Below are 129,833 nucleotides of genomic sequence, written 5' to 3' on the forward strand. Positions count from 1 at the left end.
CTTCAAACCCTCTTACCTTGCCCTTAGTTGTGACTGTCCTCTTTGGGGGTGCCACTCTCATAGGCGCTGGGACTCTTGGTTCTCCCTGGTTGACACAGGATCCAACAATACAGGAGTTACCTCTCGCCGGTCTCGGCGTTCCACGAGGTTGCTTCCTTGCGTGTCACCAGTCAGGAAGTGATTTCCAAAGTTCGCGTGGTCTCGCGTAGTCTCGCGATGGCTTGATCCAGCTAGGTTTACACTGGAATGTTAATACAAGCTGTATGGTAATCTTCCGACTGTTATTGCAATCGAATTCGGATGGGTAATTTTTACTCGCAGGAACCAGCCAGACGCGTTTCGAGGGTCCTCCCTCTTCCTCAGTGGCTATTGTGCGAGTATTACCCTTCTTCCTTATATACTGTGGTTCTCTGAAGTCCCACCCAAATCCGACATGGATTTCACCTGTTCTAATTGGACTGTATATTTTATCCTCAGTGTATAGTACTACTTCAGTGTATATATATAGACTACTTGCCTTTGTAATTTTAATAATCTTTATTTCTAAAATACAACTTAAAAGTATATGTAAAAATATAAATATATAAAATATATAAGCTCTAATTTAGAGATCCCAATCTCTTGGATTTTATTCCTTTCATTAGTCCTTACTTTGTGGATTTGGGATATAGTCGGTTGGGTTTTTTCTCCATAGGTATTTGTCAGTATATGGGAGCCATAGTATAGGTACCATAATATCTGAAAAAAACTAAAGAAATCCATAAAAACCCAAAAATGGCAAAAATCGCAAAAAACGCATCGAAAACGCAACGCATATCCAAAAACCGCATATGCGTTTTCAGTGCGTTTTGTATGGGAATCTCCTCCCACATCCATCTCCATGATTCCCCATCCATTGTAACACATCCTCCCTATCAGGAACATCATTAAGTGTTGTATATTGGATATTCATTTAAATAACATAGATATTGACGGTATGTTCTCTATTAATGGTCTAATGGACATATATAATCCTCAATGATTGGAACCAATTTTTCAAATTAATTTTTCATTTTTCCCAAATGAAAAAGGAAAAATGAAAAATTAATTTGAAAAATTGGTTCCAATCATTGAGGATTATATATGTCCATTAGACCATTAATAGAGAACATACCGTCAATATCTATGTTATTTAAATGAATATCCAATATACAACACTTAATGATGTTCCTGATAGGGAGGATGTGTTACAATGGATGGGGAATCATGGAGATGGATGTGGGAGGAGATTCCCATACAAAACGCACTGAAAACGCATATGCGGTTTTTGGATATGCGTTGCGTTTTCGATGCGTCTTTTGCGATTTTTGGGTTTTTATGGATTTCTTTAGGTTTTTTCAGATATTATCGCACCTATACTATGGCTCCCATATACTGACAAATACCTATGGAGAAAAAAACCCAACCGACTATATCCCAAATCCACAAGGTAAGGACTAATGAAAGGAATAAAATCCAAGAGATTGGGATCTCTAAATTAGAGCTTATATATTTTATATATTTATATTTTTACATATACTTTTAAGTTGTATTTTAGAAATAAAGATTATTAAAATTACAAAGGCAAGTAGTCTATATATATACACTGAAGTAGTACTATACACTGAGGATAAAATATACAGTCCAATTAGAACAGGTGAAATCCATGTCGGATTTGGGTTGGACTTCAGAGAACCACAGTATATAAGGAAGAAGGGTAATACTCACACTATAGCCACTGAGGAAGAGGGAGGACCCTCGAAACGCGTCTGGCTGGTTCCTGCGAGTAAAAATTACCCATCCGAATTCGATTGCAATAACAGTCGGAAGATTACCATACAGCTTGTATTAACATTCCAGTGTAAACCTAGCTGGATCAAGCCATCGCGAGACTACGCGAGACCACGCGAACTTTGGAAATCACTTCCTGACTGGTGACACGCAAGGAAGCAACCTCGTGGAACGCCGAGACCGGCGAGAGGTAACTCCTGTATTGTTGGATCCTGTGTCAACCAGGGAGAACCAAGAGTCCCAGCGCCTATGAGAGTGGCACCCCCAAAGAGGACAGTCACAACTAAGGGCAAGGTAAGAGGGTTTGAAGAACTAGGGGGACGCCCCAGTCTCAAAACCCGACCATTCATTACCTAAACCCTTATCTTCTGGCGCATAGAGGAATTGCTACTGAATGGAAACATTATTAATACCTCATCTGAGGAATTGCTACTAGGTCTTTATAAGATCTCACTGAAACACCAACCACCAAAGATTATTATATTATATTTGTATTTTTTGTCACATTTATTCTTCACAGGATATTTTTATTTTATTTTATTTTTCACAGGATTTTTTTCACTGTGGAATATCCATCCTTGATATTCTACACTGGATTTTTTACACAGGACATTATTGTTATTATTTGTATATCTTGACACTATATGCACTTATAGGATTTGACCTACAGCCTATTATCCATTCAGATAGCCAATACAAGGAGGACACACAACCATATCTATTTATTGTCCCCAGTGCTTCTTATGTTAATATTTTATGTGAACATTTTATTGTATATTTTATGTAACAATTTTATATTATTATATAAAGCTACTACTTATAGACCTGCCAGCTGGTGAGTGCCTGCTTTTATTTACAATCTATATATTTCTCTATGCGGGATGAATAGGTGAATCATCCAAAAAGCAGAGCACCTTAACCACAGTAACAGATACGGGTGAGCCACGATATATATATATACATGTGACGAATAAAGCCTAAGTTCGTAAGAAGATAACAGTGAGTGCCGGTCTTTTCTTTTAATACATACAGGATTGTTATCTCGGACGCGTGCACCACGCCTCTACAACAGAGTGCCGGCTGAATACACCTGATCAGAAGCTTTACACTGGTCTGTGAAATGTTCCAGGTGTATGAATCACACAGAACAAAACAGGAAAAACCAACTCAGATGGTATTTAACCCCAAATAGGCTGTCCCACATCATCCCTGGCTACTCACCTCTCTGTTGGAGAGGATGTGGCAACATTGGCACTCCAACCCACTTGTGGTGGTATTGCCCGTCACTGGGAGGTTTTTGTATGGGCATATCTACACGAATACGGGAAGTGACGGATCTGCAATTGGTGTTGGAACTGGAGTTGGCTATACTGGGAATTGGATTGATTGAGATCCCACCTGAGGCTAGATGGATTGTAGCCCACATCCTCAATTCCGCCAAAAAGGTAATAGCACACCAATGGAAAGTGGTGCTATCTCCCTCCATTGCCGAAGTGATCCAACTGGTTAATTTCCACATGCATTGCGAATTGGTCTTTGCCCCAACGATGCACAATAGAATAGCTATGCATAATAGGCGCAGGTTGCCTCTAAGCCCTCTGACAGTACCTCTAATGGCTATGAAACATCTCAAGGCATTGATGAATGCGTCAGATGACATATCCTCTAACATTTCCAGGTGAATTGCTCTGGAGCTTAGTCATGTAAATATTAGTCCATATCTCTTGTACTCCTTGCGGTTCTGTTTGGTGATGAATGGGCCAAAACAATCCATTCCGCTATAAAGAAATGGTGGTGATGGGTTTACACGATCTGCCGGTAAATCTGCCATTCTTTGTTCTTCTGTAGGTCTACGTGCCTTTCTGCAGACTACACATTTACTTATATACTTTGCTATAACTTTGCTTCCTTTCACAATCCAGTGACCACCTTCTCTCAAACAGCTTTTGGTAAGTCTTCTTCCTTGATGCAAGGATATTTTGCATTAGGAGGTTTGAAACTGCTTCCATCAGCCCCAGATCAAGACAGTTCAATCCACTTAGATCAACAAGCGACGGACAATTTACTGATGTGGGACACCTTTTTGACACAGTGGAATGGAATTTCTCTGTTTGTTCCTGCAGTGTCAAATCAGTCCCCCTTGGTATATATACGGATGCGGCTTCGTCGGTAGGGTTCGTTGCCATATGGGGAAGACACTGGTTGGCCAGTCCTTGGCCACCTGAGGTAGAAAACATTGCTGGGTTCGGTCAGTCATCCCCTTTGTTTGAGATCTACCCTAGTGGGGGCAGCGCAGGTCTGGGGTAGGCAATGGAGGAATCATACAGTCTTGTTTTTGACGGATAATGCTGTTACTGCAGACATTCTTATGAAGAGCAGGTCAGGTTCCATAGAGATAATGTTGTTCGTTAGAAGGTTTGTTTGGCTGGCACTACAGCATGGATTTAATTTTATTTGTACACACATTAGTGGGGAAAAGAATGTAGCAGCAGACGCTCTGTCCCAGCTTAACTTAACTTAACTTTTTTTTAAGCAATAATTGTTTTTGTAGTTACAATGACAGAAAACATAGTTCATGGACGCAGCCATGCATAAGGGCACATAACGTAAAAAATTTACAATAAACATACAAATTGCTTAATTTCACATTACGTTATGTGGAGGTATCAGGGCATCCACTTGAATGCTGTAACCTGGTACTTATTTTTCAATAAAGGCTGTAGAAATGTGCTGGGACAAGTAACAATAACAATAAGGGGGGGGGGGGGGGGGGGGTTGAGACCTGGTACAATTGTCTGGATTAGTTCAAAAATCTGAATTTAAAGGTGTCTGTAATGTCTGCTTTCGACAACCATGTGCCTTTACCTAAGAGAAGTATCACCTGGATAGCCTCGTCAATGGAAGAGTACTTCATAGAGAACTCCTCCGATGGTATTAAGGAGTTCAGACTAGAGATAGGTAAGGAATGTGGTGCTGACAAATCATAATTTTTTTTTATTGGAGAATTTCCCGGTTATCACCCCCAAAGGGTTTACCCTCCAACAGTCGAAGGGGGGCTGACTAAACGGACCTATCAAATAACCCTTCTCCAATTCGGTCTGTATCAGCTCCGAGACTGACACTGGGTCTTTGAGGGCCGAGAGCAGGTTCCTACACTCATATGAGAACTGAGATAGCGCCACTAGACCCGTATGAAAACCATTAATCAAGCCGTTCACCACATATTTAATCCAGCCGGGCTACGGATGGTCTCTTAAATAAGAATTAAGCAGTTCCGCGTCTACCACGCCTAGTCATGCCGTGTGGTTATTCCTCTGAGGACAAGCCACACGGGGATGAGCCCTAAAACAAATAAAACATAAGTGTAACAGCCTACACTGGCTGTAGTGACACACCGAGAAATTAAAATTATTACACACTTGTGACCTGCCCAGATACTTAATTGGTCGGCCCAATTTATCCACCCCTGACACAACCTTGCCATTGCTTGTCGATGGACCTGGAATGTTCCTAGTCTGTGCGGTCTCTGTCGGTATACTAAGACTGCAACACCATTTCGTTGTATGTGAGTAGGAACTACACGTGGCACACGACGGGGCTCTAAGACCCGCGAAGTGGCGGCAGAACAGCTCCGTGTCGACAATCGACCAGTCAATGACATGTTGGCACTGCGCCAGGGCGGCCGCTGCCTTGGCCGAAAATGAACGGTGGTAGTCATAAAACGCTGTACCACAGTATTTATACCCTAAATCCACCACCTTGTATAAATAAAGATCCAACTCCTCCCTCCTATGTGGGCTAACTGAAGAGACCACATCCCGAAATAAACTAAACGCAAGGACAAATTCTGCCACACTCAGCTTCCTATTGAGTCTGACATCTTTGGACTTTAGAACAATGGATACTTCCCCACAGGCTATAGTCTTATTATCGGGCACCTCATGCATGGCTATAAGTAACGACGCTAAATTAACGTCCTTACCCTCGAGGATGTCCTGGCGAATGTTGGCTGGGATGAAATGTGATGGTGCTATAGAGGGAAGGTTAACTAAACCAGCAGCAACACTGGTTTGCGATGTTGAGGCCACTGAAGGTCTCTGCACTGCTAAACTAGCTGCCACCCCCTACTTTCCACTGTCTCCAGCCTAGCCTGGACGTCTGCAATGGACGTGGCCACAGAATTGCTGACTGCATGCAGCTGAGTCAGGGAAGTCTTTAAGTCTGACCAGGACCTGCTGACTCTGAAGAGAGTAGGCGGTAAAGCTGTTGCTGGGAAAGGAATTCCTCTCTTCAGTAATTCCGCCGTCAGTTTGGTGATAGTTCAAGATCTTATCGAAGGAACGGTGGTACGTACAGACTGTTGATCCATGCTTCCATGCAATGAAGACGTGCCCTCGATGTCCGAGTTATGAGACATCATGCAACTAAAACAAGACAAATGACAATATAACCAACCGAATCAGCCCACTGGTATTGACACCTGTAACCGACCCAAGCCACCTAGTGCTTATGACGTGACAAGCTTTCGAACCGTGCCTGTAGATGTGATGTGACTGTTCAATATCATGCCTATATGCTCCACCAATTGCTAGAGGTAGACGTGACCGAACTGTCATAATCTGGTGCCTGTTAGTCTTGATTAACCCAGTAATATCATGCCTATGACCGTGCCTGTAGTCGTGAACGACTTCGTAATCTTGCGCCCGTAGTTGTAACAGGACTTAAGCATCGTGCCTCGTACTCATAATCTCGTACCTGTAGTCGTGACCGACTTCATAATCTCGTGCCTGTAGTCGTGGCAGACTTTGTAGTAACGTGCCTGTAGTTGTGACAGACTTCGTACTCTCGCGCCTGTAGTCGTGACAAGACTTAAACATCATGTCTGTAGTCGTGACAGACTTTGTAGTAACGTGCCTGTAGTCGTGACAGGAATTAAACATCGTGCCTGTAGTCGTGACAGACTTTGTAGTAAAGTGCCTGTAGTCGTGACAGGACTTAAACATTGTGCCTGTAGTCGTGACAGACTTTGTAATCTTGCGCCTGTAGTCATGACAGACTCCGTAATACCGTGCCTATGGCCGTGACAGATTTGAGTAATCCTGGCGAATCTTGGTGCCAATTAGTGCCCCCCAAATGACTTGACCCATCTAGACCATACTTACTGTCTGACCAGCCATATGCGAGACACGACACTAGACTGCCCGAGTATGGCACCCACGGACCTAACCGAACTATGGACAAAAAAGGCATTACTTAATGGGCGGAGAAAGAGAGAAAAGAAAAGAAATTTTTCAATTTTCCCTTTATATTTTAATATATATATTTTTTTATTATAATTTTTTTACACACGTCAAGGGCCAGCAATACACACCCGCTTTGACGTGACTCTAAGTGCCGCTGCCTTGTCCTGGCAGACCAACTATCTCCTACTCCCAATTCGTCAGGAGCCGAAAAAAATGCGAACCGTCCCCCTGCCTAAGGATCAGCAGTCAGACCAACCGCCGACTTGCCCTGTAAGTTGAGACAATTCATCAGGAATGTGTATAGAGCCGTGGGACACCGCTTATGACATGACGGAAATGTAATTTACACTGCTTGATATCTGCTAGATTCCCCTGCCTCCTTTTTCCGTGCATATATGTTTATATTTATTTATTTATTTTATTTTTATTTTTTGCACCATCACCCCCTGTACGCATGCGCTGCGTGATGCCGTGCAGCGCGAAGACTTGGAACCGGTACGGACGAAAATTCTGTGCACCTGCCCTCAACACCAGCCCCCCAGTGCGCATGTGCTGCGCAGTCCCCAGCTGGGCGTACACTTGAAATCCAGCCCCGCAGCCCTACCCAGTGCTCATGCTCCGCGTTGACCGCTGGCTGTTAGCGGAAAGCAGGGCCAACAACCTAACCCGTCACTGCAACTGACCAGTACCTGCCCGGGTCGTGACCAGTGCAAGTAAGTCCGACCCCCCCACCCTAATCGTCGCTGGGCCCGGATTGCCACGGGAACCCCCCCCTCCCTCCGCCCAACCCCGATCCTACCTCACCAGCAGTGGCTCCCGATACGTCTACCGCTTCCTCCTCTGCACCCTCCGTAGAAGAAAAACGCCACGAGATGCCACCTGATCGCTGAGCCGATGTTAGCCTGAGGACGCAGGTGAGTATAAATAGGGCCGTCAAGCAGCCTCCCCTCCCACAAATCCAACAAATGAATTTGCCTATCACTTTCCATTTATCATATATTCTGGTGAACTTTTTTCCTTTGCGTGCTGCTTCTTGCTCCAAATTTTCCAACATCTTTGGGGTCGGTTTTCTGCCACGAGATGAAAGTCTTACAGTAGTTCATCTGTTTGGGCTATATTTGTTTGAGGCAAGACTAATGCTGCATCAGACTCTTCTACCTCAGACAGGTTTCCTTGTTCTTCCCCCTCTACTCTGTCTATCTTTGTATCCTCTAACAGTGGCATGGTAATACTAGGCTCAGACATTTTACTTTCAATGCTATCAAAATCAATATGAATAATAAGATGCCTTTCACTTTAAATGCAATATTGACAAATGCAGATACAAATGACTGTCACTTCAAATACAACAGCGATAAATGCAGGCAATAAATGACTTTCACTTTAAATGCTTTAGAGTCCATGTACTACAAACTGTCCTTTGTTTTTATTTAAAGTCTCTTATTTCTGAACACAAAAAAAATTCTCTTTATGCCAAAGTCTATATGCAATGATAAGTAATAAAGGGAAAGCTCTGAGCTTATTCTGAAGAGCAGGATACTGCTCTGTGATGACTTGCGATGCTCTGTGCAGACTTGCGATGCTTTGTGATGACTTGCGATGCTTTGTGATGACTTGGGCTTGCCCCTCGTTGAGTGTCCTGTCCGAAAGGACGTTCAGTGCAGCAGGGGGGGGGGGGTCGTGACCGATAAACGCACTCGCCTAGCTCACGACAGTGTGGACTACCTCACATTTCTAAAAATGAGGCATGGATCTCGGAGGAATTCAGCACCTGTGACAACCACGTGTAATTGAATTTCCTCATGCCAGCCCACACTCGCCAGCCCACTTGTCTTATGTATATACAGTGGCATAAAAGACCTTTTCTGTCAGGTGAATGCCTAATTTGTGGGGCCTGTACTGGCCTACAGTAAAATTTGTATCCAGTGACTGCCTAATGTACTTCCAGCCACATCATCACAAGTTCTTTTCTGTCAGGTGAATGCCTAATTTTTGGGGCCTGTACTGGCCTACAGTAAAAATTTTATCCAGTGACAGCCTAATGTACCTCCAGCCACATCATCACAAGTTCTTTTCTGTCAGGTAAATGCCTACTTTTTTGGGCCTGTACTGGCCTACAGTAAAATTTTTAGCCAGTGACCACCTAATGTACCTCCAGCCACATCATCACAACTTCTCTTCTGTCAGGTGAATGCCTAATTTTTTGGGCCTGTACTGGCCTACAGTAAAATTTTTATCAAGAGACTGCCTAATGTACCTCCAGCCACATCATCACAAGTTCTTTTCTGTCAGGTAAATTCCTAATTTTTGGGGCCTGTACTGGCCTACAGTAAAACTTTTAGCTAGTGACCGCCTAATGTACCTCCAGCCACATCATTACATGTTCTTTTCTGTCAGGTGAATGCCTAATTTTTGGGGCCTGTACTCCAGTGGCCTACAGTGCAATTTTTATCCGGTGACCGCCTAATGTACCTCCAGCCACGGGGCGTGGCCTGCACGCTGATGGTGCCGGGTGCTTCATCCCTTAGCTCCGGACCTACACACTGGAAAGCGGCTCAAAGCGATTCACCTGGCGGACCAGACATAACCTGGGGTAACCTCTAGTACTCACCAGGCATGGGGAAAGTTAAAAGGCGCCCAGCTCCAGTGAAATTGACTGAGTTCTTGGGGCATGACGAACGATTGGATACTCACCTCACCGGAGGATGGTATGAGGCCATTGCTGGAAAATCTGCGCTCTTCTATGAAAGAGGACATGATGGGATTGCTGAGTGAGCTCAAAAGAGATATACAAAGCATTGGAGACCGCATGGCGCACTTGGAAACTAAGATGGTGGAGTTCGCCACTTCACACAACTCTCTCATAGACGCCCATGAGGCCATGTAGGAGGATATCGCCTAGCTGTCTGCCAAATGGAATGACTTGGAGGACCGGCACCGCCAAAATAATATTAGAATACGCAGGATTCCAGAAAATGTGGAGTCAGCCGAGCTGGAGCCATTACTCAAGGAGCTTCTTAAAACAGCATTGCTGACAGTCACTGAGAGAGACCTAATTATAGACCGCAACCACAGAGTGCCGAAACCGCGGGGCTTGGACGGTCCATATACGGAACCATTCATTTCAATGGTTCCGCAAAAAAAAAAACAGAATGTACTCCGTATGCATTCAGTTTCCGTATTTCCGTTTTTTCCATTCCGTTGAAAGATAGAACATGTCCTATTATTGCCCACAAATCACGTTCTGTGTCTCCATTCAAGTCAATGGGTCTGCAAAAAAAACGGAGGCCTAAAAGTGATGTAGTCTTTATACAAGAATCCCACCTGCTGGAGGCGGATGTGCACAGATGCGTACACCGGAGGTTCCCCAAAATATTCCACTGCCATGCTGTCAACAGAAAGAAAGCGGGGGTTATGATCTGTATAAAATCCACAGTCGTGTTTTCTTTGATAAGCTGTATCACGGATTCTATTGGACGATATGTTATCCTAGTTTGCACGATTGATAGTAAACCATATACGTTGGTGTCAGTGTACGCTCCCAATGTCCGTCAGCTGACCTTCTGCAGGAGACTATTTAAAAAAGTTCAAAAAGAAGCTGTTGGGGAAGTGGTAATAGGTGGAGATTTTAACATCCTGGTTAACTCAGACCTTGACTACATCTCACCACACGGTAGTCAGCGGGTGGATCTGCAGGCTATAATCGCCTTATCATGATATTTGGAGATATCAACATGGAGGAGAGCGCGATTATATGTTTATCTCCTCAGCACACATGTCCTAATCACGGATTGATTATATACTAGTCTCTAGAAACCTGCTTCATAGGGTTTTACGGGCTGACATTGGTAGCGATACGTGGTCAGATCACGCGCCTGTGAGCATAATGATTGAAGATGACCTTCCTAATCCCCCTCCTCTACAGTGGAGAATGAACCCATACTTAATCAAATTTCCTAAGAGGGTTGAAGGATACTCTGCTACATTACAGGAATTAATGAGCCTAAATGATACTTCAGGAATACATACAGGCACTTTATGGCTCAGGCATAAGGCCTATATGAGAGGTATCCTATTACAGTCTGCTGCACGACTGAAAAGAAGCAGGGATCTGGCAATGCGGGATGCACTAACACAGCTGCAAGATGCAGAGAAGAGGCATAAACTACATAAAAATGCCTCTTCGTTAGCTGACAAGAGCTAGGAATGAGACGCCTCAAAGCAAAATTTTACCATACGGGGGACAGGGCAGGTGCACTGCTAGCTTATAGGTTAAACCGAGAGCAGGCAGAGGCTAGGATTGACAGACTGAATTATGCTAACTCGCTAGTCACTCACCCACAGGAAATAGCCAACGCTTTCGCATCTTACTCCTCCTCCTTATACAATCTAGGGCCGGACCATCATACCTCCCAGCCCTCCTCAGCTAGCATATCCTCTTTTTTAGACTCAATATCACTCCCGGTGCCTTAAACACCTTAAACCAACCCATAACTAAAGAGGAAATACTAAGAACCATTAAAACCACCCCAGCTAATAAAAACCTGGGACCAGATGGGTTCCCAGCAGAATATAAAAAAACTTTCCATACTACGTTACTCCCATACATAGAGAAATTATATACTGGCTTTATGAAGTCTAGTAATATACCCCCTGACATGCTTTCAGCCACAGTGGTCACCTTGCCTGAACCAGGGAAACCCCCTACTGCTCCGGAAAACTTTAGGCCAATTTGTTTACTAAATGCTGACTGATTTTTGCCAAGCTGTTAGCCGCTCGAATCAATAACTTTCTGCCCTCCCTGATCGCCACCAACCAGGTAGGCTTTGTGCCCATCAGACATTGCAGGGATAGTAGTAGACGTATGATAAACTTACTTCAGATTGCACATTGGTCCAGGGCCCCCCACAGTCTTTGTCTCCTTAGACGCTGAAAAAGGGTTCAACAGAATTCACTGGGGGTTCCTGGACCAAGTGCTGAAAAAATTTGGATTCCAGGGGCACATATTAAAAGCTATATCTTTATACTCCACCCCCTCTGCAAGGGTTTTAGCCTCAGGTTTTTTATCCGTGTTTCCAATTACCAACGGCACCAGACAAGGGTGCCCACTATCACCCCTTATCTTTACCATGGTGGAGCCGCTGGCGTAAAAACTCCGCACATGCAGGGACATCTCAGGTGTATTGGTAGGGGAACGTTCCCATATAATCGGGCTACGATGACTTTATTTTGACACTATCAGACCCCCTGAGATCCTTATAGGCAGCTTCCAAGATTATCACTCAGTATTCCTCACTCTCTTACTACAAGCCTAATGTCAACAAAACCAATGTGCTACCTATCAATGTTCCAGACACCCTGAAAAGCAGAATAAGTAACCACTTTCAATATATCTGGGCTGAAAAATCATTGGCTTATCTGGGAGTGGAGCTGACTCTATCAATGGGTTAGTTACCTCCAATTTCAAAAGTCTAAGGTCAGAACTGCAGAAGGATTATGCTAAGTACTCTAAAGTGCAATTATCCTGGATTGCAAAAATAAACACAGTTAAAATGTTAATTTTGCATTAATTTTGCATTAATTTTGCTAAAAAGAAGGCCCTGAAAGCACTATTAGCGGCATATAGGTTAAAACCGTACAATTATCCCCTGCGTCTAAATACCATGCAAGCCACTTTCTTCGCTTGGACTAGATTACATAAGTCCAGAGCACACACATATCTGGATTTTAGTTCATTTCCTATCACGGTTCTTGAATACCACATCCCTACACTTTCTCTCACCAAATGGTTGGAATGTGGCGCTGACACCTTGAGCTGCCTCTTCGACAACTCAGTCCTAGTTGATTTTGAAACATTACACTCCAAATATGCATTGCCTAATTCCCTCTTCTATCAGTATTTGCAGATTCGTCACTTGCTATCTAAAAATCCCCCATAGACAGCGTTGGATAGAGATGACCCACTGTACGGGTTATTTAAAGTTGATGCCACACGCCGCTCCAGCTTATCTGTATGGTACTCAGTCCTACTCTCAACTAACAGTGGGGGAAAACAGCCATTTATGTTAAAATGGGAGGCTGAACTGGGGAAGGAATTCCCACTGACCTCATGGACCGCTGCTTTATATCGGTCTATGAAATGCTCTAGTCTAGGTGTATTAACCATACTGAACAGAATAGGAAAATTCACCTCAGATGGTACTTAACTCCGAACAGGTTATCCCATATCATCCCAAACTATCCTCCTCTATGTTGGAGGGGCTGTGGACACATAGGTACCCCAACCCATATGTGGTGGGCACTGGTGGCAATGTCCGTCGGTCAATAGCTTCTGGGCAGCTATATCAAATATTCTGGAAGAGGCGACGAGTCTGCAAACAACATTAGAGCCTGGATTGGCTTTCTTAAGCCTGGGTCTAGACGAAGTCCCATACGAAGGTGGATTGTAGCCCACATTCTCAATGCTTCAAAAAAGGTAATAGCTCGACACTGGAAGATGGCACAAACTCCCGCAACAAAGGAAGTAGTGCAGCTGGTAAATTATCATATGCACTGTGAACTGGTTTTTGCCCAAACTATGCAGTCCAGGATAGTAGCACACAATAGGTGGCTTATGTGGTTGTCAAGCACTTATGCCACGCCATTGCCAATAAGTGTCACCTGTGAATAGGATATTGGGTGCTAAAGCTTAGGGCCAGTGAGAATGAAAATGTAGATGACAACTCAATGGTATCTGAGTATATGTATGTATATGCATGACATTTTGACTAAATGTGAAATAAGGAACACTCCTTTAATACGTTGTCTTTATAAAGTTGTATTATTTTATTTTATCTTATTTACCTGTACAACTGTCTGTACATTCAAACTTTAGATTCACACTTTAGAAAATAAAAACTTATTGAAACTAATGTAACTCCAGCCACATCATCACGAGTTCTTTCCTGTCAGGTGAATGCCTAATTTTTGGGGCCCGTACTCCCGTGGCCTAAAATAATTTTTTTCTAGGCTCCAGCAGGGCACATTTTTGAGAGTTTACCTTTAAGACGCATAAAAATGGCCCCTGATTAATATACATATTTTTTGTGGGAATTTTTGCCAATGATCCCCTTCTGGTATATCACTGTCCATGTTGTGGGACTATTTGTGCACTTCTAGTAAGTATTTGGTGGCTGCAAATATGACCTGAAGGTTTTTCAGGTTCGCTTGCCATTAAAGTCAATGGGGCCCGCCGCGAAAGTGCAGTTCGCAAACATTTGATCGCGAACGTCTCGCCTGATGTTCGTCCATCACTAGTTCCTGGATGCAGTTTTTTTTCTGGATGTTTTTCTTTTTAACAAGGTACAAAAAATGGTCACTAAATGCAAATGATATAACTCATAATATATTTATTAACTGCTATAATTAATTATATTGCTTAATTATATATAAATAAAAAATTACTTAAAGAGGACCTGTCACCTCTCCTGACATGTCTGTTTTAATAACCACTTGCATTTTCCATGTAATAAGTATTCTGGAGCATCTATTCTTATGATCCTATGATCTGCCATTCCTCCTTGATGTTTATTAATTAAGGTCCAGATGGGTGTTACCATAAGGGGGTGTCCCAGGATAGCCTAACACTATCCAATTAAAACTGCCAGGGTCAGACTGTGCAGGGACACCCCCTGAACTGGTAACACCCAGCTGGATCTTCACTGCAAACTGCTAGTACAGCAAGCTGTAGGGGAGGCACAGGGCAGACAGGATAGGAGTAGTAGTAGGGGCTATGGTGGTGGTAGTAGTACCCTGGCTCTCCCCAGGTCATGCACAGTGAAAGGAGGGCACACCCTTTCTAACCTCGGGCATACCGTGGACTAGGGGATCCTGTCTGGTGGAAGTTGGAGAGCCCTTGATGGTGATCAGTTGGCAGGGTGCAAGGCAGGAGTACAGGAGCAGCTAATTAAATTAATTAGAATAAACTCTCTCTTTATTGAGTAGATGATGAGAGTTGTAGTTAGTACAGATAGCAGAAATTAGTACAGCCCTGAGGTATATCACAGAGCTTACTTCTCTCCACTGGCTGTGTATGGGCAGCAGCAATGATGGTAGTAGTAATACTTGAGACTCACTCCAAATACTGTGCAATATTCCAAGGATAACCACAAGTGTGCTATTCTCAACTCTTTCTGCAATTCCCGGGTTGAGGGGTGCAGATATTAGGTACGGATGGCTAGTCTGTCTCAAAGTATGCCAGGTGTCAGAGGCGATTAACCCTTTCCATTGCAGTAAAGTTTTTTGCCATAAACGAGCCTTAAGGCCCCTTTCACACGGGCGAGTATTCCGCGCGGATGCGATGCGTGAGGTGAACGCATTGCACCCGCACTGAATACCGACCCATTCATTTCTATTGGGCTGTGCACATGAGCGGTGATTTTCACGCATCACTTGTGCGTTGCGTGAAAATCGCAGCATGCTCTATATTCTGCGTTTTTCACGCAACGCAGGCCCCATAGAAGTGAATGGGGTTGCGTGAAAATCGCAAGCATCCGCAAGCAAGTGCGGATGCGGTGCGATTTTCACGCATGGTTGCTAGGTGACAGTCTATTCACTGTATTATTTTCCCTTATAACATGGTTATAAGGGAAAATAATAGCATTCTGAATACAGAATGCTTAGTAGGTGATCAATTAAGGGTTAAAAAAAATTGAAAAAATTAACTCACCTTCTCCTCTTGTTCGCGTAGTTCCCGGTCTCTTCTTTACTTCTTAAAAGATGAACTACCGGCTAGGACCTGTGGTGACGTCAGATCACATGCTCCAATCACATGGTCCATCACCACGGTGATGGACCATGTGATTGGAGCATGTGATCTGACGTCACCAAAGGTCCTTTAGCCCACAGCTCATCATTAAAGAAGTAAAGAAGAGACCGGGAACTACGCGAACAAGAGGAGAAGGTAAGTTAATTTTTATTTATTTTTTAACCCTCAATTGATCACCTACTAAGCATTCTGTATTCAGAATGCTATTATTTTCCCTTCTAACCATGTTATAAGGGAAAATAATAACATCTACACAACACGGTCCTAACCCAAGCCCGAACCTCTGTGAAGAAGTTCGGGTTTGGGTACCAAACATGCGTGATTTTTCTCATGCGAGTGCAAAACGCATTACAATGTTTTGCACTCGCGCGGAAAAATCGCGGGTGTTCCCGCAACACACCCGCACATTTTCCCGCAACGCCCGTGTGAAAGAGGCCTAATGGTTCTGGACCTTCTAAGATGGCTGGTCTCTTTACTTCAGGGGTACTCTGATGATAAAATATCTTCTCTGGCAGCTGTAGCCTCAGGACATAAAGGTTCTCTGGACTCTGGCCTAGTCTTCAGGAGCTTGCATGTGTAGGTCTTGTCTGTAGCTCTACTCAACCCACACTCACAAACCAGGGGGTGGGCTAAGTTCATCACCCTGGTAAACTAACCAAATCTAACAGTGGTAAAGATTTCACAGGATGGAGGGCACTCAAATGGCTGGGTATATATAGGACTTCAATAATATATGAGGTATATCTCAATTGTTTATTTATTGTAAAATTATGCCTTTCTACAAATGATGGATGTAGTGGCAACTTTCAATAGTAATGTGGCATACAGAAGCAGTAAAATTTCATCATGCGATTAAAAGTTATTAAACTAATATCAGGAACATTCTAGTTCCTCTTATAGAGTAAAAATATATAAATGGCAGAAAATAGTCCTTGTATGACCAATGGATGCCTACCTATGCAGATGATCAGTCTGCATATAGGTCTTATATTTTGATAAAATAAGTCCGCTTATCTCCACTTGTGTCCTGGAAGTATAGTCACTTAAGAGAAAAGCTGGAACAGTCTTACCCCATATGGTTGTGCTCCGGGCAGCTGCTGTAAAGAAAGTGTTCTTCTAAGGTCATCCGATCCTCTGCGGCATGTAGCGGTGGTGCGCACGTGTCTTTCGGCATGTTCGGCGTCTTCTTGTGTTCCGGCTTCCTGGATCGCTGCGTCACTCTCTGCTGTACAGGATGTGACGGTCCTGCAGACCAGCGGATAAGGGCGGAGCAATAGTCATATTAGACACAAATCTATATAAGTTGGAATGTCAGAGACAATTATCAGACTCCACTACATATAGAAAATTGAAATCTGACCCAACAAATTCCTTTTACAATGACCTAATGAAATATTGCAATAAAGGCTATACCAACGGAATATTATTAGAACAGGAATACAAGTTTATTACTAATACTCCAAAACGTCTCCCAGTCTTCTACTGCCTACCAAAAATTCACAAAGACCCCATATCACCACCAGGTAGGCCTATAATATCCGGTATAGGTTCCATAACATCAAATCTTTCACAGTATTTAGATAAACTTCTTCAACCGGCAGTAAAAAAGGTTCCCTCATTCATAAAGGATACAACGGAAATAATTAAAACTTTAGAGCAACTGGAAGTCAAAGATCATTGGTATTTGGGAACAATGGACGTTAGTTCTCTTTATACCATTATAGATCATGAGCAAGGTCTAGCAGCCCTGAAACAACAATTAACGATAGCCAATATATTAAACTTAGAACAGATTGAATATGTAATGGAAGGTGTAAAATATATTTTAACACATAATTATTTTTATTACAATTCTGACTTTTACATTCAAGAAAGAGGCACAGCCATGGGCACCAGGTTCGCCCCCAGTTATGCGAATTTGTTTATGGCACATTGGGAGTATGAAACCATCACACCCCATCTGGGGGCGGGCCTGGTGCTCTGGCGTCGATACATCGACGACATCATTTTTATTTGGCAGGATACCAAAATACTTTTAGATGAATTTTTAACCCAAATTAATATTAATGATAGAAATTTGAAATTCATTACCCAAATTAGCAACTCTGGCATAGAATTTCTCGATTTGAAAATAAAGATAGAAGGGAATAGATTAGTATGTAATACATATAATAAACCAGTCATGAAAAATGGATACATACTTTATACCAGTTGTCATCTTCCCCGCTGGCTACTCAATATTCCTATGAGTCAGTTCAGAAGACTTAAAAGAAACTGTACTCTGAACGTAGATTTTGAAAAAGAAGCTATTACATTAAAACAACAATTTCTAATAAAACAATACCCAGAAGAAACCATAGATTTGGCCTTAACTGAAGTTAAAAATATGGAAAGAAAATCCTTTTTTGAAAATTTTGAAAATAAGAATAAAAAGAAACAAGAGGAATCAGGGGAAAAAATAAGACTAATACTTCCGTTTCATGGACAATATAAGAAAATCAACACCCTAATACGGAAACACTGGCACCATTTACAAAGGGACAAAATTATAGGTCCATTGCTTCCAAACAATCCATTAATCTCGTATACCAAGGCACCCAATCTGGGCATATTGATTGCCCCTACTATAAAAAATCCAGGTAAAAATATCAAATCCAACTGGCTCAATCTAAAGGGATTCTATAGATGTGGGGTCTGTAATATTGTAAATTAACACATTTCCCGAAAAAAAACCATACAGGTCCAATCAAGACAAAATTCCTTCAGTTACACAATCAAAGACAATCTGTCATGCAATTCCTCAGATGTCATCTACATCTTGGAATGTCCGTGCCACAAACAATATGTGGGCCGGACGAAAAGATTGTTCAAAAAGAGGATAGCAGAACATATTGGTAACATTAGAAAAGGTTATGAAAATCATACATTGTCTCAGCATTTTAAAACACATCATAATAAGGATCCCTCGGGACTAATATACATAGCATTTGAAAAAGTACATAAACCTTGGAGAGGGGGCAATCGCATATCAAGTATGTCCAGAGCAGAATCACGTAAGATCTTCGAATTTAAGACAATTACCCCTGCCGGCCTAAATGCAGAGTTAGAATTATTTGGATTTTTATAGGGGGATGTGCCCCTCTGGGACAGTCTGTCGAGTTCGGGCTGTTTATCAGCATCTCGACGGCCTCTCCCAGTCGGGTCCTTCCCCCCTTATCTACACTCATATACGTATTTATCTACATTTAATATAATCAAGATGAACACAAATAGATCCAGATTAAGAAAAAGAGGAACAACAACACTCTCTGTCGATTTTATGATTTTATGCTATTATGCTTCTTATTAAATTAAATTATTTTTATTGTGTTATATGAATGTCGATTTATTTATAGGAATGTATATGGGAATTTTTTACAAAAATTTTTTTTACAAAGAATTTTTTTACAAAGAATTTTTTTACAAAGACCTTTTTTACAAAAACTTTTTATAAATCTTTTATAAATTTTAATATTGATGTCAAATATTGATAATAACACACCCCCATTATTTATGATAGTCATATATCCTATTCAATGCTCTAAGTTATTTATACAGAATGATATCTGTTGTATTATATGTCATTTTTTATCCGAATTCCATTTCACATTTTGGATTTATCCTGGATGTCTTAATGATCCCTCCTCTATAAAAGGAGGGAAAAGAACAGTACTATTCACCACTGATGAAGGTGCAAGAGTGCACCGAAACGCGTTTGGTTCTACCCAGAATAGTACTTTGATTGTGTACTAAAAAAGTCCTTTTATCAACTAAAGGTGAATATTATACAGCTTGCTAACAAATTGGTAAACAGTCCGGAACAGCAGACCGACACTTCCGGTCATAGGACCGTCACATCCTGTACAGCAGAGAGTGACGCAGCGATCCAGGAAGCCGGAACACAAGAAGACGCCGAACACGCCGAAAGACACGTGCGCACCACCGCTACATGCCGCAGAGGATCGGATGACCTTAGAAGAACACTTTCTTTACAGCAGCTGCCCGGAGCACAACCATATGGGGTAAGACTGTTCCAGCTTTTCTCTTAAGTGACTATACTTCCAGGACACAAGTGGAGATAAGCGGACTTATTTTATCATAATATAAGACCTATATGCAGACTGATCATCTGCATAGGTAGGCATCCATTGGTCATACAAGGACTATTTTCTGCCATTTATATATTTTTACTCTATAAGTTTAATAACTTTTAATCGCATGATGAAATTTTACTGCTTCTGTATGCCACATTACTATTGAAAGTTGCCACTACATCCATCATTTGTAGAAAGGCATAATTTTACAATAAATAAATAATTGAGATATACCTCATATATTATTGAAGTCCTATATATACCCAGCCAATTGAGTGCCCTCCATCCTGTGAAATCTTTACCACATCAATTATTTTTGGCAACTGGTACTGCCATATTTGGAGAGAGCACCTAACCGTGTTGCGCAAGTCAGTAGAGCCTCTGCAATACCGTCTTTCTACAAATCTAACAGTATTAACTATTTATTGTCCATACACTGTCATTAGGAATACACAGTGGATAGAGAAATGAATGCTTTAACAGTAAATCACAACATTTGACTCTTTCAGCAGTAGTCCTCTGGGCCACTGCACTATCAATTCATTCAAAACTTCTCGCTGGAATAATAAAGGAAGTTCCAAGTTCAACTTATAAAAATGTGCCAGCTATTAGCCGACAAACAAGTAACCACTTGATCGTCTGCTAAAGAGACTGTCTGGGTGAGCATGAAATGGTTGGCAGCACATCTCCCTGTGTAGCAACAATCAGCTTTTAAAACGAATGCAGATTGATTTGTTTTATTGTTGATTGGTGCCTGTCAAGTGCCAGAATCAGGGTACGGTCACATAGTATGGCCATGACATGTTTGGGTTGCTACCACCGTGCATTAAGAGACACACAGCCAAGCAAGCCTAAGCAGTATTCAATTAACTAATTAGAAACAGATTGTTCATTCAGTAGGTATTGTTAATGGTTGCGCAGTTTTGCGGGATACTGTGCATACCATGCCAGGGGTGGACCTAGACTTTCTGCTGCCTGAGAGGAAAACTGAAAAGGCGCCCCCCCCCCCCCCTTCCTTCCCAATGCCAATTTCTTAACCTAACCCCTTCCCTCCAGCCCTACTGGACATACTTGGAAAACATAATATACAGCGCTACAAAACATACAGGGTAATACAGCGCCACATCACTTACATCCAGTGAGGTCTCCCCTGATGTAGATGTTCTATTTCTTTATATTTTCCATTTAGACCAGACCACTATGATTATTTCTTTCAGCCTTCTCTTGTGGCTGGTGTCACTGCGCGGTGTGGGTGGTAAACTCCACACCAAACCCAGGAGGAAAGGGAAGAGGTACTAGGCCTGGAAACTAGGGAAAGGGGAAAGGTCACTGAAGGGAATCCATGTTATACAACATGTAGCAGCTTCTTTGTTTGTGTATCAGTTTCTGTTGTCTGTAAAATGAAACTTATCTCTTTGGCTTTATTTCAAATAGCCTAGTTGCCTAGACTAGTAGACTTCCGTTTCTGGTCAATTTAAAACGTAACATTTATTTCATTTTATTTATAAGAAAGTAACATAACGGAAGAACAAAGACTAGTTTAAAATTCTAGGTGTGGTAGGGCACTAGTGGCTGAGATAAGGGTTACTTCACCCATATAGTCAACCTCATGGCATCGATTTGTCCCACTTTTCCCTTTTTCCCCAGCAGTAATTTTACTTTATTTGCCTAGGTGGGCATAATGCCAAGAGTATACTTGTTCATTCACCCTAAGTCTCTAGATTCTCATATTTCTCTTTGGTGCAATTCACAGCCACTGGTGTTCAAACACGATCGAGTCTGCAGTTGCTCCGTGCTGCAACACTTGGTCCTACCTACTCCTAATCTAAAAACTAACACAAAAGCTCCCCCAACATGTTTCACCACCGGATGTGGCTTCTTCAGGGGATGGAGCTACTGTCAACAGTAGCTCCATCCCCTGAAGAAGCCACATCCGGTGGTGAAACATGTTGGGGGAGCTTTTGTGTTAGTTTTTAGATTAGGAGTAGGTAGGACCAAGTGTTGCAGCACGGAGCAACTGCAGACTCGATCGTGTTTGAACACCAGTGGCTGTGAATTGCACCAAAGAGAAATATGAGAATCTAGAGACTTAGGGTGAATGAACAAGTATACTCTTGGCATTATGCCCACCTAGGCAAATAAAGTAAAATTACTGCTGGGGAAAAAGGGAAAAGTGGGACAAATCGATGCCATGAGGTTGACTATATGGGTGAAGTAACCCTTATCTCAGCCACTAGTGCCCTACCACACCTAGAATTTTAAACTAGTCTTTGTTCTTCCGTTATGTTACTTTCTTATAAATAAAATGAAATAAATGTTACGTTTTAAATTGACCAGAAACGGAAGTCTACTAGTCTAGGCAACTAGGCTATTTGAAATAAATTATAAGTTGTTTATTCCGGGTCTAAAAGGGTCTTTGAAAACTATTATCTCTTTGGCCCTACACCCAGATGTTTCCCCCAAATATGGAAGTTCCGCTCTTTGCTCTATTTGCCTGTAGAATAGAAAATGTTGATTTATGATAGGTTGTATAAATAACTTACGTTGATATGCTAATATGGGGGCGTAAACCCCTCTATATAATCTGTGTGTACTAATAATAAACTTTAGAGCATTCATTCAGTACATCATTGTTGTGTCTGTTATTCCGCTCTCCTGACGTCAGAACAAGACTCAAACCAAGCCGATACTAGAAGTTCGGTACCAGGGGTACCAAGTGGGACATTGAGATTTCCTAACAGTCACCTCCTAGTGAATCCCTAAACTGATCCCTGACTAATATCAGTATGAACAGACCTCGATGGTAGAAATGTTCATACGCAGGAACCTAGAGCCCAATCTGACCGTAAAGGGCCCTGGAAATAGTGTCAGGGCAAAATACAACTTGTTCTTTCCCAGCTGAAGGAACAGGAGACTCCCTCAGGCCTAATACCAATAGACAGGGGAATACACGGGAGAGACCGTGACAGCTGGTCATGAAGAGCAGAACCAGCAAACTTCACCTGTCCACGTATCACATCGATCACATTTCAGATTTTAATGTTTTTCTTCCAGAGTGCTCTGAAAGTTGTAGCTTCTGAATCTCCTGAATTTAATGTGGTCACCCCAGGGATGATCAGAAAGGTAGAAGGTGATGGTGCTGCTTTCCCTCTTTGAGAACAAGTCCCTACATGTTGGAAAGCAGGCTGGTACTTGCACTAATTCCTTAAAGGATGCAATGAAAATAACAGTCATAAGATCTCACTTAGGAAACTATTTCGCAAGTGATGGCAAATAAAAACCATTGTAAACCTTATGTGATGAGGATCAGGCGTAGCGTCACTGAGATCAAATAGTATTAGGCTGACCAACCACTGGCATACATAATGATAAAATTATTAACATTGTCAACATCTTCACCCCCTATACATATGTACGCCTGGATCACCCATGTATGCGTGTCGTAGGAACAGGTGCCACTGACAGCCCCTATGTCTCCTGGAAACAAAGGATTGGGTATTTCAGAATCCAGCACAACTAGTCTCAGATGTCAGGGTACACTTGGCATGCCCCAATACACATCAGCCTGTGTTCACATAATGTTTGGTGCATTCCCTCAAGCATATGCACTGGGAAGGGTCCACAGGTGCATTACCTGGATATAACCATAGGTAGGCCATGCACCCAATTATGCCAAAACGGCACAATTTAGGCTCAAAATGTGTTGCCATACCTTTTTTTAACTGTATAGGAAAGTGTTGTTCACAGATAGGTGATGTAGGCTGCTGTATGCCTAAACAGTGGCAAATGTTAAAGGCTTCTATTGGATGTACACATCAGGGAATAATCCCAAAATATACCACAGAATAGAGAATATGTACATGAGCAACTGCAATGGTCCTGCTGTCACAGTGTGGTTCACGGGTTGCCGTGTGTGCTCGCTTTAGTTGCTCTGGCATACTGGCTGCAGGCTTCCAGTGTAGGCTGGTTGTGCAACGGGCGCCTCTCCCCAGGGCCCTCCTATAACGCGACCCAGGTGTAGGAATGCCGAGTGGTATAGTGCGGCCTAAATGTCTCTTTATATGTCACGGTGCTCCTACCTGGATATGGCTGGACCCCAGGCTTTGGCTCCGAAGCAATAAATAGGGGGGAGAATTGAGGAATTTGAAGAAATAACTTGAGTCCAGACCTTGAGATGAAGTTCAATGGCAGCTTTACTTGAATAAACGTTTCTCCAAACAGTTTCAGGCTTTGTCTTGGTTCCAGCAGGCTTTAGCATTAAACTGGCAGGCAAAAGCCCACAAGACACTCCATCCAGTCTCATAAACACCCCTGTGAGGTCAATATATAGGAGTCCACCTAGGGTGCTCCATCTCCCTGGCCCCAGTTAACAAGGGGGAGATAGTGAGGCTCCCCTAAATAACAATACCGAGCTGGAACCCACGCACACCAACAGTTTGGACTCCCTCTGTGCAGAAAAACAGCGGACCTAAAAGGTGCCATCTATGTACTCAGCATATACAGACCTGCACATGGTGCCATATGTAATCAGCATATACAGACCTACACATGGTGCCATCTATGTAATCAGCGTATAACTCTATAAATCATACCTGGAGTTCTACCTTCTAGTTTGATATTTAAAGGGCCAGCGACCCATGGGCTTATAGGATGATCATGTTTCTGTGAGCTCCGCACCACCCGCGGATTAATTCCACTTTAGCACCGATTTCAACGCTCTGCCAGCATTTTATGCCCATGCTAGGGTCCCAAAGAATGACCCGCACCAAGGGCAAGACAAACGTTGCCGGTGTTATTCAGACTCACCTCGCAATCCATCATGGCAAACTCGGTGGTGTCCCCTGCCAGCCCTGCCTCGTCCACTGACAGTGTTCCACCAAATGTCCATGCGACTCAAGATCAAGGCCAGGGGGACCTTTACTAGAATATTGCCTGTTTCGCTCCGAACTCTTGCAGGCGGTAGCTGAATTTTCCTGCCAGATACAGGACATTGGAAACAGATTGTCGGTTGAAACCCGAGCTGACGAGATATCTGACGCCCTAGGCGCAGGGACGATATAAACTCCCACGCAGCCCAGCTAGCTGCACTTTAGCTCAAGATCGATATCCTAGAAAAAAGGTCACGGAGGGGAAATTTGAGAATACGGGGCCTGCCAGAATCTTTTTCTGATTTACCAACAACTCTGCTCACTTTATTCAAGACCTTGTTGCCTCAGGATGCAGCGGATCAGTTGCGAATGAACAGGGTCCACAGGGCCCTAGGTAAACCCCGCTCTCCAGACCTGCCAAGGGATGTGGTCCTCAAATTTCATTACCCGAAGGTGAGAGACCAGATCTTAACAGCGGCCCGGAATACTCCCAACTTACCAGGACTCCCGTCATCTGTCCACCTATATGCAGACCTGGCTCCCTCTACACTCACTCCGTAAACGCAGAGAAATGCAGCCAGTAACACAGGCCTTACAGAAGGCCCAGATCAACTACAGATGGGGGTTCCCGTTTGCCCTAACATTTCAGCTGAACTCTCGCACCCACACGATGCACTCGCCTGCGGAGGGTTGTGATGTTCTTCAACGTGCAGGGATCCCACTGGACCACCCACCACCACCTTCTGCGCTGCTTAGGCCTCAACACCCAGCCAGGGTCTGGACCAAAGTTCCAGCTAACGCCTCATCATTTCCTCGCTCCCCAGCCTCCTGAGAAGTGCCTTCTAAAATTCATAATTTCATAGGTCCACGGAGAAGCAGAGCGGACTGTATCTAAGATGATTGATTGCCCTTTTTCCTAATTCCTCTTGGAGCCTAGCCCCTCTATGTTTATATATGCCTCTAAACTTTTTTCCCACAGGGATTTGGCGGGTTGGACTATCATGTTGCCCTTGCACTTGAGACCCTTTGGAGGAGTGCGTACGGCTATGTTGAGCCATGGCCTCCATCCATTTGACTCACCTTTTTGTGTCGACTATAAATGGCACGACAGTTTACCCCGTTATTTAATGTTTTTGTACTCTGTTTTCCTTTTACTGTAGGATTGTACTTATGGGGATCAATCTGCTCTTTCTTTTAAATAATTGCAGTTCATAGGCAGGTTGGGAGGTGTGGGTGGGCTCCTGCCGATGGAGTAATCGGGCACCCCATCATACATCAGCTTTCTTACCTTCCATTTTGTTATGTGTAAAATCCTAACTCACAATGTGAGGGGCTTTAATTCCCCCAAAAAATGCAAAACAGCCTTTCTTCATTACAAGAGGCATGCACCTGACATTCTCGAACTTTACTGCTTCCTCACACCCAAAATATTTTCACCCACATTATACCAGGTTCTTTTCCTCCACATACGGCTCTAAAAGTAGAGGAGTGATTACTTTGCTTAAAAACTCATTTTCATTCTCTGTAACACAATCTATCATAGACCGTGAGGGTCGTTATGTGATTTTGGTAGGCACGCATAGAGATGAAACATTGTGTATAGCTAATGGGTATGCCCCGACCGAGGATCCCATCACCTTCTTTTGTCACATTAGGAGGGTCATTAAACCCTTCACCAACTTTTATGGTGTGGGGACTTAAATTTTGTCCACAACCCGGTCTTGGACCACTCTTCTCCCCCCCCCCAGCCTTGCCCAGCAGCTGTATCGGCTCAAATCCATCAGTTAATGGAGTCCCTCTAGCTAGCTGATACCTGGAGGGAGCATAATAGTTCGCAGAGGAATTATACTTACTATTCCCCGACACATCATGTGTATACTCGCATTGATATGATTCTTGCCTCTGCGCCCGTCTTGCCCTACTTGCTATACTCTAGGCATTTAGTGTCATCCTGGTCTGATCATGATATGGTCATGGTAAAATTGGCCCTTACGGACCCTAGCCATGCTCCCTATTCGTGGAGACTCAACGAATCGCTTTTAACCTGCCCGACCATTCATGATCAGCTCCACACTGATCTGCAGAATTTCTTTGCTGATAACACCACCCCCGAGACTAACCCTATGTTATTATGGCTTACTTACAAAGCTTTCATTAGGGGTAAGCTAGTGGGAGTAGCTTCTCGGTTGAAAAAAGAAAGGGACTCTACACAACTTCAGTTAGAAGCTAAGCTAAGTAGATTAGTTAGAGCTCATCAACACACCCCTCTATATATCTGCTTAAAGCAGTGAAAGATACCAAGTTACAACTGAATATGATACTGTCTAACAACATAGAGAAAGCTCTCCGCTGGACTGCCTCCTATTACTATAAATATGCTAATAAACCAGAAAGGATGCTGGCCTGCCAACTGAAGACCAGGCAGAAGATCAATCAGGTTTACCAAATTCGCACTCAAAATCGCTGTACTACTTCCAATCCCGATACCATTTACGATACCTTCCAGACGTATTATCAGCACTTGTATTCCAGACCTCAATCGAGTCCTGGGGCCGCGGAGGATGATTTCCTGACAGCAACCCCTTTCCCTGGGATTTCTAATGAAATATTGACTATCTTATGTGGTGACATCACTCCGGAGGAAACTGGGAAAAGCCCCTAGGCCCTGGGAAAAGCCCCAAAAATTTGCCTCCCTGTTGATCCCACGTATTACTCAGTATTGTAATTATTTATTACAAGGAACCACACCCCCTTCGGAGTTCCTCTCTGCTAGAATCACTGTCATACCTATACCGAACAAAGACCCTTTACTGCCCTCTAATTACTGGACTATCTCCCTACTCAACTTAGATAAAATCTTTACTTCTATTCTAGCTCGTCGCCCTAACAGGTTATTACCTGACATCATCTATAAAGACCAAGTGGGATTTATCCCAGGTAGGGAAGCCCCGGACAATATTCGAAAAATTCTTAATATAATCCAAGAGGCTAACAAGACTCATACGCCTTTAGCCATTTTAGCTCTGGATATAGAAAAAACTTTTGATAATTTAGATTGGGATTATCTCTCCAGAGTTATGACTGCTATGGATATTGGGGGCTCATTCCTGCGGGTCATTCGCTCCTTATATTCTACCCCTGAAGCCTAACTAAAACTTCCTGCGTCCCTTTTTTTACCCATCAAGATTCAAAGGGGAACACGTCAGGGGTGCAAGTTATCACCGGATTTAGTCGCACTCGCTATGGAACTCCTAGCTATCCGCATCAGATCACATCTCGATATAACAGGACTTCATATAGGTGGCCACGAACACAAACTAAGCCCATTTGCCGATGACCTTATCCTTACCATTACCAATCCTGTAATTTCCTTCCCATCCCTGATGAAGGTGTTGGGTGCCTTCTCCGCGGCCTCAGGACTATCAACCACTCTAAATCTGAACTTCTCCCTTGTAATTTAACACCCCAGATTTGGTCCCTTTTACTACAAAACTTCCCATTCCAAATTAGACATAACTTTATCCTTTACCTGGGAATATCCCTACCTAATAGGGTTGATAAGGTCTACAAAACTAATTATCCCCCTCTTTATCGTAAACTTAGAGAGGACCTTAGAGGCTGGCGATCTCTTCCAGTCTCTTGGGTGGGCAGAATTCATATCATCAGGATGGTGGTTCTCCACAGACTGTATAGAACCCTCCCTGTGCTGGTGGCCACTTCAGACTTAAAACAGCTACAAACTGATATTCATAGATTTATATGGGCAGATAAACGCCCGCGTATAGCTCTGCGCACAATGTGTCGACATAAGTCCCAGGGAGGCCTTTCAGTTCCTGACCTTCATAAATATTATAAAGCTGCTAGACTAGCACAAATGTTTCTAACACATCTTATTCCCAGGGAGCAACCATTGTGGATTGCATTGGAGCATACCTTATTTGCTCCATATTCGTGGATGGCCCTGATTTGGTCAACCCGTCTGTTGCCATCTACTCTTCGGCCCAACTCTCTATTATACCACTACTCGTTGTTGCTCTGGAGATCTGTCAGGTTTAAGTCATCTCTAAAGTCCATTATCTCACCCTTGGTACATATTTTAGGAAATCCTGCATTTATGCCTGGCCTTCAGGACCATGCATTTGTTTGGTGGAAATCCAATTTTTTTTGCACCCTACACAGGTTCCTAGTAAGAGGCAAACTATTTTCCTTGGCTGACTTCAGGGAAAGGTTTAACCTTCCAATGAGAGAACTATACAATGCCAACCAGATCTTCTCATTCCTACATTCTATTAAGACGCCTACAGGCACTTTTGACTATACTCCCTTTGAACGTTCGATAGCCTACTCTTTACACAAACAAGGTCTATTGTCCAGGATATATGGAATACTTAATGGCGTAGCTGAGGGTTCCAAGTTGCCATACATGAGGGCATGGGAGGAGGACTTGGAGGCGGAGTACTCAGCTTCACGATAGTTCCAACGCTCCCAGACTCTCACTAAGGGTTCTTAGCAAACCACCTTAGCTGAAACATCTATAAAAATACTTCATAGGACCTACATGGTTCCAGCTAGACTACACCGCATATACCCTGAAGTTTCTCCCAGATGCTTCCGCGGTTGCACTACTGAAGACTTCTGGGGAAGAGTCTGCTCCCTTGTGTCGACAATATTGGGGTTCCGGTATCCCGCCTCTTTGCCTCCTAGGGGACAAACAGTCCTTTGTTAACGCTCGCTAAATTTAAGCTATCACAATTCATTCTTTCGGCTGTCAGAATTCATATAGCCTTTAAATGGTGTTCGGCCTCACTTAGTTTTCAGGTTGTATTAGATAGAATCAATAAGATACTTTTATTTGAAAGGCTTTACGCCATACGTACTGACACTTATGCAGCCTTTGAGAAGCTCTGGGAGCCCTGGTTATCCCCCCACTGTCACATTGTCATTTTACTCTACGCTTTCAAGGAAATTAAGTGATGACTTGCAATTCCCATTGTACTTCAGTGTTTACTTATCTGTATCATTTTTGAAATGTTATTGGAATTTTTCCTTTACTTTTTTATGTTCTTGTCCATGTTTTTTTTTTCTTTTTTGTTATTTCATATAATTACAAATGTACTATGTTTTCGTACTCAGTTATTTACTTTCTGATGCTAAAACCGAAATAAATGACTTTTGAAACTAAACTGGCAGGCAAACTCAACTTTGCTATATCCTTCTCTCACTCTGCTGTACTGACAAGCTGACTTGGTAACTTGGCTTCTTATTTATTCTGCACTGCACTTTTTAGTCAGACTTATCTTCAGCCAAGGAATAGGTTAGAATCCTGGCTGCTCCAACATGGAGTCTCAACCAGCACAAACCAGAACTGCCCCACCTCCTATAAGAATCGCTGCAACTGCTCAATTTTGGGGAGTATGATGCTCTGGCAGGCAGATTATAGCCATTAACAGTCTCTAGCAAGGTTATTTTCCCCAGCAGTACTCACTCAAACCTGTGGACATTGTTTCTTAGGATCCAGGGAAGCTTGGACTGTATTTTCCCTTTTCCAAGATGGCCACCGATTCTACTTCCTGTAGGGAGTACAGTTGGTTTCTCTGTCCTCCTGGGAACTTGTACTGAGAACTTTAGTTCCTTCTTCTGTAAGAATGGTTCCTCTGTGGAGGCAGGCTGTTTTGTTCCCTCCCCTCTGCTGGGTGGATGTCTTCCTCTCAACACAGGATGCCCAAATCCAAGATGGCCGATTTACCCCTGTTTTGTCTCAGTGCTGCAACTGATGCAGATTCACACTATCCAGCAGTAAGTAAATGCTATACAGTCTCTTGTAGGGGGTTTTACAGATAGATTTTCCAGGCGCAAAAGTAGATCCCGTTCGTGACACCAAATATGGAATAGGCGCCTCCACCTAGGGCCCTCCTATAACGCGACCCAGGTGTAGGAATGCAGAGTGATATAGTGCGGCCTAAATGTCTCTTTATATGTCACAGTGCTCCTACCCGGATATGGTTGGACCCCAGGTTTTGGCTCCGAAGCAATAGGGGGATAATTGAGGGATTTGAACAAATAACTTGAGTCCAGACCTTGAGATGAAGTTCAATGGCAGTTTTACTTGAATAAAGATTTCTCCAAACAGTTTTAGGCTTTGTCTTGGTTCCAGCAGGTTTTAGCATTAAACTGGCAGGCAAACTCAACTTTGCTATATCCTTCTCTCACTCTGCTGTACTGACAAGCTGACTTGGTAACTTGGCTTCTTCTTTATGCTACACTGCACTTTTTAGTCGGACTTATCTTCAGCCAAGAGATTGGTTAGAATCCTGGCAGCTCCAACATGGAGTCTCAATCAGCACAAAACAGAACTGCCAGGTAAATTACATAACATTTTACACAACATTATTAGGAATGCACAGTGTTGAGAGACCTGGAAATAAATATGCAAGATGACATGATATTAGACCATTAAAGACAGTAGTAGGGTGCCGGAGTGGTAACACCACTCTGGGGTGTTACAGTTGCCTTGGTGTAGTTGTGGCGGCCTTGTGTGTGCATGTGGGTCTGTGAAGACTATTTTCCTGTTGGTATCAGTTCATGTGGGGTTAATGTTTCTTGGTCTGGGTGTGTTTTGCTAGATGGTCAGATGATCTTGTTCTACTATATAATCCTGTTAGCTGTGGGCCTAGGGTATTTGTCTGCAGCCTTGTCGGGTGCAGGTTCTGCACCAAACTTGGGATTATTCCATCTGCCGTCTGTGTGGTCACCTAGTGAAACATCAAGGTCACCGTTACTTTGTCTCCTGCTTGATATTTCCTCATATTCATGTTTCTGTCTGTTCGCCCATGGACTAACTCCGCAAGGGGATCAGGCATCTGCTAGTCCGATTCTTTGTCTTGTTTTATGGTTCCCGTTATGTCTTGTCTGAACAGTGTCCTGTGTTCTGCTTGTTGGGTACCTGTTCGTGTGCCTGGGTTCCAGTCTAGTCTCATGTTTACTGGACCGCTGGTGCAGGCACCAGCATCTGTGTCTGCAGGTGAGTGGCCAAGTGCACCGGGACCATCCTGGAGGTGGACCTGGTGAGTCCTCGGCTAAGTTCATCCCCACCACCAGTGGCTCAGTGAAGACTGGGGCTCACTTAGTCTCCACCCTCTGAGTTTGGCCCCACGTCAAACCAGTTCACTTGGTCCAGTGGTATTATCTGCCACTATACCCTTATCTGCTGTTCCAGTTTCCTGCCACATCTGTATCTCTGTTAATAAAAAGTGTTCATTTTGGTCTTTGCCTTGTTGTCTGATTGCTGCCTAGTTGTATGCCTGAGAGATGTTCTAGGGGTCTGTATGACCCCCAGGAGAACATGATACCAGCATTCTTAGATTAGTAATTCCTAATGCATATGAAGTATAGAAATATGCAGACACTGGGATTAATAATCACTGCATGAGAGACCAACTAAGATTTGGGTGCTCACATGTAAAAGGTATTCATGGCTCACTGCTAGGCATTAATCTCTGACCGTCGTTCTGGGCCCTTGTTAATAAGCTGCAGCTAAGGGCATCTACAAAGAGAGTCTCTCAAGTAACATGGTGCATGGATCATACTGGAGCGGGTGTATGTTCACCTACAATGCTCAGATGGGTGAGGTGAAAAGAAGTCAGGAAAGCCAAGTCGTTTCAGCAAAGGGTAATTTGTTGAGGCACTTTTCTTTCAAGTGCTTTATGGGCTGGATTTTTATTGAATGGTGCGTAGGTTGGTAGTGGGATCTGCCATTCCCTCCCCACTCCAGGACAACTATTTCCCCTAGCCCAGTGGTCGGCAAGCCGCGGCTCGCGAGCCACATACGGCTCTTTTGATCCTTCACTGCGGCTCTTTGGTTCGGGCTGGCAGGTGGGCGGCCGCGCTGCTTGTAAATTGTCCGTCATGCGCCTGCTGCCCCGTCTGTCTGCTCCTTCCACTTTATGAATGAAGCAGGCAGGCGGGGCAGGAGGCGCATGACGGAGGGAGAGATGTCACGCTGCGCACAGCAGCAGAAGGGCGGGCAGCGCGGCTCTAGTTCGGCTGCCCACTGTGAGGAGGGGTGGAGTGGTGAAGAGGCCGCCGCTCAGGAGGAACGAAATGTCCTGGTAGCAGAAAGGTAGGAGCTGCCCCCGGTGTGTTCACTGCACCGGCCCCGCCGCAAGTGTCCCTGCCCCCTTCCTTCCTCCCACTAATACATTACTTACTGGAAGGCACTTATGGGGGATATCTGTGGAGGGCACTTATGGGGGATATCTGTGGATGACACATATATAGCATCTTATGCTATATATGTGTCCTCCACAGATATCCCCCATAAGTGCGTCATCCACAGATATCCCCCATAAGTGCGTCATCCACAGATATCCCCCATAAGTGCGTCATCCACAGATATCCCCTATAAGTGCATCATCCACAGATATCCCCCATAAGTGCGTCATCCACAGGTATCCCCCATAAGTGCGTCATCCACAGGTATCCCCCATAAGTGCCGTGTGCAGCCCGCATCATGGACCCATTCACTTCAATGGGTCCAGGATCCGGGATATGAGTGCTACAGTGTGCTTCCGTGGTGGCTTCTGGCTGTGCCTCCGCACAGCAAAAAAGTAGTGCATGCGCCCGGATCCTGGACCCATTGAAGTGAATGGGTCCTTGATGCGGGCTGCACACGGCCGTGTGCAGCCCGCATCATGGACCCATTCACTTCAGCATGCGCTACTTTTTTGCGGGCACACAGTCGTGTGCATGAGCCTAATAGTCCTCACTGGTACTGTTGATGCAATATTTTAGGATTTAAAAATGTGGCTCTCGAAAGAAATTCCAATCGTGGTTTTGGCGATATTTGGCTCAGTTGACAAAAAAGGTTGCCCACCACTGCCCTAGCCCAAGGTAAACTCAAGCGTAGCTACTGAGATCATTACTAAGTGAATAAATACAGGGCTGAAAAGCTCATTCAGTGTCAGAGCCTGGAAGCTGCAAGACATGCTTTCCGTGTAAAGCCTGAGCTACTGTTTATGCTGAGTGAATAGGTGAGGTAACCTCTGTTTAGTTAGCACCCACACGGGCAGGTATTTTCTTTCTTTTGTGATTTATGTGCAATACTTGTGAATTGCTCAAAGTGACTGCTCAACTTTGATGCCACCGTGTCATTTGGACCAAAAATAAACTATACCTGGACTTTTTAACTCTTGCATGTGACGTGTCATTGCCGTCCCCGCCCACACATACAGATCTCGACAATACATATATATAATTTGTATATTTTAAGAGACACAAAACAAAATGCCTGGGTTCAATTTATTGTTATGGTTCTCGAAGTGCATTGAACATAATACAAAAATACATTTTATACTATTTCTGAAAAATACAATTTATGAACATTGCTATTGTGGAGTGTTAACAGTGTAAGGCCTTGTTCACAGCACCAGTACTTTTGCTAACGAAAATAATAGAAGTGCAGAATTTATCACATAACTGACCCAAACAGATCCCATTGACTATAAAGGGGTCCATCCGGTTTCCGTTCAGGAGTTGATTTTTTATTGAAGAAAAAAGTGCGAGGGTTTTCTCTCAGCTGTTAACAGAATCTGTGATGTTGGCCCCGAATGGAGCCTCCAGTGCAGAACAAGCCTTTATTGGTTTCCAGTGCTACCCTTCAGAATCTACTAGCGTATGAACCAATCAGTCCATTGCATTGGCTTTATATCAGTCAGAATACCAGTAACTGTAAGCGCGCACCCAATAACCATTACAACTACTCCTAGAAATTATCTTTTGTGAAATGAAAATCCCAAAACCTGTTAGAAACTCTTTTTTTTCTGAAAATAAGGACCACATTTTCCCACTGTAAATATTCATCCGGGAATCTAGCAGACCATTTTTTTTTAGGTACAGTTGTGTTCCAAATTATTCAACCCCCAATGCTGTAAAGGGTTTTAGGGAATTTAGTGTACATTTGTAATTGTGTTCAGAATCAAATCTTACAAGGACTTTTTAAAGAACCAAATGCAACTAAAATGACATCAATTGATTTTGTAATACAGTATTAAATGTTTTTTTGTGATTTCTTCATTGACACAATTATTCAACCCCTTAAAGACTACCACTCTTAACAACAGAGGTTCATTCAAGTGTTTTCGATCAGGTATTGAAAACACCTGTGGATGTCAAGGAGCAGCAATCAAGCATAATAAGCACCAATTAGGCAGATTTAAAAGGACTGTGATACTCAGCTCCTTCTAGACATTTACTGGTGTGTTTACAAACATGGTGAAGTCAAGAGAATGGTCCAGGAAGACAAGAGAAGAGGTGATTTCTCTTCACAGGAAGGGCAATGCCTATAAGAAGATTGCAAAGATGTTAAACATACCAAGAGACACCATAGGAAGCATCATTCGCAAATTCAAGGCAAAGGGCACTGTTGAAACGCTACCTGGTCGTGGCAGAAAGAAGATGCTGACTTTGACTGCTGTGCACTACCTGAAGCGCAAAGTGGAGAAAAGTCCCCGTGTGACTGCTGAGGAACTGAAAAAAGATTTGTCAGATGTGGGTACTGAAGTTTCAGCTCAGACAATAAGGCGCACACTGCGTAATGAAGGCCTCCATGACAGAACTCCCAGGCGCACCCCCTTGCTGTCTCCAAAGAATAAGAAGAGTCGACTGCAGTATGCCAAAAGTCATGTGGACAAACCACAAAAGTTTTGGGATAGTGTTCTGTGGACTGATGAAACAAAATTAGAACTGTTAGGGCCCATGGATCAACGCTATGTTTGGAGGAGGAAGAACAAGGCCTATGAAGAAAAGAACACCTTGCCTACTGTGAAGCATGGCGGAGGGTCAATCATGCTTTGGGGCTGTTTTGCTTCTACAGGTACAGGGAAGCTTCAGCGTGTGCAAGGTACCATGAATTCTCTTCAGTACCAGGACATATTGGATGAAAATGTGATGCAGTCCGTCACAAACCTGAAGCTTGGGAGACGTTGGACCTTTCAACAGGACAATGATCCCAAGCATACCTCCAAGTCCACTAGAGCATGGTTGCAGATCAAAGGCTGGAACATTTTGAAGTGGCCATCGCAGTCACCAGACTTAAAACCTCTGGTGGGACTTAAAGAAAGCAGTTGCAGCGCGCAAGCCTAAGAATGTGACTGAACTGGAGGCTTTTGCCCATGAAGAATGGGCGAAGATACCCGTATATCGCTGCAAGACACTTGTGTCAAGCTATGCTTCACGTTTAAAAGCTGTTATAACTGGAAAAGGATGTTGTACTAAGTACTAAGATTGACTGTCACTTGGGGGTTGAATAAAACTGATAATGATGTGAGCACAAAAAATACATTTGTGGTTATTTCATTATAAATTTTATGTTATATTTGTCTGACTTACAAGTGCCTCTTTGATTTAATTGTAAACAAGATGACTGAAATGATCAAAATCAATGTCAAACTGGCCAAAACACTCAATTTCAGTGGGGGTTGAATAATTTTGAACACAAATGTATGATGTTAATTGAGCAGTGACTTGTACACGTTCACGCTTAGAAACCATGGCTAAAGCCCTGAAGTGGTAACACTCTTGGGATGGTCCAGCATTATTACCCAAACTGAACTACCACAATTCTTACACACTATCAGTACTTCTGGATCTGCCTGCAAATGAGAGAAAGATGGATATTTGGGTCCTTTACTTTTGTGTGCTTGTTGTGGAGGGAGGAGGTAGAGGTAGGTATCTCCCTATTGGAGTGTTTCATTAATGGTTGCTTTCCTGGTGGTGCAACACAACCTCTCAAACCAATTAACATCAACAGTTTTGCATGTGTTACTCAGTCATCCTCTTGACAATAGACGTGAATACTACATATATATAAGTGCATATACCCTAATAAGACCTATGCCAAGTAGGTCCTGAGAATTTAAATACTTTAAATACTCATTAAAAAGTATATATATAGTGCTTTGGTTCCTGGACCTTCAGTCAGAATGCATCTTGTGTTGTGGTCAAAATTATTCACTTTCAATAGAACATTTTCCAGTTTTCTGCAAATAAGGATAAACTGTATAACTACAGTATATAAGATACTACTTTCTTATATACTTTGAGGGAGATTTTAAGGGGTTTTCCAGGTGTATAATATCAGGTTAGATCATCAATATCAGATCGGTGACTCCTGTTACCCCTGCTATTCAGTGGAATGAAGGGACTGCAGCACTGAGTGACTGCCGTGGCCTCTTCCTATATCTGTCATCTTCATCGCTCCACAAGGAGCTGGGCTGCAATACCAAGCACGGCCACTATCCAACGGATGGTGCTGTGCTTGGTGCGAGAAGGTCACAGTGCGCACCGTAGCCCTGCAGCCCTGAGTTGCCCAAATCACCCAACTTATGTGCTTTTCATATACACTAGGGTGGCATGCACCCACTTACCTTTATTTACTGTATAGGACAGTGTTGTCTGCTGCACTTTCCCATACAGGTGGATCCACTACAAAAAATATAAAAGACGGTATACTTTTTTTTACAATAGGAGACAATGTGCAACATAAGCCACAGTGGCATACGTTGAAAGCTTCTACTGGAGGAATACTTCAGGTTATAATCCTATAAGACAGGGGTGGGGAACCTTTTTGCTGCTGAGGGCCATTTGGATATTTGTAACATCGTTCGGGGGCCATACAAAATTCTCGACTTAAAAATTTGCTGTATTTGGTCAAACATATAAGTGACTTAGGGGTAAGATATAGAAATTGTGCCTCAATAAAAAAAATCTAGAGCGCTGTATTTTTGCAGCACAAAATGGCGCCTGCACTATATATTACAAATAGTACAGGCGCCATTTTGACCACATATAGCAGTCTAATTTTTAAGTTGAGAATGTTATATATTTAGTTATTTATTTGGCATTAATGGCAGGCAAGCTAAACCCAGAGGGGTCCAGAGAGGGGTTCACCCAGCTTTCACTCTCCCTGCCTCTTTCTTCGCAAACTGTCCCTGCCTTTGTCCCTTTCTCAGCCTCAGAACTGCCCCCCACCCCCATCATCCTCAAATCAGCCTCCTATAAGACCCCCCAGCCTACATCAGCCTCAGATCAGACCCTCCCCAGCCTTAGATCAGACCCCCATCAGACCTCCCAATCTCAGATCAGACCCCTATCAGACCCTTCCTACTCTCAGATCAGCCCCCATCAGCCCCCCCCCCCCCGAGCCAAAGATCAGACCCCCCAGCCTCAGATCAGACACCCAGCCTCAGATCAGACCCCCAATAGGCCCCCCAGCCTCAGTTCAGACCCCTATCAGACCCCCCAGCCTCAGATCAGACCCCCTATAGGCCCCCCAGCCTCAGATCAGCCCCCCAGCCTCAGATGAGCCCCATCAGACCCCCCAGCCTCAGAACAGACCCCATCATAGGCCCTCCAGCCTTAGATAAGACCCCTATCAGACCCCCCCAGCCTCAGATCAGCCCCCAGCCTCAGATCAGCCCCCCAGCCTCAGATCAGCCCCCATCAGACTCCCCCATTCTCAGATCAGACCCCCATCAGACCCTCCCCACCCTCAGATCATCCCCACTCAGACCTCAGATCAGACATTTAAAATAAATAAAAAAATAAAACTTACCTCTCCAGTTCCGGACGGCGCTGCCACTTGGCAGATTCACTTACCCTCCCTGGTCTTCTTCCTGCCGTGCTATACTGTGACCTGACAGCGCACAGCGTCAGGTCATAGTGCGTGTCTACGTGCACTACGTCCTGACACGACACAGCGTGGGGCCGGAAGAAGACAAAGGTAGATGAGCACAGCTAGCAATGCGCTGTTCTCACTTTCCTGTGCCTCCCGCATGCTAATGACCGCTTCCATAATGGAAGCGGTCATTAGCATTTTCACAATATGTTCTGGCCGGGGGCCACATGAAATGGTCCCGTGGAGGTTCCCCGCCACTGCTATAAGATAACCTCAAAGTGTGAACAGAGCCTTAGATTGTTGGTTGATCCTGCTGCAATGTATTGCCAACTTAAATGGCTCTGCATGCCCGGATGTGCGATTCCTAATGCATATGACGTACAGAGATATGCAGTCAGTGGGATCAATATTCACTAGATGGGAGCCTAGCTAACATCCTCACGGGTAAAGGTATTAACTACACACTGCAAACACATTCAGAGACTAAAAACCGATACAAACAATCTATAAAGAACAATGGTGGAGCCGATCATCTATGCTCTTTTTTGACTGCACTGATCCATAATACAGTCATACTGGCAGGGCCAATATCCAATATCTGATAGGTCTGTGTTAAAAATGTATAAAGCTGTGAAGGTTGGAGGATCTGACTTCTACTCACGTATACATCATATGACTGGCTCTAATATTTGTCAGATTGTGTTCAATGACTGTACAACTCATCTGGATTGTTAAAGGGGTTGTGCCCAGTTTATAAGTTATGCCCTATCCACAGGATAGGGGATAGTTAGCTGATCGCTAAGGGTCCGAATGCTGGGACCACAACCGAACCCAAGAATGGCGTCGAGTATGCTCATTGCCGCTCCATTCATTTTCTATGGGAGTACCGGAGATAGCCGAGTACAGTGTTTGTCTATCTCTAGAATGAATGGATTATCAGGTCGTTAGGTTGACCTGTCGCTTCATCAGAATAGGGGAACAGAACCCCATTCTCGGGTGGTCAGCTACTTTGGGGATAACTTATAAACTTGGCAAAACCCCTTTAAACACCTCCATGCCTGTGTATGTGCCCATCTCTCTGATTCACAAAATCCAATTAAAAACATTTCATACGTAGATTAATTACAAGGTAGTTGATTATAGCAGTCTGCTATGGAGTGTTTCTGGGTGAAGAACTGGACCATTGAAGAATAGCTTAGGATAGACACAGTGATAGTACATACATGCATCACACTCCTATAAAGCAGTATGACGTTGCACAGGGATCAGCAACCTTTGGTACTCCAGCTGTGGTGAAACTACGACTCCCAGCATTCCCACATGCTTGGACGTTCTCAGAAGTGAATGGAGGATGCTGAGAGTTGTAGTGTAACAACAGCTGAAGTGCCGGAGACTGCAGTGTTACCAGACGAAAACCTTGCTCATGGTTAACCATGACCCTTGACCCTAATGGATGCGGCATCATTTCAAGTAATGTCTTTGCAATTCCAAACATAATGACAAGGAGTGCTCTTAAGGATGTTGCTGCACATAGCAGACTCGCTCAATACTCTATTCTCCACCTAGTGGTAGAAAGAATGATTGCAGTGTTTTACATTTAGCTGCGCAAAATACAGGCAAGGAAATGGGGTTATAGATTTCATTTAAAGGATCCATGACAGATATGATGGATGCTAATGGCTATCAATGGGATCTGACAGTTTTCCATTTTATTTCTTTCTAATGGATGGAAAAAAAGCAGACTAGCTATACTGCCTGCCAGGCGCATCATAAAGCTGATGGAACAGGATCTACACACTAGTGTGAGTGCAGCCTTGCACATTATACTGTTTTTCCCTACTTAGTAATACTTTTGTATGGAAGACGTTTTCAAAAAAACTGTTAAAGGGTTTTTCTGGGAGTAGAATATTGATGCCCTGTCCTCGGGGCAGGTCATCAATATCTGATAGGGTCTGACTCCCGGCACTGCCACTGATCACCACGGCATTCCAGTGCTGTGGCCTCTTCCTAGGCCAATGATGGCCTATGGACAGCTCAGTCCCATGTAAATGAATGGGCCTGGGCTGCAATACCAAGCACAGCCACTATACAATGTATGGCACTGTGCTTGCTGCTGTGTGGAGGCCGCAGCACAGTTTTTTCTGGGAGTAGAATATTGATGCCCTGTCCTCGGGGCAGGTCATCAATATCTGATAGGGTCTGACTCCCGGCACTGCCACTGATCACCACGGCATTCCAGTGCTGTGGCCTCTTCCTAGGCCAATGATGGCCTATGGACAGCTCAGTCCCATGTAAATGAATGGGCCTGGGCTGCAATACCAAGCACAGCCACTATACAATGTATGGCACTGTGCTTGCTGCTGTGTGGAGGCCGCAGCACTCACCAGAGCGCAGTGGCCTCTTCAAACAGCTGATCGGTGGGGGTGCCGGGAGTCCTCCACTGATCAGATATTGATGGCCTATCCTGAGTACAGGTCATCAATATTTTATTCTGGAAAAATAAATCCTTTAAGTCTAATTTTACAGCTTAGAGACCCAAAGCCCAGTCAGTTTTTATCCTATACCCCATTATTGAATTCCGATAGGGATGAGCGAATCGACTACGGATGAAACATCCGATGATTCAAACAGGCACACTGTAATGCTTAGTTTTCCCAGGTGGTGTCACTAGAGAAATGCCACATTTAGGCCCCTTTCACACAGGCGAGTTTTCCGCGCGGGTGCAATGTGTGAGGTGAACGCATTGCACCCGCACTGAATCCGGACCCATTCATTTCTATGGGGCTGTGCACATAAGCTGTGATTTTCACGCATCACTTGTGCGTTGAGTGAAAATCGCAGCATGCTCTATATTGTGCGTTTTCCACGCAACGCAGGCCCCTTAGAAGTGAATGGGGCTGCGTGAAAATTGCAAGCATCCGCAAGCAAGTGTGGATGCGGTGTGATTTTCACGCACGGTTGCTAAGATGAAAGTCTATTCACTGCATTATTTTCCCCTATATCATGGTTATAAGGGAAAATAATAGCATTCTTTAATACAGAATGCTTAGTAGAAGGTCAATTGAGGGTTAAAAAAAATAAAATTAACTCACCTCCTCCTCTTGATCGCGTAGTTGCCGATCTCTTCTTACTTTTTTAATCATGAGCTGCCGGCTAAAGAACCTGTGGTGACGTCACATCACATGGTCCATCACAGTGTTAATGGACCATGTGATTGGACTATGTGATGAGCACAGTTATGTCACCACAGGTCCTTTGACAGGTCCTGAAGAAAGAACAGGAGATCGGCAGCTACGCGATCAATTGGAGGAGGTGAGTTAATTTTTTATTTATTTTTTAACCCTCAATTGACCTTGTACTTAGCCTTCTGTATTAAAGAATGCTATTATTTTCCCTTATAACCATGTTATAAGGGAAAATAATTACATCTACACAACACCGAACCCAAACTAGAACTTCAGTGAAGAAGTTCGGGTCTGGGTACCACATTCAGTTTTTTATCACGCACGTGCAAAACGCACTGCACCCGCACGATAAAAACTGAACAATGGAACGCAATCGCAGTCAAAACTGACTGCAATTGTGTACCTACTCGCGCGGGTTTGCCGCAATGCACCGGGACGCATCGGGACCTAATCCGGACACGCTCGTCTGCAAGGGGCCTTACTGCTGGGTTCCCCCACAGATAACAGCTGATCACTGCCCCAGGAGCAGTCTCTGATCATCTTAGGCTACATGCACACGACTGTGCCGTTTTTTGCGGTCCGCAAACCGCGGATCCGCAAAAAACAGAAGCCGCCTGTGTGCCTTCCACAATTTGCGGAACGGAACGGGCGGACCATTGAAGTGAATGGGTCCGCAAAAACTGTGTCGTGTGCATGAGGCCTTACTGTCACGGATCCCTTCTAACAAACAGGGATTTTCCAAAGTAGAAAACCCCTTTAAGTCTTATCAAGGCTCCTCCATCTTATTTTGCCCTTAGTCCGAAAGGTTGCTAGGAGGATGCTGCCTGGCATAAAAAGACTTGGCTTGCTAGGTGGTATATCTTTAGCAACCAGAATGTCAGCAGAAAAGGTGAAGAGCAGCAGTATTTTCACATCCTCCATTTGAACCTGCAGTAATAATCAGATTTTAAAAATACATTTAGATGGAGAATCTCTATAGGAGTTAAATGTAATTCTCTTTAAAAAAAAAAAAAACTCTTAAAGGGGTTATCCAGGGATAGAAAAAAAAGTGCATTTAGAAACTGCGCCACACTGGTCTGGTCTAGGTCCAATATTGCAGCTTTATTCAAGTGATTGGGAGTGAGCTGCAATACCAAATGCAACCTTTGGATTGGTGGCGCTAACTCTTGGAAGAAAGCAGCCATGTTTTTTTTTTTTTTTTTTTAATCCTGGACAATCCCTTCAAGTCCACATCAGATTGTAGGTCTGAATGGAAAACACTGGAAAAGCAACAGCCCGCCTAGTGGATTATCTTCTCAGGTTAGATGAGGATTTCACCTTGAACATATGTATACATAGATGACCATGGCCTCTTCTATGGTCCCACAACTGGAAACAGTAACCTTCTTGTGGTCCTTCTGTTCTCCCTCACCACCATGTTGGACAAAGAAGGTGCAAAGCTTTCAGAATACAGTCTGCACTCAGAGGGGCAGGAGTGTGATATAGTGTTAAATCATTTATATACTGCATGTATAGATGATCTACTTTTAGGTACTTTGTACAGACGAAAAATGCAAATGTGATCGCCATAGCGATCTGCACCTACAGGCAGGTTGTGCTGACCCAACCCCTTATTTTTTATTTTGTACAGACGATCTACTTTTAGGTATTTCTAATCAATAAGGACACATTTTGGAGTCCTGGAGGGGCCTCCTTATGGGTGATATTGTACCAGTACGTCAGGTGGCACGTTCTTACTTTGGTTTGCTCTGTATTTGATCTGCTATGGTTTTTTTCTTCTCATGTTTTAAAGGGCATGTGTCATCATTTACCAGTAGGTTAAAAGGTTAAACGGTTGGCTGCTGTAGATCGGCGCTTGTCTGCAGAGGAGCTGACAATCTGTGGAAACACGGGTTTTTATAATATGCAAATAACCCCTAGGTGCAACGATGGTGTGCTGTTGCACCGTGTTGCCTCCAGAGGCTTCACTCCCTGTATACTTAGTTGACAGAAGGCTTTAAAGCAGTTCTTAACAGGACAAAGCAGGACTTACAAACCTCATCTTTCTTGGGCAATCCATCTAGTTTTAGGAAGGCCAGTGGCTTAGATGTTCACCTTAATAGGTGGTAAGACTTACATAACCCACATGGTAAGGCCTCCTGCACACGACCATAGGTGTCCCGTTGCCATATTGCGGACCGCATATGCGGATCCTCAATACACGGGTACCGTTCTGTGTGCATTCACCATCATGGATGCGGACCCGTTGACTTGAAAAAAATACTAAAATGTGAACAGACCCATTCAAATCAATGGGCATGTGTGCTGTCAATCAGTGAAAAACAGGAAATGTGGACGAGGCCTTAGTCAGGAGGCCCTTATACACAGTAATGTGTATGGTCAGATTTAGATCATGTTGCTTCAGATAGGTAGGTAGATTGACAGACAAAACAAAGCAATTTGCGGTCCGCAGCAAGGGCAGCACACATTCGTGCAGGAGGCCTTATAAAGATCATCCTATTCTTCCCATAGCATCATTCTTCTAAAATCATGGTACACAAATGTTGGATTAACCCAGAAATTATGGTCCACTTTTTTTTGGGAAGGTGACAATGGCAGCAGCTGAGGTTTCCAATCAATGATATGTAACCACTTGGGCTCCCAGTATACAGTTTAGCTTCACTGGTCAGTGTCATACCGCGACTATATGACCGGCACAATCAGAAACAGAATATTGTTTGCTAAATAATGACTGCAGATACCAGTGGTTATCCGCCGCCGGCCGCCATGTGTCACATGAGTGACAACTTCAAGAAAGATGTTCATAGTGTACACTTAGCCCTGAGGTGATGAGAAGCTCTGCTGACAAGGTGATCTGAAGATCAGAGCGAGTCCGCCTGCCGCATCATCAGCTTCCTGCTGTACTCATAGGCCAGGAACAAAGCACCATTGGCTGGGAATGCACGAATCAGAGTGGGCTTCAGCCCCGAATACAATGCCAATATGCCTGGAAAGAAAAAAGACAAAACGTATAAAATCCTCAGACCTGATGAACATATTCACTAATCATTTTTTAGCATTTATCTGTTTTTTTCACACAAAGATATTTTATTATGCTTGGAACACACTGTACCATAAATCTGTCTGTGTAAGGCTCCATTCACACATCCGCAATTCCATTCCGCATAAGGCCTCGTCCACATTTCCGTTTTTCACTGACTGACAGCACACATGCCCATTGATTTGAATGGGTCTGTTCACATTTTAGTATTTTTTTCACTGACCATGCATGGGTCAGTAAAAAAAGTATCACGGAGACATGCACTACTTTGATCTGTGATGCGGATCAAGCACGTCCATAGAAGTCTATGGGTCAGTGAAAATTACGGACACACCACAGATGGCATCCGTAGCGCGTCCGTTTTTCACTGAAGACTGATAGGAGATTCTTTGAAAATTAACTTTCAGCTCAGCTCAGTGGATTATGGATAACACACAGATGGTAAAAACGGACACACGATCCTTCACAGACATCTTAACAGAAGAAACATGTGCGCTTTTTGTCACGGACGTGTCACTGACAGGGAAATGTGGGGCAAATGTGGACGAGGCCTAACTCCCTATGGAAGATCAGGGAAAGAAGGGTTGAGTACATTGAACCATGTCACTCTCTTGGTTTCTGGCGAGATATGCCATCACCAGATTTGTTTGGCAGTGGCTTTCTCCCCTTCCCATTCACAACACAAGCATGATCAGCCATTCATGTGTATGGGGGTGGGGAAAGGAGAGATAGCTATCAGCCAAATGAGCTTTTGGGGACAGTTATGTCATGAGTACTGGGGGCTTCACTTTGCTTCTTGCTGTGACATTGTATTCACAAAGAAATCAATACAATGAGACAATGCACGAGCACCGTCCGTGGGGCAGGCGCATGTGGATCACAGACCCATTCACTTGAATGGGGTCCGCGATCCGTCCGTTCCGCAAAAAGATAGAACTTGCTCTATCTTTTTGCGGAATGAAAGCACAGAACGGAACACCACAGAAGCACTCCATGGTGCTTCCGTTCCGTGGTTCCATTCCGTCCCGCACCGCATCTCCGGATTTGCGGACCCATTGAAGTGAATGGGTCCGCATCCGTGATGCGGAATGCACACGGCCGGTGTCCCATGTATTGCGGACCCGCCGTGTGCGGGCCGCAATACGGCCACGGGGGACACACAGTCATGTGCAAGAGGAATAAAAGAAATGTGGAGCTGGCGTGTTCCCATGTCATATACGTGATCCATGACGCTGATCTCAGGCAGGTTATCTGCACTGATATAACTATACCTTCCTATGCTGTTCTGTGACGGCACCGTCATTGCTGAAGTCAGGAACACGTGTAAACAACTATTCATTTAGATTGCATTGAGTGTAATAAGCCTTGTGTAATAAATATGTAATCAACTTCTCATTTTGTTAGACACCTATATATAATTAATCATTTAATCTAATAATATTTTGATTATCTATTTAATTAGTATTATATGGCTAAAATACAGATACACATTTTCTCTGACCAACTTTTTCCTAAAAGTCATCAGAGGTTGTGCCTTTATCTGGTTTTGATCATTACTGTAATTCAAGTTCAAGTTCAAAATGTAAGGTGAACAGCGCCATCTACTGGCCAGAAGAGCATATGGGTTATTAAAGGGAATCTGTCACCTATTTTGACCATATAAAACCGTTAACATAGCAAAGTGCAATAAAGTACCTTCTTACCTACATGTGTCTTCTTTCTTTTATTCAACTTCTCAACGCTGCAAGCAGCGTTTTGGTGTCCGCCTCCAGAGCGGAATGGAGGCTGAACGGAGGCAAACTGATGCATTCTGAGCGGATCCTTATCCATTCAGAATGCATTGGGGCTAAACTGATCCGTTTTGTGCCACTTGTGAGAGTCCTGAAACGGATCTCACAAGCGGACCCAGAAACGCCAGTGTGAAAGTAGCCTTACAAGGCAAGGTAACAAAAAATAGCTGTTTTCGCACTGTTTTTATTTTTTACAATGTTCCCCCGACAGGTTAGATCATGTGGTATTTTTATAGAGCAGGTTGTTACGGACGCGACAATACCAAATATTTTTGGTTGTTTGTTTCAGTTTTACATAATAAAGCATTTTAAAAAAAAAATGTGTCTCCACATTGTGAAAGCTAGTTTTTTTTTTTTTTAGGCGACTGTCTTGTGTAGGAGCTCCTTTTTTTCGGGAAGAGATGACGGTTTGATTGGTTCTATTTTAGGTTGCATATGACTATTTGATCGCTTGCTCTTACACTTTTTGTGATGTAAGGTGACAAAAAAATGGCTTTTTTTACACCTTTTTTTATTTTTATGGTGTTCTCCTGAGGGGTTAGGTCATGTGGTATTTTTATAGAGCAGGTTGTTACGGACGCGACAATACCTAATATGGTCATTGAGACCTAGAATCCCTGTAGGGGTCCCTAACTAATATTAAAATTATATCTTTATTGATTATTTTTAAAACCTTAATAAACGCACACACTAAAGAAGGAAAACCTTAAAATTATCAGTGTCTAGTGACGTGTGGGATAATCCCAGTTGGAGTTGTGTTGTTCCATTCACAATTACTCTGTGAGGATCCCTTAGTTGGTTTATATCAACCACCTTTTTCCTTTGGGATGGTATTCACACTAATATTGTGATCAGGTTAATTGTTGTCCTGTTCTCTCATACGGAGCTCCACCACCTACTAATGAGGGTGTCAATCCTGCAGGAAGTCTCCACTGTCTGTCCCCTGTACAGAGGGTAACAATTCTGCTGACAATGTTGCTGCCCTTTAATAGTTGCCACTGCTTATTTCAACCGCAGGTCGACCTCTGACTCACTCGTCTCGATCTCTGTTATGGCTACACTGGATCCTCTATTACTATTGATAGAGGTCCGGTAGCACTGTGAATACCGTATGCCTCACTCTATCATACTCCTATTTACTATGCTGCTATAACGGCATGCTCTGATCGGTTCCTCACTGCCACTACACTCTGTCTAAAATATGACCGCACTATACCACCCCTCCCGACATGTTTCGCCACGTACTGTGGCTTCGTCAGGGGATGTGGGGTATATATATGACTGCCGGGTCCGTGCCGCTGATAGGGCGGGCGCAGCTCCTGCACCCACCCGATCAGCCCACTGTACATGTACGGCGAGGGTCCTTAAGGGGTTAAAATAACCCCAGAGTACATAGATTGCCTATATAAACGGGTGATTACAATCAAGCTCCTCCACACCTAACTTGGCTTAATTTGCCCATGGGGGCATTGCCGACCTTGTCCACGAAAAAATAATAATTGATGTGTCCAGGATTTTTTGAGGCTGGTGGTACCTGAGCAAGTTACTCTGGTGGTAATTATTATTATTTTTTCATTCCTAATAAACATTAGTAATAAGTTAATTTTACAATCTTTATCATTCTTTATTGTTTTACAATTTCCCCGCAAACAGCGGGTCCACAATACACGAGCACCAGCCGCGTGCACCCCGCAACACGGATGCGGATCCATTCCCTTGAATGGGTCTGCAATCCAGAAGGTCGGTGCAGAACAGAGGCATGGAACCCCACGGAAGCACCAGGCAGTAGTGCATGCACTATTGTTTTGCGGTGCGTCTCCAGAATCCGCACGGATGTTGCTTGTGCATTGTGGACCCCAAATTGCGGTCGCAAATGCACGGAACGGACGATCAACGGCCGTGTACATGAGGCCTTAGGGAGATTGATTTTGCTGCTAAAGGTGGTAATAGTGAAGTGGGGCTCCATTCCAAATTTTGCTGTTGGGCAAAATTGGTTATCTGTTACGCCTCTGTCCCTTTTCTCTTACTCTATCCGACTATTGGTTGGCTTACTTTAAGACAGATTTTAAAGCCAGAATTGTCCCACACCCTTGCCAAGCATTTCGGGGAAATTTTTTGAAAACCTAGATGCTCCAAATTGCACCACTTTTTTTTATACATTTTTGGCACAAACACAATAGTAAATGTAAACAAATGTATTTAGGCAGAAATGGAGATATTTAACATCAACTATATGCCAGGAACCTGGCGTCAAAAAGTTTAAAAGTTTGGCATACGCCCCAGTTAACAAATTTTTATGGATTTTTCACCCCTTTCATCACTTTTCTAAAAAGTGGGCACAGTGTGGAAGGGAGTGGGTGGTGCGGGACCTTGGACATTTATTATAATCTTGGTCAGTTTTCTGGCTGGCGTAGATTTCAGTTCTGGCACACAGTCCTGCAGAAAGGCGTCATAAAACACTAGTCTTCATAAACGCCCCCCATAGGATTTTCCTGGCATGCACCAAATGTTTCCAATCGAAGCATGACTTACAACCCTCCAGACACTGCTTTGCATTACACACTGTAATCTTGAATTTTTTTGTGGGTGATCAGCCAAGGAAACCAGACGATGAAGTTCATGTACAGAAAGCCTGCAACACTTCAAGACAGAGCTAAAAATGTATAAGCCATCCTACTAAAAAAATTCTATGGTAGCGCCAGGTTGAAAGACACAATTTACTGCTCCTTCTCACAGCTGAACCCACAAGGCTAATCTGTCACAGATATGGATAACATCATTATACCTTCATTTTTCACAATGCTTGAGCATGTTCCCATGAAACCATCTTGCTTCCCTGTAATCGAAAGAACCTGAATCCTAGATTTGATACAGTCCATTGGGTAGACGGCAAGCCAAAGGGCAATCCCTCCACATCCGCCACTTATCATCAGGGCAACGGGACCTTGGAAGAAAAAAACATAATACTAAATAGTATCAAGAACAATTAACAGTAACTAGCTAGATAACTGTAACTAACCAGCTAACTGTAACTAACCAGCTAACTACTTAACTAACTGTAACTAGCTAAATGTAACCAACAAGCTCACTAACTGTACCTGGCTAACTGTAACTAACAAGCTAACTAATTGTAACTAGCTACCTGTAACTAAGTGGTTAACTGTAACTAACTAGCTAACTGTAAGCTGGTTATAAACATTGCAGTCAACTAAACCTGACAATTTTGCAGGATTAACTGTCAATGTAATGTGTATGGATGGTCTCCTGACTGTCCATATATTTATCTATTTTAGGAGAGGTCATCAATATTCTACTCCCAGAAAATCCCTTTAAAGTATAACTGTCGTATTTTTATTTTTTTGGAGTATTGGATTGTGGTGATTAATATCACCTTGGTGGCCCTATTTCAACTTTTCACAGTGTATTCAATTACCCCTTAATTCCACAGTTTTATTCCCTGTGTTGCCTATTTTTACCTGTGCTTAAAATAGGGTTGCTAGGCATGGTCCGTCTAAACAGATAGACGGAGCACGCAGCATGCAGGGTCAGATTACTGACAGCCAGGGACTGTAAGTAAATGATTAAAGCCAGGTCCTCCCCAGCAGCTGATAACAGTGCCTGGGCTGTGTGCACTTCTCCCTGTCCCTGCACTTGGCAGACGCTCCCTCACTCAGCAGAGCTGGAGAAGCAGAGTGGAAGCAGCGCAGAGCAGGGAAGGGAGATCTGCCGTCTGCTCAGTGTATAAATGAAAGCAACATGTGGTAAGAGGACCCCTTTGTGCTGCAGGAGATTAACCCTTTAGGGGGGAGGGCTCTGGTTACTGACACTTTTGGCGGGCTATTGTTACTGGCTAGTGAGGGCAGGCGGGATTAGCCTCAGGGTGAGGGCAGTGGCGGCCATCTTAACTGAATAGTGAAATTGCCGTTTTATGCAGACCGGTTGCTAAGGGCTGAATCTTATTAAATATGGGGTAAGTCAGTCTAATAGTAACTGATTCTGGAATATCATGTTGTTAGTAACTACATATATAAAAATTGAAATTAGGGTCTAAATGTGACAGTTATCCTTTAATAAATGAAACAATATTGATGTTTGGTGACCACTAATTGACACTTGAGTCACCAAGCCTTTATTCACATCAGCTCTCCGGCCGGTCATATTGGATATGTCCATGTAACACCTACCCGTGACCAGTACTTACCAAGCTCATCCTTTGACTTTCCACCTGAGGCAAAAAAAGTTCTGCTCAACTCATATCCACCAAAGAACAAGAAATATCCTGGTATTTCTCTGCAGATTGTGCTTGTAAGACCTTGATAGAAGCCCAGAGGACCTTCACGCTGTACAATGCCTTTCACCACGGCCCACACTGTACTGACACAAGGAGACACATTACATGCAAGATGGAAACCAAAAAACCCTTAATGGGGTTATCCAATATCATAAACAACCCCCCCATGTGTCGGGCCCCTCAGAGGGAATATACTCTCCCCCGCTCCCTGCGGCGCTGCTGGGGAACAGGTGTTGGGGGGAGCAGCCAATTGTAGGTGCTGATGGGGACGAGCCTCCCTAGCGTCACCTGCGACGCTAGGAAGGCTCATCCCCATCCCCGCCTGCCATTGGCTGCTTCCACCCGACACCAGATGTTCTCATCCGTGTACAGGGAGAAGTGGCGGTGCGGGGACCAGGAGCGCCACAGGGAGCGGGGTAAGTATATTCCCTCAGAGGGGCCCAGCACATGGGGGGGCTGTTTATGATATTGGATAACCCCTTTAACTAGATACGCACTTTATGGCAACGATAACCAGGCAAAAAGGGGTTGTCCCATTACAACAACTTGCTCCTTATCCACAGGATAAGCGTCTGCTTGGTGGAGGTCTGACCACTGGGGCTCCCACCAATCAAACTATTATCCCCTATTCTGTGGATAGGGGATAAGCTGTTGTAATGGGGCAACCCCTTTGAAGAGAACCTGATACAAGAATTTTTCCCCCAGCCACCACCAGTACCTGACCATTGGGTTCTTCGAGTGTCTAGAGGTGTCCTTTATAGCCCAAGCTGATGCCTCATTTTGCAAAAAATTAACTTTAAATCACAGCTCACATTGTAGACAAATGAAATAAAGGAGGTGGAGACGCTGAGAAGACAAGTCAAAATCACAGCTCCCAAATTCTGCCTGATCCACCTTGATTGACATCCCCGAACACAGGGAATGCCATCCGCAACCTTGCCAAGATTTCCTGCCTGCGACCTTGTGATCTAATCTGGGCACATGCACAGTGAAGCAGTATGTACTTGCCCTGGCATCATTGATACTCTTGCAAACAGTGCTGGAAGCATGTCACCAGGGGACTGCCACACGTCAGGACATGCACACCCTGCTTCATGGCGCATGCATTAAGATCGGAACACATCGACACACGCGCACGACCTTGGCGAGGCTGCCGTTGACCTTCCCTTTTTTAGGGATTTCATTCAAAATGGATTGTGTGGGAATTGGGTGAGGCGAGCTTGACTTGACTTCTTAGGGTCTCCACCGCCTTGACTTCAAACAGTTAACGTGCATATGACGGGAGCTGAGATTACAGATTTTTTTGCAGAATACTGTATCTGCTGGAGCAAAAAAGGACACATCTGGACACTTGCAGAGCAGATCGGTCACATACTGGTTGGGGTTTGGAGGATCAATATCCTTGTGACAGGTTCCAACGAGACAGAATGGCAAAGTGTGAATTCTGCCAAGCCGCTCTCAATTCCCATTCAATTCGTAGCTTTGGGGTCAGGATAAGCGTTAACATAATTTGTAAGGCTGAAAAAGGACATCTGTCCATCCAGTTCAGCCTGGTATCCTGCAAGTTGATCCAAAGGAGGGGAAAAAACCCTTGTGAGGTAGAAGCCAATTTCCCCCAAATTAGGGGAAAAATTCTTCCCCGACTCCAATCAGGCAATCAGAATAACTCCCTGGATCACCGACCCTTCTCCAGAAATCTAATAACTATAAAGTGTAATATATTATTACGCTCCAGAAATACATCCAGGCCCCTCTTGAACTCTTTTAGTGAACTCATCATCACCACCTCCTCAAGCAGAGAGTTCCATAGTCTCACTGCTCTTACCGTAAAGAATCCTTTTCTATGTTTGTGTACAAACCTTCTTTCCTCCAGACGCAGAGGATGTCCCCTCATCACAGTCACAGTCCTGGATATGAATAGACCCTGGGAGAGATCTCTGTACTCACCCTTGATATTGACAGTCTGGTTGCTAGACATACACTGCTTAACAACCACAGATTTTTTTCAGTGGAGTTTTTGGGGCAACCAGTGCCTTAGGGCTCATGCACACAACCGCATTTTGCATTAATGGAACAGTTGGCCCCTAATAGAACAGTCCTATCCTTGTCCGTAACGCGGACAATAATAAGGCATGTTCTATTTTTTTGTGGAACTGCCCTGCGGACACACGGACACGGAATGCACACGGAGTCAATTTTCCGTGCGCACTTTTGTGCAGAAAAAAACGCAGCGTAATACAGTACCAGCAAAGTGTATGAGATTAGACAGATCTCACGTACACTTTGCTCTTTCTTAGGTGCGTAAATTGACCTGCTGTGCGGATTTTGAAATCTGCAGCATGTTAATTGTTGTTGTGTTTTTCTTATGCGTATTTAATCCTTTTCAATGGAAGGGTGAGATCTGCGGAAAATCCGCACCAAGAACAGCATAAAAATGCGATAAATAATGTGGATTTATGTGTAATTTCGGTGCAGATTTTCTGCACATAAATCGGCACTGTGTGCAGCCACCCTTAGGCCAGACACGGACAAGGAAGTTCAATGCGAGAAACGCACTGCATGTGTCAGTGTGAGTTCCTGTTCTGATCTCTGCTTCTCTGACAGGATCACACACTGGGGCACATTTACTAACAGGCGTATCGGCAAATTCTGTCAATCTGCGCCTCATTTATTTTCTCTTAATAAATTTGGCTTGTCTTTTTTTTGGTTTAAGTCTGACATCTAGTGGTCATTTTCATATTCACTAAAACTGGTCTAATTAGTATGTGCATGAAAATGTGGCGCAAGTGAGTTGAATTTTGGCGCACGTCTCTATGAAAGTAGGCAAGCTGTGGCGCAAATCGCCACTCAAAAAAGACAGAAAAGTACCCCAGCCCTGGAGTGCCATATAAATTAGACTGTTTTTACAGCTAAATCTGGGGCAAAATAAAGCGCACCTACATAAAAAGGATGGAAATTAGGTGCAAAAGTTAGAAAACTTCTGAATTAGTCTTAAAACTCAAACTAGGCACAAAATTCCCAAAATGGCCTCCAAATAAATGTAAAATCAGTTGGTAAATGAGACTTAAAAAATACGAGTCGGAAACATGCTTTTTACTCATGAAAACAGGGAGACACTTTAGTAAATGTGTCCCATGTACCTGCTAGACCTGAAATCTATTGAACTACACTGACATAGTAATGCTGTCAGTATAATTCAGTAGATTCCAGGTCTCAGAGTCAGGGCTCATGCACACGGTTGTTATGCGGTCCCCAATGCACGGGCAACGTCCGTTCGGCAGCCCGGACGGATCCAGACCCATTCAAATTGAATGGGTTCGTGATCCGTCCTCACTGCAAAAAAATAGATAATGTTCTATTTTTTTGCGGTGCGGAGGCCAGAAACTCCACGGAAGCACTCTGTAGTGCGTGAACAGCCTGTCGGATCTGTCCTGCCGCTAGTTCACGTGTGCCTCCGGACTGCCGCTCCGTCCCCATTGACTATAATGGGAGCGGGAGCGGAGTTCCGGCGGCAGCACAGCAGCACACGCTGAGAGGCAGCCGGACTAAAAGTACTGCATGCAGTACTTTTAGTTCGGCCACTTATCAGCTTGTGCTGCCGCCGGAACTCCATTATAGTCAATGGGGACGAAGCGGCAGTCCGGGGGGCACACGTGAACTAGCGGCAGGACGGATCCAACAGGCTGTTCACCCGCCGGAACAGCCTGCCGCTAGTGTGAAACTAGCCTTACCAACAATCAATTTCTAAAAAGGCATTTCCGGAAAAAAGTATTATTTCACAATTGGTTTACACACATGAACTCTCAGTACGACTGTGGCTGGTCAGCTTCCATTGACCAAATGAGTTAGTAAGTCCTTGTAAGGTCTCGTTCACAAGTCACAGTTTGATCAGTGATTTCATCAAAACCACGGAGATCAGGTATAAGGGAAACATTTGCTCATTCTCTGTATTTTTCTGTCGTGTGAACTAGGCCTGATAGTATATCAGCATTATCAATGTGTTAACTTCAAGCTTACTTTTGTCCATGTGTTATCCTGCCTGACACCTGCAGCTCATGCATGGCCTGGAGACGACATTTCACCAGCTCTGTCGGGCACAGAACTAGAGCAGCAAAAACGCTGGCAAATGACCCTGCTGCTGCATTCTGGAGATCACTGCAAAAGATCATAGAAAGATCCGTTAGATCTGGGTTACATGCATGTGTCGTGTGAAACTGCTGGACATAGCAGCCTGAAAATTATAACTAATATGCTGCTTTATACACCCATGTGCTCACAAGTTCCCTGCCTCAGAAGTGCCCAGTACACTGCCGTTGTGCGGCCGCCGTTCCGTGCATTATGGACCGCAATTGCGGTCCCCAATGCACGGGCAACATCTGTGCAGCGGCCCGGACTCATTGTCCGTGGTATGTCCGCACTGCAAAAAAATATGACAGGTCATATTTTTTTGCGGTGCGGAACCACGGAAAGAAACACCACGGAAAGAGTGCTTCCATCATAGTGCTTCCGGTGTTCCGTTCCGTGACTCCGTTCCGCATCTCCGGAATTGCGGACCCATTCAAGTGAATGGGTCCACATCCGTAATGCAGGGTGCAATACGGCCACGGCCACCCAACGGCCATGTGCATGAGGCTTAGTTTACACATCAGTGATTTGGTCAGTGATTTCCATCAGTGATTGTGAGCCAAAACCAGGATTGGAGCCTCCACAGACATAAGGTATAAGGCCTATTGCACACAGACTTTTTTTTTTCCCGTTTACTGGACGTTTTTTGCGTTCCGTATACTGTCCGTATACGGAACCATTAATTTCAATGGGTCCGCAAAAAAAACGGAATGTACTCCGTATTTCCGTTTTTCCGTTCCGTTTTAACATAGAACATGTCCTATTATTGCCCGCAAATCACAGTCCGTGGCTCCATTCAAGTCAATGGGTCCGCAAAAAAACGGAACACATACGGAAATGCATCCGTATGTCTTCCGTTTCCGTTCCGTTTTTTGCTGAACCATCTATTGAAAATGTTATGCCCAGCCCAATTTTATCTATGTAATTACTGTATACTGTATATGCCATACGGAAAAACGGAACGGAAAAACAGAACAAAAACGGAACAGAAACGGAAACACAACGGAAACAAAAAACGGAACAACGGATCTGTGAAAAACGGACCGCAAAACACTGAAAAAGCCATACGGTCGTGTGCAATAAGCCTAAGGGAGAGATCTGCACCTGTTCTGTGTTTACAGCCGCACCTGGTTTTGGCTGAAAATCACTGATGGAAACCACTGACCAAAATACTGAAATGTCAACTGGGCCTAAGGAGATGTAATAATTAGTGTTGATCGAACTTCTGTTTTCAAGTTTAGGGTACAAGGTTCGGGTTGTCTAAGAATTCCGATATGCATTCCGCTACCACTCACCATAATAGTAGCGGAATCCATAGCGGAATTCTTAGATAACCCAAACCATGTACGCCGAACTTGAAAACAGAATTGCGCTCATCCGTAGTAATAATAATAACCTTTTCCACAGCGGTTTACAGTCATAAATAACATAGCAACAGACATGTCAATAATTAGAACACTAGGAATGAGGGCCCAGCTCGCAAGAGCTTACAATCTATGAGGAGATAGGGGTGACACAAAAGGGCTTGATTTGTGCAATGGTCCAGCCATCTTGGGAAAATAGAGGAGCAGATATAAAGCTGCATGAGCCGGTCACCAGCCGATATCTGTAGTGCTTCTGGGTGTATGGGTGCGGTGGAGGATCAGGTTCAGGAAATGATGATTAGGCTACATTCCCACGACTGTAGCAATTTGCGGATCTGCAAAACACGGATACCCGCCCGTGTGTGTTCCGCAATTTGCAGACCGCACATGACACTAATATCATAGAAAATGCCCTAAAATGCGTTTTTTTTTGGTTTTTTTTGCAGGGCCGCGGAACAGAACAACGGATTCAGACAGCACACGGTGTTATGTCCACATCTTTTGCGGTCCCATTGAAATGAATGGGTCCGCACCCGTTCTGCAAAATTGCGGACTCATTCATACGGTCATGTGAATGTAGACTAAATAGGCTATATATGGAGAGGGGTTAGATCAGGGGATGTGATAGGCCACCCTAAAAAGATGTGTTTTTGAGGAGCGCCTAAAACTGTAATTTAACCTAATTTCTTGGGGTAGTTGTTTGAATCGCGTTGTTTGGATCTTTTTGCAACCACTTGTTATGTATGGATTTTTTGGACTAAAGCCCTGATTTATGGATCCTGAGATGCTCGGCTATTTTCTACTTTAGTTGTCCAGACTACATATATATGTTTTAAACAGGATCAAAGCGCTATTAAAAAAATCATACCTCATTGATCCCCCGGCGGTCCTGTTCTGATGGTTCCCAGGCCCCCCAGCATCTTCCTGGTCTCTCTTGATACACAGGGAATGACCTCTCGGCCAATCATTGGCAGGTCAACAATGTTGGTGGTGGTTGGCTGAGCGGTCTGGGACCAGGAAGCAGGGACTGGCGAAGGAACCCTGAAGTGCCAAGATGGGAGTGAGCGGGGATCTGTGATGTAAGCATTCAAAACCTGGCCAGACAACAATTCTGGAGCATCTTGTCATATGTTTTGTGCCATTCCTCTGTTATTCATACAAGATGATTATGAATGAATTGGCAGCAGTCTGCAATAAAGATCCAACTGGGTGTTACCAATGAGTGGCATGTCCCTGCACAGTCCGACATTGTCAGCATCGATTGAATAATGTCAGATTGTGCAGGGCACCCCCCCAAGTTGTAACACCCAGCTGGACCTTTATTGCAGAATGCTGGCAATTCATTCATAAATATCTTGTAGGAATAATAGAGGAATGCCACAAAATAGAGTGACATGAAAAGATGCTTCAGAATTGTTATTACATCACGAATTACTACTATGACAAACATGTCAGGAGAGGTGACAGATACTCTTGAAATCCTTTCGCACGTACAGTGCCTCTTTCTAAAGAAGGAGAATAGATAAGAGAGGATGAGGATTTAAACCGGTCACAGGGTTAGGCTACATGCACACGACCGTGACGTTTTTTGCGGTGCACAAAACAACAGAAGCAGAACGGAACGGGCGGCCCATTGTAGACATGCCTATTCTTGTCCGCAAAACGGTCAAGAATAGGACATGCTATATTTTTTGGGCGGGGCCTCGGAACGGAGTGCTGTCCGCATCTTTTGCGGCTCCATTGAAGTGAAAGGGTCCGCATTCGAGCTGCAAAAACTGCGGCTCGGATGCGGACCATAACTACGGTCATGTGGATGAGGCCATATTGTGAGATCGGGCCCTCTATTCATGGGCCCCATCGCTGATACATAGGTTTCCTCTAAGGTATGTATGCCTTTATTCTCGATACACGTGCAGCAAGCCTGCAGGGGGAGAGCCAGCAGGAGGGGAGTGGTAGTTGTGCCACTGATAGGAGTTGTAGTGGTTCACGAAAGCTGTCCTCACTCTGGCACTCACTAGGGCTGTGTCATGATTGGAGGGCACGCTCTTTTTTCCCTTAAGGCAAACCCTGGACTTTCTGGGGCTTCTGCCTGGTGGTGATTGGGGTGTTTTTGATGTCAGGTAGCAAAGCAGGATAACCATGGAAGGGGCCGACGGACAGATGATGGAGTCAATTACTGGGTCATTTGGTTGCAATAAATAGAGTCTCTCTTTACTCAGTTGATGATGGAAGCTGTAGTACATATAGCAGCAATAAGCACAATTCTGAGGTATATCACAGAGTAGGCTTTCCCAATGGCTGTGTTTAAGCAGCAACAACGATGGTAGTAGTAGTACTCCCTGTTTCTATTTGACTACACTTTCCAGTTTCTCCAAATAACCACAGGTGTGCAATTCCGAACTCTTTCTGCAATTCCCAGGCTGCAGGGTGCAGATCTTGGATGGCCAGTCCATCTCAGAAGTATGGTGGGCGCTGCAGGCAATTAACCCTTTCCGCAGCAGTAAAGTCTTTTGCCATAAACGAGCGATACCTTACTGTCTTTATGCAGGCATGAACTCTGAAGTGGTTTTAAACCTCCAAAAATGTCGGTTCTCTTTCTCTCTTAGGGGTAATCCTTCAGTACGGATGCTTTCAGGGAGCTTTCAGTCTCAGAAATTGTGTTTTTTTTCTGGATCAGGCATTACTTTGGGCCTAGTTAGCAGGAGCTCACACATAGTGGTCTTGCCTCCAGGTCTACTCAACTACAACTCACTCTAGCCAAGAAATGGGACCAGCCCATCATCCTGGAAACTAGGCTAACACTGCCAGTGCTAACTGTTTGCTGTCCATACACGGCCATTTTGAATACATAGTGCACAAAGAGACAAGTGCTTTTAGCATGAAATCACAACCCTTACCCTTTACAAACTAAATACCTCTAGTTTGCTGAACTACAGTCCTTATCAAAAGTTTAAGACCACTTGAAAAATGGCAAAAAATCATATTTAGCATGGCTGGATCTTAACAATGTTCCAAGTAGAGCTTCAACATGCAACAAAAAGAAACGGGAGTGAGACAAAACATTTTTTGAGCATTCAATTTAATGAAAAAAACTAATAAACTGAAACAGGCTGTTTTTCAGCTGATCAAAATTTTAGGACCACATGCTTTTAAAAAGCCAAATCTGTGCAAAGATGTGGATTCATAGTCATTTTCTGTCAGGTAGTCACACGTTGTGATGGCAAAGGCAAAAAAACTCTCCCTTTTTGAACGTGGTCGGGTTGTTGAACTGCATAAGCAGGGTCTCTCACAGCGCGCCATCGCTGCTGAGGTGGGACGCAGTAAGACAGTCATTTGGAATTTCTTAAATGATCCTGAGGGTTATGGAACAAAAAAGTCAAGTGGAAGACCCAAAAAAATTTCATCAGCACTGAGCCGGAGGATCCAATTGGCTGTCCGTCAAGACACTGGATGATCCTCGACCCAAATTAAGGCCCTTACTGGTGCTGACTGCAGCCCCATAACCATCAGACGGCATCTGAGACTGAAGGGCTTCAAAAACAAAAAACATCTTCAAAGACCTCGTCTCCTTGAACGCCACAGAACTGCTCGTTTGGACTTTGCAAGAGAGCACCAAACATGGGACATTCAAAGGTGGAAGAAAGTTTTATTCTCTGATGAGAATTTTTTTTACCTTGATGGTCCTGATGGTTTCCAACGTTACTGGCATGACAAGCAGATCCCACCTGAGATATATTCTACGCGCCACAGTGGAGGGGGCGCCATAATGGTCTGGGGTGCTTTTTCCTTCAGTGGAACAATGGAGCTTCAGGAAGTGCAGGGGCGTCAAACGGCCGCTGGCTATGTCCAGATGTTGCAGAGAGCATTCCTCATGACTGAGGGCCCTCGTCTGTGTGGTAACGACTGGGTTTGTAAACAGGACAACGCTACAGTACACAATGCCCACAGGACAAGGGACTTCTTCCAGGAGAATAACATCACTTTTTTGGCCCATCCTGCGTGTTCCCCTGATCTAAATCCAATTGAGAACCTTTGGGGATGGATGGCAAGGGAAGTTTACAAAAATGGACAACAGTTCCAGACAGTAGATGGCCTTCGTGCGGCCGTCTTCACCACTTGGAGAAATGTTCCCACTCACCTCATGGAAACGCTTGCATCAAGCATGCCAAAACAAATTTTTGAAGTGATAAACAATAACGGCGGAGCTACTCATTACTGAGTTCATGTTTGGAAGTTGGATTTCTGTTTTGGCGGGGTTTAGTTTTTTTTTGGAGGTGTGGTCCTAAACTTTTGATCAGCTGAAAAACAGCCTGTTTCAGTTTATTCGTTGTTTTTATTAATTGAATGCTCAAAAAATGTTTTGTCTCACTCCCATTTCTTCTTGTTGCATGTTAAAGCTCTACTTGGAACCTTGTTAAGATCCAGCCATGCTAAATATGATTTTTTGCCATTTTTCAAGTGGTCTTAAACTTTTGATCAGGACTGTATTTCACTTACCTTAGTGCTGCATTGTTCTCCAAACCAGCAATCCGCCTCACAATTCTCTGACAGAAACCGTAGCTCATAAATAGCACAGAGTTTTCAGCTATATTGGCAAGAAGAGCCGGACTGGTACCCTTGTAGAAGCCCCTGAACCCCACTTGTCTGTACGTCTTCACTGCACAGTCTGTAAGGCCCCTGTACAGATTAGGGAACGTCTGCATCTTCACCTTGGCGGTGTCAAATGGCTGTCCGGTCAGAACGCATGCTGTCCCACCTTGGAATTAAGGGATATTATTATAATTAAGATTATTCATATATCAGTACAATTACACCTCACAACATAAACCATACACCTTGTCCCCAAGGCAAATAGTGCGACTAAGAGATTTCCATAGGGGGAGATTTATCAAAAGTGGTGTAAAGGAAAACTGGCTTAGTTGCCCATAGCAACCAATCAGATTCCCTTTCATTTTTCAAAGGCGCTCTCAAAAATAAAAAGTGAAATCTGATTGGTTGCTATGGGCAACTAAGCCAGTTTTCCTTTACACCACTTTTGATAAATCTCACCCATATATTCATTTTTGGTAGAAATGAACATATGTGCTTAAAAAAAAATTCCCAAAGATGTTGCTGTTATCTAAAGCACGCTCTTTAGCGTCAGAACAATCCTGATATCAAACATAACAATCTGGGGGACTTCAAATTCCCCTCTACATTCACTAGCAGGCTACATGCTGATTTTTAGGACAACCCATGGAGTAACATAGGAGTACCAGGCCAAAGGCGCACTTTTTGAAATCATTATGGTACTACATGTGTATGATCAGAAGGGTTTCCACAGAAGACAGTGGGGGTCATTTATCAAAACTGGTGCAAAGGAAAACTGACTTAGTTGTCCATAGCAACCAATCAGATTCCACCTTTCATTTTTCAGAGCTCATTTAGAAAATTAAAGGGATCAGTCTGATTGGTTGCTTTGGGCAACTTAGCACCAGGTTTGATAAAAGTCCCCCACCATGAGTCCTTAACCACTTCCCGACCAGCGCCATACATGTACGGAGCTGGTCGGGACTTTAAAGATGGCGCCCACTCGTGAGCGAGGCTGCTGCACATTAGTTCCCATGGAGCCACATAGGAACATACCGTATTTTTTGCTTTATAAGACGCACTTTTTCCCCCCAAAAGTGTGGGGGGGGGGTAATGGCAGTGCGTCTTATAAAGCAAATGGTGCCATTTTTAAATGTCTGACACTGATACATCGCCGGCCGCTATGCTGCACAGAGCGGCCTGAGATGTATCAGTTACCGTAAACCTCTATATCGCGGGGCGGGAGGAGGGGCAGTCACTGTACTCCATTACACCGGGCCCCGCTCACAGCAGTCTTTACGTGTAAAGTCTGTTTATTTAATGCTCAAGCAGTGGCTCTGGTTTGTTAAACTAGCGTAATCGTCTGTAGTAATACTCAGTGGGCAGGCCGTCAGCGTCACGTCACTCACTCGGTCATGCTCCTCCCACTTCATTAATGAAGCTGCAGGAGCGTGACTGACTGAGTGACGTGACGCTGACGGCCTGCCCACTGAGTATTACTACAGACGATTACGCTAGTTTAACAAACCAGAGCCACTGCTTGAGCATTAAATAAACAGACTTTACATGTAAAGACTGGTGTGAGCGGGGCCTGGAGTAATGGGGTCACTATTCACACAGGGACATGAAGGGGCACATTAATAACATAATACTGCGGACCCTCCGTTCTGGACTTGCAGAAGCGCATGGCATTATGCTGATTTATAATGCTGTGTGCCTCTGCTTGACCTTCCTTCTACACAATCATAGTCACAGTTTTACTGTATGTCACTATGATCCTGTAGCAGTAAGGTTAAGCAGAGGCACACAGCATTATAAATCAGTATAATGCCTGCGCTCCTGCAAGTCCAGAACGGAAGGTCACACTCACACACGGAGCCTTTATTCCCGCAATGGACTCGCTTATGTAAAACAGCCTTAACAGTCACAGGTTCTAACAGAAGATAGGGCTGTTGGCAGCTGCAGGATGGAACTGACCATGTGTGACCACCTGAGTGATGACCTGCAGTTACAAAAGTATACAGATCCAGGTGCTAGTTTAAAAAATGTAGATTCATTTTCATGGGACAACCTCATTAAGTAGTTAGGCCACTTTCACATCCACATACACTATTTAAATAGACCGACATCGTGACGGAACCCGTTGTACCCCATTAACCCTTTGAGAACAGGCGATTTTTGCGTTTCTGTTTTTTACTCCAGGCCTTCCCGAAGCCATACATTTTTTTTTTTTTTCATTCACATAGCCGTATGAGGACTTGTTTTTTGTGGGATAAGCTGTACTTTCTAATGGCGCCATTTCCTGTTGCATACAATGTAGTGAGAAGATGGAAAAAAAATTCCAGTTAGGGTGGAATTGGAAAAAAAAACACATTTCAGCCACAGTTTTGTTTTTACAATGTTTCTTGTGTGGCAAAAATGACATGTCATCTTCATTCTCTTGGTCAGTACGTCTACAGCGATACAACATATGTATAGTTTTAAAACTTAAAAATGTAATGTAAAAAAAAAATTTTTTTGATTTTCATTTCCATATTCTGACTATTTTATTTTTTGTACACGACACTGTGCAAAGGCTCATTTTTAAAAAAGCGATCTGTACTTTCCATTTTGGGGTGTGTATGACTTTTTGATCACTTTTTATTGAATTTTTTGGGGGGAGGAGAAGCAACAAAACAATGGTGAATAAGCCATTTTAATTTTTTTTTCCATTGCGTCATTGGCCGTATGGGATAAATATTTTTATATTTCAATAGTACAAATGTGTTGGAACGCAGCTATGCTTATCATGTAGAAATTTTTATTGCTTATTTTTATTATGGGGAAAGGGAGTGATTTGAATTTTTATATATTTTTCATATCTTACTTTTTAAAAGTTCTCCTAGGGAACTTGAACATGCGCACTTATCTCATAGACTCCAATGAATTAGCAGGAATTTGTTACGTTCCTATGGAGCCCTGCCAAAGGCAGGGTCTGCATTGGAACATAGCTGTGGCACCCTCGGATCCCTCACAGGTACCAAACCTGCTACAAGGAATGAATGGCATCTGACAGGTTAAATGTCTGCGATAGGCATTATGGCCGATCGTAGACATTAGCCCTAAATGTCTGCTGTGAGAAACAGCAGGGACCTGGCAGCTATGGCGCTAGCTCCACTCTGGAGCGAGCGCCATCTTTAAACAGACAACATCTGCACTACATGTACGGCAGATGTCGTGAAGGGGTTAAAGTCAATGGTTGCCACTGGTGTCCATTACGGTACGTGCACTTCATGGTTTAGGACAGAAATCACAAAGCAGAGGTGCCTAATATACCGTATCCTCAGCGACGATATTAAATGCTTGTTACTTTCTCTTTAGAAGTGGCTCCACTGGTGTGATAATATATTAGCATAAAATGTGACATAAAATTGTGGATTTCTTCATTTTTAGTCAACTACCGTAAATGGTAATAAACTCAACCCATTTCAGGACAAAAGGCCTACAAGTAAATCCTATAAAACTGAAGTGTCTGTATGGTCTATGACCTTCAATTATGACGACTTACCTGCAGCTCCCGCAGTAAGATCTATGGCAGCTTGGATGGCTTGATTGGACACCATGTTATGGTTGACCTAATTTTACCTAAAAACAAAATAAAATAATGTTCAAGGACCTATACTAGCAACATGATGACACCAGAGGCAGGTAATCTTAATCTCTATTTTTACAGATTCTCTAGAGACTGGTACAGTGCAAAGCGACTGGCGTAAGGCAAATGTGGGGCCCATATTCATAAAGCCCTCTAGGTCTTCCCCAAGTAATCATAAACCAGTAAGACTTGGAAATTATAGTCTGTAATTGGATTGAAAACTGGCTGAAGGACCGTGTCCAGAGAGTTGTGGTCAATGCTTCCTATTCAGAACGGCCCCAGGTTATAAGTGGTGTACCCAAGGTTCAGTGCCGGGAACTCTATTATTTACCGTATTTATTAATGATATAGAGGATGGGATTAATAGCACTATGGAAGATGTCCATAAACTACAAGCTGACTTAAACACTCTGAGTGATTGGGCATCAACTTGGCAAATGAGGTTCAATGGGTAAATAAATGTAAAGTTATGCAGTCTATGACTGTGTAGAGATAGCTGCCAATCACTGATAGGACCGCCTCCTTGATGTCAGAGATAGCTGTCAATCATTGATAGGACCGCCTTCTTGACATCAGAGATGGCTGTCAATCATTGATAGGATCGCCTTCTTGACATCAGAGATGGCTGTCAATCATTGATAGGACCGCCTTCTTAATGTCAGAGATAGATGCCAATCATTGATAGGACCGCCTTCTTGATGTCAGAGATAGCTGTCAATCACTGATAGGACCGCCTCCTGGACTTCAGAGATAGCTGTCAGTACCTGATAGAACCGCCTCCTGGACTTCAAAGCCCAGAATTAGCAGGAATTTAAATAAATGAATGAAATACAAGTTTTACTGAATCTTTTCCCATAAAACTATATATGAATCTGCTCAGCTCCTCCTGCTCTATACCATGCTGCCTGCGGATTATTTTGCATTTTCATGGTGACGGGTTCCCTTTAAATGCGTTGTTCCATAGGTACAGTCTCAGGATTCTGCAGTTTTGGTAACCAAAATCAGGAGTGGATCATAAAAACTAAGAAAGTATAAAGGACAGGTACGACTTCTCTTTTTTGAATTCACTCCTAGTTTTAGCTTCCAAACCTGCATCGGGAAACCTGACAATACTATTAAAGTGTCTGATCAGAGGCAGTCTGACCCCGGGGGGACCCAGCAGTTCACTAGAATGGGGTCCCTACGGCTTGTCATAAATTAGGCACTCCAGCAGTGTAGGGGCAATCAAAAACTTGCGTAAAAAGGCGGTCTTTGATAAATGACCCCAAAATCTGCAGCAAAAAATAATACAGTATTGCATTTCATGCTGATTTTCTGCACATTAAGTTAGCCTTAGGCCCCTTTCACATGGGCGTCGAGTGTGAGGGTCGGATAGGATGCGGGTGCGTTGCGGGAAAATGCGTGATTTTTCCGCTCAGAAGTTTGGGTTTGGGTTAGGTGTTGTGTAGATTTTATTATTTTCCCTTATAACATGGTTATAAGGGAAAATAATAGCATTCTTAATACAGAATGCTTAGTAAAATAGGGATGGAGGGGTTAAAAAAAAAAAATAATAATTTAACTCACCTCATCCACTTGTTCACACTGCCCGGCTTCTCTTCTTTCTTCTTCTTTGATGACCTGGGAGGAAAAGGACCTTTGGTGACGTCACTGCGCACATCACATGGTCCATCACCAGGTCCTTTTCCTCCCAGGTCATCAAAGAAGAAGAAAGAAGACAAGTCGGGCAGCGCGTGGATGAGGTGAGTTTAATATTTTATTTTAACTCCCTCCATCCCTATTTTACTAAGCATTCTGTATTAAGAATGCTATTATTTTCCCTTATAACCATGTTATAAGGGAAAATAATAAAGATCGGGTCCCCATCCTGATCGTCACCTAGCAAGTGCTTGCGGATGCTTGACCCGCTCCAGACCAAGCAGGATCACCTTCAAAGCGGCACCACGCGGCAGTCGCCATCTTGGGACGCAGCTCAACCTTCCCAGCTCTGCTACGCTGCAGCACAAGCCTCAGGTACCATAGAAATGGCAGAAGGAGGGAACTCAGGAGAGAACTGGGACTTGAAGGAGTATATTAAACTCCTGCCTACTAAGCAAGAGATGGAAAAGTATGTGGAGAGGCTAGAAAACTCATATAAGCAAGAGTTGTCCACAATCAAATCTAATGTGCAAGCTATTGAGGAGAAATTGGAAGAAGTGGCATCCCTGCATGATCACACAGCAGCTCAGGTGGATGAGCTTATGAATGAAGGGGAAGTAAGAGATCGTCACATTAGCCACCTTTACCGTCTGCACGACGATATTGAAAATCGTAATAGAAGGAACAACATCAGAATTAGAGGACTCCCTGAGGCCACCAAGACGGAGGATTTAATATCTACATTACAGGGACTCTTTAGCACTATTCTGGGGAAACCTATCACAGACCGGCTGGAAATGGACAGAGCACATAGAGCTTTAGCTCCCATCAGCTCGGATCCCTCTAGGCCCAGGGATGTGATCTGCCGCATCCAGTACTATGCGGTAAAGGAAGCAATAATGAAAAAGGCACGCAATTTTACAACAATTGATTTGATAGGGCCACTCTGACGATACTCCAAGACCTATCAAAAACCACCTTGGCCCAAAGAAGGGCACTTAAACCCTTACTGGACCTCTTGAGGTCGAAGGACATCCCGTATTCATGGGGGTTCCCATTTCAGTTGATAGTCCGCAGGAACGGACACCGCGTGGAATTACGGGATCCCGACGACCTCGACATGTTCCTAACAGCACCGGACTTGCCACCAATCCAGCTACCTGACTGGCAGATTATTCCAGCCTTGCATCCCGTTCCACAGGTGGTAACTCAAGGAGAGCAATCTCAAGGAGGGCGAATCCTCAGCAGTCCACGTGAATTAGATGCGGGGACTTATATGTAAATGTCTCTCACAGTGTTCCATGGACACTTTCAGAAGCAAGAGATCAGACGTCATGAATGATAATGCATATGTGGCTGCAAGTTTTCATTCACTTACCGTACCTTCTCTTCTCCAATTGAGATGCATATATGCCTTATGCTAACTCCTTTTTTTGTTTTACAGAGATTTATTTCTCATCCAGAGTTTAATGTTTAGGCAATGTTTTGCTGAATGTTGATTTTTGTATGAGAACGTTTGTCATGTTCACCTATAAGCCAAAGTTCTCATGGGCTTCTCAGCCTTGTGGCGGCTTCCTCGTTCTGTCACTGGAAGTCCGTCTCCTACTGTACCTCTCATCCTATCGGGTATAAAACTAGTCAGTCCCTCTACTTGGGACGGTTACTGGATTCTTTACCTTACCTTTTCCTTTCTCTTTCTCTTACCCTTCTTTCCCCTTTACTCCAACTCCCTAGCCCTAATAGTCAGGGAACTCAAGACCTCCTTAAAGGGGTTATCCCATCATAATGATCACTGTTAAATCTGTTAATGATTTGACAGTGATCACTTTTGTAAATATACTTTATTAACAAATTCCCACCGATTAGGATAAAATTCATCCCCACTTACCTTATTGTTGTGACTCGGTCTCCCCTGTTTACGACCACCACTCTTCTGCAAAATCCCGATGGTCGCGCTTGCCCAGAAGACTCCTTCTTTTCTCCCGGCCGGGTTACTCGCTGTCCTGAACGCGCACGCTGCCGCGCATGCGCGACGGTGACTTCTTCCCGGCCAGAATAGTACAGAGCTGCGAACGCGCACGCCGGCTCTGTACTATACTGGCCAGAAATAAGTCACATTGCGCATGCGCGGCAGCGTGCGCGTTCAGTCCAGCGCGCGGCCCGGCCGGGAGAAGACTTCAATCAAGATGAAGCCCGCCCCCAGCCAGAATCCAGGAAGTGAACGCGCGGTGGCAGCAGGTAAGTATAAAAACGCAAAGTGGGATAACCCCTTTAAGACACTACACAATCTTGGGGCGGTTTGGGCTATCCCTTGACTTTCTCCCGTTACGGCATTCTTGAGTACATCTGAGTGAAACACTTGAGGTTTACATGATGGTGGGCCCGCCTGGAGTGAAACTGGCCTCTTTAAATGTTCGGGGTTTTAATACTCCGGAGAAACGCTCGGGGTCTTATACGGCATGCACAGAGGGAGAGCGCAAATACTGTTGTTGCAAGAAACGCATTTCAAACGAGACCATGTTCCAAAAATCCTATCGAAACACTATACTTATTGGGTTCATAGTACTAATCCAGATTCTAAATCTAAAGGAGTCTCAATTGCTCTTCATAAATCACTGCCTTAGACTTTCTGGGTCGGTTCCTGTTCCTGAAGCTGCGGATCCATGAGAGAGTGTACACAATCGGGAATCTCTACCTACCAAACACCAGACAAAGTAAAGCTCTATCAGGTATTCTCACCAAGTTGGACACCTTCGCTGAGGGAGTGGTGCTGCTGGGAGGTGATTTCAATATGATCATGGAGCCCTCGTTAGACTCTTCTACGGGTAGAACGTCAGTCCCCTGGTCGACAATTACTAGATCCAAACATCTGCTACATGCCAGACAATTGGTAGATGTCTGGAGCATACTCCATCCTAAGGATAAAGATTTCACTTACTTCTCCCCAGCGCACCAATCCTACAGCAGACTGGATAGATTTCTAATCTCCCATCATGCGTTATCCCTCTCTCCTTGCTCACATATAGGCACCCCAATTTGGTCAGACCATGCACTAATATTCCTATCTCTAGAACTTCCTGGCCTGATGAATGGACATGGAGGTTGAATGAAACCTTGCTGAAAGACAGTGTATGTAGGGCCGACATAGAATCTAACATTAAACACTCACTAGACGAAACAGCCCTTCCTTTCCAATGGGAAGCATTGAAATGCGTGCTACGGGGTGTCTTGGTATGCCACGGAGCTAGACTCAAGAGGGAGAAGGGATCAAAGATACAGCAACTATTAACGCAGATAGCTACCCTTGAACAGTCACACAAGCAATCACTAGACCCAAACTGTCACGGAACCATGAACCAGACGTACAACAAGAGATAAGAGAGAATAAGAAGGCTTTATTGAAAATAAAGCTGTAAAGCAAAAGTCCAAACGGATGGTGAAACCGAGCAGAGTCTTTGCGAAGCCAGAGGTCAGGAACCAGAAGGGTAGTCAGACGAAGCCAGGATCAGGAACCAGCAGGGTAGTCAGACGAAGCCAGGATCAGGAACCAGCAGGGTAGTCAGACGAAGCCAGGATCAGGAACCAGAAGCAGCAGCAGTCTTAGAAGCATGTGAACACAAGAGGACCAAGCAAGGAACTGAAGCCACAGACCTCCTATATATATGAGCTAGGCATCCAGCTCCTCCCAGTGGGAAGGAGGAGCCGCAGGGTGGAAGGCTACAAGAAACCCAGAAACCAAGATGGCCGCCAGCACATGTCAAACGAAGGAGAACAGCAAGAAGGTAAGACCATGACAGTACCTCCCCCTCAAGGGCCCCTCCTCCGCGGAGCACAAAACGGTTTCTGAGGGAAGCGTGCGTGGAAGGCTCGGAGCAAGGCAGGAGCATGGACATCTGCGGAGGGAACCCAGGAACGCTCCTCTGGACCATAACCACGCCAATGGACCAAAAACTGCAACCGACCGCGGACCAGGCGTGAGTCCAGGATATTGCTCACCTCATATTCCTCACGATTGCCCACTTGGACCGGACGAGGCCGAGGAACCGAGGAAGTGAAACGATTACACACCAGTGGCTTCAACAGGGAGACATGAAACACGTTGGAGATCCGCATGCCAGGAGGAAGCGCAAGGGCATAGGCTACCGGGTTTACCCTGCGAAGCACTCGGAAGGGACCAACAAAGCGAGGCGCCAGCTTGGGAGTGGGCACTCGAAGGTTGAGGTTGCGGGTGGACAACCATACACGGTCTCCGACCTGGTAGGAAGGAGCAGGCGCTCGTCTGCGATCAGCCTGGAGTCTCTGGCGCTGCGCAGAGACCTCAAGGGACTTCTGGATCTGTACCCAAGAAGCACGTAGGACGGAAAGGTGATCCTCCACAGCCGGAATATCCTGGGGAGAGAATACCTCCGGTAACACGGCAGGTTGGAACCCATAATTGGCCATGAAGGGAGACGTCCCAGAGGAAGAGTTCACCGCCGTGTTCCTGGCAAACTCAGCCCAAGGCAGGAGGTCAACCCAATTGTCTTGGTGATCGGAGACATAGCAACGAAGGAATTGCTCCAAGGCCTGATTGGATCGTTCAGCGGCCCCATTGGACTGAGGGTGGTAGGCCGAGGAGAAGGAGAGATGAATCCCCAACTGGGAGCAAAAGGCGCGCCAGAACCTGGACACAAACTGACTCCCCCGATCCGACACAATCTCCTTGGGCAAACCGTGCAACCGGAAGACCTCCCTGGCAAAAATCGTGGCCAACTCTTGTGCAGAGGGTAACTTCTTGAGAGGAACACAGTGGCACATTTTGGAAAACCGATCCACAATCATGAGAATGACCGTATGGCCTCGGGATGCAGGGAGGTCCACAATGAAATCCATCCCCAGGTGTGACCATGGGCGCTCCCCGGTGGCTATGGGTTGCAGAAGGCCCAACGGAAGGTGCCGAGGGGACTTACTCTGGGCACAAACGGAGCATGCCGCTACATATGCGGCGATGTCGGAACGTAGGGAAGGCCACCAGAACAGACGTGAAACAGCCCAGGACAGCTGATTCTTTCCAGGATGCCCCGCGGTCTTGGAGTTATGGTAGGTTCGCAACAACCGAGTGCGCAACTCCTCAGGCACAAAACATCTGCCGTTGGGTCTCCCAGAGGGAGCACCAGATTGAGCCGCCAAAATCTGCTCACCCAGGGGAGAAGTCAGGCTGGTGCGAATGGCGGCCAAGATCTGATTCGGAGGTATGACCGAAGTCGGAATCGACTCCTCCCTGGACAGCTCGGAGTACTGCCGTGATAAAGCATCCGCCCTGATGTTCTTGGAACCGGGTAGGTAGGAGACCACGTAATTAAAACGTGACAAGAACAGAGCCCATCTGGCCTGACGTGGTGTCAATCTCTTGGCCTCAGAAAGGTAGGTCAGATTCTTGTGGTCCGTCAGGATGAGAACCGGAACCACCGAACCCTCGAGCAAGTGCCTCCATTCTTTAAGGGCCTGCACGATGGCCAATAACTCCCTGTCACCAATCTGATAGTTGCACTCCGCGGAAGACAGTTTCCGGGAGTAAAACCCACAAGGAAGCAGAGGACCCTCTGGTGTTCTACGCTGAGACAGAAGGGCGCCTACTCCCGTCTCAGACGCGTCCACCTCGAGGACAAAGGGCAACCCAGGGTTGGGATGCGACAGAATCGGAGCCGACACAAAGGCGGACTTTAGGGCCTCAAAAGCTCGGATGGCCTCGAGCGGCCAGACCTGGGAGTTACTGCCCTTCCTGGTCAGATCCGTGAGAGGCTTGGCCAGCATGGAAAAGTCCCTGATGAACTTCCGATAATAATTGGCGAAGCCCAAAAAGCGCTGCAGGGAACGAAGACCACTGGGCTGGGGCCACTGTAAGACAGCCGAAACCTTCTCAGGATCCATGAAGAACCCCTCAGCGGAAATGATGTAACCTAAGAAGGTTACCTGGGATCGGTGAAATTCGCATTTCTCAAGCTTACCGAACAGCTTGTTCTCTCGTAACCGTTGCAACACTCGTCTGACATCCAGAATGTGGGCCTCCATGGATTCAGAATATACCAAGATGTCATCCAAATAGACCACCACACACTGCTGCAACAGGTCACGGAAAACATCGTTGATGAATTCCTGAAAGACTGCGGGCGCATTGCACAACCCAAAGGGCATAACCAAGGATTCATAATGACCGGTCCTGGTGTTAAACGCGGTCTTCCACTCATCGCCCGCCTTGATCCTTACCAGGTTATATGCCGCCCTCAGGTCGAGTTTGGTAAAGACCGTGGCCCCTTTAAGGCGATCGAACAGCTCGGAAATCAAGGGTATCGGGTAAGCGTTCTTGATCGTGATGCGATTGAGACCCCTGTAATCGATGCAAGGCCTCAACTCACCGCCCTTCTTTTTCACAAAGAAAAATCCAGCCCCTGCCGGGGACGAAGATTTGCGAATGTGTCCGCGTGAAAGCGCCTCCCTCACGTACTCCTCCATGGCCTCATTCTCCGCTACCGACAGTGGATAGACTTTGCCACGAGGAGGAACGGCACCAGATTGTAACTCTATGGCACAATCGTATGGGCGGTGCGGAGGTAGGGCAACCGCGCGCACCTTATCGAATACATCCCGGTACTCCTCGTATTCAGGAGGCAACAGAGAGTCCGAGGAAGTACACAGCAACTTGACAGACCCATGGATGCAACTAGCCCCACACTGCGGTGACCACGAGAGGATCTCGACCGATCTCCAATCGAAAGTCAGATTATGCTTCTGGAGCCAGGGGTACCCCAAGACCACCGAGTAGTGTGGAGACGAAATAACCTGGAGGCAGACCGACTCTCTGTGAACGGCACCAATGGCTATCCCCACTGGAAGGGTCTCATGAGTCACGTGTGGCGGCAGAAGGGGTCTGCCGTCTATCGCCTCAAGAGCCAGTGGGGAACCTCGAGCCTGCAGAGGAATGGAATTGGCGGCAGCGAACACACTATCAATGAACAAACCACCAGCACCAGAGTCCACCAACGCCTGGGTCGTCACCGAGCCCCCGACCCAGGAGAGGACAACAGTGATCAGTGGTTTGTCAACACGGGAAACCGGGGACGAGGAGACTCCACCCAAGATCTGCCCCCGACAGGATCTCAGGTACGAGCGTTTCCCTGGACGGTTCGGACATGCCAACCGAAAATGCCCACCGAGACCACAGTACATGCATCGGCCCTCGCGTCTCCGGAGTGCCCTCTCCCCCTCAGACAGGCGAGCAAACCCCAGTTGCATGGGTTCACCCCCAGACAAGTCATCCCCAGGAGGCATGGGAGGAGAGGGAGGCACGGGTGGGACAGCAAACGTAGGCACCAATCTGTTAGAAGACCTCCGCAGGTTCTCCTTAAAGGAAGGTCTCTCCCTGAGTCTGGTGTCAATCAAAATCAGGAAAGAAATAAGAGACTCGAGCTCAACTGGTAGGTCCTTAGCTGCAACCTCATCCTTCAAGGCATCCGAGAGACCATGAGAGAAAGCAGCGACCAGAGCCTCATTATTCCAGCCCACCTCTGCTGCCAGGGTACGAAACTCAATGGCGTATTCAGCTACGGATCGTGAACCCTGTCTGATGGACATAAGGAGCTTCGCAGCAGAGGCAGCACGAGCCGGCACATCGAATACCTTCCGAAGAGAAGCAACAAAACCGGAAAACTCGGCAACCACCGGATTGTTGTTCTCCCATAAAGGGCTGGCCCAGGCCAAGGCCTTGTCCGAGAGCAGCGAGATCAAGAAGCCCACCTTTGATCTCTCAGTAGGAAAGGCATGTGGCAGCAACTCGAAATAAATGCCCACCTGGTTAAGGAAACCTCGGCACTGAGTTGGCTCTCCCCCAAAGCGCTGTGGAAGAGGGGCAGAACCGGTCATACCCCGAAACACCGCAGGCGCAACAACAGGTGTCGGGGTAGACTCTGGCGCAACAACCGGAGCGGCAGTAGGAGCGAGCCCAGGAGCGACAACCGACCCATCGGCAACGGGAGCGAAATGAGCCGTGCGTTCAAGCAGGGTTTGCAACGCCACAGCGAACCGACCCAACAGGTGATCCTGCTGATCAAGTCTGGCAACCAGCGTGGGTAGCGAGGATGGCCCTGTACCGTCAGAATTCATGGCTTGGTCCTAATGTCACGGAACCATGAACCAGACATACAACAAGAGATAAGAGAAAATAAGAAGGCTTTATTGAAAATAAAGCTGTAAAGCAAAAGTCCAAACGGATGGTGAAACCGAGCAGAGTCTTTGCGAAGCCAGAGGTCAGGAACCAGAAGGGTAGTCAGACGAAGCCAGGATCAGGAACCAGCAGGGTAGTCAGACGAAGCCAGGATCAGGAACCAGCAGGGTAGTCAGACGAAGCCAGGATCAGGAACCAGAAGCAGCAGCAGTCTTAGAAGCATGTGAACACAAGAGGACCAAGCAAGGAACTGAAGCCACAGACCTCCTATATATATGAGCTAGGCATCCAGCTCCTCCCAGTGGGAAGGAGGAGCCGCAGGGTGGAAGGCTACAAGAAACCCAGAAACCAAGATGGCCGCCAGCACATGTCAAACGAAGGAGAACAGCAAGAAGGTAAGACCATGACACAAACACCCTCCTTGAACTTACATCGGCTAGAGATCAGCTTAAAAGATTACTCTCAGACTCTATTTTTAGAAATACTGAACGCTTTCGAAGTTATCTCTTCGCGCACTCCAATAAACCTGGGAGGGCTCTGGCACGTTATATACACCCTCGACAACAAGCTAGCTTAATCCCAACCATAATGGATACTAGAGGTGCTTTAGTACACCATCCCAGACAAAAAGCGGAAACCTTCAAAACATACTACGAGGGTTTATATGACATACGAGGGCAATTCACGGACATGCAGGAGGAGGTGCTTGATAAGCGAATAAACACATACATAGAATATACATGATACCTACAGAGATGAGAGCAGAGATTGAGGTAGAGATTGAGTCCTAAAATCACTAAAAGGGGGAAAAAGCCCAGGTCCAGACAGTTTCACCGCACCCTTCTTCAAGGACTTTAAAGATCTGTTATCACCTTTTCTTTTAAGAGTATTCAATAGCATTTCACCTACGTGTCCCTTTCCTAAGCAGTCACTGGAAGCTCACATAGTCGTAATCCCGAAGCCTAATAAAGATACAAAAGTCTGCACTAATTATCGTCCCATATCCCAAATCAACTGTGATATCAAACTATATTCCAAACTTTTAGCGAATCGCCTCAATAAAGTACTTCCCGGTGTCATTCATGGAGATCAGGTAGGGTTTATCCCCGGTAGGGAAGCTAGGGACAACACCATTCTCATCTCAATCTCATCTCTAGGGCAAAAACTATTGGGGACTCTTTCTGTCTCTTTGCAGTCGACGCAGAAAAAGCATTTGACAGAGTTAACTGGAGATTTATGATTGCAGCACTGAAACAGATTGATTTGGGCCCCACAGTAATAGGGAAAATCTGTGCTTTGTACACGAATCCCACAGCCAGAGGGCGGACTAATGGTATACTTGCCTCTTCTTTTGACATTAAAAATGGGACCCGTCAAGGGTGTCCACTCTCACCCTTACTGTATGTAATAGCTATGGAACATCTTGCTAACGCTTTACGTGCTAACCCGGATATCACAGGCATAAAATTAGGAAACACACATCATAAATTGTCCCTCTATGCCGACGATCTCCTTATGTACATCTCAAACCCTCATGTTGCTGTCCCATCTATTCTACAAGAATTCCAAACGTTTGGCCTTCTTAGCAACTTTAAAATGAATCCCACTAAAAGCGAGATGCTCAATATTTCACTCTCGTCAGACGTAGCTTCTCAGACTCAAAGTAACTTTCCCTTTAAATAGCAGAATATTAGTATAACACATTTAGGATTACAAATTCCAAGGCAGCTCCACCTGCTTTACCCTCTCAACTATCTACCCTTGCAAAAAAAGTATTGGAAGACCTACAGAAATACTCCTTGAAGCATATCTCATGGTTTGGCAGACTGGGAGTCATTAAGATGGACATCCTTCCGAGATTTCTGTATCTTTTTCAAATAGTCCCAATAAGCGTACCTAGAGGGTATTTTATAGTTCTTCAGAAAGCCATTACACGATTCATTTGGAGGTCCAATAGGGCCAGAATCAGCTCTGCAATATTGACCAAACATAGAGATAAGAGAGGATTGGGACTACCAGACCTTAAGGTATATCATGCATCAGCGATACTGATAAGAATCATAAATTGGTCAGATAGGAATTCCCCGAAACTTTGGATTAAGATGGAAAGGGAACTTTCCCCAATGGACTTGTCAGTAGCACCCTGGGCGAACAATAGACCAGCTCATGAAAGTTGGCCTTTTTTGGTGAGACACACCTTGGCCTATTGGGATTATTGGACCTCGAGGTTTCAGATCTCGCAAAAAAAGGGTCCTATGACCCCAATCATGGGTAACCCTGATTTTCTAGTTGGTGAAAATGCATCCAATCTATTGATATGGCACAAATCTCTATGCCCCAGGGTTCAAGATATTATGGTAAAAACAAACATACAAACTTATGAATCCCTTGTCCCTGAGGATAGACAAAACGGTTCCACGTGGTTCGCATACGCCCAGATAAGATCTTTCATACACAGTTTGTTCGACCAAAGGTCATGTCCTGACTTAACAGCCTTTGACAGCATTTACATAAAACCTGATGTTCATTGCAAGCTTATATCACAATAATATAGGCTCCTAATGGACTACAGCAATCCTGATATAGCCCCATTCTTCAAAAAATGGGAGTCTGACCTTCAGGTGACTTTTTCGTCGGAGGATGTCCTTAAGATGTGTACACTCTCTCATGGATTGTCTATAGCAGCTCACGCAAAGGAAAAGAACTTCAAGATACTAGCTAGGTGGTATTATTGCCCCTCGACTCTCAACAAAATGTTCCCTAATGTTTCTAACCTATGCTGGAGATGCAAATCTGTGGTAGGCTCAATTTTACACATCTGGTGGGCATGTCCAATAAAAAAAAAATATTGGGACCAAGTTTTCCTTATCTACAACAAATTCACAGGTAAAACCATTCTCAACTCCCCTAAAACTTCTCTTTTATCGCCAATCCCAGGTTCGATAGCTAGTCTAAAGAAGAACCCGCTACGATTCTTTCTTATAACAGCACGTATGGTAATTCCACGACAATGGAAAAAGCTGGGTGCTCCCTCTCTCTGTGCATGGGCGTCTGAACTCAGACATCTACTGAGAATGGAAGAACTCACAGCACACTCGAATAGTCTGGAAGGCTTGTTCTACACTAGATGGAATTCATTAGTGGAATTTCTTCATTCTACGGAATTCTCGAGATTGGTAGGAGAAAATACTAATATAGATGACGGGATGAGGTCCAGGGATTATTAGAATTGTAATATGCCCACACATTTCCCTCTCTTCCATTTCCCTCTTCCTGATCTGAATATCGGTTGCTTTGGCGACGTATACCTATTGTTTCCCCTCTTTATTTCTTACTCACTCTCTCCTCTTAGGCCTTGATTGGCCGGTTTATATTTTACTTACTAGATTAGCGAGATCTTTTTCACTCAAAATATAGGCAAACCCTAGATTTAGGGAGATAGGTTTCTAATCATTTACACGATATGTATAATGCTGACTCATCGGAATTCCTATCTTTAATTTTATTGTATTATATACCCCTTTTCTTTAAATGTATTTCTTTGTTTTTCACAAAAAGTTTGGATCCTGCGAGATCCTATATCTGTATTTTGCTTTTTGAATTTTGAGCAAACATTGTTCAAGAAAGATATGCTTGAAAAATAATAAAGCAAAGTAAACATAAAAATGCAGATATCTCGGCAATGGTTCTACCTAGAGACACAACAGAGGTATTGTCTTAATCAGCATGATCAACCCTACCCGACAGCATGGTTTAATAGGGTTGATCATGCTGACGGATGCTCTTTAATTATTTACTTATTTGTTCTTTAGTCTTAATTTTCTATTATACTGAATTTACATTTTGGGTTATGGAACCAATTATTAGTTTTCCATAACGTTATGGACTCGAGATACAATGTCATCAAATTACAATGGTCGTCCCAGAACAAATGAATATTGTATCTCGAGGGACCACTTGTACCTATAGATAGGAGGGAAGAACTATAGAGCCACATTTATATGGAGATACAGGAGCCTTCACGGCATGCCACTCTATAACCAATGGCATTAATATGGAGTTTTGCAGCCCCTTTTCCTCCAAGAATACTATATATATCAGCCTCCAGGGATAATATATATATATATATATATATATATACAGTCCTGATCAAAAGTTTAAGACCACTTGAAAAATGGCAAAAAATCATATTTAGCATGGCTGGATCTTAACAAGGTTCAAAGTCGAGCTTCAACATGCAACAAGAAGAAATGGGAGTGAGACAAAACATTTTTTGAGCATTCAATTTTATGAAAACAACGAATAAACTGAAACAGGCTGTTTTTCAGCTGATCAAAAGTTTAGGACCACATGCCTTTAAAAGGCCAACTCTGTGCAAAGATGTGGATTCATTGTCATTTTCTGTCAGGTAGTCACACGTTGTGATGACAAAGGCAAAAAAAACCTCTCTTTTTGAACGTGGTCGGGTTGTTGAACTGCATAAGCAGGGTCTCTCACAGCGCGCCATCGCTGCTGAGGTGGTACGCAGTAAGACAGTCATTTGGAATTTCTTAAATGATCCTGAGGGTTATGGAACAAAAAATGTCAAGTGGAAGACCCAAACAAATTTCATCAGCACTGAGCCGGAGGATCCAATTGGCTGTCCGTCAAGACACTGGACGATCCTCGACCCAAATTAAGGCCCTTACCGGTGCTGACTGCAGCCCCATAACCATCAGACGGCATCTGAGACTGAAGGGCTTCAAAAACAAAAGACGTCTTCAAAGACCTCGTCTCCTTGAACGCCACAGAACTGCTCGTTTGGACTTTGCAAGAGAACACCAAACATGGGACATTCAAAGGTGGAAGAAAGTTTTATTCTCTGATGAGAAAAAAATTGAACCTTGATGGTCCTGATGGTTTTCAACGTTACTGGCATGAGAAGCAGATCCCACCTGAGATGTTTTCTACGCGCCACAGGGGGGGGGCGCCATAATGGTCTGGGGTGCTTTTTCTATCAGTGGAACAATGGAGCTTCAGGAAGTGCAGGGGCGTCAAACGGCCGCTGGCTATGTCCAGATGTTGCAGAGAGCATTACTCATGACTGAGGGCCCTCGTCTGTGTGGTAACGACTGGGTTTGTAAACAGGACAACGCTACAGTACACAATGCCCGCAGGACAAGGGACTTCTTCCAGGAGAATAACATCACTTTTTTGGCCCATCCTGCGTGTTCCCCTGATCTAAATCCAATTGAGAATCTTTGGGGATGGATGGCAAGGGAAGTTTACAAAAATGGACAACAGTTCCAGACAGTAGATGGCCTTCGTGCGGCCGTCTTCACCACTTGGAGAAATGTTCCCACTCACCTCATGGAAACGCTTGCAGCAAGCATGGCGAAACAAATTTTTGAAGTGATAAACAATAACGGCGGAGCTACTCATTACTGAGTTCATGTTTGGAAGTTGGATTTCTGTTTTGGCGGGGTTTAGTTTTTTTTTGGAGGTGTGGTCCTAAACTTTTGATCAGCTGAAAAACAGCCTGTTTCAGTTTATTCGTTGTTTTCATTAAATTGAATGCTCAAAAAATGTTTTGTCTCACTCCCATTTCTTCTTGTTGCATGTTGAAGCTCTACTTGGAACCTTGTTAAGATCCAGCCATGCTAAATATGATTTTTTGCCATTTTTCAAGTGGTCTTAAACTTTTGATCAGGACTGTATATATATACCTAAAATGCAGTCTCTTTACAGGTGAACTTAATGTGACCTTCTCTAAACTTTTGAATGCACATGTGCAACTGGTCAGTGTTTCAGTACTTTTTGCACAACTTGCTGTTCTCTAACAAAGAGCTTAACAGCAAAATAACTTCATAGATTAATTTGTACTGTAAAAAACCATTTCCCGAACTCGGGTTCAGTTCTAAGGTACCACTTGGAACCGACCCCAAGTTCAGGAAATGGGTTTTTAACATTACAAATCAATCTATGAAGTTATTACGCAAAGTCACACAAGACTTTGCGAAGTAATAACTTCGGCTCATCTGAGCCAATACATTCTAATATTGTACGGAGCACTCGCTCCGTACAGTATTGGACCGAAGTTTTATGCAAAACATCCGAAGTCGGTTCGCTCATCCCTAGATATTTTCTCTTTCTTGTAGATGTCTTCATCTCAGGAACATAGCAGGAAAAGAAGACCAGGCACAGATTCTGTAACATCTGTGATCAGCCTTAACTGACAAGCTCACATCTGAAATTTGCCTACAGTGTCAGTCTCTTGACAACGACTTTTCTGTCCTTGTGCTCCAGGTTTTCTTTCTTGGTTTAAAAACAAACTAAACTTTGTTTTTGAGGAAATTCAAGCTGCACATAAATTTAAGAGACCCAGGAAAGAGTCACGAGATCCATCTCCGCAACCATTATCCTCAGAGGTCTCCTCTGCATCTGAATCGTCCGATGACTCAGACTCAGATGACCCGACAGAATTGTTTCTCCTTCATTAGCATAACTTACGTGAAATATTTAAAGCTGTCAAAGAGACCATTTTACTTTCCTCCTACCGACTATAGGTCGCTGCCTGGTCACCCAGTTCTTGATGAGTGGCTGAGAAAAGACTGGGATAAGCCAGAGAAAAGAACAGATCTTGGTGCCAGATTTAAGTCTACATATAAACTGCAAGAAAAGTTCTCTGAGGATTGGGATTCATGTTGACTCAAAGTTGACTTGGCAATGGCCAGATTATCCAAAAGGTCTGGGTTTCCATCAGAAGATGCTTCTTTGCTCAAAGATACCATGGGCAAAAAAGCAGACTCTCTGTTGAAAAAAGTATATACACTGCGTGCAGAATTATTAGGCAAATGAGTATTTTGACCACATCATCCTCTTTATGCATGTTGTCTTACTCCAAGCTGTATAGGCTCGAAAGCCTACTACCAATTAAGCATATTAGGTGATGTGCATCTCTGTAATGAGAAGGGGTGTGGTCTAATGACATCAACACCCTATATTAGGTGTGCATAATTATTAGGCAACTTCCTTTCCTTTGGCAAAATGGGTCAAAAGAAGGACTTGACAGGCTCAGAAAAGTCAAAAATAGTGAGATATCTTGCAGAGGGATGCAGCACTCTTAAAATTGCAAAGCTTCTGAAGCGTGATCATCGAACAATCAAGCGTTTCATTCAAAATAGTCAACAGGGTCGCAAGAAGCGTGTGGAAAAACCAAGGCGCAAAATAACTGCCCATGAACTGAGAAAAGTCAAGCGTGCAGCTGCCAAGGTGCCACTTGCCACCAGTTTGGCCATATTTCAGAGCTGCAACATCACTGGAGTGCCCAAAAGCACAAGGTGTGCAATACTCAGAGACATGGCCAAGGTAAGAAAGGCTGAAAGACGACCACCACTGAACAAGACACACAAGCTGAAACGTCAAGACTGGGCCAAGAAATATCTCAAGACTGATTTTTCTAAGGTTTTATGGACTGATGAAATGAGAGTGAGTCTTGATGGGCCAGATGGATGGGCCCGTGACTGGATTCGTAAAGGGCAGAGAGCTCCAGTCCGACTCAGACGCCAGCAAGGTGGAGGTGGAGTACTGGTTTGGGCTGGTATCATCAAAGATGAGCTTGTGGGGCCTTTTCGGGTTGAGGATGGAGTCAAGCTCAACTCCCAGTCCTACTGCCAGTTTCTGGAAGACACCTTCTTCAAGCAGTGGTACAGGAAGAAGTCTGCATCCTTCAAGAAAAACATGATTTTCATGCAGGACAATGCTCCATCACACGCGTCCAAGTACTCCACAGCGTGGCTGGCAAGAAAGGGTATAAAAGAAGAAAATCTAATGACATGGCCTCCTTGTTCACCTGATCTGAACCCCATTGAGAACCTGTGGTCCATCATCAAATGTGAGATTTACAAGGAGGGAAAACAGTACACCTCTCTGAACAGTGTCTGGGAGGCTGTGGTTGCTGCTGCACGCAATATTGATGGTGAACAGATCAAAACACTGACAGAATCCATGGATGGCAGGCTTTTGAGTGTCCTTGCAAAGAAAGGTGGCTATATTGGTCACTGATTTGTTTTTGTTTTGTTTTTGAATGTCAGAAATGTATATTTGTGAATGTTGAGATGTTATATTGGTTTCACTGGTAAAAATAAATAATTGAAATGGGTATATATTTGTTTTTTGTTAAGTTGCCTAATAATTATGCACAGTAATAGTCACCTGCACACACAGATATCCCCCTAAAATAGCTAAAACTAAAAACAAACTAAAAAATACTTCCAAAAATATTCAGCTTTGATATTAATGAGTTTTTTGGGTTCATTGAGAACATGGTTGTTGTTCAATAATAAAATTAATCCTCAAAAATACAACTTGCCTAACAATTCTGCACTCCCTGTATATATATCATCCACCGCCACATCTAAGGTTTCGGTGGCAAGATCTCTACGTGTTTGGCTCAGTCAACCAGGCCAAGGCCTTAAAGGCGTTCTTTAAGGATCAAACAATGGCCTGGGGACATTTTATCAAAAAAACTTGCCCTTTCAACCAGGGCACAGGTTCGTTGCACAGCTGGACAAAATATTGGAAGATCTGAATGAGGGAAAAAGAGCTAAATTTCTAGGATCCAGAAGAGGTCCTTTTGGAACCAGAGAAAGAGGTCCTACAGATTTAAAAGTAATTTTAGATTTATATCCAAAAGAGAAGGCTCACCATTTAAAAGAAGGGGCAACAATCAAAAATCTGCTGATTTATTATGCTAATCCTCCAGGGCATCCTGTAGGCACCAGAATTTTTTAGTGGGCAGCGACCTCCTCAGACGCCTTGGTGGTTTCCACACTACAAAAAGGCTACGCACTAGAGTTAATTTCTTCTTCTCCAGACAAGTTCACAATAAACAGAGTAAAGTCAGCAATGGTGCCCAGATTAATCTCACAATTCATTCAAAAGGCAGCCTTACAGAAAGTTTCACCATCAGAAAGAGGAAAATGAGAATACTCCAAGGTGTTCCCAGTGCCCAAGCCAGGAGATAAATGGAGGCTCGTAATAGATCTTCCCTACCTAAACAGATTTCTGGTCAAATGAAAGTTCAAGATGGAGACAATCTGATCGGTGATGCCCTTATTACAGAATGCGACAACAGACCTGACGGATGCATATCTATACATACCAATACTTCCCCAGCATCGCAAGTATCTTCGGATAGCTCTACGCTCAAGCACAGGTCTACAACATCTCCAATTCACGTCTGCCTTTTGGGACTGCAGTAGCCCTGAGAGTATTTACCAAGATAGTGGTGTCTCTATCAGCAGTCCTGAAATTAAGAGGAGTTACTGTGGTTCCCTACCTAGACGATTTTCTGTCAATTCCGTCTCATATTCAGAGTGGTCATTGTCTGATTCCTCACCACAAATTACTCATCATTGGGTCGGGGTGCCCATTTTAGCAATCACTGGGTAAAGAAATAATGCTACATCGCAGTCAAGCCCGTATCTTCAAATATGAAGGAGTTAAGAGCAGTAAGTCTAGCTGCAAAGCATTTCTGGCACCCCTTGCAGGGAACTCATGTTCAAGTTCAATCAGACAACCTTACGACTGTCTTCTATATAAAAGAAAAGGGGGCACAGGGAGTCCCCTACAGTTGTGGGAATGCAGTAAATTGATGACTTGGGCAGAAGCCCATCAAGCTGGAATATTTGCCACTCCTATCAGGCGGTCACTCAATTGTCTAGCCAATCACCTCAGCCGCAACAAAATAGCCCCCGGGGAATGGAGTCTGAACTTGGATGTCTTCAATCAAATTGTCCAGAAGATGGGACTACCGGACTTCGATGTCATGGCAACAGCGGGGAATTCAAGGCTAGAACAGTTCTGCTCTCTCCATCAGGAGGAGCAAGTATTGGCTGCAGACGATCTATGAGCTGGATGGGAAAGCTGATATATGTATCCTCCTCTTCCGGTGCTGAGGAAAATATTGGAAGAAAAGACAGAAGCAATAGCAATAAATCTGTTCTGGCCACGCAGAGCTTGGTTTTCTCTGGCATTAATGATGTCAAGAGGGATCTTCTGGAAGCTCCCACTGGGACCCGATCTTCTATCCCGGAGAGGAATCCTTCATCCCAGTCTGAAGATGCTCCATCTAACAGCCTGGAGGCAGAACGGTAAGCTTAAAGTTAGGCCTCACCTCTGAATTTGTCAGCACGATTCTAGCCTCCAGAAGACATGCAGCTATTAAAACCTATAATAGAGTCTGGAAAATCTTCAAGTCATGGTGTACCAGGCAATCTCGGGATCCTAAAGCTATAGCCACCATTCTTCAGGTCTTGCAAGGAGGTTTCAACACTCTGAAATTACAGTTTACAGCCATGAACGCTCAGCTTCAGGGATTATTATATAATAACTGCCTGGTAAAATCATTCTTCAGAGCCCTAAAGATCGCTAATCCAATGGTCCATCCTCTGCTTCCTTCCTGGGACCTTTTCTTGTTTTGTCAGTGCTCTCCAACTCGCCATTTGAGCCTTTACAGCAAGCATCTCTGCACTTGATGACCTTAAAGACATTCTTTCTTGTGGCCATAACATCGTCCAGAAGAATAAGTGAGCGCCAAGCTCTGTCTATCCGGGACCCATATGTCAGAGACCTGGGTCACTGTCTGGTTCTTTAAACGATGCCTGGATTCCTCCCTAAGGTGGCTTTCAGCAATAAAATAAATCAAGAAGTCACCTTACTTGTGCTATGTCCAGATCCTGTTGGAGAAGAACAGTCATCACTTCATCTGTTAGATGAACTGCCTTGTTTTATCTAGACAGGACGAAACAGTTTAGATCAATGGAGAATCTGTTCATACATCACGGTCCAAATAAGGGTAACAGAGCGAGAAAGGCCACTCTGGCCAGGTGGATACGGTATTCACTGAAGAAAGTCCAGTGTCCCCTTAAAGGGGTTGTCCGGGTTCAGAGCTGAACCCGGACATACATCAATTTTCACCCCGGCAGCCCCCCTGACATGAGCATCGGAGCAGTTTATGCTCTGATGCTCTCCTTTGCCCTGCGCTTAATCGCGCAGGGCAGAGGCATTTTTTGGAGATACGGTGACGTACCGGCGCTCTCCATGGGGCCGCCAGGAAGCCTGGTGACGTCACCAGCACTGATCGGCGGGAGTTAGCGCTGCCCTAGCCAGTAAAACGGCAGTGTGTTATGATAAACAAGAGCCCTTGCCCTGCTCGATTTAGCACAGGGCAAGGGAGTACATCGGAGCATGAGAGGCTACAATGCTAGCCTCAGGGGGGCTGCCTGGGTAAAAATAAGGGTATGTCTGGGTTCAGAGCTGAACCCGGACAACCCCTTTAATGTCAAGACGCAATCAACCAGATCAATGGCAACTTTATGGGCGGAGCTAGCGCAGGCATCCCTTCACCAGAGGGCTCTACTATTGGCAAAAGACTGTTGGAGTTAGCATCTTTTATACCCCCCATTCCCCCATTAATTTTTGCTTTTCAAATCCCAAATGTAAAAAAGAAAAATATATATCTCTATACACTCTATCAGGCTCCAGGAAGCTGAATATTACTGTATACACCAGGCTGAATATTACTGTATATACACCAGGCTGAATACTACTGTATATACACCAGGCTGAATACTACTGTACATACCAGGCTGAATATTACTGTATATACCAGGCTGAATACTACTGTATATACACCAGGCTAAATACTACTGTATAGAGCTTGCTCAGGAATGGCAGCAGGCAGGTGTGAGCGCATCTGCACGCACAGGGAGGCAAAGACTTTTGGAAGATGGCCTGGTGTCAAGAAGGGCAGCAAAGAAGCCACTTCTCTTCAAAAAAAACATCAGGGACAGATTGATCTTCTGCAGAAAGTATGGTGAATGGACTGCTGAGGACTGGGGCAAAGTCATATTCTCTGGTGAAGCCTCTTTCCGATTGTTTGGGGCATCTGGAAAAAGGCTTGTCCGGAGAAGAAAAGGTGAGCGCTACCATCAGTCCTGTGTCATGCCAACAGTAAAGCATCCTGAGACCATTCATGTGTGGGGTTGCTTCTCATCCAAGGGAGTGGGCTCACTCACAATTTTGCCCAAAAACACAGCCATGAATAAAGAATGGTACCAAAACACCCTCCAACAGCAACTTCTTCCAACAATCCAACAACAGTTTGGTGAAGAACAATGCATTTTCCAGCACGATAGAGCACCGTGCCATAAGGCAAAAGTGATAACTAAGTGGCTCGGGGACCAAAACGTTGACATTTTGGGTCCATGGCCTGGAAACTCCCCAAATCTTAAAGGGAATCTGTCATCTATTTTGACCCTATTAAACCGTTAAAATAGCAATGTGCAATAAAGAACCTTCTTACCTACATGTGTCTTCTTTCTTTTATTCAACTTTTCATTCTTATAAAAAAGTGATTTTTCTGATATGTAAATGAGGTTCCAAGGTGCCCAGAGTTGCGTTATTACTCTGCTCTGGTGCCCAGTAACGCCCCTCTTTAGTGCCCAGCCGGCCTTTCTTCCAAGCCCAGCACGCCTCCTCATAAATAAATGTCCTCCCACATACCGGCCGAACGGCGCCGCCCCCTCCCATTACGTCACATGTATTCATAGCACCGGCCCTCCCTTCCTCCTCTCCTGTCCTCAGAAATCCCGTGCAGGCGCAGTATCGGTGAGTGCCTGCACGATTCTCCTGTTCCAGAGGGCAACAGCCTCAATATTGTCACTGGGCATGCGCCGAGCCCAGTGACATAATCCGAGCGCTGGAGAAGAGGAAGGAACGCCCGATGAAGTGAATAAATTAAATGATGTAATCGGGAGGGGGCGGCGCCGTAGGCTAAGAGAGGAGGAAGCACGATGGTGCAATGAATAAATCAAACGACGTGGTGGGGAGGGGGTGGCGCCGTTCGGCCGGTATGTGGGAGGACATTTATTTATGAGGAGGCGTGCTGGGCTTGGAAGAAAGGCCGGCTGGGCACTAAAGAGGGGCGTTACTGGGCACCAGAGCAGAGTAATAACGCCCCTCTGGGCACCTTGGAACCTCATTTACATATCAGAAAAATCACTTTTTTATAAGAATGAAAAGTTGAATAAAAGAAAGACACATGTAGGTAAGAAGGTTCTTTATTGCACATTGCTATTTTAACGGTTTAATAGGGTCAAAATAGGTGACAGATTCCCTTTAATCCCATTGAGAACTTGTGGTCAATCCTCAAGAGGCGTGTGGACAAACAAAACCCCACTAATTCTGACAAACTCCAAGAAGTGATTATGAAAGAATGGGTTGCTATCAGTCAGGAATTGGCCCAGAAGTCGATTGAGAGCATGCCCAGTCGGATTGCAGAGGTCCTGAAAAAGAAGGGCCAACACTGCAAATACTGACTCTTTGCATAAATGTCATGTAATTGTCGATAAAAGCCTTTGAAACGTATGAAGTGCGTGTAATTATATTTCACTACATCACAGAAACAACTGAAACAAAGATCTAAAAGCAGTTTAGCAGCAAACTTTGTGAAAACGAATATTTGTGTCATTCTCAAAACTTTTGGCCACGACTGTACATGACAGGCTGAATACTACTATATATACACCAGGCTGAATACTACTATATATACCAGGCTGAATATTACTGTATATACACCAGGCTGAATACTACTGTATATACCAGGCTGAATATTACTGTATATACACCAGGCTGAATACTACTATATATACACCAGGCTGAATACTACTATATATACACCAGGCTGAATACTACTATATATACACCAGGCTGAATACTACTATATATACACCAGGCTGAATACTACTATATATACACCAGGCTGAATACTACTATATATACACCAGGCTGAATACTACTATATATACACCAGGCTGAATACTACTGTATATACCAGGCTGAATATTACTGTATATACCAGGCTGAATACTACTGTATATACACCAGGCTGAATACTACTGTATATACCAGGCTGAATACTACTGTATATACACCAGGCTGAATACTACTGTATATACCAGGCTGAATATTACTGTATATACACCAGGCTGAATACTACTGTATATACACCAGGCTGAATACTACTGTATATACACCAGGCTGAATACTACTGTATATACCAGGCTGAATACTACTGTATATACCAGGCTGAATATTACTGTATATACACCAGGCTGAATACTACTATATATACACCAGGCTGAATATTACTGTATATATACCAGGCTGAATACTACTATATATACCAGGCTGAATACTACTGTATATACCAGGCTGAATATTACTGTATATACACCAGGCTGAATACTACTATATATACACCAGGCTGAATACTAATATATATACACCAGGCTGAATACTACTATATATACACCAGGCTGAATACTACTATATATACACCAGGCTGAATACTACTGTATATACCAGGCTGAATATTACTATATATACCAGGCTGAATACTACTGTATATACCAGGTTGAATATTACTGTATATACACCAGGCTGAATACTACTATATATACACCAGGCTGAATACTACTATATATACACCAGGCTGAATACTACTATATATACACCAGGCTGAATACTACTGTATATACCAGGCTGAATATTACTGTATATACCAGGCTGAATACTACTGTATATACACCAGGCTGAATACTACTATATATACACCAGGCTGAATACTACTATATATACACCAGGCTGAATACTACTATATATACACCAGGCTGAATACTACTGTATATACCAGGCTGAATATTACTGTATATACCAGGCTGAATACTACTGTATATACACCAGGCTGAATACTACTGTATATACCAGGCTGAATACTACTGTATATACACCAGGCTGAATACTACTGTATATACCAGGCTGAATATTACTGTATATACACCAGGCTGAATACTACTGTATATACACCAGGCTGAATACTACTGTATATACACCAGGCTGAATACTACTGTATATACCAGGCTGAATACTACTGTATATACCAGGCTGAATATTACTGTATATACACCAGGCTGAATACTACTATATATACACCAGGCTGAATATTACTGTATATATACCAGGCTGAATACTACTATATATACCAGGCTGAATACTACTGTATATACCAGGCTGAATATTACTGTATATACACCAGGCTGAATACTACTATATATACACCAGGCTGAATACTACTATATATACACCAGGCTGAATACTACTATATATACACCAGGCTGAATACTACTATATATACACCAGGCTGAATACTACTGTATATACCAGGCTGAATATTACTATATATACCAGGCTGAATACTACTGTATATACCAGGCTGAATATTACTGTATATACACCAGGCTGAATACTACTATATATACACCAGGCTGAATACTACTATATATACACCAGGCTGAATACTACTATATATACACCAGGCTGAATACTACTGTATATACCAGGCTGAATATTACTGTATATACCAGGCTGAATACTACTGTATATACACCAGGCTGAATACTACTATATATACACCAGGCTGAATACTACTATATATACACCAGGCTGAATACTACTGTATATACCAGGCTGAATATTACTGTATATACACCAGGCTGAATACTACTGTATATACCAGGCTGAATATTACTGTATATACACCAGGCTGAATACTACTGTATATACACCAGGCTGAATACTACTGTATATACACCAGGCTGAATACTACTGTATATACCAGGCTGAATATTACTGTATATACACCAGGCTGAATACTACTGTATATACCAGGCTGAATATTACTGTATATACACCAGGCTGAATACTACTGTATATACCAGGCTGAATATTACTGTATATACACCAGGCTGAATACTACTGTATATACCAGGCTGAATATTACTGTATATACACCAGGCTGAATACTACTGTATATACACCAGGCTGAATACTACTGTATATACACCAGGCTGAATACTACTGTATATACCAGGCTGAATATTACTGTATATACACCAGGCTGAATACTACTGTATATACCAGGCTGAATATTACTGTATATACACCAGGCTGAATACTACTGTATATACACCAGGCTGAATACTACTGTATATACACCAGGCTGAATACTACTGTATATACCAGGCTGAATATTACTGTATATACACCAGGCTGAATACTACTGCATATACACCAGGCTGAATACTACTGTATATACCAGGCTGAATACTACTGTATATACACCAGGCTGAATACTACTGTATATACCAGGCTGAATATTACTGTATATACACCAGGCTGAATACTACTGTATATACACCAGGCTGAATACTACTGTATATACACCAGGCTGAATACTACTTTATATACACCAGGCTGAATACTACTGTATATACAAGGCTGAATACTACTGTATATACACCAGGCTGAATATTACTGTATATACCAGGCTGAATACTACTGTACATACCAGGCTGAATACTACTGTACATACACCAGGCTAAATACTACTGTATATACCAGGCTGAATACTACTGTATATAGCAGGCAGAATATTACTGTATATACACCAGGCTGAATACTACTGTATATACACCAGGCTGAATACTACTTTATATACACCAGGCTGAATACTACTGTATATACCAGGATGAATACTACTGTATATACACCAGGCTGAATACTACTGTATATACACCAGGCTGAATACTACTTTATATACACCAGGCTGAATACTACTGTATATACCAGGATGAATACTACTGTATATACACCAGGCTGAATACTACTGTATATACCAGGCTGAATACTACTGTATATACACGAGGCTAAATACTACTGTATATACCAGGCTGAATACTACTGTATATACCAGGCTGAATATTACTGTATATACACCAGGCTGAATACTACTGTATATACCAGGCTGAATACTACTGTATATACACCAGGCTAAATACTACTGTATATACCAGGCTGAATACTACTGTATATACCATGCTGACTATTACTGTATATACACCAGGCTGAATACTACTGTATATACCAGGCTGAATATTACTGTATATACACCAGGCTGAATACTACTGTATATAGCAGGCAGAATATTACTGTATATACACCAGGCTGAATACTACTGTATATACCAGGTTGAATATTACTGTATATACACCAGGCTGAATACTACTGTATATACACCAGGCTGAATACTACTTTATATACACCAGGCTGAATACTACTGTATATACCAGGCTGAATACTACTGTATATACACCAGGCTGAATACTACTGTATATACCAGGCTGAATACTACTGTATATACACCAGGCTAAATACTACTGTATATACCAGGCTGAATACTACTGTATATACCATGCTGACTATTACTGTATATACACCAGGCTGAATACTACTGTATATACCAGGCTGAATATTACTGTATATAGCAGGCTGAATATTACTGTACATGACAGGCTGAATACTACTATATATACACCAGGCTGAATACTACTGTATATACCAGGCTGAATATTACTGTATATACCAGGCTGAATACTACTGTATATACACCAGGCTGAATACTACTGTATATACCAGGCTGAATACTACTGTATATACCAGGTTGAATACTACTGTATATACACCAGGCTGAATACTACTGTATATACCAGGCTGAATATTACTGTATATACACCAGGCTGAATACTACTGTATATACCAGGCTGAATATTACTGTATATACACCAGGCTGAATACTACTGTATATACACTAGGCTGAATACTACTGTATATACACCAGGCTGAATACTACTTTATATACACCAGGCTGAATACTACTGTATATACCAGGCTGAATACTACTGTATATACACCAGGCTGAATATTACTGTATATACCAGGCTGAATACTACTGTACATACCAGGCTGAATACTACTGTACATACACCAGGCTAAATACTACTGTATATACCAGGCTGAATACTACTGTATATAGCAGGCAGAATATTACTGTATATACACCAGGCTGAATACTACTGTATATACACCAGGCTGAATACTACTTTATATACACCAGGCTGAATACTACTGTATATACCAGGATGAATACTACTGTATATACACCAGGCTGAATACTACTGTATATACACCAGGCTGAATACTACTTTATATACACCAGCTGAATACTACTGTATATACCAGGATGAATACTACTGTATATACACCAGGCTGAATACTACTGTATATACCAGGCTGAATACTACTGTATATACACCAGGCTAAATACTTCTGTATATACCAGGCTGAATACTACTGTATATACCATGCTGACTATTACTGTATATACACCAGGCTGAATACTACTGTATATACCAGGCTAAATATATCTGTATATACACCAGGCTGAATACTACTGTATATAGCAGGCAGAATATTACTGTATATACACCAGGCTGAATACTACTGTATATACCAGGCTGAATATTACTGTATATACACCAGGCTGAATACTACTGTATATACACCAGGCTGAATACTACTGTATATACACCAGGCTGAATACTACTTTATATACACCAGGCTGAATACTACTGTATATACCAGGATGAATACTACTGTATATACACCAGGCTGAATACTACTGTATATACACCAGGCTGAATACTACTTTATATACACCAGGCTGAATACTACTGTATATACCAGGATGAATACTACTGTATATACACCAGGCTGAATACTACTGTATATACACGAGGCTAAATACTACTGTATATACCAGGCTGAATACTACTGTATATACCAGGCTGAATATTACTGTATATACACCAGGCTGAATACTACTGTATATACCAGGCTGAATACTACTGTATATACACCAGGCTAAATACTACTGTATATACCAGGCTGAATACTACTGTATATACCATGCTGACTATTACTGTATATACACCAGGCTGAATACTACTGTATATACCAGGCTGAATATTACTGTATATACACCAGGCTGAATACTACTGTATATAGCAGGCAGAATATTACTGTATATACACCAGGCTGAATACTACTGTATATACCAGGCTGAATATTACTGTATATACACCAGGCTGAATACTACTGTATATACACCAGGCTGAATACTACTTTATATACACCAGGCTGAATACTACTGTATATACCAGGCTGAATACTACTGTATATACACCAGGCTGAATACTACTGTATATACCAGGCTGAATACTACTGTATATACACCAGGCTAAATACTACTGTATATACCAGGCTGAATACTACTGTATATACCATGCTGACTATTACTGTATATACACCAGGCTGAATACTACTGTATATACCAGGCTGAATATTACTGTATATAGCAGGCTGAATATTACTGTACATGACAGGCTGAATACTACTATATATACACCAGGCTGAATACTACTGTATATACCAGGCTGAATATTACTGTATATACCAGGCTGAATACTACTGTATATACACCAGGCTGAATACTACTGTATATACCAGGCTGAATACTACTGTATATACCAGGTTGAATACTACTGTATATACACCAGGCTGAATACTACTGTATATACCAGGCTGAATATTACTGTATATACACCAGGCTGAATACTACTGTATATACCAGGCTGAATATTACTGTATATACACCAGGCTGAATACTACTGTATATACACTAGGCTGAATACTACTGTATATACACCAGGCTGAATACTACTTTATATACACCAGGCTGAATACTACTGTATATACCAGGCTGAATACTACTGTATATACACCAGGCTGAATATTACTGTATATACCAGGCTGAATACTACTGTACATACCAGGCCTGAATACTACTGTACATACACCAGGCTAAATACTACTGTATATACCAGGCTGAATACTACTGTATATAGCAGGCAGAATATTACTGTATATACACCAGGCTGAATACTACTGTATATACACCAGGCTGAATACTACTTTATATACACCAGGCTGAATACTACTGTATATACCAGGATGAATACTACTGTATATACACCAGGCTGAATACTACTGTATATACACCAGGCTGAATACTACTTTATATACACCAGGCTGAATACTACTGTATATACCAGGATGAATACTACTGTATATACACCAGGCTGAATACTACTGTATATACCAGGCTGAATACTACTGTATATACACCAGGCTAAATACTTCTGTATATACCAGGCTGAATACTACTGTATATACCATGCTGACTATTACTGTATATACACCAGGCTGAATACTACTGTATATACCAGGCTAAATATATCTGTATATACACCAGGCTGAATACTACTGTATATAGCAGGCAGAATATTACTGTATATACACCAGGCTGAATACTACTGTATATACCAGGCTGAATATTACTGTATATACACCAGGCTGAATACTACTGTATATACACCAGGCTGAATACTACTGTATATACACCAGGCTGAATACTACTTTATATACACCAGGCTGAATACTACTGTATATACCAGGCTGAATACTACTGTATATACACCAGGCTGAATACTACTGTATATATCAGGCTGAATACTACTGTATATACACCAGGCTAAATACTACTGTATATACCAGGCTGAATACTACTGTATATACCATGCTGACTATTACTGTATATACACCAGGCTGAATACTACTGTATATACCAGGCTGAATATTACTGTATATAGCAGGCTGAATATTACTGTACATACCAGGCTGAATACTACTGTATATACACCAGGCTGAATACTACTGTATATACACCAGGCTGAATACTACTTTATATACACCAGGCTGAATACTACTGTATATACACCAGGCTGAATACTACTGTATATACCAGGCTGAATACTACTGTATATACACCAGGCTAAATACTACTGTATATACCAGGCTGAATACTACTGTATATACCATGCTGACTATTACTGTATATACACCAGGCTGAATTCTACTGTATATACCAGGCTGAATATTACTGTATATACCAGGCTGAATACTACTGTACATACCAGGCTGAATACTACTGTATATACCAGGCTGAATATTACTGTATATAGCAGGCTGACTATTACTGTACATACCAGGCTGAATACTACTGTACCTACCAGGCCGAATACTACTGTATATACCAGGCTGAATATTACTGTATATAGCAGGCTGACTATTACTGTACATATCAGGCTTATTATTACTGTATATACACCAGGCTGAATACTACTGTATATATCAGGCTGAATACTACTGTATATAGCAGGCAGAATATTACTGTATATACACCAGGCTGAATACTACTGTATATACACCAGGCTGAATACTACTTTATATACACCAGGCTGAATACTACTGTATATACCAGGCTGAATACTACTGTATATACACCAGGCTGAATACTACTGTATATATCAGGCTGAATACTACTGTATATACACCAGGCTAAATACTACTGTATATACCAGGCTGAATACTACTGTATATACCATGCTGACTATTACTGTATATACACCAGGCTGAATACTACTGTATATACCAGGCTGAATATTACTGTATATAGCAGGCTGAATATTACTGTACATACCAGGCTGAATACTACTGTATATACACCAGGCTGAATACTACTGTATATACACCAGGCTGAATACTACTTTATATACACCAGGCTGAATACTACTGTATATACACCAGGCTGAATACTACTGTATATACCAGGCTGAATACTACTGTATATACACCAGGCTAAATACTACTGTATATACCAGGCTGAATACTACTGTATATACCATGCTGACTATTACTGTATATACACCAGGCTGAATTCTACTGTATATACCAGGCTGAATATTACTGTATATACCAGGCTGAATACTACTGTACATACCAGGCTGAATACTACTGTATATACCAGGCTGAATATTACTGTATATAGCAGGCTGACTATTACTGTACATACCAGGCTGAATACTACTGTACCTACCAGGCCGAATACTACTGTATATACCAGGCTGAATATTACTGTATATAGCAGGCTGACTATTACTGTACATATCAGGCTTATTATTACTGTATATACACCAGGCTGAATACTACTGTATATATCAGGCTGAATACTACTGTATATAGCAGGCAGAATATTACTGTATATACACCAGGCTGAATATTACTGTATATACCATGCTGACTATTACTGTATATACACCAGGCTGAATATTACGGTATATACCAGGCTGAATACTACTGTATATATCAGGCTGAATACTACTGCATATACCAGGCTGAATATTACTGTATACACCAGCCTGAATACTACTGTATATACCAGGCTGAATACTACTGTATATACCAGGCTGAATACTACTGTATATACACCAGGCTGAATACTACTGTATATACCAGGCTGAATACTACTGTATATACACCAGGCTGAATACTACTGCATATACCAGGCTGAATACTACTGTGTATACACCAGGCTAAATACTACTGTATATACCAGGCTGAATACTACTGTATATACCATGCTGACTATTACTAAATATACACCAGGCTGAATACTACTGTATATACCAGGCTGAATATTACTGTATATAGCAGGCTGAATATTACTGTACATACCAGGCTGAATACTACTGTATATACCATGCTGACTATTACTGTATATACACCAGGCTGAATATTACTGTATATACCAGGCTGAATACTACTGTATATATCAGGCTGAATACTACTGTATATACCAGGCTGAATACTACTGTATATAGCAGGCTGAATATTACTGTATATACCATGCTGACTATTACTGTATATACACCAGGCTGAATATTACTGTATATACCAGGCTAAATACTACTGTATATATCAGGCTGAATACTACTGCATATACCAGGCTGAATACTACTGTACATACCAGGCTGAATATTACTGTATATACACCAGGCTGAATACTACTGTATATACACCAGGCTGAATACTACTGTATATACACCAGGCTGAATACTACTGTATATACACCAGGCTGAATACTACTGTATATACACCAGGCTAAATACTACTGTATATAGCAGGCTGAATACTACTGTATATACCAGGCTGAATATTACTGTATATACACCAGGCTAAATACTACTGTATATACCAGGCTGAATACTACTGTATATACCAGGCTGAATATTACTGTATATAGCAGGCTGAATATTACTGTACATACCATGCTGACTATTACTGTATATACACCAGGCTAAATACTACTGTATATACCAGGCTGAATACTACTGTATATACCTTGCTGACTATTACTGTATATACACCAGGCTAAATACTACTGTATATACCAGGCTGAATACTCCTGTATATACCAGGCTGAATATTACTGTATATAGCAGGCTGAATATTACTGTACATACCAGGCTGAATATTACTGTACATACCATGCTGACTATTACTGTATATACACCAGGCTAAATACTACTGTATATACCAGGCTGAATACTACTGTATATACCATGCTGACTATTACTGTATATAGCAGGCTGAATATTACTGTATATACCAGGCTGAATACTACTGTATATATAAGGCTGAATACTACTGTATATACACCAGGCTGAATACTACTGTATATAGCAGGCAGAATATTACTGTATATACACCAGGCTGAATATTACTGTATATACCAGGCTGAATACTACTGTATATAGCAGGCTGAATATTACTGTATATACCAGGCTGACTATTACTGTATATAGCAGGCAGAATATTACTGTATATACCAGGCTGAATACTACTGTACATACCATGCTGACTATTACTGTATATACACCAGGCTGAATACTACTGTATATACCAGGCTGAATACTACTGTATATAGCAGGCAGAATATTACTGTACATACCAGGCTGAATACTACTGTATATACCAGGCTGAATACTACTGTACATACCAGGCTGAATATTACTGTATATACACCAGGCTGAATACTACTGTACATACCAGGCTGAATATTACTGTATATACCATGCTGACTATTACTGTATATACACCAGGCTGAATACTACTGTACATACCAGGCTGAATATTACTGTATACACCAGGCTGAATATTACTGTACATACCAGGCTGAATATTACTGTATATACCAGGCTGAATATTACTGTACATACCAGGCTAAATACTACTGTATATACTAGGCTGAATATTACTGTATAAACTAGGCTGAATACTACTGTATATACACCAGGCTGAATACTACTGTATATACACCAGGCTGAATACTACTGTATATACCAGGCTGAATATTACTGTATATACCAGGCTGAATACTACTGTATATAGCAGGCAGAATATTACTGTACATACCAGGCTGAATACTACTGTATACACCAGGCTGAATACTACTGTATACACCAGGCTGAATACTACTGTACATACCAGGCTGAATATTACTGTATATACCAGGCTGAATATTACTGTATATACACCAGGCTGAATATTACTGTATATACACCAGGCTGAATACTACTGTATATAACAGGATGAATATTACTGTATATACCAGGCTGAATATTACTGTATATACACCAGGCTGCATAGTACTGTACATACCAGGCTGAATATTACTGTATATACACCAGGCTGAATAGTACTGTACATACCAGGCTGAATATTACTGTATATACCAGGCTGAATACTACTGTATATAGCAGGCAGAATATTACTGTATATACACCAGGCTGAATATTACTGTATATACACCAGGCTGAATACTACTGTATATACCAGGCTGAATACTACTGTACATACCAGGCTGAATACTACTGTATATACACCAGGCTGAATACTACTGTATATACCAGGCTGAATATTACTGTATATACACCAGGCTGAATACTACTGTATATACCAGGCTGAATATTACTGTATATACCAGGCTGAATATTACTGTATATACACCAGGCTGAATACTACTGTATATACCAGGCTGAATATTACTGTATATACCAGGCTGAATATTACTGTATATAGCAGGCAGAATATTACTGTATACACCAGGCTGAATACTACTGTATATACACCAGGCTGAATATTACTGTATATACACCAGGCTGAATATTACTGTATATACCAGGCTGAATATTACTGTATATACCAGGCTGAATACTACTGTATATAGCAGGCAGAATATTACTGTACATACCAGGCTGAATACTACTGTATATACCAGGCTGAATACTACTGTACATACCAGGCTGAATATTACTGTATATACACCAGGCTGAATACTACTGTACATACCAGGCTGAATATTACTGTATATACCATGCTGACTATTACTGTATATACACCAGGCTGAATACTACTGTACATACCAGGCTGAATATTACTGTATATACCAGGCTGAATATTACTGTACATACCAGGCTAAATACTACTGTATATACTAGGCTGAATATTACTGTATAAACTAGGCTGAATACTACTGTATATACACCAGGCTGAATACTACTGTATATACACCAGGCTGAATACTACTGTATATACCAGGCTGAATATTACTGTATATACCAGGCTGAATACTACTGTATATAGCAGGCAGAATATTACTGTACATACCAGGCTGAATACTACTGTATACACCAGGCTGAATACTACTGTACATACCAGGCTGAATATTACTGTATATACCAGGCTGAATATTACTGTATATACACCAGGCTGAATATTACTGTATATACACCAGGCTGAATACTACTGTATATAACAGGATGAATATTACTGTATATACCAGGCTGAATATTACTGTATATACACCAGGCTGCATAGTACTGTACATACCAGGCTGAATATTACTGTATATACACCAGGCTGAATAGTACTGTACATACCAGGCTGAATATTACTGTATATACCAGGCTGAATACTACTGTATATAGCAGGCAGAATATTACTGTATATACACCAGGCTGAATATTACTGTATATACACCAGGCTGAATACTACTGTATATACCAGGCTGAATACTACTGTACATACCAGGCTGAATACTACTGTATATACACCAGGCTGAATACTACTGTATATACCAGGCTGAATATTACTGTATATACACCAGGCTGAATACTACTGTATATACCAGGCTGAATATTACTGTATATACCAGGCTGAATACTACTGTATATAGCAGGCAGAATATTACTGTATATACACCAGGCTGAATATTACTGTATATACACCAGGCTGAATACTACTGTATATACCAGGCTGAATACTACTGTACATACCAGGCTGAATACTACTGTATATACACCAGGCTGAATACTACTGTATATACCAGGCTGAATATTACTGTATATACCAGGCTGAATATTACTGTATATAGCAGGCAGAATATTACTGTATACACCAGGCTGAATACTACTGTATATACACCAGGCTGAATATTACTGTATATACACCAGGCTGAATATTACTGTATATACACCAGGCTGAATATTACTGTATATACCAGGCTGAATATTACTGTATATACACCAGGCTGAATACTACTGTATATGCCAGGCTGAATACTACTGTATATACACCAGGCTGAATACTACTGTATATGCCAGGCTGAATACTACTGTATATACCAGGCTGAATATTACTGTATATACCAGGCTGAATATTACTGTATATACACCAGGCTGAATAGTACTGTACATACCAGGCTGAATACTACTGTATATACACCAGGCTGAATATTACTGTATATACACCAGGCTGAATATTACTGTATATACACCAGGCTGAATATTACTGTATATACCAGGCTGAATATTACTGTATATACACCAGGCTGAATACTACTGTATATGCCAGGCTGAATACTACTGTATATACACCAGGCTGAATACTACTGTATATACCAGGCTGAATATTACTGTATATACCAGGCTGAATATTACTGTATATACACCAGGCTGAATAGTACTGTACATACCAGGCTGAATACTACTGTATATAGCAGGCAGAATATTACTGTATACACCAATCTGAATACTACTGTATATACACCAGGCTGAATATTACTGTATATACACCAGGCTGAATACTACTGTATATACCAGGCTGAATATTACTGTACACATCAGGCAGTGTTACAGTATAAGTGTGAGAACAGCAGAGGACACAACATATGGCTGCCATTCTAGCAGAGGGCACCCTGGTCTTACAGGTAAGAGCTGTCAGTGACAGAATGGGGACTGGGCTGGGCACATGTGAGCCGGGAGGAGGCCCCGCCAGAGTTACATCAGCCACACGCCTGTGTACAAGGGCAGGCGGGCACTGGAACACGGGAGGGCACGGCACCTGTCACCCGTCCAGCCTGGGCATGCAGCTCTGGTTGTGTGCAGAGGACGGAGTCCGCGCGCGGAGGAGGTGATGAGCGGTCATCGGCGGCCACACTGCATCCAGCAGAGCTCAGCGGAGCAGGAGCCCGAACACCGCAGGGAGCTGCGGCCACTTACCTGCGAGCTGCGGCCCTGCTGCCGGGAAGGAGAACTGTCTTCTCCTCATCCCCGCCCACACCCGGATCACCCTATAGCAGCTGTGTGTGACATCAGGGGGCTCAGTGTGACATCAGGGGGCAATGTTATCTGTAATGTCACCGTGAGGCCTGTAGGCACAGCAGATGGGGCAGAGCCGGAGGTGGAATAATGGCCACTGTACACCAGGACTGATACAGCAGCATCATCTACATATATATAACCAGGGCAGGCAGTATTAGAGGGGAGACTTCCTGATGTGTACTATCTGATCAGTCACCACAATACCGTACCTATGTCTTATACTGACAGGTCTCTACAATACTGTGCAGAATACCGTACCTATGTCTTATACTGACTGATAGGTCTCTACAATACTGTACAGAATACCGTACCCCCGTCTTATAATGACTGATAGGTCTCTACAATACTGTACAGAATACCGTACCCCCGTCTTATAATGACTGATAGGTCTCTACAATACTGTACAGAATACCGTACCCCCGTCTTATAATGGCTGGTCTCTACAATACTGTACAGAATACCGTACCCCCGTCTTATAATAACTGATAGGTCTCTACAATACTGTACAGAATACCGTACCCCCGTCTTATATTAACTGATAGGTCTCTACAATACTGTACAGAATACCGTACCTATGTCTTATAATGACAGGTCGCTACAATACTGTACAGAATACCGTACTCCTGTCTTATAATGACTGATAGGTCACTACAATACTGTACAGAATACCGTACCTATGTCTTATAATGACAGGTCGCTACAATACTGTACAGAATACCGTACTCCTGTCTTATAATGACTGATAGGTCACTACAATACTGTACAGAATACCGTACCTATGTCTTATAATGACTGATAGGTCACTACAATACTGTACAGAATAACGTACCCCCATCTTATATTGACTGATAGGTCTCTACAATACTGTACAGAATACCGTACCTATGTCTTATACTGACTGATAGGTCTCTACAATACTGTACAGAATACCGTACCCCCGTCTTATAATGACTGATAGGTCTCTACAATACTGTACAGAATACCGTACCCCCGTCTTATAATGACTGATAGGTCTCTACAATACTGTACAGAATACCGTACCCCCGTCTTATAATGGCTGGTCTCTACAATACTGTACAGAATACCGTACCCCCGTCTTATAATAACTGATAGGTCTCTACAATACTGTACAGAATACCGTACCCCCGTCTTATATTAACTGATAGGTCTCTACAATACTGTACAGAATACCGTACCTATGTCTTATAATGACAGGTCGCTACAATACTGTACAGAATACCGTACTCCTGTCTTATAATGACTGATAGGTCACTACAATACTGTACAGAATACCGTACCTATGTCTTATAATGACAGGTCGCTACAATACTGTACAGAATACCGTACTCCTGTCTTATAATGACTGATAGGTCACTACAATACTGTACAGAATACCGTACCTATGTCTTATAATGACTGATAGGTCACTACAATACTGTACAGAATAACGTACCCCCATCTTATATTGACTGATAGGTCTCTACAATACTGTACAGAATACCGTACCTATGTCTTATAATGACAGATCGCTACAATACTGTACAGAATACCGTACCCCGTCTTATATTGACTGATAGGTCGCTACAATACTGTACAGAATACCGTACCCCCGTCTTATAATGACAGGTCTCTCAAATACTGTATAGAATACCGTACTCCCGTCTTATATTGACTGATAGGTCTCTACAATACTGTACAGAATACCGTACCTATGTCTTATAATAGATCGCTACAGCACTGTACAGAATACCGTACCCCCATCTTATAATGACTGATAAGTCGCTACAATACTGTACAGAATACCGTACCCCGTCTTATAATGGCTGGTCTCTACAATACTGTACAGAATACTGTACCCCCGTCTTATAATAACTGATAGGTCGCTACAATACTGTACAGAATACCGTACCCCCGTCTTATAATGACAGGTCACTTCAATACTGTACAGAATACCGTACCCTGTCTTATAATGGCTGGTCTCTACAATACTGTACAGAATACTGTACCCCCGTCTTATAATAACTGATAGGTCGCTACAATACTGTACAGAATACCGTACCCCCGTCTTATAATGACAGGTCACTTCAATACTGTACAGAATACCGTACCCTGTCTTATAATGGCTGGTCTCTACAATACTGTACAGAATACCATACCCCCGTCTTATAATGACAGGTCACTACAATACTGTACAGAATACCGTACCTATGTCTTATAATGACAGGTCTCTACAGTACTGTACAGAATACCGTACCCCCGTCTTATAATAAATTATAGGTCGCTACAATACTGTACAGAATACCGTACCTATGTCTTATAATGACTGACCTGCATGGCGTGAGGTAGCACAAGTGGCGAGCTCCTCCAATATCCTGCGATAAAACACAGTTTTATACCCTCTGACCTGCAGCCCAAGTCCCAAATCCAGGGTTCTCATACCTCTAAGGCACATGTGATACATACAGCGGCGAGAGGTGTGCGGCGCTGCTGGAAATTGACCGGAATCCCTATGGCCTGCCGAGCGGGTGAAGTACGGAGCGGCTTCTTGAGGACCCCCCCCCCCCTCCCCCGCTGCTGAGAGAACACACTCGTCTCCCTACCTGGATACTAGTGACAAGGTCTCGTCCGGCAGCAAACCCTCCAGCGTCTGTGCTGGGCAAAGCAGTGGAGCGGGAGCCTTGGAGAGAGACGGGGGACACGTGGCGGGCGCCATCTTGCAGGTGAGAGAGCGGGGCAGAGACGGAGAGCTGACATCGGGACAGACGGGCAGAGCTGCATATTCTCAAGTCCCCCCTGACCTGGCTGGAACTCAACCCCTCTAAAATTTCAAGTCACCCGGCCTCTGGGGAAGCTGCTGCATGTAAGTGCATGGGTCCAGTGTCTTCTCTCATTTCTCTCTATACCGCTGAGGGCCTACTGACCTAATACAGCTGCGGAACAGTAAGGCTGAGGCAGAGTTAATCTTATCTGTACACTGTTGCATCAGCGCGTGAGAGCCTGCTTTATATGGGCCGCAAAACCAACACTCCTGCTGCTCCACCGGCTGCTAAATCCTACATGGATACTGAAAGCCAAACAGAACGAGGAGATATGGATCCTAAAGCGGTCGCTGGTTCTAAGGTCACATCCCAGATAATGAAGGCAATAGCGACATGTCAGGCGACTCTTATTGCCAAGATAGATCATGTTCAATCTGATCCGAGTTGCCTACGGCATGATTTTGATAAAATACGTGAAAGAACCGCCGAAGCGGAGCGCAGATTGGGGGATGTGGAAGATTTGGCTCGAGCTGGAGAGGCTGATACCAGACAACTACAGCAGCAAGTTAAGATGCTGCAGGCCAGGGCTGAAGACGCAGAAAACAGAAGTAGAAGGAATAATGATAGGGGCATGGCCTGAATGGGCTTTGCATCTCATGGTGCCATTGAAACATATATTATTTGGTTTGTGGTGTTTTCTACCCCCCCCCCCCCCTTTTTTCTTTGTCTCCTGTTATTTCTCCTCAGATTAAGGCCTCTTTCACACTTGCGTTGTTGGGATCCGGCATGCACTTCCGTTGCCGGAGGTGCCTGCCGGATCCGGAAAAACGCAAGTGTACTGAAAGCATTTGAAGACGGAACCGTCTTCCAAATGCTTTCAGTGTTACTATGGCACCCAGGACACTATTAAAGTCCTGGTTGCCATAGTAAGAGCGGGGGAGCGGTATACTTACAGTCCGTGCGGCTCCCGGGGCGCTCCAGAATGACGTCAGAGCGCCCCATGCGCATGGATGACGTGATCCATGCGATCACGTGATCCATGCGCTTGGGGCGCCCTGACGTCACTCTGGAGCGCCCGGGGAGCCGCACGGACGGTAAGTATACTGCTCCCCCGCTCCCCGCTCCACTTTACCATGGCTGCCAGGACTTTAGCGTCCCGGCAGCCATGGTAACCACTCTGAAAAAGCTAAATGTCGGCTCCGGCAATGCGCCGAAACGACGTTTAGCTTAAGGCCGGATCCGGATCAATGCCTTCCAATGGGCATTAATTCCGGATCCGGCCTTGCGGCAAGTGTTCCGGATTTTTGGCCGGAGCAAAAAGCGCAGCATGCTGCGGTATTTTCTCCGGCCAACAAACGTTCCGTTCCGGAACTGAAGACATCCTGATGCATCCTGAACGGATTTCTCTCCATTCAGAATGCATTAGGATAATCCTGATCAGGATTCTTCCGGCATAGAGCCCCGACGACGGAACTCTATGCCGGAAGACAATAACGCAAATGTGAAAGAGCCCTAAGTGAGCCGGTGTTATTCTGGTCAGCTTCAGGATTGGTCAGTTGCTTCGCTGGTCAAGCGTTGCTATTGGATAAATCTGTTGCTGTCCAGTTGCTGGGGCCTGTTTCTATTTTTAACTAGTTGCAGGATTGGTTAGCAGAGAGGAGTGGCGGGAAATTCACCTATTTATTGAGGTATCTTACCCGCGGAGTTCAGTCGTCGTGTCAAGAGCAGAGAAGAAGCTTGTCCCGCCCTCCCTCCCTGCAATTTGTCGCAGTCTTTGTTTTATTTTGGGGGGGTTAGTCGCTCAGAAATCTGGGTGGACTTAAATTATTTCAGTTATGGACTTTATTATTTATTCAGAATGGTATTTATATTGGATTTAAAAGTTGGTTGATTTATGTAACCCCCAAGATTTTAATAAAGACCGTGGCCTTTTCATCCATACGAGTTGTGTGTTTATTATGCAGTATCTAAGTATGAATTGTTGAATATGGCACCATGTTCGTATATTAGGCTTGCCTGAAAGGGCTGAGGGGGACACTCCTGAAATTTTTGCTGAACAGCTGATAAGAGATGTTCTACAGCCTGCGACCCTCTCCACCTGTTTCGTCATTGAAAGGGCTCATAGGGTCCCAATAAAACCGCTCCCCGCAAGTGCCCCTGCAAGACCATTCATCATGAAAGTCCTAAACTACAGGGACAGAGACGCTATCCTGTTAGCAGCTCGGCAGAAAGGCACAGTTACGTATGAAAATGTCCGATTATTCTTTTATCCAGATTTTACCTCAGAAGTTCAAAAAAGGAGGCGGCAATTTAATGAGGTTCGGGGGCGGGTCTGCGAGATCTGCACATTAAGTACGCCATGATGTATCCTTCTAGACTTCGAGTTCAAGATATAGAGACTGTACGGTTTTTCGAATCCTCTGGAGCAGCTGCAGATTGGATTGACAAGCTGCCAGATGTCAGACCGCGCCGTTGAACTGAGAGAGATCTACACGTAGATATTTGACGGCCTTGTTATCTTTAAGTATCTTATGTGTTCTCAATGGTCGGTTCACATAACTGAGGTATAAGTTATGCAAAGGTTGGCGGGTAGCCAAAAATAATTTTTGAGTGAGGAGACACGCTGGTTGAGGAGTTAAGTGTTTTCTGTTTATATCCCACTTTTTCTTGTGGCTCTATATGAGCGCACTGATACTTATGTATGCAGCGGGGGTGTAGGTTACAGGTTATTCTAAACCCGAGAGTTCTTGTTCTACTTGAGGGACTAGGCTCATCCATGTTGGGAAGGATAGGGCAGGGTGGGTGTTTAGGGGAGTTGGGAGCAGTTTATCTGTATTTGTATGTTGTCGTATGTATGTATGTGACTATTCCTTCACGGGTCCGCAGATTACTGATACATTTCTTTGGTGGTGTAATGGCATTAGTTAACCTGGTGTCATGGAACGTTAGGGGTCTCAATGATAAGATCAAACGTTCATTAGTCTTCAATTATTTGAAGGGGTATAACCCTGACATAGTGATATTGCAAGAAACACATTTAAGTGGCCAGAATGTTCTAGCTCTTAGACGCCCATGGGTGGGGTCAGTTTACTATGCAGTGCATTCTAACTATGCACGGGGAGTTTCTATCCTAATTGCTAAAATTCTTCCCTTTCAGCTGATATCTGTTCAAATCGACAACTTCGGTAGGTATGTACTCCTGCATGCCCACATTAGAGGGTTGCAATATCTAATTGTTGGTGTATATGTACCACCCCCTTTTCATAGAGATATACTAGACCTTATTATGAGTAAGATAGCTATGTTCCCAGGAATTCCCTCTCCTTATTATGGGAGATTTTAATGCCACGTTGGATCCTGTTAAGGATAGGTTACGTCCGCAAGCATCCCACAATAGAGCACTCGCAAATTGGGCAGAAGCAAATTGTCTTGTGGAAGTGTGGCGGCAACTTCATCCCGCTCTTCTACAGTACTCGTGTTGCTCTGCCTCCACCGGATCTATGTCTCGTCTAGACTTAGTTTTTATAAACACAGGTCTATTACCCTATCTTAAGAATAGTGATTACTTACCTAGGGGGCTTTCTGATCACGCTCCCCTTTTATTGGTTCTATCACAGCCTATGGCCCCTCCTAATAGGTGGTGGCGATTGAACCCGATGTGGCTTGATGTTCTTCCGGTGGCGGCTAGTAACTATGACAGTATGGTACAATATTGGACTAATAATGAGGGGACCTCAGATGCCTTGATGGAGTGGGATGCTTTCAAATCTGTTATGAGAGGGTCACTAATAACTGCTATAGCGGCGCATAGAAAGGAACTACGCTCCACGAGGACTAAACTTGACACGGAAGTCTCTAACAAGGAGCAACAGTACTCAAGGGATCCGAACAATGACAATAAGGGGACCTGGTTAGAGGCGCAGCGTAGATTTTGCCTGCATCTTACGGAATACACCCAAAAGAAACTGTTAGCCCAGAAACATTCGATCTTCTCAGAGGGAGACAAAAATGGTAGAGCTCTAGCGTATCTAGCCCGCACAGAATCTCCTCAGATGGTAGTTGCAGGAATAATGTCAGACCAGGGGGTATTGGTGACTGAGCCTGAGGAGGTGTGTCGTCAATTTGCTTCTTATTATTCTTCCTTGTATGCTTCTAAGGCTGTTGACACTACAACAGACATGGATGACTTCCTAGCTAGAATCCGAATCCCCACCCTGGCAAGGGGAGATGGGGAGGCGCTAGCGGCAAACATTACTGATGCTGAAATTGAATTAGCTATTAGTTCCCTTTCGGTAAGGAAGGCTCCTGGTCCGGATGGCTTCCCGGCTGAGTGGTATATGCTCAATCCTAAAGAACACAGTACCAGACTTGGGAAGCTATTTGCCTATGCTTTTGATCGGGACATTTTGGCCTCCTCCTTCGCTGAAGCCACTATTGTGGTGATCCATAAGCCTGGGAGGCCTCCGGAGCAGTGTAGCTCATATAGACCCATATCATTGCTGAATCTAGATGCTAAGATATTGGCAAAAGTACTGGCGCTACGGTTGCGGGATGTCATCCTCTCTGTTGTAGGAGTGGACCAGTCGGGCTTCATGCCTGGGAGAACCATGGATATTAACTTGAGACGACTATACACCAACTTGCAGATCCAACACGATAACGGGTGGGAGAGCCCTAGCTTCGCTAGATAATGAAAAAGCATTTGATTCGGTGGAATGGGGTTTCAGGTGGGCTACGCTTCGGCGAATGGGATTTCCACCGAATTTCTTGCGATGACTGAGGATACTCTATAATTCTCCAACTGCCAGGGTAAACGTCAATGGGTATGTTTCTGACCCCTTCCCCTTAGGGAGAGGCACTAGACAGGGTTGTCCGCTTTCCCCTTTACTCTTTGCATTGACAATGAAACTTCTGTCATTGCTAATTTCATCTAATTCAGCTATAGAGGGATGGGAAGTGGCGGGAATAACGGAGAAACCTTCCTTATATGCAGACGACATGTTAGTATATCTAGCAGACCCTGATGGCTCCTGGATACAGTGGACGAATTTGGGCGCTTTTCTGGGTTACGGGTGAACTGGAGCAAGTCCAGTCTCTGCCTGATAGATGATGATAATCCCACCCGAGTCTGTAGACAATCTGTAACATCCCATAGTGGGGTTACTATACGCTTTTACCCCGCTACAATCTGCTAAGTGCATTAATATTGTCATCTGATGTGATTTCCTCATGTCATTCACTACTGTGCAGTTGAAACCATTTTAAATGTTATATTTTTCTTTGTAATGTAGCAGGTCTACCAGCAGGTGGCGGCATCATTGGTAGGCATAGTTATGTTATGGCCATTCAGAATGGAATATTCCAGTTCTGTTCTGCCCCCCTGCTTAAGGGAAGTGGAGGTTCCCACGCCCTGCGGCAAGGGAGGGAAAAACCAGTTAGATCCAGAGTGTTTCAGCTCTCCCTGCAAGGGGAAGGTTGTGTTAGTAGGAGCTCCCAGAAATAGGGATCCCAAATCAGGATCTCGTCTCGGTTGAGACCAAAGATCACCATTCCCAGCCTGAGCTTTCAGCCTCAGCTGGTTGACAAGCAAGCAGCCACCTCCAGCCTCCAGGAAGAGCATTCCATGTGAGCATAAGGGTCCATTCACACGTCCGTAAGTGTTTTGCTGATCCGCAAATTGCGGATCCGCAAAACACGGACACCTGCAATGTGCGATCCGCAATTTGCGGATCCGTACATCACAGACACTATAATAGAAAATGCCTTTTCTGGTCCGCAATTGCGGACAAGAATAGGACATGTTCTATTTTTTCCAGGAATGAAATTGCGGATCCCGAAAAAACGGATCCCAAAAAAACGGATGCGGATCCCGAAAATGCGGATGCGGATCCAGGAAATGTGGATTTGCATCCGTTCCAGCCCCATTGAAAGTGAATGCATCCGCAAATTGCGGAATGAAAATGGACCCAAATTACGGACGTGTGAATAGACCCTAACTGTGAGTACATATCCAGAGACCAGGAGAAGCCAAATTCCTCCTCAGCTAGTCAGGCCCATATCAAGCAGAAGATAGATACCTGCCATATTCTCCAGGCATATGATAAGAAGCAGAAGAGATATTGATCCCTGCCACATATTGCCAATACCTGCTGGGACCTAAAGGACTATTGCTGTAACTTGTATGGATTTATGCTGGAGAATATGGCAGGTATCTAACCTCTGCTCTGTCTATCTTCTGCTTGATATGGGCCTGACTAGCTGAGGAGGAATTTGGCTTCTCCTGGTCTCTGGATATGTACTCACAGTTAGGCCTCATGCACATGACCGTTTTTTTTTGCGGTCCGCAAAACGGATTTCCGTGATCCGTGACCGTCTTTTCTTCCGTGGGTCTTCCTTGATTTTTGGAGGATCCACGGACATGAAAAAAAAGTCGTTTTGGTGTCCGTCTGGCCATGCGGAGCCAAACGGATCCATCCTGACTTACAATGCAAGTCAATGGGGACGGATCCGTTTGACGTTGACACAATATGGTGCAATTGCAAACGGATCCGTCCCCCATTGACTTTCAATGTAAAGTCAGGAGTCCCTTTTATACCATCGGATCAGAGTTTTCTCCAATCCGATGGTATATTTTAACTTGAAGTGTCCCCATCACCATGGGAACGCCTCTATGTTCGAATATACCATCGGATTTGAGTTAGATCGTGAAACTCAGATCCGACAGTATATTCTAACACAGAGGCGTTCCCATGGTGATGGGGACGCTTCAGGTTAGAATATACTAAAAGAACTGTGTACATGACTGCCCCCTGCTGCCTGGCAGGTGCTGCCAGGCAGCAGGGGGTAGACCCCCCCTCCCTCCCCCCCCTGTATTTAACTCATTGGTGGCCAGTGCGGCCCCCCTCCCTCCCCTGTATTTAACTCATTGGTGGCCAGTGCGGCCGGCCCCCCCTCCCTCCCTTGTATTTAACACATTGGTGGCCAGTGCGGCCGGCCCCCTCCCTCCCTTGTATTTAACACATTGGTGGCCAGTGCGGCCGCCCCCCCCTCCCTTGTATTTAACACATTGGTGGCCAGTGCGGCCGGCCCCCCCTCCCTCCTTTGTATTTAATACATTGGTGGCCAGTGCGGCCGGCCCCCACTCCCTCCCTCCCTTGTATTTAACACATTGGTGGCCAGTGCGGCCAGCCCCCCCTCCCTACCCCCCTAATTAAAATGACCGACCCCCCATCATTGGTGGCAGCGGAGAGTTCCGATCGGAGTCCCAGTTTAATCGCTGGGACTCCGATCGGTAACCATGGCAACCAGAACGCTACTGCAGTCCTGGCTGCCATGGTTACTTAACAATTTTAGAAGCATTATACTTACCTGCGATGTCTGTGACCGGCCGGGCGCTCCTCCTACTGGTAAGTGACAGGTCTGTGCTATAAGCAATGCGCCGCACAGACCTTTCACTTACCAGTAGGAGGAGCTCCCGGCAGGTCACAGACATTGCAGGTAAGTATAATGCTTCTAAAATTGCTAAGTAACCATGGCAGCCAGGACTGCAGTAGCGTCTTGGCTGCCATGGTAACCGATTGGAGCCCCAGCGATTAAACTGGGACTCCAATCGGAACTCTCCGCTGCCACCAATGATGGGGGGTCGGTCATTTTAATTAGGGGGGGGAGAGGACGGCCGCACTGGCCACCAATGTGTTAAATACAAGGGAGGGGGGGCCGGCCGCACTGGCCACCAATGTGTTAAATACAAGGGAGGGAGGGGGGGCCGGCCGCACTGGCCACCAATGTGTTAAATACAAGGGAGGGGGGGCCGGCCGCACTGGCCACCAATGTGTTAAATACAAGGGAGGGTGGGCCGGCCGCACTGGCCACCAATGTGTTAAATACAAGGGAGGGAGGGGGGGCCGCCCGCACTGGCCACCAATGTGTTAAATGCAAGGGAGGGGGGGCCGGCCGCACTGGCCACCAATGAGTTAAATACAGGGGAGGGAGGGGGGGCCGCACTGGCCACCAATGAGTTAAATACAGGGGGGGGGGATCAGATCAAAAAGCTTTTATGCAGCCGGATCAGCGGATCCGTCTGTGTGAAAGTAGCCTACGGACAAGGATGACGGACGCGGATGGCAATCTTGTGTGCATCCGTGTTTTTTCACTGACCTATTGACTTGAATGGGTCCGTGAACCGTTGTCCGTCAAAAAAATAGGACAGGTCATATTTTTTTGACGGACAGGAAACACGGATCACGGATGCGGCTGCAAAACGGTGCATTTTCCAATTTTTCCACGGACCCATAGAAAGTCAATGGGTCAGCGGAAAAATACGGAACAACGGCCGCGGATGCACAACGATCGTGTGCATGAGGCCTTATGCTCACATGGAATGCTCTTCCTGGAGGCTGGAGGTGGCTGCTTGCTTGTCAACCAGCTGAGGCTGAAGGCTCAGGCTGGGAATGGTGATCTTTGGTCTCAACCGAGACAGATCCTGATTTGGGATCCCTATTTCTGGGAGCTCCTACTAACACAACCTTCCCCTTGCAGGGAGAGCTGGAACACTCTGGATCTAACTGGTTTTTCCTCCTGCTCATTGCAAATCTAAATTGCAAATAGTAGAACAATTCAAATACTTAGGGGTCGTCATCCATAAAGACTCTACAAAGTTTTACCACCTGAACATAGTACCTACGATGGCTTAAATTGCTAGGAAATTGGAAGCCTGGGAAAATTTGCCTCTAACTTTAGTGGGACGCGTGAACATTATTAAAATGATCCTCTTGGCAAAATTATTATACTTATATAGGGCGGCGCCAATGTCTCTACCCAAAAAGCATTTCTCACTGCTGGACAAGATGTTCACCCCTTTTCTGTGGCGTAATCAATCTCCCAGAATAGCAAAACAAACCCTCCAGGCATCTTGTGGGCGGGGTGGCTTAGCGCTGCCGAATCTTTCTCTCTATTATGAAGCGGTACAATTGAGTTATGTGGGATGGGGGGTTAGAGCTGATGCAAGTAATCCGGCAGTTGTTTTAGAAGCGGCTCTGGTGGGGTCTTATGAAGCTCTCGCAAATTTAGCATACAGACAGGGGGCCTATGCAGCGCATATATTCACGCCTGCAATGGCTGAGACGCTAGCAGTCTGGAAGGTACATATAGCGCAAGAGAGTGGGGAGAGCTGGTCACCATATTTACCCCTACGGAGGAACAAAGTCTTTCCGGAATTGATATCTCTCCCGGACTTTGAGTTCTGGCCTCAGAGGGGCTTATGATACCTCACTCAACTATACAAAAAGGGTTTATTCAGGTCGTTTATTAGCCTGAAGCAAGAATTTCAATTACCCCAACACTCTTTATATAGATACTTCCAGCTTCGACATGCCTGCACTGCCCAATTTGGTAGAGGACCACTGGCGTTAGACTGCGGTCCGGTGGAGGCAACAATAAGGCGGACTCATCTAGACAAACCAGTGTCTACCTTGTATGCTGTACTAATGGCGACATTAGATTCCCCGAAGGATAGGTCCTTTGATAAATGGAGGCGGGATGTGATAGAGTTAGAGGCCCACCAAGTGAAGGAACTGAGCCAGACATGGAGATCAACTGTTATTAGCGCCAGAGATCAACTCATACAATTGAAATGGTTGCACAGAGTATACTTCACACCTGGTAGATTATTCAAGATGCGCAGATTAGCCACTCCTCAATGTAAGTGCTGTGGATCGGGAGACGGCTACTTCCTTTACATGGTGTGGCAGTGTCCGGTAATTCAAAACTTTTGGGCACAGATACATGCCTATTTACATTCAAAGGTGGGGTTTCCGGAGATTTGTATTCCGCAGTCAAGTCTGCTGGGAATTGTTAATGATATAATCCCCACCAAATATGGTAGAAGACTATATAGGTTACTTCTTTACTACGCTAGGAAAGCCATACTTTTGAACTGGAAAGCCCCTAAGGTTCCCACTATAAAACACTGGATTCAACTAGTTAACTCAGACCTGGAGTTTTATAAGCTGGTCTTTGAGCATAGGAATACTCCTGATCGCTTCCTTAAAATATGGGATCCTTTTAAGTCTGTTTTTTCGAAAGCCAATAAACAGATACTATGGGGAAAAAAAATAATGACTTCTAGGTCGCTACAATACTGTACAGAATACCGTACCCCCGTCTTATAATGACAGGTCACTACAATATTGTACAGAATACTGTATCTATGTCTTATAATGACAGGTCTCTACAGTACTGTACAGAATACCGTACACCCGTCTTACAATAACTGATAGGTCGCTACAATACTGTACAGAATACCGTACCCCCGTCTCATAATGACTGATAGGTCTCTACAATACTGTACAGAATACCGTACCTATGTCTTATAATGACAGGTCACTACAATACTGTACAGAATACCGTACCCCCGTCTCATAATGACTGATAGGTACGGTATTCTGTACAGTATTGTAGCGACCTATGTCTTATAATGACAGGTCTCTACAGTACTGTACAGAATACCGTACACCCGTCTTACAATAACTGATAGGTCGCTACAATACTGTACAGAATACCGTACCTATGTCTTATAATGACAGGTCGCTACAATACTGTACAGAATACCGTACCCCCGTCTCATAATGACTGATAGGTCACTGCAATACTGTACAGAATACCGTACCTATGTCTTATAATGACAGGTCACTACAATACTGTACAGAATACCGTACCCCCGTCTCATAATGACTGATAGGTCGCTACAATACTGTACAGAATACCGTACCCCGTCTTATAATGACTGATAGGTCTCTACAATACTGTACAGAATACCGTACCCCCGTCTTATAATGACTGATAGGTCTCTACAATACTGTACAGAATACCTTACCTATGTCTTATAATGACTGATAGGTCTCTACAATACTGTACAGAATACCGTACCTATGTCTTATAATGACTGATAGGTCTCTACAATACTGTACAGAATACCGTACCCCCGTCTTATAATGACTGACAGGTCGCTACAATACTGTACAGAATACCGTACCTATGTCTTATAGTGACTGATAGGTCGCTACAATACTGTACAGAATACCGTACCCCCGTCTTATAGTAACAGGTCGCTACAATACTGTATAGAATACCGTACCCCCGTTTTATAATGACTGATAGGTCGCTACAATACTGTACAGAATACCGTACCCCCGTCTTATAGTAACAGGTCGCTACAATACTATATAGAATACCGTACCCCCGTTTTATAATGACTGACAGGTCGCTACAATACTGTACAGAATACCGTACCCCCGTCTTATAAAGACTGATAATATAAAACAAACAGCAGGGGGCACACCTATAGATATAGTAAAGGAGTGCAGGCCTTGGTATCAAAAAACGAACATAGACTAAACCAAGTGAAGAAATACCAAAACTAGACCGCACCTCCAAAAATAAAACATAATTTATTAAAACATACTCATTAAAAACATCAATTCATGGAGCAATCCCCACTAATGGGTAAAATCATGTACAAAATTCCATCCAGAGCCACCATTGAAACAATCAATATATATGCAATTATCAAAGATATAGCAACAAATGCCTACAATCTGTTCAATGATATACTTATCAGAAACACAGTGGTGGCACATGGAAAATGTAGACCCATAGGGGAGAAAGCGAAAACCCTCACGCGTATCGCTAGTGCATATACTAGCTTCCTCAGAGGTCCATGTGAATATGCATTAGCGTTTCAACATTATTATAGCCTTTATAATTAGTCAATAATCGAATATGGCTGTGGTCAAATACATAAAACAATGAAGGAAGGAGGAGGGCGCGCGCATGGGTATTACCTGGATTCTCCCCGTTGCATGGTCCGAGCGCGAGTGCACCGGCGTGATGGATGAACAAACGCGCATGCGCAAGATGGCGCCCGAGCGGAAGTCGACACCGCAATGCGTTCCAAAAAGCGGAAATACATCACGGCCTCGCCAACGCCACAGAGCGCTGAGCCGCACAATTACATCCCCCAATGGATCACCGAAACAAAGAAAGGTACTATTAGTTCCGGTATGTAAACAGGGCAAAAAATGTGTAAAACAAATGTCAATTAACAGCCCAATTCAAAAGATTACAATAGTATCAAAACATGATTCCATATTGTATGCCATTCAATCAAAATAACTCCATGATTATATATAAAATACAGTGCTAAATAAATAAAATGTGCACATCGTGAACAATAAAGCATAATCATAAAGTGTATTGTACATATATATATGTGTGATATACAGTGCATAAACAAACAAATGAAAATTATATAATAAAGTCAATCACTTTTCTCCTTAGTATGATTTCATAAGTAAAACAGATCATGGATGATTACATGATTACATCAGTGCAATGGTTAGATGGATAGATTCCCATCATTTTAATATTATTTTTATGTTGTTTTTATTTATTTATATTTTTATTCTTATTTTTATTCTTATTATTTATTTTTATTTATATAAACTGATTTACAAGGCTGTCTATTATATAACTATGTATCATTGTTCCCTAACCACACCGTACCTATATTCTTCTTGTACCCTAAATATTGAATTATTTATCATTATTTAAAAAATCAAACATCAAGCTATGTAGTTTTTAATAATCAATGAAGGGTACAAGTATTCAATCGAAACCCATATCCTCCAACCAAAAGTTTCAGCGGGCCAAGGGGATGACGGACCATGCACCATGTTTTTTTACAACCAGTGAACAAATATCTATGTAGAAAAGGAGAGGAAGTTCAATGAAACAATAAGTCCTGCATTCCTGTGTCATCAAGCCTTTGAAACCTGAAAAGTAAGAGCAAACATAAATAAAAAGTGTGATTAAATCATAGATAATACATACAGTGGGGGAAATAATTATTTGACCCCTCACTGATTTTGTAAGTTTGTCCAATGACAAAGAAATGAAAAGTCTCAGAACAGTATCATTTCAATGGTAGGTTTATTGTAACAGTGGCAGATAGCACATCAAAAGGAAAATCGAAAAAATAACTTTAAATAAAAGATAGCAACTGATTTGCATTTCATTGAGTGAAATAAGTATTTGAACCCCTACCAACCATTAAGAGTTCTGGCTCCCACAGAGTGGTTAGACACTTCTACTCAATTAGTCACCCTCATTAAGGACACCTGTCTTAACTAGTCACCTGTATAAAAGACACCTGTCCACAGAATCAATCAATCAAGCAGACTCCAAACTCTCCAACATGGGAAAGACCAAAGAGCTGTCCAAGGATGTCAGAGACAAAATTGTAGACCTGCACAAGGCTGGAATGGGCTACAAAACCATTAGCAAGAAGCTGGGAGAGAAGGTGACAACTGTTGGTGCGATTGTTCGAAAATGGAAGGAGCACAAAATGACCATCAATCGACCTCGCTCTGGGGCTCCACGCAAGATCTCACCTCGTGGGGTGTCAATGGTTCTGAGAAAGGTGAAAAAGCATCCTAGAACTACACGGGAGGAGTTAGTTAATGACCTCAAATTAGCAGGGACCACAGTCACCAAGAAAACCATTGGAAACACATTACACCGCAATGGATTAAAATCCTGCAGGGCTCGCAAGGTCCCCCTGCTCAGGAAGGCACATGTGCAGGCCCGTCTGAAGTTTGCCAATGAACACCTGAATGATTCAGAGAGTGACTGGGAGAAGGTGCTGTGGTCTGATGAGACCAAAATAGAGCTCTTTGGCATTAACTCAACTCGCTGTGTTTGGAGGAAGAAAAATGCTGCCTATGACCCCCAAAACACCGTCCCCACCGTCAAGCATGGGGGTGGAAACATTTTGCTTTGGGGGTGTTTTTCTGCTAAGGGCACAGGACAACTTATTCGCATAAACGGGAAAATGGACGGAGCCATGTATCGTGAAATCCTGAGCGACAACCTCCTTCCCTCTGCCAGGAAACTGAAAATGGGTCGTGGATGGGTGTTCCAGCACGACAATGACCCAAAACATACAGCAAAGGCAACAAAGGAGTGGCTCAAGAAGAAGCACATTAAGGTCATGGAGTGGCCTAGTCAGTCTCCGGACCTTAATCCAATCGAAAACCTATGGAGGGAGCTCAAGCTCAGAGTTGCACAGAGACAGCCTCGAAACCTTAGGGATTTAGAGATGATCTGCAAAGAGGAGTGGACCAACATTCCTCCTAAAATGTGCGCAAACTTGGTCATCAATTACAAGAAACGTTTGACCTCTGTGCTTGCAAACAAGGGTTTTTCCACCAAGTATTAAGTCTTTTTTTGTTAGAGGGTTCAAATACTTATTTCACTCAATGAAATGCAAATCAGTTGCTATCTTTTATTTAAAGTTATTTTTTCGATTTTCCTTTTGATGTGCTATCTGCCACTGTTACAATAAACCTACCATTGAAATGATACTGTTCTGAGACTTTTCATTTCTTTGTCATTGGACAAACTTACAAAATCAGTGAGGGGTCAAATAATTATTTCCCCCACTGTAGACCTATTCTATTGCTTTCCCACCACCACACTTTTTTGGGATCGAGGGAGGATTGTGAGCATTTCATTGGCTACCTGAATGAGAATCCGCTAAACATATTCCTATGGTTGATCTCCGAATTGGGGTGAAGGATTTCCATATTGTGACATCCCTGTTCCGAAAAAGTACTGCAACTAACAATCTACTCCACTATTTCCATCCGACGCACTTGAAGAAAGGTATACCTAGGGGCCAGTTTCTACGCCTATGACGTAATTGTACGAATTTGAGTGATTTTAAGGGGGTACCCCAAAAAGGTTATATCCCGGGCCTTTGAAAGAGCTAAGGAGTCTAATCGTAAGGACTTGTTTGACCCCAAGATTAAATCACGGTATACCAACCAGTGGTCGGACCTCTACAGAATCTTAAACACCCATTGGTCCCTACTTTTAGCAGATGGTAAACTTGCTCCACATGTTGACAATGAACCCAGGATTATAGCGCAGAGGGCCCCTAATCTAAAAGACACCCTAGTGCGCAGTCACTTTCAACGCCGAGGAGGAACCACGGGAAGCGGTGGTACATTGAAAGGTACATATTCCTGTGGTGATTGCAATATCTGCCAATTCCTGTTGAATTCGGACAGCCTTATCCATGGGGAGAATTGTAGAGTTGATTTAAAACATTATGTTAATTGTCGCTCCAGGAATATAGTTTATGCCCTTTTGTGCCCCTGTAACAGGATATATGTGGGCCAGACTATGCAGGAGCTAAGGAAGAGAGTACAACAGCACACATCCAACATTCTGTTGGCAGCACGAGACAGAAGCAAAGGGGAAAAACCTTTAACATCGGTGGCGGCCCATTTCTTGGACTGCCATGAAGGTAGGTATGACGGCCTACGGGTTGCAGGGTTGGATTCAATCCGTGGAGACATTAGGGGCACACATACAGTACAGACCAAAAGTTTGGACACACCTTCTCAAAGAGTTTTCTTTATTTTCATGACTATGAAAATTGTAGATTCACACTGAAGGCATCAAAACTATGAATTAATACATGTGGAATTATATACATAACAAACAAGTGTGAAAAAACTGAAAATATTTCATATTCTAGGTTCTTCAAAGTAGCCACCTTTTGCTTTGATTACTGCTTTGCACACTCTTGGCATTCTCTTGATGAGCTTCAAGAGGTAGTCCCCTGAAATGGTTTTCACTTCACAAGTAAAGAAAAACTAGTGGCCATCATTACTTTAAGAAATGAAGGTCAGTCAGTCAGCCGAAAAATTGGGGAAACTTTGAAAGTAAGGGCTATTTGACCATGAAGGAGAGTGATGAGGTGCTGCGCCAGATGACCTGGCCTCCACAGTCACCGGACCTGAACCCAATCGAGATGGTTTGGGGTGAGCTGGACCGCAGAGTGAAGACAAAAGGGCCAACAAGTGCTAAGCATCTCTGGGAACTCCTTCAAGACTGTTGGAAGACCATTTCAGGGGACTACCTCTTGAAGCTCATCAAGAGAATGCCAAGAGTGTGCAAAGCAGTAATCAAAGCAAAAGGTGGCTACTTTGAAGAACCTAGAATATGACATATTTTCAGTTGTTTCACACTTGTTTGTTATGTATATAATTCCACATGTGTTAATTCATAGTTTTGATGCCTTCATAGTCATGAAAATAAAGAAAACTCTTTGAATGAGAAGGTGTGTCCAAACTTTTGGTCTGTACTGTATCTCTCAGAGATTGCTCCGATCTGAATCAAGGTGGATATTCAACCTGGGTTCACAGGTTCCACGGGGCTTAACCACTTTCCGTCCGCCCATAGGATATAAACGTCCTATGGGTGGACCTCTATTTCTGAAAGCACGTTTTAAAACGTCCGTTCAGAAACAGCAGCTGCACGCTAATCGTGCAGCTGCTGATCGGGTTGCCCGCTGTCAGTGACAGCAGGGCAACCCTTAGAGAAGGCAGGGACAGTTCCCAGGTGTCCCTGCCTTGTAGATCGCTGTATACACAGCGCTCACCGAGCGCTGTGTATGCAGAGCAGGAAGCGCTATGCGCTTCCTGTTCCGGCCCGGCAGTCATGTGACCGCCGGGACCGGAGAGTGCAGGAGCTGTGTGAGGTCTTTCAGAGGCCTCGATCAGCCCTGCACTGAGGCTGTACAGCGCAGAATTATGCTGTACAGCCTCTCTGGGGGGTGCATTTCTTCTGTAACTGGGGCTACTATGTCAGCCCCAGTTACAGGAGAAATCAACAGTGAAAAAAAAAAGAAAAAAAGTGAAGCAAATGTCCCCCAGAGGTCTTTTATGACATTATGGGGGACGAAAAGTGTAAAATAAAATAAAAAAAATAAAGGGTTGAAAAAATAAAATAAAAAAAAGTTTCACATGTAAAAAAAAATAAGTCCCCAAGTAAGGAATAAAAAAAAAATTAAAAAATAGAAAAAATAAAATAAAATAGACATATTTGGTATTGCCGCGTCCGTAAAAAACAGCTCTATAAAAATATCACATGACCTAACCCCTCGGGTGAACACCGTAAAAAAAAAAAAAAACTGTGTCAAAACAAGCAATTTTTGTCACCTTACATCACAAAAGGTGCAACACCAAGTGATCAAAAACGCGTATGTCCCACAAAATGGTACCAATAAAACCGTCACCTCATCCCGCAAAAAATGAGCCTCTACATAAGAAAATCTCTCAAAAAATAAAAAAACTATAGCTCTTAGAACATGGAGACACTAAAACATAATTTTTTTGGTTTCAAAAATGCTATTATTGTGTTAAAGTGAAACAAATAAAAAAAGTATACATATTAGGTATTTCCGCGTCCGTAAAAACCAGCTCTATAAAAATATCACATGAGCTAACCCCTCAGATGAACACCGTAAAAAAAAATAAAACTGTGTCAAAACAAGCAATTTTTGTCACCTTGCATCACAAAAGGTGCAACACCAAGTGATCAAAAATGCGTATGTCCCACAAAATGGTACCAATAAAACAGTCACCTCATCCCGCAAAAAATGAGCCCCTACATAAGAAAATCTCTCAAAAAATAAAACTATAGCTCTCAGAACATGGACACATTAAAACATAATTTTTTTGTTTCAAAAATGCTATTATTGTGTAAAACTTTAATAAATGAGAAAAAGTATACATATTAGGTATCGCCACGTCCGTAACAATCTGCTCTATAAAAATGTCACTTGACTGAACCCCTCAGGTGAACGCTGTAAAAATAAATAAATAGAAACTGTGCTAAAACAACCAATTTTTTGGTCACCTTGCCCCATAAAGTGTTATAATGAATGATCAAAAAATCATATGTACCCAAAAATAGTACTAATAAAACTGGCACCTTATCCCCTAGTTTCCAAAATGGGGTCACTTCTTGGGAGTTTCTACTGTAAGGGTGCATCAGGGGGCTTCAAATGGTACATGGCATCTAAAAACCATGTGGAGTTCCTTTTCTTCTGCGCCCTGCCGTGTGCCCATACAGCAGTTTATGACCACATGTGGGGTGTTTCTGTAAACCGCAGAATCTGGGTAATAAATATTGAGTTTTGTTTGGTTGTTAACCATCGATGTGTTAAAGAAAAAATTGGATTAAAATAGAAAATCTGCCAAAAAAGTGAAATTTAAAAATTTGATCTCCATTTTCCTTTAATTCTTGTGGAATGCATAAAGGGTTAACAAAGTTTGTAAAATCGGTTTTGAATACCTTGAGGGGTGTAGTTTCTACAATGGGGTCATTTATGGGGGTATCCACTATGTAGGCCCCACAAAGTGACTTCAGACCTGAACTGGTCCTTAAAAAGTGGGTTTTGGCAGTTTTCTTAAAAATTTGAAGAATTGCTTCTAAACTTCTAAGCCTTCTAACGTCCTAAAAAAATAAAATGACATTTCCAAAATGATGCCAACATAAAGTAGACATATGGGGAATGTTAAGTAATAAATATTTTATGAGGTATCACTTTCTGTTTTAAAAGCAGAGAAATTGAAATTTAGAAAATTGCGAATTTTTCACATTTTTGAGTAAATTTGGGATTTTTTTTATAAATAAAGGTGAAATATTTTGACTCATATTTATGACTATCATGAAGTACAATGTGTCACGAGAAAACAATCTCTGAATGACTTGGATAAATAAAGGCGTTCCAAAGTTATTACCACATAAAGTGAGATATGTCAGTTTTGCAAAATTAGGCCTGGTCAGGAAAGGGGCAAATGGCCCAGATGGCAAGTGGTTAAATGAGGAACTCACCTTCACTGGTTTTTATACATAGATTCCTATTCTTATGCTGACTGATCGGAAAGCAATAGTTACTATTCAACTCACTTATCATTATTGTTCACCTCGGTGATATAAGTTTATTATGCGATTGTAATCAAGTCTGAACTCCTATATTTGATATTTTCTCTGTATCATGGAAAAGCATGTTTTGTTTTATTTGTTTTAAAAAACTTTAATAAAAAGAATTTTACAAGAATAGGTCTATGTATTATCTATCACTTAATCGCACTTATTATTTATGTTTGCTCTTACTTTTCAGGTTTCAAAGGCTTGATGACACAGGAATGCAGGACTTATTGTTTCATTGAACTTCCTCTCCTTTTCTACATAGATATTTGTTCACTGTTTGTAAAAAAACGTATATAGAATGGCACTTAGCACTTTAATAATCATTGGTTATTTGTATACATACAACCTTATGGTCGTTATATCCTATCTGTGTATTTTTGATGTCTTATGGATTTGTATTGCTACACATTATTATGATGGAGCATTTGTCCCCTTTGCATTATATATTGATTATTTATATGATATTTATTTATACATGTATTGATCTGCTCTCTTTCTATTTTGCGCTTGCTTCTTGGCCTCTTTCTCCCTGGTGCATGGTCCGTCATCCCCTTGGCCCGCTGAAACTTTTGGTTGGAGGATATGGGTTTCGATTGAATACTTGTACCCTTCATTGATTATTAAAAACTACATAGCTTGATGTTTGATTTTTTAAATAATGATAAATAATTCAATATTTAGGGTACAAGAAGAATATAGGTACGGTGTGGTTAGGGAACAATGATACATAGTTATATAATAGACAGCCTTGTAAATCAGTTTATATAAATAAAAATAAATAATAAGAATAAAAATAAGAATAAAAATATAAATAAATAAAAACAACATAATAATAATATAAAAATGATGGGAATCTATCCATCTAACCATTGCACCGATGTAATCATGTAATCATCCATGATCTGTTTTACTTATGAAATCATACTAAGGAGAAAAGTGATTGACTTTATTATATAATTTTCATTTGTTTGTTTATGCACTGTATATCACACATATATATATGTACAATACACTTTATGATTATGCTTTATTGTTCACGATGTGCACATTTTATTTATTTAGCACTGTATTTTATATATAATCATGGAGTTATTTTGATTGAATGGCATACAATATGGAATCATGTTTTGATACTATTGTAATCTTTTGAATTGGGCTGTTAATTGACATTTGTTTTACACATTTTTTGCCCTGTTTACATACCGGAACTAATAGTACCTTTCTTTGTTTCGGTGATCCATTGGGGGATGTAATTGTGCGGCTCAGCGCTCTGTGGCGTTGGCGAGGCCGTGATGTATTTCCGCTTTTTGAAACGCATCGTGGCGTCGACTTCCGCTCGGGCGCCATCTTGCGCATGCGCGTTTGTTCATCCAGCACGCCGGTTTTCACCGGCGCCTGCACTCGCGCTCGGACCATGCACCGGGGAGAATCCATGTGCGCCCCCCCCCCCCTCCTTCCTTCATTGTTTTATGTATTTGACCACAGCCATATTCGATTATTGACCAATTATAAAGGCTATAATAATGTTGAAACGCTAATGCATATTCACATGGACCTCTGAGGAAGCTAGTATATGCACTAGCGATACGCGTGAGGGTTTTCGCTTTCTCCCCTATGGGTCTACATTTTCCATGTGCCACCACTGTGTTTCTGATAAGTATATCATTGAACAGATTGTAGGCATTTGTTGCTATATCTTTGATAATTGCATATATATTGATTGTTTCAATGGTGGCTCTGGATGGAATTTTGTACATGATTTTACCCATTAGTGGGGATTGCTCCTTGAATTGATGTTTTTAATGAGTATGTTTCAATAAATTATGTTTTATTTTTGGAGGTGCGGTCTAGTTGTGGTATTTCTTTACTTGGTTTAGTTTATAATGACTGACAGGTCGCTACAATACTGTACAGAATACCGTACCCCCGTCTTATAATGACTGATAGGTCGCTATGATACTGTACAGAATACCGTCCCCCCGTCTTATAATGACTGATAGGTCGCTATGATACTGTACAGAATACCGTCCCCCCCGTCTTATAATGACTGATAGGTCGCTATGATACTGTACAGAATACCGTCCCCCCCGTCTTATAATGACTGATAGGTCGCTATGATACTGTACAGAATACCGTACCCCCGTCTTATAATGACTGATAGGTCGCTATGATACTGTACAGAATACCGTACCCCCGTCTTATAATGACAGGTCACTATGCCAAATGGGCATTGCAAACGCAAACTAAGTAACTAAGTGGCACCATAATAACTGCTGGCATGTCATGTGACGGGTAGCATGAGTAGATGTGCACTTTGGGGGCAGTGGCATACATAGAGGAGAAGGTGCCCATTAGTAAATATCCGAATGCCCCCTAATTATTGTGCTAAGTGATGCCAGATGGTTCTGTCGTGTCTGGTTTTTCCAAAACCACTGGGCTAATTCCCCATAAAATATACATATGAGACGGGTGCTTTCACGGTGGAACTTTGGTTTTCACAGCAGCCATGATCAATATGATGGGTTTTCTAGGTGAGATCCTGGTGTCATTGACTTATAATGGGCGAAGCTGGTATCTGCCATATTACTGGACAGAACAGAGCGACATGCTACACTACACCGACCATCAAAGGGCACCAGAGTCCTGACGGAAAACCTGACCGCGGCTGTTTATTCAGTGAAAGAAATATTTGCAATTTCCGCTTTTTCGACTGGGTGTGATAAGTGAGGACACAGCTAAAAAAATCACATTGCGAACCTTTGACCATGTCACAAATTCAGACTTTAGACTTTGTGTGACCAAAACTTCTAAATCAGCATTCTCCCAGATTTATCTCTTGGCAGGCATCAGGAATAGAATACATTCAGAATGTCCGCTTGAGAAGTGAAAAACAAGAAAAAACAAGTGTCATATGATTTTAGTACTTTTAGGCCTCATGCACATGATTTAATTTGCTGTCCACAAACCACCACCAGATCTACAAAATACGGGTACTGTCCATGTGCATTCCGAAGTTTTCCCACATCTATTAGTAGAAAATGGCTATTCTACAAAAGGACAGGACAAGTTATATGATTGGCAGAACAGCCACATGGATGCGGACAGCACACGGATTACATAAAAATGAATGGGTTCTAGGTGCGATCTGGAAAAAATGTGTCAAACTTTGGTTGCGTGCATGAGGCATTAAAGGGGATTTCCAGCTTTGCAATATTGAATGCCTATCCTCAGGACAGACCATCTATATTAGATAATGGGGGGTTGCCTCCTTGCCGATCAGCTGTTTCGAGGGGCTGTGACACACATGTGAAAACAGACAAAATAAGTGAGGACTTCGGCCTCTTCAGTGTTCACGATATTGCAATTGAATGGGGCAAAGCTGCAATACTCAGAACAACCACTAGGAAAATATGGCGTCTTAAAGGAGTTATCCGAGACCTGAAATGCTCCCCCACATGCCCAGGCCCCTCACCCAAAGTAGCCAGGTAAGTACTTTGAGTGAGGGGCCCTGGTGTATGGGGGAGCATTTCAGGTCTCGGATAACCCTTTAAAGGGGTTGTCCGGGTTCAGAACTGAATTTGGACATAAGCTCCCTTCACTCATTTACCATGTCTGAGTGGAGCATCGGAGCATTTCTTTCTCCAATGCTCCCCCTTTCCCTGGATAGCGCAGGACTAAAGACCACCCACCTGTGCCGGTGACGTCATGGGGCTCACTGCTAGGCGGAAATCTCTGCCTAATATACCCATGAGAAGCCCGGTCACCGGTAGTGCAGAAAAAGCCCTTGCCCTGCGCGATGAAGGGCAAGGAGGAGCATCGGAGCTAGAAATGCTCCAATGCGCCACTCAGACAGGCTAAGGCCTTTTGCACACAAACTTTTTTTTTTTTTCGTTTGCGTTCCGTATACGGAACCATTCATTTCAATCGATCCACAAAAAAAAGGAAGGTACTCCGTATGCCTTCCATTTCCGTTTTTCCTTTCCGTTCAAAGATAGAACATGTCTTATTATTGTCCACATAACGGACAAGGATAGTACTGTTCTATCAGGGGCCAGTTTTTCTGTTCCGCAAAAAACAAAATGCACACGGACGTCAACCGTATTTTTTGCGGACTGCAAATTACTGAAAAAGCCATACGGTCGTGTGAAAGAGGCCTAAGTATGAAGATTGCATAAGCACTGCAGCTCCTTTAAACAGCCGATTGCTGGGGGTGCCAAGAGGTGGATCCCCATGGATATGATATTGATGGCATGTCCTGAGAATAGGCCATCAATATCAGAGAGCTCGATAAACCCTTTAACCACTGAGGTATTAGATGATAAGGTAAAGGGCACGATCTGTAGTACAGATGCATCTCAGCATCCATTTGATGGCTGCTACACATGGATATCCCTAGGACACTACTGCAGCAGAATTAAAGGGGTTTTTCCATCACAGACAATGGGGGCATATTGCTAGAATATGGCCCCAATGTCTAATAGGTGCGAGTCCCACCTCTGGGACTCACACCTACACTGAGAATGGAGCGGGGAAGGTGGTGGAGGGCACACTGCGCATGCGCAGCCACCCTCCATTCCTTTTTATGGGGCCACAGAAAATAGCTGTACACTCCCATTCACTTGTATGGGGAGAGCGCTTGGCGATGGCTGGACCCCTGGAAACCCAGGGTCCTCCAGCCACCACTCAACCCACTCCGTTCTCTGGGACCCGCACCTATCAGACAATGGGGGCATATCCTAGCGATACAGATCCATTGTCTGTGATGGGAAAACCCCTTTAAATAGTGATCTGAGTTCTGTTCAGTGGAACCAAAGGGTGGTCTGGGAGTTGTGGCCATCAGGTAAGCCATGCTATTTCCTAAATACACTGCCCGTCCAAAAAAAAGTCGCCACCCCAAAAAAAAGGTCACACCATCTAATATTTTGTTGGGCCGCCTTTCGCTTTGATTACGGCATGCATTAGCTGTGGCAGTGTTTCGATAAGCTTCTGCAATGTCACAAGATTTATTTCCATCCAGTGTTGCATTCATTTTTCACCAAGATGTTGCATTGATGATGGTAGAGTCTGACTGCTGCACAAAGCCTTCTCCAGCACATCCCAAAGATTCTCAATGGAGTTAAGGTCTGGACTCTGTGGTGGCCAATCCATGTGTGACAATGATGTCTCATGCTCCCTGAACCCTCCGATGAATCCTGGCATTGTCATCTTGGAATATGCCCGTGCCATCAGGGAAGTACAAATCCATTGATGGAATAACCTGGTCATTCCGTATGTTCAGGTAGTCAGCTGACCTTATTCTTGGAGAACATACTGTTGCTGAACCTAGACCTGACTAACTGCAGCAACCCCAGATCCTAGCACTGCCCCCACAGGCTTGCACAGTAGGCACTAGGCATGATGGGTGCATCACTTCATCTGCCTCTCTTCTTACCCTGATGCGCCCATCACTCTGGAACACGGTAAATCTGGACTCATCAGACCACATGACCTTCTTCCATTGCTCCAGAGTCCAATCTTTATGCTCCCTAGCAAATTGAAGCCTTTTTTTCTGGTTTGCCTCACTGATTAGTGGTTTTCTTACAGCTACACAGCTGTTCAGTCCCAATCCCCTGAGTTCCCTTCGCATTGTGCGTGTGGAAATGCTCTTACTTTCACTATTAAACATAGCCCTGAGTTCTACTGTTGTTTTCCTTCGATTTGATTTCACCAAACGTTTAAGTGATCGCCGATCACGATCATTCAGGATTTTTTTCCCGCCACATTTCTTCCTTGAATACGATGGGTCCCCACCATCCTTCCATTTTTTAGTAGTTTCTGCAATCTCCTTAGATGTTTTCTCTGCTTGATGCATGCCAATGATGTGACCCTTCTCAAACAGACTAACATCATTTCCACGACAACGAGATGTGTCTTTCGACATGGTTGTTTAAGAAATGAGAAGCAACTCATTGCACCAGTTGGGGTTAGATAACTTATTGCCAGCTGAAAGATAATCGCCCATGCAGTAATTATCCAATAGGAGGCTCATAACTATTTGCTTAGTTAAATCCAGGTGGTGACTTTTTTTTTGGACAAGCAGTGTATGTGTGATTTCAGCATGTATAATTACATTCGGTCTTGTTCATAGCAAGCGTACGGTTCACATATGGAGCGGTATTATAGCCATGTGCATGGAGCTTTTGCAGATTTTTTTCACAGCAGGATCCGATCCTATTGATAGCATTAAATATAAGGCTGTCACATA

General features: G+C 43.5%; 1 protein-coding gene across 1 annotated transcript; it reads right to left on the reverse strand.

Annotated features, from left to right (window-relative positions):
• Positions 1-44,156: 44,156 nt before the first annotated feature.
• On the reverse strand, positions 44,157-101,911 carry LOC120996267 (mitochondrial ornithine transporter 1-like). Its single transcript, XM_040426078.1, has 8 exons — positions 101,883-101,911; positions 85,065-85,137; positions 64,443-64,519; positions 60,824-61,082; positions 54,855-54,992; positions 50,748-50,920; positions 49,332-49,490; positions 44,157-44,702 (listed from the first exon to the last, which is right to left on the reverse strand). Exons 3-8 carry the CDS (start codon positions 64,495-64,497, stop codon positions 44,578-44,580), a joined length of 909 nt encoding a protein of 302 aa, XP_040282012.1. The 5' UTR covers positions 64,498-64,519; positions 85,065-85,137; positions 101,883-101,911; the 3' UTR covers positions 44,157-44,577.
• Between the last annotated feature and the right edge of the window lie 27,922 nt (positions 101,912-129,833).

Source organism: Bufo bufo, chromosome 3 (genome assembly GCF_905171765.1).
Source record: "Bufo bufo chromosome 3, aBufBuf1.1, whole genome shotgun sequence".
In the NCBI taxonomy this organism is placed as follows: domain Eukaryota; kingdom Metazoa; phylum Chordata; class Amphibia; order Anura; family Bufonidae; genus Bufo; species Bufo bufo.

Excerpts from the sequence above, each read along its gene's own strand:
- LOC120996267 (XM_040426078.1), bottom strand. The coding sequence starts at position 64,497 with ATGGTGTCCAATCAAGCCATCCAAGCTGCCATAGATCTTACTGCGGGA. Across the intron at positions 54,993-60,823 it reads GAGAACAATGCAGCACTAAG|TGATCTCCAGAATGCAGCAG; the intron begins GTAAGTGAAATA and ends GATCTTTTGCAG. Across the intron at positions 49,491-50,747 it reads AAAGTCAAAGGATGAGCTTG|GTCCCGTTGCCCTGATGATA; the intron begins GTAAGTACTGGT and ends TTTTCTTCCAAG.